Raw genomic sequence first — 133,669 nt, forward strand, 5'->3', positions numbered from 1 at the left:
GCACATCCTCAGTTTAAAAAATGTGACCAGCTGTCCTGTTATACAGTAGGAGAAATAAAAATGCTACCCATATAAAGACAAAGGTGATTCCGTTGACTAAGGGGTGCCTGCTCCAGCAGGTGGGGAAGGGCTGGTCTTTCTGCTCCAGGGTTTCCGCACCAAACCACCCACGGTGCGTGCACAGGTGTCAGGCGAATCTCCCAGACACACAGCCCTATCCATAGGGCTTCTTCTTGAAGAAGCTTCAAGATCCCACTGCTTACCCAGGTCAGTACCAGGCCCTCACCCTTGTTTAAAGGCTCCCCTACTAGGCTCTCCACCTGCCTGCTGGGAGGTGTTTGTGGGAAGTAAAGCAGAGTGGCAGGTGGGCATCTTCAAGGATCCATCAAGAACATCCATTGTCCCCAGAGCTGGGCCCCTGAACTGTCAGACTGAGAGACAAAATGCATCTCAGGGCCAGCCACATCCCTCAGCTTTGACCTGTGCCCAGTGGGGACTTCCCTGCATGTGGAGATGGGACTTCTCACTGTGCCACATTAGCAGACCCCACGCGGATGTCTCCATCAACTTCCTGCCTTTGAGCCTCTGTGTCCACTCACTGCCTGAAACCTCAGCAGACAGGAGTCCATGTGCTGCCTTATAGTCTATCCCCTTCAGGGTTTGAACATCAAGAATCCTCCAGAGTTCCTTGGAGAAGACAAGGAAGAACTCCATCCCCAAAGAGACAGAAACATGGGAGAAAAGGACATGCTTGCAAGGACAGAGAAAAGCTTAACTTTGGCCACCTTGGAGAGGTGACTATCCATCTGGGGACACAGGAGAAAGGACATCTGCCTTTGCACATTTTGATTCAAGTAACACATCCAAGTATTACCTATTTTTTGATGTTTGAAGGGTAAAATTAAAAAGAAATAAAATAAAATGGAGATGGGGAGGATCTGGTTAAGCAAATTTTACAAATGCTTTGGAAAATGAAAATGTAGGAATCAGCGTTAAGGAAGGTGTTCAGTGATTACTCCTGATTCTTGTTCACTATTTTTCATTGTTAGTTTCAAGATGATCTCTATACCTGTTGCCATGCCCTGGGTTATCAGGTAGATTGCAAGTTTCCTTTTTTTAATATATTTTATGTATTATGCCATAACAGTTGTTCTATTTCCCCCCTTCATTCCCCTCCACCTTGCACACCCCTCCCCCACCATTCCCCCTTTAGTTTATGACCACGTGTCTCAAGTTCTTTAGATTCTATATTTCCTATACTATTCTTGCCCTCCCCCCTATCTATTTTCTACCTACCATCTATGCTACTTATTTTCTGTACCTTCTCCCCCCTTCTCCTCCTCCAACTCCCCTGTTGCTAACCCTCCATGTGATCTTCATTTCTATGGTTCCACTCCTGATTTAGCTGTCCTCTTAGTTTGCTTTTGTTTTAGGTGTGGTTGTTAATAACTGTGAGTTTGCTGTCTTTTTACTATACATGTTTTTTATCTTTCTTTTCTTAGATAAGTGCCTTTAACATTTCATATAATAAGGGCTTGGTGATGATGAACTCCTTAAATTTGGTCTTATCTGAGAAGCACTTTCTCTGCCCTTCCATTCTAAATGAAAGCTTTGATGGATAGAGCAATCTTCATTGTAGGTCTTTAGATTTCATGACTTGGAATACTTCTTTCCAGCCCCTTCTTGCCTGTAAGGTGTCTTTTGAGAAATCAGCTGACAGTCTGATGGGAACTCCTTTGTAGATGACTGTCCCCTTATCTCTTGCTGCTTCTAGGATTCTCTCCTTCATTTTAATCTTGGCTAATGTAATGATGATGTGCCTTGGTGTGTTTCTTCTTGGGTCCAACTTCTTTGGGACTGTCTGAGCTTCCTGGATTTCCTGGAAGTCTATTTCCTTTGCCAGATTGGGGAAGTTCTCCTTCATTATTTGTTCAAATAAGTTTTCCACTGGTGGCTGTTCCTCTTCCCCTTCTGGTACCCCTATAATTCGGATGTTGGAACATTTAAGAATGTCCTGGAGGTTCCTAAGCCTCTCCTCATTTTTTTGAATTCTTGTTTCTTCATCCTTTTCTGTTTGGTCATTTTTTTCTTCCTTCTGGTCCACTCCCTAGATCTGAGTCCCAGTTTCCTTTCCATCACTATTGGTTTCCTGTGCATTTCCCATCATTTCAGTTAGTTTAGCCTTCATTTGTTCCTCTAATTTGTGACTAAAATCAACCAGTTCTGTGAGCATCCTGATCACCAGTGTTTTGAACTGTGCATCTGAAAGTTTGGCTATTTCTTGGTCACTTAGAGTTATTGGCTCTGGGGCTTTGAGTTCTTGAGCCATGTTTTGATCTGTTCACACCTGTTACATATGAGGAGCAAAGCCTTAGGTGTTCACCAGGGTGGAGCCACCCAGGTTGCTGGGTTGTGACACTGTATGTGGGGGCGGGGTCAAAGAGAGGCAATAGCGGTCCCCTCTGCTGCTTCCTGCTGCTGGGGCCTGTGCAGTCTGTCCCACTGCTTGCTCCTTTGTTGGTTTATCTGCACGCGAATATGTGACCGCAGTCAGGCTGCCGCCTTGTGCCCTCAGTGGGTCCAAGCGTTCTAGACCCACACCTGGGATCTGCCCACAGCTGCCTGTGCACCTGGGTCGGGGGATCTTTCCTGCCTGACCCCACTCTGCTGCTGACTCTGCCCCTCTTACCGGTCTGGATGAACGGTTCATTATTGTCGGACTTCCGAATAGTTCAATTTTCTGTGGTTTGGCTGCGTTTTTTGTTACTAAAACTTTGTTGTCTTTAAACTTGGTTGTGCGAGAAGGCACAGTGCTTCCACCTATGCCTCCATCTTGGCAGAAGTTCAGATTGCAAGTTTTCTGAGAGAAGAGAACATGCATCTTTGCACCTCTCATATGACCTACCTTGGTTTCCTGATGAGAGTATGTGTTGAGAAATGTTAGATTTGCCCTGGCTGAGTGGCTCAGTTGGTTGGAACATCATCTCATACAATAAAAGTTTGTGGGTTCAATCCCGTCGGAGCGCGTACAGGATGCAGTTGATGGATGTTTCTCTCTCACGTCAATAGGAATCTTTTCCCCCCACTCCCCTTCTCGTCCTTCCTCTCTCTCTGAAGTCCATAAACATATCTTCAGGTAAGGATTAAAAAACATTAGATTCTATTCCAAAATAAATATTAAAAATTAAATAAACATTCACTTAAGTGTCTTCTTTATGTATATACTTTCTAATCTTTGTAGGATTAGAACACAGAGCCTTCCCTTCTCTTTCGTTTCTTTTTCTTCCAGCCTAGAATCCTTTTTCTTTTAGTATTAATGGTAAGATCTAATTTTTTTTTTAATTTTTAAAGAGAGAAGGGAAGGGAGAGAAATATTGACATGAGACACATTGATCAGTTGCCTCTTGCACATGCCCTGACCAAGGACCCAACCCACAACCTTGGCATGTGCCCTGACTGGGAACTGAAACAATGACCTTACTCTTTACAGGACGATGCTCCAAAAAACTGAGCCACACTAGCCAGGGAAAGATCTAATTTTTAATAAGGGCCATCAATGATGACCCTAGAGATTAAGTGGCCAGGATAATTCAATGATGATTTGTCCTCTTATCTTCCAAAAGCAAGTGCTGGGCTTGAGTTCAAGCACATGTCCCTATTCCTACCCATCAGAGCACAGACCTATCACGTGGGTGCAGTTCTCTGAATGCTTTTATTTGGATATTTTTTTCCAGAAGAAACATGTTTCTTATGCAGCAATCTTGATAAATGCAACTGAGCTCTATTTCTTGGCTTTGAGGTAATGAAAAATTAATTACCATACTTTACAAGTAATACTTTCCATTCACAGCACTCCCTTAGAAGTAAATATATCATAAATAGTTACTATTATACCAATGGCTGGTGGATTGGGCAGCCTGTCGTCCATAAATCCTTTTTCAACAGATACGTTATTTCTTCTGGGGAACAAACAGATTTGTTTTAGATCAGAGAGTCAACTGACAGATGGCCTTTGTAAAAACACACCATTTGTATAAATAAATTACAGTTTTACTATGGTGTTCTGCTTTTGTAGATTTGGAAAATCAATGCCCCCATTCTCTAGAATTGATCTAAATTGTAAAGAGCAATTTTGTTTAGGTGTGAGTCTACATTGCACAGACCTCCCAACACAGATGCTGAGGTCCAAACCCTCCAGATGGATGCTGCCTCTTCCCATCCCAATTGCTGCAAAGAGCCCTGCCTAGAGGTAACAGGATGCTCTCCCAGGGAGCCCCAGCTCCACCCCAGAGCCTACCGAGACACCAGCTGGCACACTCCCCTTAGCTCCAGGTTCTGCCTCCATTCATGTAATGACACCACGTGCCTTCTTTTCCCCACCACAGCTTTGTGTAATTGGGGCTGACAATACATTTCTCTTAAAGGCCTGAAACGTTTCATTTTCCTTTACAAACTAGTTCATTGGTTAAACACCAGACATTTGGTAGATTTCTTTACAATCCAAATTAGCCTTAACTATGAGCCTAATACAGAGTTACTACCCACCTTATAATGCACATATGTAATACACATGTCAAATATTTATTCATATGTATTGATATATATATATATAGAGAGAGAGAGAGACATGCACCTACACACCCACATACTCACTCATGTAATGGACTATAGAAATGATCCCTGAAAGTACAATCTTCCCACTCATGCAAATCTCCTTTCCCAGAACCAAAGGGTCAGGACTTCGTATACAAAGGGACATATTTTTTTGTTATTTTTAAGAACTGGAACTAGTGAAGTGTTTCTTTTGTAAGAACGGGCTTTGTTGCCATCCCAATTGTCTATGTGCCCTTTCTTTATGGACATTATTCCTTCCCACAAATGATTAAGACCCTAAAGTCACCAATTCTGATTGAGAAAACAAATGTTTAATATTAATCACATTCACTATGTAAATGGGAAACAACGTAAACTATGTAACAACGGGAAAGACTTTGCATATTTCTAGCTAGTGAACAATTTTAAAGTCAGATTGCCTAGTATTTTCCAGGCTGTAAGGAACATTTAGAAGCTGTGTTTATTTCACAGAATAAAGGGGTACCATTTAGGTTGGTGCCTGGTCTGCATTAATAACCTTAGGCCCCCAACTTGCTATTCAGGTTTGGTGCCTTGATGGAATTAATACAGCATCTAGGAATTGTCTAACTTGCATGCGGAGAAGAGCCTAAACCAATGAATGATTTCCATCTGCTTTTATAATACTCCCGGGGAATCTCAGGTTACTTCAAAGATCAGAAATCTTAAATAAAATTAATCTGGATAAGGAAATCTTATACACTATGTCAGATATAAATATATACCCACATGACACAGTCCTTCTGGAAGAGGCACGGGGCAGGAAATTAATGGGGTAATTGCATACCAAGATTTCAGAAGGATAAAATGATCCCAAATTATAATAGGTGTCATTAACTAGATTAGAACTAATCATAGAAAATAAAAACCCACTTACTTCACACAACATCATATATTTGGATCATGAGAAAGTAAAAAGGTTTTCAGGGACAAAATCATGAAGCTATTTTTAAAATAGATGCTTTTGTGGAATTACTAGTAGACTTAATAGAACATGAATCAGTTGCATGGCTGATTAATTTTTTCATGTCTATATCAAGCTACATGCCGGTCTGTAAGTGAAGAAGCAGTTCATCCTGCATCTCAACAAAATGTTTACTAGACATCCTTGTCACTAATGGAATCGACACACAACCAATACATTTATTCATAATGTGCACATATGCAGGTCAAAGGTTAAGAAAATATTTCCAGTCCAACGGTAATCAAGCAAACCTCCTGTAATTAGGCTTTTCACTGAGTCCTTTGGAGGATATGTACTGGAAACAGTCCAAGGGACTTTCGAAAATGTGACTAATCACAAAATTCCTTTGTTTAAATAGAATAAACACATTCACACCAGCAGACTAAGGCAGAGATTATGAGCACGAACCTGCCCCTTCCTAACTTTGTAACTGGGGGCAGGTTTCTCATCCATGCTTGGTCTGTGTCTCCATCTGAACAGGAAAAGCGCCCACCACAAAGTTGTTGTAAGGATTAAGTGAGTTAGCAAGGAGAACGCTTAATGTACATAGTAAGTCTTCAATAAGTGTCAGTTCTAACTGTCACTGCTGTCCACCGAGTCAGAGGCTCCCTGAGCTGAAGGCCACTGTAGAACTCAAGATTACTAATGAATTGATAACCATGTTGACTATCTTTAATGTATTTTCACTACACAATATTATCTGTGTTAAATGTCAATATTAAATAGCTATAACTTAACTACATCTGCATATTAGCTTGCATATTTGTCCTCTGGAGCCTTGCCACTAATTACCTGAGTGGCCTTGGTGAGTCACTTCGCCCGGGCGAAGACCAGATTTCTTATTCTAAGAACAAGAGTATCAGGAAGCTGACGTTCCCCTGGATTCTCTGAGTTGCAACTGTATAACCTATCTGAAGAAGCCAACCTGTAGGAAATGGGAGACTCCTGACAACAAGTTCCTTGAAACAGCACATAACGAAATGCTAGGATGAAATGAGATACATAAAATGTACATCAAAAGGACCACACCTACCATTTTTATTGGGAAGTTATAGGGAAAATGCAGATCTAATATATTTTAATAAATTATTAAAGTATATCTCAGCCAGCCTGGCTGACTGGATCACAAGGCAGGAATGTTTTTCAAGCACTCCCAGAAGGCTCCTGAGCCCTCCTGAACGCTGGGCTGGAGGCTATTGGTAATCAAGAATGGACACAAGACACCTCTGTAAGAAGGGAAATGGGCTCTTCCTATAGGAAGAAGAAATTGAAACGATTATGAGATGACCCAGGGGATCATTCGAAACCCTTTAAATACATGTCTTGGGAAAAGAGAACTTTACCCTGACTAGATTTCTGACCGAGAGAGGCCCTTCAAAGACTGAGAACAGTGAGGTCATGTAGACAGAGGGTAAAGAGAGTAGGAAGAGTAAAGGAAGCCCCAATACACTGAGACCACTGGGCCCAAGAGGAAAGTCAACTGACTTCCCAAACCCTTCTTTAAAATGCACATGGTATAAAGCTCTACTACTAAATACATCGACAGCCCTGATGAATATAAATTCAGAAGCAAGTAGGTATTTGGGTTCTTCCTACTCACACAGAGGCTCTCAGTCACCCCAGGGCTCCCCATTGCCTAAACATTTATAAACTTATAGGGGAAACTATACACAATGTTACCAATGGGAGGAGATTTGAAACGCACCCATTTGGTCAATGCTGGAGAACTGTGAATTTCTCTTTTGTGGAAAATCAAAATTTTGCCTCTCACAACCCCTTGAATCATCAAGAAGAAGTCAGAGGAACATAACAAATTAGCATTTCCCACTAAAATTAAACAAATCCCTTTGCCTCGCCGCCAACCCCGCCCCACTGGCCATCGCACCCTGGCCAACGTCTCGGGTTACAAAGGACACTGTTGGCTTCCAGTAGGAAGAGAGCAACTACTAATCCCATTCACATCAGATACTGTCCACCACATTGCTGTGAAATATATTTTCTAGAAACTAATAAAAATAGGTCCTTAAGACAATAGCCTCGTGTTAATTTTAAGAGCTGAAACATTACAAATTAACATACTGTAAAGCAACTTAATTAAAAATTATGTCCATGCACAGTCGTAACCACCAGAACATGCATCCGCAACTCCCAATGTTACGCAATGCTGGATTCTAAATCGGTCTGAATTTAAGAAGCCCACAGGCTTGGATATAAATTCTCAGTTCTTGTGGCTGTGGCCACCCTATACTCTCGTCCCAGTGGTGGACGCAAACGTTAATGTGTTATTATTAAGGACACAGGACCATCGAAGGTGACATTTTTCGCTTTCACCTTCGGAGGCTTTCCCCAGAACTGCCCAATGATCGCCCACGCCTACTTCCACCGAAGGTGGACCCTGCAGACTCTGGATCACGACCGTAGCGTCTCGGTCCCCACCTCTGGGGGAAGCCTGATCTTAGCAAGTGGCCCTCAGTGCGTCCAGCAGATCCGCCAGCGACGCGGTGGCCGCGCGGTTTCATCATTAATGCTCCTGAAGGACAATAGCTCATCAAGCCCCACCGAAAGCCCTGGACCCGTCGCGGAGCCTGGGCTGGCGGGGGATGAGGCTGAGCAACTCCTCCTAGAGGTGGTTATGTGGAGAAGGAGCAATCCCTTCTCCCTCCTCCTCCTCCCCCCGCTACTATCCGCGGCCCTGAGAACTGCTGCTTGCCGCCATTGACACGCACAGATAGAACCTAAAGAAAGGCAAAGAGTCCTGCCGGGCACCGGCGCCGCACGGGCCGAACCTGCGCGCGGGCAGCGGCGCGCAGAGGGCACCGGGCGCCCGGAGCAAGCGGCGCAGCACCAGGTGAGCCCGCCATGGCGATGGCATTATTGTTCGGGGGTCTTCGGGGTCTGGAAACAAAACCGGCCGCGGGAACAGTGCAGGGGCCAGAGAGAACCCCCTGCTTCCCCCGCCGCCCAGCCCCCGCGGGTGCACCCGGGATAGTCTGCCCACCCCGCAAAGAGAAAAAGAAGAATTAATAAATTAAGCTGCCCAACTTGCTTCCTCGGGAAATAAAGGGGGGTTGCTAAAGAAGCGGTAAAATTCCTGCGGCCGGTGAGGAGCCGGGGCATCTCGGGCGAAGAGGGAGGGAGGAGGAGGGATGCGGAGTCCAGCGGTGGGCCCCGGGCGAGGCTGGAACTGGAGGAAGTGGAGAGCTCCTAGGGATGCGGAGTTTGGGGCGAAGAGGGACGAGAGAGGCGCCCAGCCGACAAGGGGGACCGGCACGGGGACAGGGGGCTGCGCAGGGGTCGAGGGAGCCCGGCAGGGCCGTTCGGGGGCCTTCCAGGGTGCCCGGGCTGAGCGCCGGCGGCTCCAGGCTGACAATGGAAGGGACGCGGAGGCGCGGGGCGGAGGGAAAGCACCGGGGCCCCGGATGCGAGGATGCGGGGAGCCCGGCGCCGCGGCGCCCGTGAGCCGGGTCCGGCACGGAGGAGGGCTCGGGGACGGGCACTCCCCTCCGGTTCCCTTTCCGGGGCGCCCGGTGCCAACGCGCGACAAGCTTTCCCCGGGAAATGGCGGCCACTGCACGGCTCGCTTGGGCGGCCCCGGGTTCCGGCTTTGCGCGGGAAAAAAATAATAATAATAAGGAAAGGAGATTTAAAAGTAAAGTGGCTGCGACGCAGGAAAGGGCTGCGCTGAGCGCCAGTGGCGTTGCGAATCGTGCGGGGCGCGGCGGGCGGGGACCTGCCCTGCCTCCTCGGGCTCCTAGCCCGCTCTCCTGGAGTGCCCTAGTTACAGCCTGGCTCGCCTCTGAAATCGCGCTCGTGGGTGTCTTTCCCCGCCTTTCCTCGTGGGGGCGCCCTCCGCTCCTGCCCTCTTTGTTCCACACAACAATGGCCTAAAGGGCCTTGAGCCCCCAAAGAGCCAAATGCGCCTCCTTCAGGGGGTTCAAGACGCTGATATGGGCCACCACCGGCGTGATGTAGGCCCGTTCACTGCTGGGGTTTATTGGTAACAGCTAACAAAAAGGGCGAGAAGAAATGGGCTAAGAAACCAAAGCGAAGGTTCATGTGTGTTTGACGGGGTGCAGCCAGGCCCTATGGTAAAGGCATGTCCGGTGTTCCAACAGACCTGGCGAACTGAGGTACCGGCCCATCCTCTGTCCAGCGCAGGAGGATTCAAAACAGGGCCCAGATCTAAGCCCCTCCAGCCCTCGGGAGCCCATTCTTTTGGGGTCATTTAATCCGCCAGAGCAAATGGTTTCCTCACTTCTCACTGGTGTTTGTGTCGAAATGCAGTTGTATCCTCACTAGGCTGCGCAGTTGGTGAGAGAAAAAGAAACATTCTTAAGAATGGACATGTGTCTTCATTTATATTGTTTCTTATCTAGAACCAGTTCCTTTGTGAGACACAAACAAAGCTAGACATAATTCTCAATTTGTTTGTATTTAACGGAAAGTTATCGCTTATCTCCCCTCCCCCAAAAAACTCTTTATTTGCAAATAATACTCATAGCACTATGATTTGGAGCTACACTTGTGTATTTTTAGAAATACTTTAGTTCAAGATCATCGTATAAATAAAGGCACGGCCTGGAGGAAAATTACCTTGAACCCTGTAATTCACACCTTTAAAACCGGCCCTGCCTCTAAACTTCCTTTAAAAATTGTGCCCTAACCTCCACTTCAGTTCCCCTACCCTGTTCGAGTTCGTCCTCACCTGAATCCATTTATTGCCACACTTTAGACATTATTAATGGTTTCCTGTATTTCAGAACTTTATAAAAGAATTTATTTCCTTGCATCCAGAATGTTGCAAAGATTCTGACCTTACTCCCTCATCATTCTATCTTCTGTCCAGTTGCCAGGAATTCCGAGGCGCCTGTAGTCTGCTCTTCCCCAGTGGGTGGGACACCCTGCTAGCTATTGTCTGAGGCAACCAGGTCTGTTTTCATAGCCTCCTGCCAGCAAAGCAGGAGGGAATTCTGTGTTAGGCAACTTCAAATGAAAGATATCTGTAATTTTTTCAGGGAGAGGGATATGCAAAAACGCAACCAACTCTCTTAAGAATGTTTTTCATTCTTAAGAAATAACCTCAAAGTTATATGCAGTCTTGGCAGATGCTTTTTGAAAAGTGAGTATTGCACAGAGATGAGCAAAGAACTTACCATGAGAGATCATTCCAGCATTTGTTGAACAGTAGTTTTTAAACACCTCTGAATGAGGGCGGATATGCAAATACGAGGTGGTCATATTCTTAGCGCTTAGGGTCTGTTCTTAGAGAGCTTTCAACCCCAAGCCTAGGAGATAAAATGGTATGTGCAGGTAAAAGGAGGTAAAAAGTTCTTAATATTGGTGAGCTAGCTGGAAACAAATACTATCCAACACTGCTGACAGGTGTGTAAATTGATGCAGCTAATTTGGAGGGCAGTTTGGCTCTATGAAAACACATAATAGGCATATTCTGTGACCCAGCAACTCCATTTCTTGGTATGTATCCCAGAGAAGCAGGCATGCACACACACGGATTATGATTCCTTTTCATTGCAGAGTTCTGGTAGTTCTGAAATTGAACACATCTAATTGCCATCATTAGGGAATGGCTAAGTAAACCGGTACGTCTATCTTCTGGAAAATTAGGTGGCAGTTAAAAGCAATGCAGTAAGTCTGTTTATACTGAGACAGAAAGGACACATAGTATTAATGGGAAAAGCACACTGCAGAACCATATATGCTGTATGGCACCCTTTTAAAAACAAAATAAAGCTATGCATTTCTATAAGCAAAAGTGTATACACAAATGGATAGGGGTGTGTGGAACAAGATACCCACTCAGAGACAAAAATGGGAGGAATTGCCAACGGGGCATTTAGTCATATCGTTATGCATACCCATCCATAACCATGGTTATAATATTTGAAATTTGCATTAATTTATAAGTTGATTGGATAACAAAATATAATTAACAATTTAAAAGTGATGGTGTGTAATAAAAGCCACAAATAAAATGCTACAACAACTTTTAAAGTGAGAAGAGAATTCTAGGCTGCAAGGGAAGGCTTCATAGAGAAGGCACTGGGATTTGGGGGGAGAGGGGGAAAGGCGACAGGCGGGAAAAGGTAGCCTGACGCAGACTCGGAGCTCTAGCTTGCGGCTCCTCTCTTCCTTCAACCCGTTTATGTAAATTCCCTCGCAAGGCTGATCCTGCCCTGCCCTGCCAAGGTTCAGATTGAGGAGTGACCTAAATGAACAGTTCGCAATTCCTTTCATTGCTGTAGTTCTATGAATGTCTTCAAGTAGATAAAGAAGGGAAGAAGAAGAGTCAGGAGAGCATATACATTCTAACAATTGTTTTGGAAGGTAGTGATTTTTAGAAATTTTTAGGTGAAAACTTCAGGATAAGGATTTTTTTTCTTCTGGATGCACCCTGGTATATATATTGGAAATTAGGCTAGAGAGTAAGGTAAGTATTGAGAAGATAATTCATTTTCAAAAAAAAAAAATCTGAAACAGAACCCAAATCTGCTTTAGAAACAAGTGTTTAGGGCTGGTTTCATTTATTTGTCCCTTCGCTTAAGGAATGTTTATTGAATGTTGTGTACATAACGCTGTGTTAGGCACAGGCGAGGAGTGAAATCTGCAACGACAGAGTGTGGGCAACACAGCCCCGGGCCTGGGCTGCACAAGTGGAGGTGAGGCTGCCGCTTCCAGGCCTGATCTTACCCAGACTGTGTGGCCATTGACCTGTTGTTTGGTGACCACTGCCCCTCCCAAGCCACACCTGTAATGGTGGCTAAAATTAGGAACTAGCCGATGGATCACTCAGGTCCCTGTCGATATTAGATTGTGATTTTGTGAAATCCTGTGGTTCTAACACTGTGATGATTGTGAATTTTCAGGCAGATGGAATTTATGGAACATAGACTCAGACGAGGCAGGGCCCAAAAGTGTCCAGCCTTGGGAAAAACAGAAGTATTTGCTGTCATGAGTGTTCTCAGGAGATTATGTGTCTCTTGGAGTTTTTCCAGAGTTAAAACTTCATTTGTGCCTCTTTACATCGGCTTCAAAGATCAGTGATGCAGAAAGATGTTGCTGAGTTTTCAGCTTCCTGTTATCAAGCACACAGTGTCCAGCACCGTGGTATTACAGTACATCGACCCTGGAACAGCAATGGTGCCAACTGTGGGTCCACTTAAACGCAGATTTTTTCAATAAATACTTTAAGTGCATTTTCTCTTCTGTGGACATAAGAACGTCCAGAGCTGTAGAGGACTTTTATGAAAGTTTGAGTCAAACAGAGGACATGCCTGGAAGCCAGCTCTCAATAGATAAGCAGATGCTCTGGTCGCACTTCCTTATGATTTTCTTAATAACATTTTCTTTTCTCTGGCTCACTTTGTTGTAAGGACGTAGTATACACTGTACATAACATATAAAATGTGTTAATAAAAAAGTATTAATCAACCATTTATGTTATCAGAAAGGCTTCTGGTCAATGGTAGGCTGTCAGTAGTTAAGTTTTGGGGGTGAAAGTGTCACACGATTTTTGACTGTGCTGGGAGGTCAGCACCCTGAACCCTGGCATTTAACAGTCAACTGTAGTGTCTTTCGAAATAGAGGGACAGTGTTAGCATTCTGTAAAAAGAGTTCTTTGTAATTGTTTTTTGTGGAAATAAGTCATAATAGCCAAAGTTTATTAAATGACTGCTACCTACCACACAGTGTTCCAAGTACTTTATATGTATTAACCTATTTGATATTATTTTTTTCAGTTTTCTAAAGTATATTTTATCGATTATGCTATTGGGGTTGTCCCATTTCTTTTCTCCCCTTTATCTTCCTCCACCTTGCACCCCTCCAGCCTGTCCCCTCCTTAGTTCATGTCCGTGGTTGTACATGTAAGTTCTCCATTTCCCACACTATTCTTACCCTCACCCTGTCTATTTTGTACTTACTATTTATGCTTTTTATTCCCTGTACCTTTTCCCTCCTTCTCCCCCTGCTCCCTTCCCGCTGATAATCCCCCATGTGATCTCCATTTTGTGACTCTGATCCTGTTCTAGTTTTTTGGTTAGTTTGCTCTTATTTTTGTTATTGTTTTTGGTTGTTTAGGTTCAGTTGTTGATAGTTGTGAGTTTGTTGTCATTTAACTGTTCATAGTTTTGATCTTTTTCTTCCATAAGTCCCCTTAACATTTCATATAATAAGGGCTGGGTGACAATAAACTCCTTTAGTTTGACCTTACCTGCGAAACACTTTATCTGCCCTTCTATTCTAAATGATGGCTTTGCTGGATAAAGTAATCTTGGATGTAGGTCCTTGCTTTTCAAGGACCTACATCCTTGTTCCAGTTGAATGATTTTGAATACTTCTTTCCAGCTCCTTCTTGCCTGTAAGGTTTCTTTTCAGAAATCAGCTGATAGTCTTATGGACATTCCTTTGCAGGTAACTCTCTGCTTTTCTCTTGGCTGCTTTTAAGATTCTCTCCTTATCTTTAATCTTGGGTAATTTAACTATGATGTTTCTTGGTGTGTTCCTTCTGGAGTCCAACTTCTTTGGGACTCTCTGAACTTGCTGGACTTACACGTCTATTTCCTTGGCCAGATTAGGGAAGTGTTCCTTCATTATTTTTTCAAATAAGTTTTCAATTTCTTGCTTTTCCTCTCCTCCTTCTGGCACCCCTGTGGTTCAGATATCGGAATGTTTAATGTTGTCCCAGAGGTTCCTAAGCCTCTCCTCATTTTTTTTGAATTCTTGTTTCTTCATTTTGTTCCAGTTGAATGTTTATTTCTTCCTTCTGCTCCAAATCATTGATTTGAGTCCCGGTTTTTTTCTTGTCACTGTTGGTTCCCTGCATATTTTTCTTTATTGCATTTTGCATAGCCTTCACTTCTTCCTTTATTTTTCAGCTGTACTCAGTCATTTTTGTGAGCATCTTGATTACCAGTGTTTTGAACTCTGCATCTGATAGTTTGGCTGTCTCTCTGTCCCTTAGTTCTTTTTCTGGAGTTTTGATTTTGGGCCATATTTCTTTGTCTCAATGCACCTGTCACATTATCAGAGGTGGAGCCTTAGGTATTTGCCATGGTGGGGCAACCCACTTCACTAGATTATGGTGCTATATGTGGGGGAAGGGTCCTGAGAGGGAACAGGGCTGCTTGTATGGCTCCCGGCCGGCTTTCAGTCACTTCCCTCACTACTCCCAAGTGAATCACCCATTCTGGTGCTGATTCCCGGGTGTTGGGTTTGTGTACATTCTAGGACCCCATGCACCCCCCTAAATTCTCCTGTGAGACTGGGAGTTTATTCTACCACTGCAACTCCCACAGGTGTTTACAGCCAGAGGTTTTTGAAACTTTATTTTCCTGGCACTGGAACCCTGGGTTGTATGGTCTGTCTCGCTCCCCAGCTGTTCCTCCCAGTTTATCCTCATACAAATGTGGGACCACCTCGTCCACCAGCTGCTGCCTTACATGTGTCTTCTCCACTCCCTACCCCAGCTACCTGAATCTGCCCCTCCTACTGGTCTGTATGAATGTTTCTTGTACTCCTTGGTTGTCAGACTTTCATAAAGTTTTATTTTCTGGCAGTTCTGGTTGTTTCTTGCTTTTAAATTGGTTGCTATCCTTCTTTTGGTTGTGCAAGGAAGTGAAGAATATCTACCTATGCCTCTGACTTGGCTGGAAGTCTATTTAATATTATTAAATGTATTAAATAAGATACTTATTAAATAACACCTAGTAGTATAGGTGGATACTATTATTTTACCCACTTTACAGAAAAAAAAAGTTTAAGAACATGCCCGAGGTCACCCAGCACATAACTGGTGGGGGTGGAGTGAGGGCTCCAGCCCAGGTGACCTTAATTCTCAGCCCTGTGTCCTTACATCCTGTTGGTGCCAGCATTCCAGTAAACTCTCAGATTGTGTTCATTTTAATATGATGCAGACTTTTATATTAAATTCCTTATTTGCATCACTGTTTTACCTTTGTCAAATGAAAGATGAAGAGCATCAGATTGAGCTACATAACACTGTACTTTAAACAGTCTTGTTACAAAGTATTAAATAAGATAAATTTGGTGGTTTCTCCGAGCCTATAATGTTCATTTACCCATCTCACCATCCATCATATTTGCCCTATTTATTTGACTGACATTGCCAATTTGGGCTTGGAATAGAGTAAGTAATTCAAGTCAGAATTCTCCTGCTTTGACAGAAATCTGTGTGTGAATATGGGTAGGACCACCAGGCTCAGTACAGGGACATTTACTTCAGATAATTCTGTGATGTCAGCAGAATTAACTATAGCAACTATATTGTTTAGCCCAAAACTGCAACCTGACCAAAGATTTGGGGGTTGTTTCTGGATGAGAGGCAGTCCTGATGATATAGTTTAGATGCCTAAATTTGGGGTGTTTCCATGACTACAGAACAAAAATATAACAAAATAAAATCAAGCTTACCCTGGAAAGCCCAGGCCCCGTGTTTGCTGGCCTGGGCCTGCTAATGGTGTATACACTGGATTATGTAACTTGGGTTTTGTTCTGCCTTTGTTGTTCAATAAAACCATTAGAATTGAATAGTGGTGGTAGACTATGAGAAGTGAATTCCAGCAGCTTATAAAATACATACCATAAACCCTTCGATCAGATGATAATTTACTGGCTTCCCCACCAGAATGCCAAATTTCCAGATTGATCAGCCTTCCAGAAATGAACTGAACTCAAGTACCGCCCCCTTGCTACCAAAGTGGGTTTTCACCTCAGCTGGTCTGTGGCTAACAGTGTAGGTTCTTGTCTGGGGTGGAGAAGAGACAGTCCAGTAAACACAATAAAACGGAGTCCTCAGGCCCAGTTTTTCTTTTCTGTGGTGATTGTGGGTGATAAAATACTGACTTCAAAGGAAGGCTCACCTGCATGCAGCATATTTCTACCTGGTTGTTCTATCTCTATGAAGGTAAGTAACAGATTAGGGCAGGAGGGAAGGTCCAAAGGAGTGACATTTTGAGCATCTTCATAGAAAAGCATCATCTTTCAGGTTGCAAAGGACCTCAGAGGTCAGCAGGGGCAGTGGTTCTCAGGGGGAGCTCCACAGAGCTCGGGCTTCCTCAACGGCCCAAGGCAGGAAAGGTGGGGACCGAAACTGAGATTCCCAGGCCCTTCCATCTGTTTTATATATTAGAGCTCCTGAAAGGTATCTTTTGAACAAAAGGGAAGGTCTGGAAAATCAGGTGATTTGCTGGTCAATGCAGAACTGGACCCCCTCTTACCCCCACCACACACACACTTCCTGGTCCATGGCACCTTCTGTTGTGCCACCGTGATGCCCCCTGGATGTCCAGCCACTTCCACCCACAGGTGAAATGACATGGTATGGCTAGGGGTGGTTTGGTGCAGCTGGTACAATGTGCCGGGGCCCAGGGGCCATGGGGGGCCCCACGTGAGCAACACAGCCCATCACTAGCATAAAACAGTGCAGCCGAAGCTGCAGTCCCCCAACTACTTGTCTCCATGGTGTAGCCTCTGCCTGAGGACTGACAGTAAGGAAAGCAGGGTGAGGGGAGCGGGCACGGGAGGGACACAGAATTGGGCAGCTGCCTCTGCTTAGAGCACAGTATGTTCTAGTTTGGGGAGCCCACAACTGGTTCCCACTATGTACTCAGTTGCCCAGCAGTCATGGGTGTCTGGACTGCAGCCCACCTGCAGCCTGGTGCCAGTCACTCATTCCCACCCCCAGAGGGAGTGCCCGTGTCCCCAAACTCCCACCTGAGAAGCTCCTCTTGGGTCAGACAGAGCCAGTCCCCCGCTCAGAGAAGTAAGACAGGCCACTGTTTATACCAATTAACCTCACTAATAATTTGAAACTTAGACTTTAAGGAAACATGATAGTTTGCTCACTGTTCCTATTTGCCAATTCCCCAAAAGCAAGAAGACAAGAGACCAGCCTGGACCTAGTGAAAGGTTGTTTTGTTTTTATTTTGTTTTCCGTGAATAAATTGATTCAGGAAGGCAAACCAGCTCATTTTCTTCTTGGATGCATTGCTATAACTCAGATGCAAGGAGAATTAAAATTATTTTTATTCATTCATTTCTCATCCAGCTAGTATAACAAGTGGCCATATTTATAGTAGAAAATACTATAAGGTTAATAAAAGGGAAATACAATATATATCCACAACTTGTACTTTTCTCTTACAAAAAAGAGAAAACTTTAGCTTGGGTTCAACAAAGACAAAATGTTTTAAAAGTCATTGCATCATCCTGGCTGGCATGGCTCAGTGGATTGAGCATCGGCCTGTGAACCAAAGGGTTGCAGGTTCAATTCCCAGAGTACATGCCTGGGAAGGTCCCTGGTAGGGGGGCACGAGAAGCAACCCCAGATTGATGTTTCTGTCCTTCTCATTCTCCCTCCTTTCCCCTCTCTCTAATAAGTAATTAAATCTTTTTTTTTGAGTCATTGCATACAGCAGTCCTACAGATCCATTCTGTACCATGCGCGCCCGCCGTGTGCTCTGCTGCCCCCCGCCCCGGGCTGGCCATCCCAGCAAAGGCCCAGACACAGCCATGCACCCTCTGCCTCCGTATTAGACAGAACGTGCCGGTAGTTGAGCTTCCCGCTAGATTACTCCAGGACATGACTTGAAATACATTTTAAAAAGGGAATGATTTGTAACCCAATGGTATAATTTAAATAAATTGGGTTAATGCTTGGTTCTAACGCTCATGGATGGTTAATTTGGTTAATTTGATCCGCATGTCATTCTGATGAAATTGCATTTGATAGAGCTCTTTACATTATAAATTGTTAATGTGCTTTAACAGATACGACGATAAAATTATTGACTATTCTCATTCACTTAAAGGTGGCCTTGGAAGAAAATGGTTTGGAAAGTATTACTTGTGCAATAATGATTTGCCCTTGGAGTTCATAAATGGAAGTGTAATAGAGCAAGTGATTTAGCTAGTATTCCTGAAAGTGGTTTTTACAGCTGCAAAATAACACTAACAAACTATTATTATTTTAATGCAGCACTTAGGGTAACACACCAAAATATATTGGAATTCTATTACTGGTAAGGCTAAGACATTTTTTCATACCCTTTAAAAATATACTTCTACATAGAGTTAATTTATTTACATTGAATTCCCTATGCCCTACCTAGTTTTATTTCATCTCATTTTATTCTCCCAAAGGATAATTTTCAACTGACAGAGCAAAGATGCTTCGCTGCAGTGTCTACTTCATTTTTTCATAAATATTTACAATATAAAATATTCTGAAGCACAATACTTACTGTACAGATTAGGGAAATACCATGGGGACTAAAAATGAATACATAGAATCAATTTCAACAATTTTAGAACAGTGCATGGATCCATTAGGGGATAACACTCTGAATTTCATGTTTATATACATTTCAGAAAGCAGTAAAGTCCTTTTTAAATTCATTACATCATTAAAAAGCGGTAAGAACTGTTATTTCTAGATTTAAGGTCATGTATGTGTGAAAGCCTTTTGATTTGTACTCTTCTGAATTCAGAACTTGATCTCAAACAGAACTTTAAAATGAGCTGTCTTGTCATATTCCGGATCCCTCATCAAGGTGGCCCATCAGCCCTACTGCTCCTCACCGCTGACACACGGGCCCGGAATCACAGCCCCGTCTCAAATGATCGCTCTCGTTTTTTTAAAGCCGATTTGCAGAAGCTTGATGGCAGAAAAATGGTCATTTAAATCAAACCTGCTGACGGCTCCTAACGAAGCAGCTTGCTGATTGGCTGGAGTTTGTCACGTTTCTGACCAGTTAATATATAAGAAAAATTTCAACAGGTTGTTTGAGGCATTAAAAAAATGGTTTACTTTTTATCAGCTCTTTATGCTTGAGAAAGAATTTATTGAAATTAAAAGAAAGTACTGGTCTAAAGAAACCAGACTATTTTGTCTTTTCATGCCGTTTTCCCCCAATGTCGGTTCATCCAGTCAGAGCAAATGCTTAACGTTTTTCCTTTCTTTTCTCTCCTTCCTTCTGGGATTACGGTATAATTTTAAATATTGTTTACAGAAATACCATATGCTATAATCATACAAATACAGAGACACTGAATTTGATCCTATTATATTAATTAGTCTTATACAATCTCGATACAAAATTTTATATTCCTCAATTATCTCAAGACCAATTAGTTTCCATTGACTCACCTGGTAATGAAAGTGATCTAAATTTTTAATATGACATTATTACTCAATTATAAAACAGTTGAGCTTTTTCTCTTTGCCAGCATACTCATTTCTAGGCTAATTCCCAAATGATGTTTGTTAAGATGTTAAATTAAAGTGACATTTTGTTTCCAGTTCAAAATGATGGACTGAACATATGTGCTTTCCATCTCTGGGGTCCCTCCAAAATAATGGTAAAGAAGCACAAAGAAAATAAATAGTGCCCTGGCTGGTGTGGCTCAGTGGGTTGAGCATGGGCTGCAAACCAAAGGGTCACTGGTTCAATTCCCAGTCAGGGCACATGCCTGGGTTGCAGGCCGGGTCCCCAGTAGGGGACACGTGAGAGGCAACCACACACTGATGTTTCCCTCCCTCTCTTTCTCCCTCCCTTCTTCTGTCTCTAAAACTCACATTAAAACCTTTAAAAGAAAATAAATACTTAAAAGGGGGCAGGGGATGGTACTGGCCCTCAACAGACGGAAGAGTTCAGCAGACCTGGACGACTGCAAGCGCACAGAGCCGTAGAGGCACAATCACAGGGAAGGCACAACCGAGAATGAGAGCAAGAGGGGGCTGCACTGAGGGCGGGCAGGGTGGGGAGGGGGGAGTCATGCAAGGTCTCTCCAGAGCAGAGAGGCCAGTGGCCTCTCTCCTTCCCTGCTCCTAGCAGAGTTTCTGACCCTCTGGCATGTCTGGCATTTCCCCCCCAAACCAGCAATCTGAGATTTCCTCTCTAAAATTGAACAACTACAGGGCGGGCAGGCCTAGAACTTCTAGGATAGATATGGTTCCACGCACTAAAGCTCCCTCATTCTGGCATTCAGGGGCTCCTAGTTCCTGAGGGACCCTCTAAGGTGGTGTCCGCTCCTTGGCATGGCCTGGGGAAGCTCCCAGGGACCGTGCCTTCCTTGTCTTTCATTCTCAAGTATGCCAGGCCTTTAAGGCAAGCCGACGTGAAAGAGAAAATGAGAACACACTCCCGGGACCACTGACTGGATAAACTAACTCAGAGACAGAAGATAACAGCAGCATGCCTAGTTTCGGGGAGATTAGAAGGTATGGTGCATTCATAAAAGAAGAGGATGCTGGGAAAATGGAACAAAGAACAAGAAAGAGTTCTTGGGTATTAATCATAAGATGACCAAAATTAGATATTAAAAGGACTGAAAAAATAGAAGGAAAAATATGAGACTCTGAGGAACAATCAGAAGATCCAACACCCGGCTTACAGGCCTCCCAGGAAGAGCCAAGTAAAGGGAAACGTGAGAGAAATGAACAGGTGAGGGAAAACAAGCAAATGCAAGGACAGACAGTTCCCAGAGTCATAAAGTAATGAACCTCAGACCGAACAGGCTTATTGCGAGTGCCGAGCAGGACGAGTGGGGTGTGCAGGATCCACACTTAGGCCCGTCCTTGTGAAATTAAAGCACGTGATGACAAAATCTGAAAGCTCGGGGGCGACGGAGCACCAGACTCCTCTGTGTAATGCAGGGTGATAAAAGCAGTGGGCCAATGGCTTCAAGATGTTGAAGCAGTATGATTTTGATGCTAAAAATTGTATACCCCACCAAATTATAATCCAAAGATCTTTCAGTGAAGACAGTTCCATTTTGTAAGAAGACAAGGTTCACTCCTCCGGATTGTTTGTTGAAGTGGATACCAAGAAAACAATGGAGAAGGCCAAGAAAGAGGCAGTCAGGGTCAAGGATGAGTGGGGAAGACAGTTCCAGGGTGACCACAGGGCAGCACAACCTGCCACCAGGACCTGGAGGCCAGAGCACTTCAGAATGAAGGCCTCTGGGCAGAAAGCGGCCCCGTGCAAAGAACGGAGTGATGGAGAAGCTGGGAGATGTTCACTGCATGGGAAAGACACATTTCTCTTTGGTCAAGACAAGAACAAAGAGCGCATTTGATCCTTATTATGATTCCATATTTGTGAATTCACCTACTCAATACAGTGTATTTGTAGCCCCCACATTGGTACATTACCCGAGGCATTGTGTGCCGTCCAAGGAGACGCACAAGCCGCAAAAAAAAAAAAAAAAAAACGTGAGCCACTCAGCGCACACTCCCCAGCTGAGGTGGAACCAGGCCACTCGGTCTTCCTATTGCATCTAGTCACACTGTAGACCAGTGTCCTTTCCGTGGTTTATTTAGTGTCCTAAACGTGGTTTAAACGTTTCCACGTTTTTGTGCTTTCTGCTGATTCCGCTGTTTACAATGAGGTGCTGTGTGGTGTTCCTCAGCACAAGGAGGTGATGTGCCTTCTGGAAAAAGTACATGGGCTAGATAAGGTTTGCTCAGTCATAAGTTGTAGGGCTATTTGCCATGAGTTCAATGTTAATGAATCAATAATACGTTTTAAGTAAGGTGTCTTTAAATAGAAATACACATAAAACAAGTTTATGTATTGATCCACTGATGAAAAACTCGTGACCAGAGACTCAGAGCAGCCTAACCCTGTTTCCCCGAGAAGCAGTACTTCACTATTCACTAACCCAGTGTTTCTGGCTAGTTTGTAGGACAGACCTGCAGTAGTCCCCACTTGTCCACTGGAGATGCATTTTAAAGGCCTGTGGACGCCTGAAACTGCAGATAGTACTGAACCTGCATATACAGTAACTCACATGGAACCTTGTCTGTAGGTTCTTGGAAACTGCAACTTTAAGGGCAACAACGTATGATCATGTATGATGAAACCAGTTTCACCAGAGGCTACGGGATACAAACGAGACTTAAGTTCCTACAGCATCTTTCTGGTCACAAAAACATCACCAAACTTATAAAGAAAGACCCAAAACACTTCTAGTATTAAACATTAAAATAAATGTGAGCACTGCCTACATTAAGAAAAATTAATGAAAAGAAGTAAGATCATTATTTTGCAACCCTCTCATTCTAGTTCAGGGTCACAGGTGGCAGAGCCTCTCCCCACATATCAGGGGCCCAGGGCAGGCACCCTCATCACCGGGCACGTCACACCCACAGTCACTCAGATGGGACAACTCAGACACGCCAGTTCACCGCACGTGCACGAGAAACCAGAGTCCAAGAAAATTCACACAGAAATGGGAAAGATGTCAAAAGTCCACACAGACAGTGGTCCAGCACTGGGAATTGATTTTGTTCTCATCATTGTTAACAACAAAATGATGTTGAGTCGATACTTCCAGTCAAGTTGGAGAAGTATGTAGAAATGCTTCACCTTCTTGCACAGCCGTAGGAAGGGTCACAACTAACCTCAAAACAAAATACACCCAGAACTGCCAGAAAATCGAACTGTATGGAAGTCCAACAACCAAGGATTTAAAGAAGAAATATTCATCCCGACAGGCAGGAGGGGTGGAGCCAGAGAGGCCGGGCGGAGGGGACGTGGTTTGGTGACAGTGAGGAGGTGACAGCGGGGCCAGTGGAACAGGCAGGCCCACATTAGGGATACCTGGGGAGCAAGCCCCAGGTCAGAAGTGCAGCCCAGAGTACCAGTGCTGGGAAAACAAAGCCTTATAACTGCTGGTAAAAACCAGTGGGGGCTGAGGCAGCGGAAGAAACTGTGGGTCTCTCCAGACAGTCCATTTAAAGGGTCACAGGACATGCAAACCCATACCCGCTGGGAATCACTACCAGGCCAAGAAGTAGTGGGGCCACTCAAGTAAGTGACTGGAAGCAGGTCAAGTGCTGAACAAGCCTCCAGCAGTCAGGCAGCAGCATTGCCCCCTTGCTGGCCCCTCCCCCACATACAAAGCCACAGAGTGCTGAAGAGGGCTGCCCCACCCTGATGATTACCTAAGGCTCTGCCCCGTGCAATGTAACAGGTGCACCAAGACAGAGAGTCAAAGCAACTCTACCTAATACTCAGAAACAGACACAGGGAGGCTGCCAAATTGGAGAGATAAATATGTCTCAGATGAAAGAACAGAACAAAACCCCAAAAAAGAACGAAGCGAAATGAGGTTAGCCAACCTTCATATGCAGAGTTTAAAACACTGGTGATAAGGATGCTCAGAGATCTCGTGGAGTACTGTGAATGCATAAGGGAAGAAGTGAAGACTACACTAAGTGAAATAAAGAAAAATCCACAAGGAACCAATAGTGAAGGGAAGGAAGCAGGAGTTCAAATCAACAAATTGGACCATAAGGAAGAACTAAACAGTCAACCAGAGCAGAATGAAGAAATGAGAATACAAAAAAGATGAGGAAAGAATAGGAAGACTCTGGGGCATCTCCAAAAGTGCCAACATCAGAATCATAGGGATGCCAGAAGGAAAAGAGAAAGAGAAAGAAATTGAGTCCAACACCTTCACCACCCAGCCACCAAAGCCCCTCAAGAAGAGAAAGAAATTGAAAACTTACTTGAAAAAATAATGAAAGAAGACTTCCCTAATTTGGTGAAGTAGACAGACATACAAGTCCAGGAAGAACAGGGAGTCAACAGGTTGGACCCAAAGAGGAACACACCAAGACACATGGTAATTAAATTGCCAAAAGTTAAAGAGAGAATCTTAAAAGCAGTAAAGGAAAAGCAGAGAGTTACCTACAAAGGAGTTCCCATAAGATTATCAGCTGATTTCTCAAAAGAAACTTGGCAGGCAAAAGGGTCTGGCAAGAAGTATTCAAAGTGATGAAAAGCAAGGATCTACATCCAAGATTACTCTATCCAGCAAAGCTATCATTTAGAATGGAAGGACAGATAAAGTGCTTCCCAGACAACGTGAAGCGAAAGGAGCTCATTATCACTAAGCCACTATTATAGAAAATGTTGAAGTGACTTATCTAAGAAAAAGAAGATAAAAACTATGAACATTAAAATGACAACTCACAACTACCAATAACTGAATTTAAAAAACAAAAACAAACTAAGCAAACAACCAGAACAAAAACAGAATCATTGATATGGAGATGATTTAAAGGGTTATCAGCTGAAGGGAGAAGGGGGAGAATGGGAGAAAAAGTACAGGAAATAAGAAGCATAAATGCTAGCTACAAAATATACAGGGGGTTGTTAACAGTATAGGAAATGGAGAAGCCAAAGAACTTACATGCATAACCCATGGACATGAACTAAGGGAGGATGGATTGCTGGAGGGAAGGGAGTTATAGGGGAGGGGGGGCAAAGGGGGAAAGTTGGGACAACTGTAACAGCATAATCAAAATACACTTTTAAAAAATGATGTTGAATCAAATGACAGTGCTCAAGGACCTGCTGAACTACGGTCCTTCCTGTACAGTATACCCTCATTGAAGTCTTCGTACAAGCACAGTGCTTTCTGATGCAACATGTTGCCATCAGTTGGGACATGTTTTCTGTTCATGTCTTCCACCCGCAGATGTAATGCCTTTTCCATTTTAACTAAGCACTTATCACACACTGTGGCCCTAACTTTTGCAGTTTGACGTTGACAGCAAAACTGGCATGAAGTTCTTTTTTCTTCACAATTTCACTGATAGAAGATTAGTTCTTACCATAGACCTTAGCAATCTCAGAACATGATTTTTTTTTTTTTTTACATCTTTCCTTAAGTCAAGAACTTTCACCTTTTCACTTGAAGCATTTCACAGCCTTTCTGGCACGTCTGAATTGCCAGCATCTCTATTCTTGCACTTGGGGGCTGTTATGGAGTAAAATGAGAGGTACTTGAACCACAAGCACTGTGATACTGTGACGTTGGGTCAGATAACCAAGACTATGGGTACTTCCCACGGGTGGGGAGCCACATACACACCATGGAGTCTCTGGGCAAAGGGGTGACTCATGTTCCCGATAGGAAGGCAAGAAACCAAGTAGATTTTCATTGCACAACTAGAACAGCTCACAATTAAAAACCTATTAATTGTTTATTTCTGGAACTTTCCATTGTATATTTTCAGAGTGAGGCTGACCGTGGGTAACAGAAACTGCAGAAAGAGAAAGTGGGGAGGGGCGGCCTACTGTATTACACAAAACATGAATCAACTGTAATCAGTAACACGAGGTGAGACGCTATGCAAGAAAGACGTGAAGCCAAGTAAAACGGAATGATTTCGAACAACAGGTTTTCAGAACAAAGTGAATCCATTACTTGATACTGAGCACAAGGGTCCTAGTGTGGGAACACGGAAGAGGAAATGTGAGGCTAGCGCCCCACCTGGTTCTTCAGGGAATGGCATTTACAAAGTCCTAATCATATGTTTAAGTGCTAATGGGATGATTGAAAGTATAGGAGGCAGAGGTAGAAATCAGGACGAGGTAACACAGAGAGGAGTAGACCCGGGGAAGATCAGGGCGCACACATGTGCAGCTTGTGTAATGATGACTCGAGATGCTGCCTAAAGTGGGTGGAGTCAGAAACAGAGAGTGAAGTGTATTCTTTAACACTTCCAGGGTAATCAACTGAGGAAATGTACTGTAAATAATTGGGAAAGGAAGGAGAAAGTGAATTAAGTTCTAATCTTTAGGTAGTATTGATAGAGACTCTGAAAGTCAAAATAAATCAGGAAGAAGAGGTATCAACATCAAAGTTTGGGAGGTAACCACGGGAAGTAAAATGAAAAACTGTTACATGAAATGCCCTCTGGAAGTGAAATTAGGGGCGGGCAGAGTGAAGTGAGAGACTGTTGCTTTTCCTTTTACGCATTTCTTTACCTTTTGATTCACTTTGCTATGGGCAAGTATTACTTAGATGTAAAGATAAAATAAACTCATGTTTCACTCATATGCAGAATCTAATAAACACTGAACTAACCAGGAAAATAGAGACAGACTCATAGAGAGCAGGATGACAACTAAGTGGGGGAGGGATTGAGCAAAAAGGAAAAAAGACTCATGAGCATGGACAACAGTGTGGTGATTGCTGGGGACTGGAGGGTGCAAAGGTACTAAATGGTAATGGAAAAATACAGTAAAAAGTTAAATAAAAAAAGGAAAAATAAAACAAATTTAAACAACTTACCTTTCTTGTTTTCCTTGCTTCAGGGTGACCTTACGAAGGTTGTAATAATATGTTTTAACTTGGTGGTGGTGGGCACTAGCAAAGAAGTCTCCAAACTCCCCCAGTCCACAGAGAACTAAGTGTCTCAGTCATGTTTTCAGGAGCTTCTAGGCCAAAAGAAATGCCTATTGGCTCTATTTATTAGGTGGTTATGTCCAAACAATTTAAGTATATATGTCCTAACAACAGTAGCTGTTTAAGAAAATATTAATACATGAATGAGAAGAAAAAAGAATATACCCCATTCTTAAATAACCACAATGAATCACACACAGGACGTGTGTGCCTGGTGGACACTGTATAACTTCTCAGGCCTAAGGGTCAGACTGGAGACCGCCACTGTCATTTTCTGCTCCACGTTGATTTTCACCCAGCATTTTCTTTTAGTCAGACCAACCGCCAAAAACTCAGCTTTGCAAAGATTCAGCGCCATCAAAAGGAAGAGAGTGCAAACTACCGTGAACCACAGGTGGGACCACCTGGAGCAACCAGCTCACGGTTGTGGGGTCCAGTGGAGGTTGAGTACCACTGTATTTTCTTTGAAATCTTCAACACCCTCTGTTATGTCCCAGGGTGCCTTGGCACACAGTTTGGGAACCAAGTCTCTCACATCTGTTCAAAATTGTATTATGGTCTATCATAAAACTTTATTGGAAAACATTTGAGGACAAGGGGCTATGTACATTCTACAATATCTAATGTAGTTTCTTGCCCAATAATAAATGCTCCATAAATATATACTTTCATTGAATCTATGATGTCATAGATTGCAAGATGCATACTGATTTCTAGAGATAGTAAAATGGTTTTTAAAAAGAGCACTGTAAAACCAATGACATACTGCAGTTATTTGAACAGGCTGGTGTGAGTTTATTGCCCGCATCTGAGTCAGCGCTGCAATTTAATATTTACCCTTGTGATACCTGTAAAATCACCCTCATCGGTGTCTTTATGGGCTGAAAACCCAATCATAAAAATAAATCCTAAAACAACGGTGTTCGAGTATGCGTTCTTCCCCAGTGCACACGAAACCAGTCATGTTCTTCCTGCTGCCGCCCTCCTGGAGGTGAGGGAGTGGGCAGCCAGCACTGCCTTCTCCTTCTTTCCTTGAATTTGAGTTTTATTTTCCTGTCCCCCACAGTTAACACACTGATAACTCTCCCATTCACTCTGCAAGTAATTATGAGACTTTACACCTTAGTATTCTTGGTCTCTCAGGTATGAAAGGACGGTGTATTGCAGATTTAGGTTGTATGTTTCTGGTCTACCCAATTCCTCTGAAGAACCTCAGAGCCGCCTGGAGAATGGAGCCACCGGAGCATGGCTGAGCGGCCTCCAGGGGGCACCACATAGTACCTAGAACCACTCAAAACCCTGTTCTTCAAACATGTTAACAAACTTAACGAACTAGAGTTCTTGAGCTTAGCCTAATTAGAGTAAAATTTGTTGTAGAGCATAAAGAAAATAAATGTAAACATTTAAATATTAATGTTTGAATGGAAAAAAACGGCTGATGAAAAAAAAGTTCACATTGCAATAGTTCTTTTCTTTTTTGATGAGTGGCCCAACACAGACTCAAGTTCACAGAAGGTAACAGCCTGTTCAAGTTTTTATATCACCTGACTTCCCAAGAATGGGAAAGGCTGGCCTGGAAAAGAAGTCAGGCGTTGTCATTTCTTATAGCACCAGGCAGAGCCAGCTCAGGCTGAGGGACAGGGGTGGTCTTTGGAAAGCATTCAAGAGACTCCAGGAGGCTCAGCCCTTGCTTCCCTCTGTGGGCGCCAGTAGGCAGGATATGCCTCCTCCCTGCTTTCCCAGGGGTTCCTTGATATGCCTGTCCCTACAGTGTTCAGGGACCCCCCAGCACTTGGGGGCCCAGGAGTTAAGTGCCTGGCTGCTTGAACTCAGCCCACTGTCTGAAAAGACGGGCTCCCCAGGTATGAAGAACTCTCTGGCGCTATGGAAGCATATACAACAGTCCCGGTTGCCTGTAGACCTCAGGTGGAGCTGCATCTTCAGCTCTGTCTCAAGGCCCCGACATGGAGGGACGTGTGGAAGCCAAAGGAAAAAAGTCTTCTTATAGATGCTGTGTTTGGGTGGTCCCCACATTTTATAATACTCAGTGATATGTCTGTCTATTTCACCTAACCCCGTTTTCCTTACTTGGCTGTTTTATCTTCATGAGCGTTTTAGGCCTCAGTCCTCTGTTACCCCCTGTTTTTCTTCTGCTGCTGGTCCTAATTTCCAGTTTTTAGGGAAATTTGTGACTCTTCTTGGCTGACATTGGGAAAGTCCCTAGGTAGCTTTATCTTGCACACCCACTCATTCTCTGGCTCTTCCGTTTGAAGGAACTGGAGGGGGGGTCCTGCCCCTGTGGGTTTGTCCTCTGTGCACGGCTCTGTCAGCGGGAAAGGCCGAGACGGTTCAGCGCATGTCTACCCACAGGGCTCGCTGCCTGGGATGGGCTTTCTAGGTGTTTCCTTGGCAGCCAGACCTACTAATCCTCCCCCTTCTCTCCATTTACTAGTAACTGAAAAAAAGTACATAATTGGCTTAGTGGAGGCACCAATGCTAACACATTTTTGTGAACCTGCACCAGCTCTTAAGGCTTTAAAACTCACTTCTTAAAGGGCATAAACTTCTTTTCCAGAATCATTTAAAAGTTGAAAAAAAACAGGAGTGTTTAAGACCAGAAGGACCCTCAGGACCTGTTAGTCACTGTCCCATTTTACAGATGAGACTCACACCGACGCTCAGAGCTCACGGCCGGTTATGCAGAAGTAGGACCACACCCTGGATCCCATTCCCGGTGCCGGGCTCCTTCTGGTATACCAGGAGCCACCTCCATTCTGAACGCTGCCACCAGTTAGCAAACATGTGCTGCGTGGCTCAATCTGAGGACAGGGACCATCATTTCACATTGCTATACATGTCCCCTGACCCTGGGACAGTAATGGCCAACGACAGGCACTCAGAACATTTACTGATGCCTGACCTAAATTTCCTCAACGTAAATCGATGGTTATAATCCTAACATGCAGTTGCTCACTTCCTCCAAGAGAGGATATCTGTGAGTCTATTTACAAAGAGTTAACAGCCATGCACAGCAGAAGCACAGAAAATACAAAACTCCTAAACACGGTGATGGCTTTATTCCCGCACCTTGCTGTGAAAGAGAGAATATTCTAAGGCTATTTGCTCACCTTTGTTTGTGCTTAACTTTGATGAATACCTACATCTTTTGGTGGCAAAGCTACACATAAAATGGGATCATATAGGTACATATAAACGTTTAAAATAAATGTTTGTGAGGCATGTCATAAAATGCCTCAAACTTGCATCCTTCATGGGGATAGCAGGGTGTTGAGAATGGAGTTCATTGCTAATTCTATGGTTTTCTGTAACTCCTCAGTCATAACAGAGTTGCCAGATACTTTAGAAAATTGAACTCAGTGTTCATTCTTCCACCCAGATTAAATAAACCCCAGTTTGGTACCTTTCACATTAGCATTGCATTCATTTAGCACTTTCACGCATCATATTTTTAGCCACTTTCTTAGGCCTTTTTGCTGCTACCTAGGTTGTTGGTAAGCTGGCCTGGCCAAGATTTGAAGTGGTTGCCTCACCAGGTAGAACCGATTTCAGTTTATTTTTGACCTTCTCGTTTTCCATCCCCACAAGAAATGGCCACTGGCAATGACGTTACCCTTGGGGCAGAGAGCTTCATTCATTAACACACTTCCTAGAAATTTTCTGGTTTCTTTTCTTTGGTCCTGCTTGCTTGACCTTTGTAATGTCCTTCTATTTATTCTGAATTATATTCCATTCTTTGGTCACAGTACTCCCTCAACCAACAAAAGTTAAGCACTATTACAATGCTCTGAATTAACTTTGGCCTTGCAGAGACTTTCAGAAGCATAATTATTTTATTTCACACAAAAGATAGCTCCTGAAACAATGAGTTATAAACCGGTCTCTCCGTGCGTCGTACTGAAGCCACTTCTCCGTGCTCATTCTGAAGTTTCTCCCCCAGGCCCCGCTGGACCCCCCATTCCAAGCAGCAGAAGCCTGAATCGCATTCTGACTTTTATTTGCTATGTTCGGCTACTGTGCATTAGCATGTTCAATAAAACCACGTCTTCCGGCATGTTTCTATTTTTAAAAATTATTGGAAATTTAGAAAAGTGTTTCCACCTGAGAAATCAGCTGTGAGCTGTAGGTCAAAGCCAACATTATAATAAAATACTGTGTATTGCCCTGGCTAGGGTGGCTCAGTGCATTAAGAGCCAGCCTGTGAAGCAAGGGGTCACATGTTCGATTCCTAGTCAGGGCATATGCCTGGGTTGCGGGCCAGGTCCCCAGTAGGGGGCATGTGAGAGGCAACCACACATTGATGTTTCTGTTCCTCTGTTTATCCTTCCCCTCTCTCTAAAAATAGATAAATTAATCAATTAAATACTGCATATTAAAACAGAAGCAAATCAGAGAAAAGAGGAATCCCATTAGTTTTCTTGTTGCTGCTGTACCCCCAAATTTAGTGGCTTAAAATAATATAGATTTATTCTCTGAGAGTCTGGAGGTCAGAAGTCCAAAGTCAGTTACACTGGGCTAAAATGAAGATGTCAACAGGACTGGTTCTTTCTGGAAGCTCTGAGGGGAGAACTTCCTTCACTCACATCACGACTCACTCAGATCTCCCACCTCCCTTTGCATCACGTCAGACTCACCCCGATAATTCAGGATAATCTTCCCTCTCAGGATCCTGAACTTAATCACATCTGCAAAGTCCCTTTTGCCACAAAAGGTTTTACACTCACAGATGGTTCTGGGGGTGATGAAGTGGACGCCTTTGGAAGCCATTATGCGGCTGCCTAAAACACCATCACTTCTCTCTCTAGGGACAGCTTCTCTGGGCCGGTTTGACGGGGTGGGAGAAGCTTGCAGGTGGGCCTACCAATGCCCCGGCAAAGACCCCAGGCCCAGCCTCCTGCCTGCCGCTCCCTGCGGGGCCGCCAGGCGTCAGCTGCCTCCACGGGACCATCAGGCGTGTCACACAGTGCTCTAGGACCACACTACTGTCCCCAAGATACCTGCGAGCCACCCTTTCTCACCCGGTTTTCCTTCCTTTCCAGCATTGCGTTCCACCGTGTCAGCAAGCTGAGAGGGAAACTGAAGCAAGATGTCGGGCCGGAGCGGGAAGAAGAAAATGTCCAAGCTGTCCCGTTCAGCCAGGGCCGGTGTCATCTTCCCGGTGGGGAGGCTGATGCGTTACCTGAAGAAAGGGACGTTCAAGTACCGGATCAGCGTGGGTGCTCCGGTGTACATGGCGGCAGTCATCGAGTACCTGGCAGGTAATGCGACCTCGAGGGCCAGGTAACCCAATCCCCGACCTCACCCTCCCCCGGGCGCCCCCCACAGGCCGGGAAGGGGGCTGTCTCGAGGCCACTGTAGCTGGTAACTGGGCTTCAGTTCGCCTGCGCGGCTGAACTCCGTTTCTGCAGGCTTTAGCGGGGCGCGGAGTCCTCAGGAGGACCCGATGACCAACACCAGAGGGAAGGGAACCCACAATAGCCCTGAAAAAGGTGTGTCTTGTGTAGGCAAATGCAATGCGTAAAACTCTAGGCTCCCAAAGGAGAGAAACTACCTGGAGGATGGGTGGAGGAGAGGGGAGGGGTTAGGTTGCTATTCGGTTTGTGAAAAGGGCCATCACTTTATGTCAAAGGCCTCATTATACATCAGTTCTCCCGGTGAATTGAAACTAGGACTCTGTCCATAAATGACATTGACCAGAGCATCGAAAGCATTTTCATTTGGTTCTATGAAGCCAATAATGTTCTGATTTTGCTCCTTGACAGTGGTGGTTCTCTGTCTACAGTGGGTACATAGGAAGTAGTTTCCCATATTGGTTGTTAAAATTATTTTTCTTTACGAAGAGGTGAGTCTGGCTGTGTGTGTTCTTTATATATTAGAGTAACTTTCTACTTCACTTTTGTCGCTGTACTCTTATGTCATAAATAGAAACCATACTTCACAATTTCAAAGATGCTTTAAAATATATAAATATATCAAAATAAATATCTATGTCAATCAGCGTGATTAGTTCATTGAAGGGGTCCTTTCGGCCACTTAGCAGCAATGCTTCTGACTCGGCCCACGGTCACAGACTCCACAGACACCAGGGTGAAGTCCTCAGGCAGCACGCCGGGGAGAAGAGCAGATCCCCCCACGCTGCCCACCCGGAGGCTGAGCCCCCTGCAGCCACAGCACGAAAACCCCCAGGTGGGGCGGGGCTGGACCCAGTTTCTGTCCCAGCTCTCGCTTCCCATCCTGCTTCTTCCTCAAGGGCGACCTCTTCCTCTCCAAATGTACAGTCCTATTCTGCCATCGCACTCCCTGTCACTCACTGAGCAATGTCACCTGTGATGAAAGGTTTGCCTTGATCCACCCGTGGAAACCTTGTCCCCCTGGACCCTCTGTCAGGCAGGCAGACCTCAGCACTGCAAGCCTGTCCTGTGTTGTGAAATGAAAGGCTTGTTCCCGGACTGAAAGTTTCTCAGGAGGGTCCTTCTGGAAGTTGGAAGAACGGCTGGAGGGCTCTGAAAGTCAGCTGAATCAAGTGTGACGGAGCAGTGCTTTTCAAAGAGGGAACACTCCGGGGTCTGGTCGACAAAGTCTGGGTGGGGCCTGAGACTCTGCGTTTCTAACGAGCTCCCAGGTGATGCTGATGCTGCCGGTTCAGGGACCGCTCAGAGGAGCAAGAGGGCGGCCGTCTTTCAGCAACAGGCCTAAAGGCCTGGGGAATTCTTGCAGTGTAGGTTCCAGGTAGCTCAGTTGGTTGGGGCATCATCCACATACACCGAGGTTGCCCGTTCAATCCCTGGTCAGGGCGCATACCAGAATCAAGCAATGAATGCATAAGGAAGTGGAACAACAAGTCAACATCTATCTCTCTGGCTCGCTCTCTTTCTCTAAATCAGTAAAATAAAAGTAAAAAATAAAAATGAAGCTTTAAAGAAAAATAAAATGCAAGCACCTGGCTGCCCCCCACCCCTGGTGGTCTGATACACTGGGTCTGGGGTAGAACCCAGAAATCCGATGGAAGAGTCTGCTGACTCTGGATGGAGAGGAAGGACTTTGAAAAAAGGTGAATGAAGTTTTAAGGCAATCTGTTAGGCCCATGTCACCCCCTGAGACTGGAAACCATCTGAGTAACCCAGAGACCCCACAGCCTCTGAGCAGGGAGCTGGGTGGCATTCCCTGTGGCCCTTCAACCCCCAGCCATGCACTTTCTGCTGTCCTGCGCTGCTCCGTGTTAATGCTTGTATAACTAAAGTAATTAAATACTTCCTGTGTCTCCACTTGGCAAAAGTCTAAACTTCATGCATAATAAAACAAAATTTGGCCTTTTGAATCACTGGCCTCTGTTCATCTTTGATTTGGATAAAAGCTTACATTTGCCTATTTATTTATTTATTTATTCAGCAAATATCTGTTAAGCATCTACGTGTCAGTGCACACATGAGGTCCTCAGACTGTCTCTGGTGACAGAACTGGACCACAGATAGGATGTGTAATTCGTCTTGGATCAGAGCCCCCAGCCACCTCCACAGCAATGCCTGCTGTAGCTGAAGGTCACACTCTGACTTGGAGCCAGCAGGTCTTTAAAGATTCATAGTGTCTCCCAGAGTACAGCGCCCTCCTGTTTCTCAGCGGAGTTCTCATACTCCTCCATCCACCAACAGTTTTTGAACACTTACCACATGCCCAGGGTCCAGGACCCCAAAGCTGCAGCTCAAACCAGGACAGACAGGAATCCCTGCCCTCCTCGGAATGCGCTCTGGAGGGGAGGCGAGAACTGATAAGGGAGTGTCTGTGCTGCGTCAGTCGCTGGGGGACAAATAAAGCTGAAAGGAAGGATGGATGAGAGTGTTCCAGAAAGGGGGGAGGGAAGTTACAACGACCCTACTGAGGGGTGGCGTCTGAAGGAGGCCAGGGCGCGGGCCTGCAGCTGTGTGGGGGCAGGTGCTCCAACCCGAGGGAAGGCAGGTGCGGGGAGTGCTGGGGGAAGAGCGGTGGGGCCAAGGGCTGGAGCTGAGGGAGGGGGCTTGGGCTGTAAATGAGGGCGAGGGAGAAAGGGCTGGTGGGGGGAATAAGAGCTAGCAATGGGGGCTCTGCGGGGTTTGGGGCAGAAGTGGAAGTGATCCCATGGCCAAGGGCGGAAGCAGGGGGAGCAACTGGAAGGTTATTGCAGAGATCCGGTGAGAGACGTGGTGGGCAGTGGGCAGTGAAGGCACAGAGACGTGATGTGGTAACTGATGATGCATTTGGAAGGCAAAACCAACTGGATTTGCTCATGGGTTGCACATGAAGTAGAAGAGAGAACGAGCTCCTGGAAGGATGCTGTTGCCGTTAATATTCTCTCTCCCAACCCCCAGCCAGTCCCAGCATCCAGCACCTTCCTCGATCAAATAGAAAAGGTGAAGTTGGTCTTTTGAGGCCTAGGCCTGCCTTCTCTGCGTCCTCTACCCTCCTTTTGTGCGTTTTCTCCCCTCCAAACTCAGGCTGGAGTTCAGAGAAAGCTGGTTAGATGTCAGCTTAAATCTGATTTGTCAGTTTACCAGCTCTATTACTTTAGGCTGATTCCTGAATCTCTCTGGAGATTGTGTAGAAATGTCTGGTGCATAAGATGTACTCAATACATGACAATTCTTCTCTCTCTTCTATTAAGAGCTGATGAAATTATTTAGGGCAAAATAACAATGACTAATTCTGTTATAGTGTTGTATGTGGGGGCTGTGTTCGCATTTTAATTAGACAAGGAGTTTTAAGCCGAAGAAGTGAATCATTGTTAGCGGCATTTCAGGCTGTTGTTGAAGAAGTAAAAGCTGTGGGGGGAGTGTTTGTTAGTTGTTTCCTTTGGTTGTTTTGGAGGAAGCGTCCGTTGATTTTGTTTAGGGAAGGGTGTTCACAACATGAAAGCCTCCTGTCACCCTTGAAATGACCTTCAACATTCAAGACACAAACATGACTGAATTTCTCCTTGAAGGTACAGTGGGAAGCAGACAGACACGATCTTGCCTTCACCAGGCTTACGCTCTGGCAGGGCCACGAGCAGGGAACACGGCACCAAGAGGCAGCAGGTGCGCTGGGCAGAGAAGTCGCCGGAGCTTCGGGAAGGGGCAGACGGGCGCGGGGTGGCTTCCTAATGTCAGGCAAGGTTTTTAAGACCTAAACCCTGGTTTTTCTCAAGTTGATTGAAAATCCCGGTGCCTGGATCTCACCCCCAGGGATTCTGGGTATGTTCTGGGCACCAGGGCTTTTTCAAATCTCCCCGAATGGTTCTTATGGGCAGCAGAGTGGGGAAAGGGTGTCAAGGTCGGCACCAGTCTGCAGCCTTGGCTGGCCACTTCCTCTCAAGCCGAGCTAGGTGGGTTGAGGTGTGGAGATGTGGACTTGGAGACAAGAGGATGGCGAATTTGTATAAGGAGTCCGGCCGAGGGGAAGGGAAGACAGGAAGGAAGCCGGTGCGTTTCGAACGGTGCCTGTGGCTGAAGTGGGAAACTGGAGGAGCCACAGGGTGCAGGGTCAGGGGCTGGGTTTGGGCTGGAAGGTTTTGGTGTCTACCAGGTTCCCCAGGAAGGTAGAGAGGTTAGGGACGCCAGATTCTGGCTCTGCCCCTCATCAGCTAAGAACCGTGAGACGTGTCGCTTTACTCTCTAGCGTCATTGTGTGGGTTACGTAAGATAATGCGTGAAAAACGCTTAGCGCCATTCCAGGCAGAAGGTAGCAACTTGGTCCGTGCAGCAATTGCTGCTCTCAGGAGGGAGCATCGGGCTGCAGCTACGGACGGGGCCTCCTGGGCAGGCTGCAGTAAAGCCCATGGGAGTGAGTGAGAGCGCCCAGAGAGCTGGAGAGCCCAGGGCCAGCCTGAGTGGCAGCCGTGTGCTCGGGTTTATGGGCCAGGGAGGGGGAAATGGGTGTCGAAGGAGGCTGAGAAGGGCAGCCAGAGGTCAAGGAGAAAGGCACGAGTCTAACTGTCAGGGGTGACAGCGAGGAAAGCAGGCAAGCACAGCAGATCTAGCCACCTCAAGGTCATGGCAACCTTGGCAAGGACAGTGTGGATGGTCAAAGCCAAACTGCAATGGGTTGAGGAACAGGAGGTGTGGGAAGGAGACTAAGGGGTGAGGACTCTTCTAGGGAGTTTGGCCCAGAAGAAGGGAGGTGAGGGGGACGGCGGCTGGTGCAGTGGGAGAGGGTGTGACACAGGAGAAGACACTTGAGCCCGGGGTCCTCAGGTTCCAGCTTCAGTTTCACTAACCAGACCTGAAATTCAGCATTTGCTTCCTTCACGAATGTGGGCCACAGACCACAGCAGTGTCCGCAGCACCTGGGACTTTTCCACCAATTGAAGTCACTGACGTTTTAAAATCATATTCCCATGTTACAGCCATCTAGAATGTCATTTACACTCATCAGAGGTGCGGTTGTTCCTTAGACCTGCTGCCAGATCTCACTGTTCAATGTGTCAGGAAAGGAGCATGCAGTCTCCTGTATCCCAGCTTTTTCAATGCTTTGAAAACTATGTTTCAGCGTGATTGGGTTTTTTTTTTTTGTCATCCTGTGTATTTCATGCATTTAAAACCTTATCCTGCATTGGCGAGGATGTAGCAAAATTTGGACCCTTGCTGTTGGGAGTGACAAATGGCATAGCAGCTGTGGAAGCCAGTTGGATGGTTCCTCAGAAAGTTAAGAGAATTGTGGTGTGACCCAGCGATTCCACTCCTGGGTATGTGCCCCAAAAGAATTTAAATCAGAGACTGAAACAGTTACTTACACACAAATGTTCACGCAGCACTATACTCAACAGCCCCCCAATGGGAACAAGCCAAGTGTTTAACCCAGTTCACATTTTCAATGTAACTGAGGGAAAACGGACCGAGAAAAACAAGCCCCAAGTCCTGGAAAAATAATTTTGTATTCATGAGCAATAGATATAACATAATACAAGATATTGAGAATGAATAATTCACCACTTTATGGTGAGAAAAAGTCTTGTGATGCATTTTTACTTGAGAAGACAGGCAGGTCTTCAAACAGGGTTGACTCTCAGGGCACCTCACGAAGTCACCGTGCACCATGGAAACCCATCATTACACGTCATCTCCAGACGTATAATGTCTCTGCATTTCACACCAAGCACTTCTTTATCGAAGAGCTTTCGTGTTTCAGATTTGTGTTTTGAAAAGGTGTGTGTTTGTACAGGTTGTACCCTGCACAGGGACTCACATTCAAGGCCTGGCCATTGGCATCATGGACCTCAAAAGAACTGTGGCAGTTCTTTTGTTTCCCCAAGTGTGGGAGACAAAAAAAAAAAAAACAGAATTATCTTCCGAAGGGCAGGCCCCTTATAGTGCAGGCTTCCCTCACTAGGTGAGTGTTCTGGGAACCACCTGTCTCAGTGTACCAGCTGGTGTTGTTGTGAGAGGCTGCATTCGGTCCCAGTGAAATTTTTTTGAAGACTCAACGTGTTTGCCCATTTCATTATGGGGGTTTAGAGCACACCTGCCCACACCACACTGAGTGTTCAGCTGTTTTTAACAACAAAAAAACATGACCCCCCCATGCCATACCCTCCTTATTCACCCGATCTCACCCTGAACAACTTTTCTTTTTGTTTCCCTGGATGAAAAATATCCAGGGAACCATTTTGCTGATGTGGAAGAGGTGAAACAAGAAACATCAGAAGCACTAAAAGGCATCAAAATCCACAATTCAAATACTGTTTTGAGCATTGAAAAAAACATTTTGATAGGTGTATTGCATCAAATGGAGAGCACTTTGAAGGTGACTGGAGTTTAAACATGTTAACAATAAATACATATTTTTCAATAAATAAATTCCAGTTTGGGGAGGGCGGTTCCCTCTTTGTATATTTATTATGAGCATTTCCAGCAGGTGGCAGTAAAAGGTTTGGTTCTGATGAAATCAGGGAGGTCAAGTGTCTTGAGGAAGGGACATACCATACATCTTTTCATTTTGGGTTTTTTTTTTTAAGACTTTATTTTTAGAGGGAGGGGAAGGGAAGGAGAAACAGAGGGAGAGAAACATCAATGTGTGGTTGCCTCTCACATGCCCCCTCCTGGGGACCTGGCCTGCAACCCAGGCATGTGCCCTGATTGGGAATCGAACCAACAACCCTTTGGTTCACAGGTCCATGCTAAATCCACTGAGCTACACCAGTCAAGGGCAGTACATCTTCTAATTTGCACAAAGGCACCTATGACCTAGCAGTGGCCTTTTTGGCATGGATCTGCAGGACAAAACTGGGGACAAAGAAACCATTTAGACAGCCATTACTGTTTTCTGGGCTGGAAGAGAATGGCAACACGCGTGGAGAAGAAGGGCAAAGGTGTGTGAGGTTAATGAGGCTGGGAGGAGAAAGGGAGGGGGAGGAAGAGGAAATGACTCCCAGGTCTGTCTGTGGATGGAGCTGCCAGACCCAAGGGCAATGGGAGGGACAGGTTTGGGAAAGGGGTGGTTTTGATCTGGGGAGTTTTATTTACCGGGGGGACACCCACATGAGGAGTCCCAGGTGACATCACAGCAGAGCTAGCGGTGCACGTCTGACCACATGTGCGGGTAGGTAGAAGCCGGAGCCACACATGGATGTGACTCCCCGCAAAGACTGCATGGCCTGCGCAGAGCAAAAGGTCCACACAGAGCGCCAGGGGCACCGTCACCTAGTGGGCGAGTGTACAAGCAAGAACGGGCCGGGGAAGGAGACAGGCTTGAAGGAGTGGCCACTCCACGCCCTCCATCCCGGCATTCCATTTCACGCGGTATTGCCCATCTGCTGGGGGCTGGGGTTTCCAGTGTTGATTCAAATTGTCTATTAAATGAGAGGACACAGTCTCTCCCAAAATGATGTACATGGTGAGCTTTTCAACATTCTTTTTGGCTGCAGAAATTATTTTTTGACTACCAGATACTCGGCCACATTCCAGATGGTTACTATTGCTGGAAGTGAGACTTCCAAGAAATGAGAGGTTTGCTATGCAAGTCTATAAACTTCCGTAGAAGTCTGCACCGCTTAACAGAGTGATCAATAAAGTCACTCAAGAATGTAGCAACTAAAACATGGAAAAGACGTGAGAATGAATTTTCAGTGACGTAGTGCTTTTAATTATGGAAATGGCATCTAAATATTTAATGCTTATTTTATAGTTCAGAACAAATGCAACGGAATGCATTTGTCAGAACAGCATTTGAAAATATTAATAATGATTAATATTATTTCAAACATTTAAATGGTGACATTTCTGTCCCAAGCAATGTTCAGGTTAAACATTCATTAGAGAAAATAGCTCTTCGGTCTTGATTTTCTGCTGTGTATCATTAAGAATTTTTCCTCTTCAAAGAAAAAAAAAAAGCCCACCTCCGCTGTTGCTCTAGAGCATATGATGCAAGTTTTCTGTCTTGTAACCGGTTCTGGAAGGGGCAGCGGTCCAGGAGCTCAGCCGCAGGTGAGCCTCCCTTTGGGCCTCGCTTTGTGCCAGCTGCTGAATCACTGCCCTTAGTTTTCGGTGCTGCATTTGACTCCAGCAGATTTTCCTTCTGTGAATTTCACGTCTGTGCATCTGTCTGTCAAGCTGCAAATAACCAACCTTCAGCGGCTTCTTGAAGGCTCCAAGAATGCAGGGCTTCCCATTAGCCCCGCTTCTTGTGTGACAGCTTAAAGTTAATGAACTCGGGAGGATGCTTAACTTCTTCCTCTAAATGCAGGTGACGGACACAGGAGAGTGATGGTCCAAGATGCTAAATTAAATTTGGTTTCTCGGAAGCTTAAAATGGGAGGCTCCTTGGCCCCTACACCCATGTAGAAAAAAGTGCAAGTGGAGTGCACCTTCCTCCCAGGCACGGGGCCCCTGAGCTGAGCAAGTGCAGGAAACTCCTTTTTGTAAATCCTCACCCAAGGATATGTCAACTGATTTTAGAGAGGGAAAGAACCATCCGTGTGAGACAGAAGCATCAACCGGTTGCCTCCTGCACGTGCCATCATCAGGGATCGAACCCACAACCTTTTGGTGTACGGGAGGACACTCCCACCCACTGCGCCACTCTGTTAGGGCGGAGACTCCTTTTCATTGCACACAGCAGGAGTTGCGCATTTTAACCCGGAGTCATACAGCAAGCCCCTGAGTGACAGCTGAGTGACTAGTTTCTTCTGGGTGGGTACACTTTTTAAGATAAAGGGGATCGGGCAGCAGTCCGAATACAGCAAATCAGATTACTACATTACTACGTAATAATGGCCTGAATTTCAAGTGCCCTGTCCCATGTCCCAACAGATCTGCTCATACCTCTCAAACGACAGCGCCCGCCCCCCAATCCTTGATTCAGAAAACATGACCACTGCATAAAGGAACTGTTGGTAAACACAATATTCACTGCTTAATTACCTGGAAAGGGTGTTGTGAGGTGAATTCGCAGTGATTTAGCACTTTTCATTATGGAAATGCCACATAAATATTTAACTCTAATGCTTATTTTATTCTAATTTGTGTTCATTACATTTGCTTAGTTAATATGGCATGCTTATGCCAAGTTTTTATTTTATTGCCATAGATTTTATAAATGATGGCAATTTCATGTGCTAGTTTATTTGAAATTAGGTTAATTGTAAAGACAGAGAATCACCTGTTAATTAGGGGTTAGTATTTATGCCATTGGAACAGCAAACCCCCAACACACAGGCACACACACCTGTGCAAAAAGCTCACACGGCAAATTTACACACAGATGCCCATGCACATACTTTCACTCCCGTGTGTGAGTGAAACACCTCATTGGCGCATCGCCATTCGCTTTGTAAAGGAAGAAATTTTTCTCTACAGGCTCATTCATACTTTTGAAGGCAGACATGTTTGATTTATCAGAACATCCTTCTAAAATTGAGGAATAAGGAAAAATAACAAAATAGGAGGAAGGAGAAAGCATATAGATTGTATAAAACAATTATATAGATTAAAAAAGTTTTTGACTCAAAATCTTTGATAGAATGTGAAGTGGTTTCAGGAAAATTTCTCTCTATCATATTTACCAAATGATATGTTTGTTAAACTCGGGGCCATTCGTAGGTGCTGAGGGTACATGGGAAACCCCAGGGCCCCAACCTCCCTTCACAGGTCTCCTCACTAGGAATCCACTTCTTGGGTTAAGCATTTCACCATCCGTAGTATAACTCAGTTCTTCCCATCTACTTTCCTCCGGGACAAGAGGGACCTGGGGCATCAAGTGATAAGGAAAACGAGATTCTGAAATGGGTCCCAGTGGGTACCAAAGACAGACTTAACCTACATCACCATCCTCTTCATAGATGGCCCTGCTATCTGTAGGCTAAAAGAAGCTCAGGTCCTGTGTTATGGTTTTGTTTTGGTCAGGATTAATTTCTGCCAACAATGGTTGGCAATGGTTGAAACAAGAGTTTATTTCTCTTTCATGCAAAAGAAGTCTATAGAACATAGACCAGATTGGTGAGGAAGCTCCACAGCCATAAGGTACCTCCATTCCTTCTATCTTGTTACTCTATCATCCACACTTTCTTCTCTTGGTCAAAGATGGCTGCTCAAATTCCGGCCATCACATCCTCAGTCCACCAGTAGAAAAGGAAGGAGTACCATACAACATGACTGCCTTTCATTAGCCAGAACTTAGTCCTATGACCACACTAATCAACAAGGGATATTGGGGAAAACCATCTTTATTTCTTCCTATGGATATGGGATCAACAACAACAAAAAAACAAATCAAAGGTCCATATACAAAGGGGGATGGAGAAGAATTAATTTCAAAAGATAACTGGGAGACCTTGCTATAGGATTATATACCAGGTCTTGCTAAAATATCTTACTTGTCTATGACCTGAATTCTTTTCAGCTTTCCAAATTTTTTTCCAGGCCCAGACATAAAAATCGCAAATGAATAAATGTAATCAAACTCAAAGACCATTCCCCCACGTCCCCCCAAAAAAGCTTTAGAAAGCTCAGGCCCCATTCTGTGATTGCCTGTTAACTTCTCCTTGTAATTTCAGCGGAAATTCTAGAACTGGCTGGCAATGCTGCGAGGGACAACAAGAAGGCCCGGATAGCCCCAAGACACATCCTGCTGGCAGTTGCCAATGACGAGGAGCTCAATCAGGTATGTCTGCAGCATGGACACATGCCACCAAATGGATTTACCAAACACTGTTGCATGTGGCTGTGGCTGGCTACAAATCATTCCTGCTACAGTTCCTAGTCACATTTATACCAAAAAAACTTTGATCATTTAAGAGAAGAACCAATTCTGCTAGCTGTATCATTCAGCTTCAAAATAAAATTGCCTCTGGAATAGATCCCATCATATATTCTGGGTCTGATCAGATCTCCTTCTCCTCTTTAAGAGCAAGCTCAGTGTGTTGGTGGGGAAGGTACAGTGCAAATGTATTACTCTCTTCACAGTCTCTTCCCCCAGACTTTGTTGATGATGTATTCTGGTGAGGGCAGGAGAGCCCTTCTTCACCTATTAGAACTGACCTTTTATGTTTTAGAACTGACTCCAAAGTGGAGTGCATGTCCCACCCGCCCTCAAGGATGTGCAAGGTGGCAGGTCGATAGTATAAGAATTTTTTTAAAAAAGAATCCAAGATGGTGGAGGAGTAAGTGGAAGCTACACTGACTTCCTCCCGGGACCAATCTGGAATTACAGCTAAATTGTAGAGAAATTATCTTGACTAACCAACTGAACACTAGCTGGACAGAAGCTTATAACCTTGGACAAACAGAAGAAAACACTTCCCCACAGTGTGACTGGAGGGAGTGTGTAGGAGACACAGAGGGCTGGCCGGGCTTCCACAGATGGCAGGTGAAGTGCCAGAGGGATATTTCAGCAGCCAGGGGGATCCCCCTGAGAAGTGCGGGATCTAAACCCCAAGCCCAGCTCCCCGACCTACAGAGCACCAGGGCCAGAAATGAACCCAAATAACATCCAGCTGTGAAAAGCAGCGGGGTTTCTGTCTGCCAGGGAGAGATGACTAGAGACGCAGAGAGCCTCTTAAAGGGCCAATGCACAAAAATTTTTTTTGCAGCCACTTTCTCTGGGCACCGGCAAAGGGAGGGCAGAGTGCACTAGAGACTCTTGAGGTAAGTTGAGGGTTGTTGGCTCTGGGGAGAGAACTGAGGGAACTGCCAGCAGGATCCAGGTGCTGAGTCATTCCCCATACTGCATGAGCCATCTCTCTCAGGCAGAACACTCCTGTCTGAGTGGCATCAGCCTGAGGGGGAGCAATAGCCCTGCCAGCAGGAATCACTCTGCCCCACCCTGTGGAGTTTAAGCCTGAATGCTGATTACAGATTGATCAAATTAACAACTGATCGCCTTAACAGCTAATTAGTTTAACATCTAAGGCAGAAAATACAAAGCAGACAAGAATAGGAAGGCAAAGAAACAGAACTCAAATGAAAGAGCAAGAGAATTTTCCAGAAGAACTAGATGAGCCCTGGCTGGCATAGTTCAGTGGATTGAGCGCGGGCCTGTGAACCAGAGTATCGCGGTTCGATTCCCAGTCAGGGCACATGCCTGGGTTGCAGGCCAGTTCCCAGCAGGGGACGCATAAGAGGCAACCATACATTGATATTTCTCTCCCTCTCTCCTTCCCTTCCCTTCTCTCAAAAAAATAAATAAATAAAATATTTTTTAAAAAAAAGAACTAGATGAAATGGAGATAAGCAATTTCTCAGATAGAGTTTAGAATTATGATTATAAGGACACTCAACAACAACAACAAAAAAGGATACTCACCAGCATGGGAAAAGGCATAGAAATCATGTAAAAAGATCAGTCAGAAATAAAGAACGCACTATCTGAGATAAATAATACACTGGAAGGAATTATCAGTAGGTTAGATGAAGCAGAGGATCAAATCAGTGTTTTGAAAGACAAAGTAGAAAAAACAATCAGGCGAAGCAGCAAAAAGAAAAAAGAATTTTAAAAATGAGGAGAGGTGGGGTACAGGGACTGAGCAAAAAAGAGAAAGGATTCATGGATGCCACAACAGAGTGGTGATTGTTGGGAGGAGTGGGGTATAAGAGGACTAAGTGGTAATGGAAAAATATAATAAAGATTATATATTTAAACCTAAATGAGGAGAGCTTAAGAAACATCTTGAAGAGCATGAAGCATAACAACATCTGCATCATGGGAAAACCAGAAGGAGAAGAGAGTGAGCAAGGGATTGAGAACCCATTTGAAGAAATAATAACCCAAAACTTTCCTTACCTGGTGAAGGAAAATGTCACACAAGTCCAGGAAGCTCAGAGAGTCTCAAACACAAGTTGGACCCAAAGAGGCCTACACCGAGACACATCGTAATTAAAATGACAAGACTTAAAGATAAGGAGAGAATCCAAAATGCCACAAGAGGAAAGCAGGTAGTAACCTACAAGAGAGCACCAATTAGACTGTCATCTGATTACTCAACAGAATATTTTAGACCAGAAGGGAATGGCATGAAATATTCAAGGTGATGAAAAGCCAAGACCTACAACCAAGGCTACTTTACCCAGCAAGGCTGTCATTTAAAAATTGAAGGAGAGCCCTGGCTGGTGTGGCTCAGTCCGGTTGAGCACAAGCCTGTGAACCAAAGGGTCGCTGGTACAATTCCCAGTCAGGGCACATGCCTGGGTAGCAGGCCAGGTCAGGTCCCTAGTAGGGGCTGCACAAAAGGCAACCACACATTGATGTTTCTCTCCTTCTCTTTCTCCTTCCTTTCCCCTCTAAAAATAAATAAATCAAATATTTTTTAAAAATCAAAGGAGAAATAAGGAGCTTCCCAGACAAGAAAAAGCTAAAGGATTTTGTTACCATCAAACTAGTACTGAAACAAATGGTAAAGAGCTTGAAAGAAGAAGAAGTAGGAAGAGAGGAAGAAGAAGAGGGAAGAGAAAGAGGAGAAGAAAGGAGAAAAAGAAGGGAAAAGAAGGAGAGAGAAAGAAAGAAGAAAAAAAACAACAGGAAAACAGCCTAACAATAAAATGGCACTTACACACGTATCTATCAATAATCACCTTAAATGTAAGCGGCTTAAAAGCTACAACCAAGAGACAGAAAATAGCTGAATGGATAAGAAAATAAGACTCATATGTACACTGCCCCTCAGAGATCCATCTCAGATCAAAAGACACACACAGACTATAAGTAAAGGGTTAGAAAAAATTTTTTTCATGCAAATAGAAAAGAAAAAAAAAGGCTGGGGTAGCAAAACTTATATCTGACAAAATAGACTTTATAACCAAGGCTATAGTAAGAGACAAAGAAGGACACTACATAATGATAAAGAAACAATCCAACAAGAGGATATAAATAATCCTTGTAAATATTTATGCACCCAACATAAGGGCCTAAATATGTAAAGCAAATCTTAATGGACCTAAAAGGAGATAAAACACTAATTTGAAAGAACATAATAAGCACCCCTATGTTCAGTGCAGCATCAAGTACAATCACCAAGATACGGAAGCAGCCTAAGTGCTTATCAATAGATGAATGAGTAAAACAACTATGGACAATTACATAATGGAATTCCACTTGGCCATAAAAAAGAAAATTTTATCCTTTACAACAGTGTGAATGGGCCTGGAGAAAATTGTGCTAAGTGAAATAAGCCAGTCAGAGAAAGACAAATACCATATGATTTCACTCATGTGGGGGGAATCTAATGAACAAACTGAACTAGCAAGCTAAACAGAGACAGGCTCATAGACAGAGAACAGATGACAGCTAGTGGGTAGGGGGAGGTTAGGGGGTGGAGAGACTGAGCGAAAAGGAAAAAGGACTCACAGACACGGACAACAGTGTGGTGATTGCTCAGGGGAGGGAGGTATATGGGGACTAAATAGTAATGGAAAAATTAAATTAAAAAAAACATTTTTAAAAAAAAGAATTTTTATTTGTATTTATTTTCTAATCCCATTTTCTCAAACTGTCTGTGGTAAAGTGATTTTTATTTCCAATCCATCATGAGCTGATAATTTCAAAAACTATGATAAAAAATAATTACTAGAAAAATAAAATAACACAATCTACAAGCTATCAGAGTTGTATTATTAGATCCAATAGGTATACAACAGCTCCGTGAATTTACTGTAAAGGTCTCTGGACTTCCTCGTGATCCCCGTACTTTGGCACAGATGGATCCCTGGTGGCTGTGCACCGGCCTGGCTGCAGACCACACTTGGGGCATTGCCGCACTGGGGTGGGCAGAATGCATCAGTGGAGTAGTACCGGCCCATTAGTTAAAGTGAACAGGCAGCAGGTGGTGGGGGGCCCAGTCAAACAGGCTACACTGACTGACTACGTGATTAAAAGGGTGTGGAACCACTGGTCTGCTATTAGCCGGGTCTAGCCCTCGCATTGACCTTTGAACCTTACTTTGTCAAGCTGTGCTCTCCATTGTGCAGCTCTGTATCCTCTGTTACGTCTGGAATTCCAGAGTCCATCACTGGTTCACCCTCTGTACCCTTTCATGTTTCTTTGCTTGTTTTGTTGTTTTGTGCAAGACCACAGGGGGCCTTGGTAAGTAGAGACACGCTCTGCAGTGGAAATGGGGAAAGCCAATTTGAGTGTGTTTTCTGCAATTTCTTTGGAAACGCAAAGACCAGAGTTAGACCTTGTTTTGCAAGCAGTTAGAATTGTGTTAAATCCATAATTGAAAAGCTCTTAGCTGTCGGAACTTGCGTGTCTCTTTCTTCAGCTGCTAAAAGGAGTGACCATTGCCAGTGGCGGCGTCCTGCCCAGAATTCACCCCGAACTGCTGGCCAAAAAGCGAGGGACCAAAGGCAAGTCGGAAACTATCCTCTCCCCTCCCCCAGAGAAAAGAGGAAGGAAGGCCACGTCAGGCAAGAAGGGGGGCAAGAAATCCAAGGCTGCCAAACCACGGACGTCCAAAAAGGTGAGCCAGGGACTCTCAGAACAGGAGGAAAGTTGAACATTCAAAAGATGAAGGTGTAGCAGCATCTCCAAAGAGCTGGGGCCTCTCCACGGCTTGGTGCTGGGAGAAAATGACATGAGTGTCTACAGAGAGAAATAAGCAGCTCTTGAGACGCAGCTCAGGTCATCAGGCAGGTTTCCAAACCCCAAGTGTGGGTGGTTTCCATGTTTCCAGATCCCCTCCATTGTCCCCACTAAAGTCTTACGTGAGAGCTAACAGCCAGGAACTCCGCCCTGCATTTCTCCAGCACTCCATGTTGCACACTGAAACATCTCTAGTCTCCCCTAGATAGTCAAGTCCAGCCAGTGGGATTTCAGCTGTTCCTGACAGTCTGATACGCTAAGTAGCTATAGCTCAGAGATGCCATTTGCAGACCAATATTTTCTCATGCTGACCAGCACAGTAACCGCTATCCATGTGTGGCTGTTTCCATTTGAATTGAACTTAATTAAAATTAAATCAAATTTAAAATTCATTCCTCGGTCTTACCAGCTGAGTGCTCGCTCAGTCACACTGAGCAGCACAGATGCAGGACATTCCTATGATCACAGGAAATTCTGTTGGACAGCGCAGCTTGTAAGCGTCCCCCACAGACCTCTGTGACAACACGGAGGTTATGTAAGAGCTCGCTGCGCTGCCACAGCGCCCCAGGGAAAGCCCAGGGAGAAGGGGGCTTGAGCAGTGCGCTGCAGTGGCCCCCCTTGGTTCCGATGCTTGCCATCATAAAGCTGCAGGCATCCACAACAGCAAGAATAACCTACCTGTCCAGGTTTGAGTGAGAACTACAGACACTGTGAACCCTTTGACGCACCGTATTTTTGGCAGCACCCTTTCCTTTCCCTCATATTGCTGTCCCTTGCTTCTCTGCTGAGAACAGAACATAACACCTGACCACTTCCTTCATACCCACGTTGATGGTAGGTAGCCATGGGAAGGGCTTTGCTGAGCCAGTTTGGGCTTTTTCCAAATGATTCCTCATCTGTCCCTCTGGTTTCTACCCACAGTCCAAACCAAAGGATAGCGACAAAGAAGGAACTTCAAATTCCACCTCTGAAGATGGGCCAGGGGATGGATTCACCATCCTCTCTTCCAAGAGCCTTGTTCTAGGGCAGAAGGTAATAAAGAGGATTGTACTGTGCTGTAGTAAAACACGACTGCATTTTTATAATGTAAAACTGGGAGCCGGGCTCCCATTGCCTTGGCTCCCCTAATCCAACTTTCACCCTGGCCTTGAATTAATCATCTTTAAACTAAAGAGCAAGGGCAGTGTCTGCGCTGTGAGGGCAGACAAACTCTGGAGCGCTGATTGTTGTTCATGCTGACGCTGGTCAGCCTAGGGATCTCTTCTGGATGGCAGAGAGGACGGCATTGCTGGGTTTGCCGTAAACTCCCCTGCCCCTGTTATTCCTGTGCACACACAGCTAACTTTTCTCAAACAGGCTTTGGGAGGTCTACCTTACATGACTCAATGCAATTTATCAAAGAAAGAAAGGAGAAATATGTTTCCTGAAAACCCTTGGTGTTAGAAATGAATTATTTGCCAATAATTTAGTCCGCTTGCCTTTCCTGGTGGCAGGAAGAAAACAAACAGGGCTAGAGATTTGAACAGTCTCCAGCACAACGGCAGCCCAGCCAGACATGCAAATAATTCATTCCCACAGCATCAGAGTTTACCAAACAGACAATTTATCTATCAGCTCAACCAGGGCTGCAATAAGATCCACAAGGAAACAGTGAACCAAATCCCTGGTAGCTGAGTGTCTGCAGCCTGGCAGCAGTAGTGTGAACTTCTACTGAAGCAGTTGGGAAAGGCGTGTTAGAAGAAGAGCGCAATGTGGCAGGTCCCTGATTCATCACTGATGGAAGCCAGGAGCAAAGAGACGGAACTGATGTCCCCTCTAGGGGCCATCCGTAGTTACATGACAATTAGCTTTCTCTCACTTCTCTAGGGGAACATGAAGTTCTTACCTACATGGGGAGACATGGATAATGCCTTCACCGTACTAAGCTGTGAGCACATTTTTCTTTTGTGCTCATAGGGCAGCACCTCACAAGCGTAGCCCCAACAATGTGGTCCCCTGAAGGCAAGGTGGCCAGACATAGGCAAGTCAGGGTCCTGGAGCCCATTACTTCTCAAGCAAGGCCATCAGCTTTGCGTCCCTGCCACAAAGCTCTGTCCTGCTCCGCGAGAGAGGCAGGAAGCAAAAGGCAGAGGAGAGAGCACGCTCCAGGCTCCCCTTGCAAGAGCTGCTCAGAGAATACGTCACCAAACCCCAGGGCTGCCAGGCCTGGGGATCGAAGGCAGAGGCTACAGAGAAAGGAAGAGGAGGGCAGGTCCCATTTCTGCTCCTGGAGGAGGAGATTTGTTGCTTGCTGCCAACCTCAGAGTGAAAATCAAATCCACTGAGCTCCCAAGAGCCCAGTGAAAACCAAACACCTGGGAAACGCGAGACAGTTGCTCCAGGTACAGCCCTTGGTGTTGACAGTATTAATGATTGGGAGAATGAACAGAGAGGATGTCAAGTATAAAGATTTTCAACAGGACTTCATCTTTCCTGCACTCTCCCTCCTTCTTTTCTTCCTAACGCAGCTGTCCCTGACCCAGAGTGACATCAGCCACATTGGCTCCATGAGAGTGGAGGGCATCGTCCACCCAACCACAGCCGAAATCGACCTCAAGGAAGACATAGGTAAGGTCCTGAGACTTTGGTGGTGTGCGCAGGACAGCCCGCTGTTCGGGCAAGTTCTTGTGAAGTTGGCCGTTGTCACCTGGACACGCTCTGCCTGGCACACCATGTCGGACGCTGCCAGGTGTGCAGCCGAACACCAGGCCTACAGAGTAACTCATGTTCTTCTAAATCGGCATATATTCTTGAAATTTGTATTGAAGTGCTGTACAAAAACAGATCATTAGGGCACAGTTTGGTGAATATTTCTCAAAGTGAATACATTTTCGTAACCAGCACCTAGATCGTGAGGCAGATCCTCACCGAGGCCTCGGAAGTGCCCCTCCACCCCACCCCCAGTCACCGTTCCCTCCGCGGTGACTACCGTCTTGGTCTCTGAAGCACAGACAGTGTCATCTGTTTTAGAGTTTACGTGAATGAAGTCACGCTGCGTGTCTTCTTTTGTTCTGGCTCCTTTGCTCCACTCCGTATTTGTAAAATCCACCCGCACGGTTGAAGCCCACTCATTTGTTTTCTTTGCTGCGTGGTGCTCCATTGTGGGAATATTCCACAGTGTGTCCTTCTGTTCTACCATTTGGGGAGTTTCCAGTTTAGACAATAACGAGGAATACTGCCAGAAACATTGTTGTACATGTTCTGGGTAAAACTCTACATATGTTTTAAGCGTTCACAGTGAGAACACCATTGATAAAAAGAAAACAAACATGTAGGAAAAGTTAACGTCTTTAAGGTGGGGGTGGGGCCAGGCTCAGCAGAAGAGCTTGGGAAGGTGAGCTATCACGGCCACCAGGAAGACTGCGATGGCATACTACGTGATCACCATCGTGGCCATTTCACAGGACAGAGGTGCCTGAAGCTCTCCATTGAAAGAGTGAAGTGAGCAAAGAAAGGCCTTTGTCTCTGGGATCCGGGGCTGCCTCTGAGATGGGTGATTAGAGGCAGTTTCCAGTGGTTCCGCCCTGGATGGCGGCCCCGGGGCCCCACCCGCTGGGCTCACTGCGTTCCCCGCCTGGCAGCCGAAGCCACATGCTTTGCAGAAAAGGAGATAGGGCAGCACTGGGGAGGGGGCAATGCATCACGGAGAAGCAGGACTTCTCCAGCACAGAAACGGAGGTGGCGAAAATGCCTGCTTCACCGTTCAAACCCAGCTGAGGCCCCACCAACGCCTGGTCTCCGGGGAAGGCTGCCCCCACAGCTTTAACCTCCAGCTCCGTTTGGAAGTGTGTCCTAGCTTTTCACAAGCAAAACAAGTGACGGTGTCCTACTTTATTATTTCTACAGTTCGCACGTTTATTTTAGGAAAACTAGAGGTATTCCCGTTTTTTAAGTGGCAGAGTTGTAGTAGCATAGAAAGCGCTGGAGTTGAAGGAGAAGCTCGAGTGCAGACCCTGGCCTCGGAGCTTCTGGAGTCAGCCTGCATCTGTGTCCTGGATTTTATGAATCACCTCCTGCCTCTGAGACTTTAAGCAGGTTTCTTAACACTCTGAACCTCTGTTCCCTCACCTGTCAGCGCAGGTGACAGTACTTCTGACCCGCGGGGTGCTGTGCAGATCAAACCAGATAACACGTGGATGGCGCTTCGCACAGCTGGGCTCAGAAGCATTTGATAAACGGTAGTCTTGGTGTCATTAGAAGGGGGCCCTCCCATTGTGTTCCGGTCTCCGCCACCATCACCCAAATCAGCAACTCCATGCGAATAAGACCCTCATCTGTTCTTTCTAAAACACTGTTTGCTATTATGGAAAAGTTCAGGCAGACATAAAAATAGCAGAAGAGAATAACAAAACCCTAGGTTCCCAGTTGCAAAAGTCACCAAACGTGTTTCAGCTCTGCCCCCACGTCCACCCCTCCAAACACCATGTCCTTTATCTGTGAGTATTCCAGAGTAATGAGGGCTAGTTTTCAACAATGTAACCATAATACCGTATCACAGCCAGAACATTTAAGTTGATATCAAGTATCAGTGTTCAAATTCCAGGTGTGTCATAGATGTCAATTATTTTTTTAATTTGTTTATGTGAGTCAGGATCCAAATAATCCACACATTACAATTGGATAATAACTCCCTTAAGTCTCGTGTAGCCCATAGTTTCCCCTTCCGAGATGTGTGTCTCTCTCTCTCTCTCGTTGTTTTTACAATTTATTTGTGGAGGAAGGTAGGCTACAGCCCAGATTTTGTGCCTCGCATACTTCTGGTGTTTTTAAATATGTTTCGTCTCTGTCTTGCTCATAAGTTGAAAGTTGATCCATAGGCTTAATAAGATTCAGGTTCAAAAACTTCGGCAAGACGCCTCGGTCAGTGATGGAATGTCCGTCCGTCAGGGGCACGCGATGCCTGTTTGGTTGGTTGTTTCTTGCTGATGCTCCGTTTCTGGGTTTGTCCATTCGTTAGGGGCAGCAAAGTGGATGTGCTGCATTCCAGCACTTCTTCTTCATTTCCCCACTGGAGTACTTCCACAGAGGGCAAGTCCCCTCATCAAAAGTCCTCAGGGAAAGTGTCCGTGGACTTGCCTTGCCATCTGGCCCCCGACCCGAGTGCAGAGTGCAGCAGCTTAGACCTACTCCCCCTGCTCTCAGCAGCACCTTGGCGACCAGCTCTGGTTACCTGGCCTTTTCCAGGCTTCTGTGCCCCAGCAGGTCAACACTGGCCAGGGGTCTGAGGGCCAGAAAGGAGACGCAGAGGCACCGGGGGTAGCCGGTGATCACCATTCCCAAATTGTATCAATGAAACCCAGGTAGTTTGTAAAGAAATCCCCCTGCCGCGGCCCAGCTGCAGCAGGGTCCAGGGATTCCCGAAAGGTGGGTAAGGCGTTGGCGATGGGTAACAGACAACAACACGCCTCAAAGGACAGTGAAGCTCTGTTCCGTTTATTGCAAGTACAAGTGGTTTTTATATTTTCATTTTAGGTAGTGATTAACATTTGCAGCATAGCATGATCAGTTAAGCAGAAAAAATCAATACAAAGGTAACTAGGAAAAGTACGAAAGTTCCCATAGATTCAAGTTATATTAAACAAAGATTATTTTGACCAGGAGAGCCATAAATCAGACAATTAGAAGTAGCTGTATGTACACAATTTGAATGTCTTATTGTATATTAAAGTTCTTAGAATTTGTCATGGGGCAAAAGGATATACTAGATTGAGTAGAGGTAATAGGAAATTTAATATAAGGCCTTTGTGATGACTAACTTAGCTATCTAGCCTTTTCTGTCTAAAATGTTTCTCTGTGTACTACAAACTCTGACTCCCTAGTAACTGTTTCTATGCGTTTAGTTTGTAATAGCTAACCAGCTTTTCTCATTTCTTTGCCTGTCTAACTGATATATATTCCTATTCAAGGTAGAGGAGGGGCTGTTACTCCAACAACTTTTAGACATACAGGGACTTTGTTCTCTGGTCAAGAAATTATTTTGTACAACTTCATTGGAATAATGCTAATCAATGAACCTGAAATACAAGTGTCTAACAATCCCACCACCTTTTGATCACCCAAACAAACATGTAAGGAGAGACAGACAGGAAATCCAGCCACAGTTGCCTCTGCCTAGCAGATGCATCTCAACCGTCCTGACCTTATCCCTGGGCTGTGGATAGGGGTCTATACAGTTTTTACTTGTTTTCTTGGAAGACCCTTTGTATCTGTGGGTAAGGAACAGTCATGGGAAAGTCTTTCTAATCTGTTCTTCCATTCCCTCAACTGTTGGCAGCACAACCTGTGTTTGCAACAACAACCTGATTCTTTATTAACTGGCCTTAACTGTTCATTTAAGAGAGCTAACTTGTTTTTCTTATTTCTGGTACACCATGGCAGTCCTGATCGCTTTAACTTGCTCAAACCAGGATAATTTATACAACTTGACATGTTTTCCTTTATGGTTAATAATTCTATTACCCTGGATGTCATATACCCCTGTATAAGGGAGAGGGGAATCTGTGGAGCTTTTTCCATCCTTTCGGGCAGTTCCGTGGGGAATACTAATGTGTTCCCCTGAACTGTCCCCTCCTCTTGGGTGATTTTCACAGGAATAAGTAAGTACAGTACAATGCCTATATTCAGTAGCGAGAGTAAAATAATTAAAATAAGCAACCAATTGTTAACCCATTTTGGATGCCACGTTCTCCTCCGGGGAGACGAATTCCTTGAACTTGACTCCTCCAGGCCCGGACCTTGCAGACAGCGTGGTTGGAAGCGGACGTGGCATCCCCCTCCCACCCCCGCCCCAGTGAAGAGCGGCTGCTGGAATGGCATTTCCCTAACCGATGTGCCCAACGCCCTGTGGCTCTCCGAACACACTTGAGTGTGTGAATGTGGAGCAGGGAGGCGCCCTTATCCAGCTTCTAAGGAAGCCTGTGAATTCAAAATAATAACTACTGCTCATCATAAAGAGAGCCGAGACTTGCCCCGGACATCCAAGTCACCAAATCCAGATGGACATACACCAGAGGAAATACCTCGTCTCCTACCGAGAGCAGCCATCATCCTGGTCTGGACAAAGCGCCCGTGGGTGTCAGGGGCACACAGCTCGGGTTCCCAGTGGGCGAGAGGTGGAGTCCTGCCGTCTCCCGGGGGCTCCACGTGGCCTCTGAAGCAGCACAGCTCTGAAATATCAAGTAGGGAGTTGTCCCAACATCCAAGACTCGAAGGATCTTCCAGCAGAAAGCACTGCATTTTTCTATTGAAAATCAAGGCCCGAGTTGGGGAATAGCATTCCAGGGCCGGCCTGTCCTTTGACCCCCAGGACTTACAACACGTTAGTGGTGGTGAGAGGGGAACAGGACCCAGTACTCTCCCCCAGGTTTCTGCTGAGCCATCGGTCACCTCAGGCCTGGGGTGAGCACCCTATTTAACCAGCACAATAGGGACTGAGCCCAGAGAACAGGACACTGGAGCCCCACTTTTTTAATATAAAATCACCTTCAGGATTCATGTCACGAGACACTTTATGGCCAAATCACCCCCTAAAAAAGTTCATTAAGAGCTTAGTACTGGCTCTGGCCAGGTGGCTCAGTTGGCGAGAGCGCCAGCCCAACACACCAAAGCTGTGGGTTCAGCCCCTGTCAGGGCACATACAAGAATCAGCCAGGCCACGCTTTCATAAGTAAACAACAAATCCATGTTTCTCCCTCTCTAAAAATCAGTAAGTCAAAAAAAAATTAAAGCGCCAACCAGGCGACTCAGTCGGTTGGAGCATCAGCCTGTACACAAAAAGGTTGCAGGCCCCATCCCCAGCTGGGGCCCACAGAGGAGGCAAACAATCGTGTTTCTCTCTCCATCTTTCTCCCTTGTTCTCTCTCTCAAATCAATTTTTTTTAAATCCTCAAATGAGGCTTAAAAAATAAAAATTAAATAAAGAGTTTGTTAGAAACGCACACAGGCCAGAGGCTCCACGCCCCCCCCCCCACTACCCCCACCCCCGGCCCCACTGGCTGACCAGGGTTTCAGCTGCGAAGTTCTTTTTTTTGTTTTGTTTTGTTTTGTTTTTAATTATTTTTCAAGTACAGTTTTCTGCCTTTTACTCCCTTCCCAGCCCACCCCCCATGCTCCCCACCTCCCTACCATTTCTACCCCCTTAGCTGTTGTCCATGTGTCTCATACTGGTTCCTCTAAATCCCTCCCTTTTTCCCCTGAAATTCCCTCCCCTTTCCCCTCTGGTCGCCGTCCCCCCCCCCGCCCCCGTTCTCCACTTCAGTGTCTTTATTTTTATTTTGCTTGCTTGTTTGTTTTATTGTTCAGCTGCGAAGTTTTATTCCAGCTTTCTACATATGGATCGGTTGTTTTTTCTGGCCTAATAGAAGTATGTCAAACAGTGTAATCAGTGACACTGAAAAGAACCACCACAGTGACTTCGCTTGTTCTCCTTCACAGGGAAGGCCTTGGAAAAGGCTGGGGGGAAGGAGTTCTTGGACACGGTGAAGGAGCTCCGCAAGTCCCAAGGGCCTTTGGAAGTCGCTGAAGGTGAGTGAGGAGCTGGGCCCGTGCTCCCAGCACGGCCTCCCCCGCCCTCTCCAGCATCACATGCTTCTCGCATGATCCTCTGCAAAGCAAAATATGCCGTAACTGATCAGAAAGCTATTATTTGATTTGAGCAGCCCCACCTCGATCATTTCCTATGCCTTGGAGACTGTAAAATATCCAGATAGTTCCAGTCAGTTTGCATCAGGTCACCCAAAGAAGGTCTGGAGCCACTGGGTAACTTTATTCCAAGCAGTCGTTCTTCCCCCTCTTTCCCCGGCAGCCACCAATCCGCCTCTCTCTCTACGGGTTTGCCTGTTCTGGACACAGCACGTAAACGGACTCTACAACATGGGACCTCTTGTGTCTGACTTCTTTCACATAACAGTTTCTTCAAGGTCCATCATGTGGTAGCATGTATCAGAACCTCGTTCCTTTCCATGGCTGCATAATATTCCATTTTGTCAACTCGGTCATCGCTTGGGCTGTCTGCACCTTTAGCTATTGTGAATAGAGCTGCTATAATCGTTCGTGCACGTTTTGTTTGAACACCTGTTTTTAAATTGTTGGACTTTTTTTTAATTTATTTTTTTAATTGATTATGCTGTTACAGTTGTTCTATTCCCCCCTTCATTCCCCTCCACCCTGCCCCCCCATCCCCACCATTACCCCCCTTTAGTTTATGTCCATGTGTCTCAAGTCCTTTAGGTTCTATATTTCCCATGCTATTCTTGCCCCCCCCCCCCATCTATTTTCTATCTACTGTCTATGCTACTTATTTTCTGTACCTTCTCCCCCTCTCCTCCTCCCACTCCCCTGTTGCTAACCCTCCTTGAGATCTTCATTTCTATGTTTCCACTCCTGATCTAGCTGTCCTTTTAGTTTGCTTTCGTTTTAGGTGTGGTTGTTAATAACTGTGAGCTTGTTGTTCTTTCACTGTTCATGTTTCTTTAACTTCTTTTTCTTAGATAAGTCCCTTTAACATTTCATATAACAAGGGCTTGGTGATGATGAACTCCTTGAATTTGATCTTATCTGAGAAGCACCTTATCTGTCCTTCCATTCTAAATGAAAATTTTGCTGGATAGAGCAATCTTGGTTGTAGGTCTTTAGATTTCATGACTTGAAATATTTCTTTCCAGCCCCTTCTTGCCTGTAAGGTCTCTTTTGAGAAATCTGCTGACAGTCTGATGGGGACTCCTTTGTAGGTGATTGTCCCCTTAGCTCTTGCTGCTTCTAGGATTCTCTCCTTCATTTTAATTTTGGCTAATGTGATTATGATGTGCCTTGGTGTGTTTCTTCTTGGGTCCAACTTTTTTGGTACTCTCTGAGCTTCTTGGATTTCTTGGAAGTCTATTTCCTTTGCCAGATTGGGGAAATTTTCCTTTATTATTTGTTCAAATAAGTTTTCCACTGGTGGCTGTGCCTTTCCCCCTTCTGGTACCCCTATAATTCGGATATTGGAGCGTTTAAAGATGTCCTGGAGGTTCCTAAGACTCTCCTCATTTCTTTGAATTCTTGCTCCTTGACTCTTTTCTGTTTGGCCATTATTTGCTTTCTTCTGGTCCACTCCATTGATTTGAGTCCCAGTTTCCTTTTCATCGCTATGGGTTTCCTGTGGAATTCCATTCATTTCCATTAGTTTAGCCTTCATATGTTTCTCTAATTTGTGGCTATAATCAACCAGATCTGTGAGGATCCTGATGACCAGTGTTTTAAACTGTGCGTCTGAGAGTTTTGCTATTTCTTCGTCGCTTAGATTTATCTCTGGGGCTTTGAGGTCTTCCGGCGACATTTTTGGTCTGTTCTGGCCCTTTAAATGTGAGAAGCGGCGCCTTGGACTCCCAGGTCACTGGGTTGTGACGCTGTATGTGGGGGCGTGGTCAGAGCGGGGAAATGGCGGCGCCCTCTATGCCCCAGCCGGTCCAACCGCTCACTCCCTCGGTCCAACCGCCCACTCCCTCGCCTGTCCGCTCGCGTGCAACTAGGCAACCGCAGTCAACACGCTGCACCGCCTCCCCACTGTCTCCTCTGCAGTCACTCACCCGGTGGGTTGCTCGGTCGCTCACTAGGTCCAATCCTGCGTTTGGAACCCGTGCGTCTGGATTCGCGTGCCTGGATTCCGCGCCCGGGTCCGACCGAGCCCTCCTGTGCAATCCCTCACCAGACGCTGGTTTCGCCCCTTACCGGTCGGGCTGAAGAATTTGTTGTTAACGGACTTCCAAAAAGTTCAATTTTCCGTGTTCTGGTTGTGTTTTCTGATGCTAATATTTAGTTGTCCCTAAACTTGGTTGTGTGAGAAGGCACGGCACATTCACCTATACCTCCATCTTGGCGGAAGTCCTTGTTGGACGTTTTTTGATGGGCAGGTCCAATTGCAGATCTGTGTCCCCGCACGTGCCATCCCCGGTGACCGTCTGGTTGGTGCCAGGCACTGCCCTGGTGCTGGGGCTCCAGAGACAGTGAATCCCACTCCCGCCCTTGAGCACTGGACAGTCTGGGAGGAAAGACAGACGCAGCAACGGGGCACAGAGAGACAGCAGAGCTCGCCCTCTGCCTGGGGGAGTAAGGGGAGCTCCACGAGGGAACGAGACCCACTTGAGAGCAGGGAGATCTCGGCCGCAAGACCGGCAGGGAGCAGCAGGTAGAAGGAAACCCTGTGTAGACAACAGGGACATCTCTGAAAGTTTGAGCCAGGGACTGTCATGATCAGATCGGATGGCTGGAGGAGTAATGGGGGCTCCCAGACAAGAAGGAGTGTGAGCCCACACTTCAGTCTGCATGCACATCACCATTCCCCATACAAACAGCAATGATAGAATTTTTTTAAAACTTCAAGACAGAGCCATACTGAAATATGAGACAGATATACGTGTGGGCAGGGATAGGAGAGCTGCATTTGGCGGCCGCAGGGGAAGGTCTAAGCTCTGTGCTGGGCTCCAGGTGTGGAAATATGCAGAATTGTCTGGAGGATGACTCTTAAACATGGCAATGAGAGCGAGTCGCCTCACCCCAAGGGGGAGCCAAAGCCCAGCTCGGAGCTGAAATCAAGGGCCGGGGAGGACTCCCATGATCTCCAGCTCCAGCCACCACCTCGGGCTGTGGCTTGTGTGAAATCTGTTCTCTGGGGTAGCCAGTGGCAGCAGGGAGCCCCTCACCCAGGCCACGCTGCCCACTGGCTCCATGTCTGGACTTACCGCACCCCTGCATCACCGTGAGACAAAGCCCTGAATCAGCCACGAAAGACTGGACCTGGGCTGAGGGCCCAGGGAAGGCACCCAGCAAACTGCCCTTCAGAGTGGGAAGGAGAGGAAAAAGCAGCTGCTCTGCATGGAACGAACGAGAGGCCCCAGCAGGCTTCCGGAGATCCGGAGGCAGGGAAGAGAAGGTAGAGAAACAGTAGTTTAAAAAATTATGGCTGAGAATTTTCCAGAATGAAACCCAGGAGTCCTTAGGTTGAAAATATTGAGTATAATAAATGAAAATCATGGTGACACTTCAAAAATTCAAAACTTGAAAGAAAACTGAAAAGCAACCCAAGAGAAAAGGCAGATGGTTTGTGAGGGCAGTCGCCTGACAGCGGGCTTCCCGCCACCAACCAAGGATGCTGCCCGGAGATGGGAAGGAAATATTCCCCGGGCACTTGAGGGGAAAAACTGTCAACCAAGGATTTGCACGCATTACTTTGTTAATATTCAAGAGGAAAGGCAAAGGATGCATGACTTCAAACTTTCAAGAGCTGAGAGTCCAAAGCCCACAGGCCCTCACTGAAAGGGCTGCTGGGGGAGAAACACGTGAATGCAGGAGACGGCTGCAAGGTGCAGCTGTGAGCTAAGAAATGGTCCACATCCGTTAGGTCTGAGTCTCCACGACCTGGGAGTGGGGTCTCCCTGGGATGAAGGACTGCTGGGGTGAATCCGAAAAAGTTCTAACATTGTGTTCCCTCTAGTTTCAAAACACCATCACTTGTAGGATAGGCCCTGTTGTACATTTCCATTAAGAAAGAATAGATTTCCAAGATGGGGTGTCTAGTAGGAGACCCCACATAAAAGCCAGAACATTCGGTTTAAGAGCAAGCAAGACATGGACCCACCATGCACAAAGGGCAGCAGGTATGTATCTTGACCTTGGCATTGGGTTAAGCAAAGGGAAAAAGGCCTCACTAGAGAATCTGAACCAGAAGCCAGTACTCCCACAGATTTGCAGCCAAACCCAGGGCGGCCCAGAAACCTCCCACAGGGAAGTTAGTAGGGTGTGTCCTTGGTTTGGTAGTGTCCCCAGGTGACATAGAAGTGAATGCAACTTCTCTCTGAGAGAACTCAGCTTGGTCCAGGCTGACGGTGGTTGTAAGGTGCATCCCACTTTCCGCCAGGAAGCTGGATGGGCTGGGGCTGGAGGCGGTGCAGAAGTGAAGCAGACAGCAACAAAGCGGGGGAAAGCACAATCGGGTTTCCAGAGTTAGGGGTTTCGGCGGGTGCACGCTGGACCTGGGGTCCATGTGAGCGCCTTCTCCCCGCAGGTTCCTCGGGTGGTTGAAAAGATAGTCACTGTCTGAGGGAGTGCACGGCCAAGTCCACGGCCCCCGACTCACGGAGGACCCTAGTCACCAGTACACGCTGTGTCCAGACCTGCTGAGTCAGGATCTCAGGGTTGGGGGTGGATGTGTCTATTTCTTAAAAGTCTAAAAACTGTTGTGTTAGTTTCCTATCATTGTCATAACAAATCACCACAAATGCTGTGGCTTCAAACAACATGGATTTATTCTCTTGAGTTCTGCTCCTCCCGGAGCAGCTGTTCCTGCCCGAGCCAGCGCTAGGCGGCAGCGTCCCTCCTTCCGAAGGCTCTTTCCCATCTCCGCTTCCTGTCACTTGTCTTCTCCTACCTTGACCTCCCTGCCTCCCTCTTAAAGGATTATCTCCCCTTGTCAAAACCACTCACTGAGCACATCTGCAAAGTGCCTCTCGCCATGCAAGGTAACACTCACCGGTCCCAGGGACCAGGGTGCGCCCGTTTTGGGGAGGACATTCCTCAGCCCACCACAGGCACCAGAGACGATTCTGATGAGCGCCTTCGAGGAGGAACCACGGTGAACAGGTAGCCAGACCTAGTGACTAGGTGGCAGGCCACGTGAAAGTCGCGTGCTGTCACATCCGCTTTAGAAGAAGCTTGTGCCTGCTGCCCAAAGCAATTTCAACACAGTGGCTGCTCTCTGTAAACATCCAGTCCCCATGGAAGCACAGAATCTGTCTGGTCAACTCCTCTATCGTCTCCTTGTCCCCCACACACCTAACAGATACATGTGGGGTTCGGCCCAACCCCCTGGCTTAAGGTGAAAACTAGGAAATAACCTGCAGCGTTTCTCTCCTGCGTCCCAGCTGCCGTCAGCCAATCCAGCGGACTTGCAGCCAAATTTGTCATCCACTGTCACATCCCTCAGTGGGGCTCCGACAAATGTGAAGAGCAGCTTGAAGAGACCATCAAAAACTGCCTGTCCGCAGCAGAGGACAAGAAGCTCAAGTCCGTGGCCTTCCCACCTTTCCCCAGTGGCAGGTAAGAGGCGCCTCCCCGAGAGGGCGGGGGAGGCACCGAGTCCAGCTGTCTCCCACTTACTCACATCTGGCCATTCCAGATGACATGACCAAGGCTGCCAGCACAGCCAAGCATGCTGACCAGGTGATGGTGCAAGAAACCCAGCTCCATCCTTCAAAGCCCTCAGAGAGAGGCAGCAGGGAGGAGCGAGAGGCAGGTTCTTTGAGAGTTCAAAGCCCACGTCCCCACCAGCTGCCCCAGTCTAGCACTCATGACCAAAACACAGCTCAGCGGCAGCGACCCCCGCTCCCCATGTTAGAATTCAGAGTCTCAGACCCACCCAACACCCACAGCCTCAGAATCCCTGGACATTCCAGTGGTGCACCCGGGGGCGTGAGGGCCGGGAGGCCAAGGCTCTACTACACACACCCAGAGAAATGAAAGGCTGTCACCTAGGGTTTGCTTTTGGGGGCTAGGAGCTAACAAAACTTGTATGTGCTTTTTCGAAGGCCAGGTATTTGAAATGCTGAATGGTATTTTTAAAACCAAACTTAAGACAGGCTACAGATTCAAGCATAGGGCACCACTCACCAGCCAGCCTCCTGACCTTGGCTAAATTCTGAGTTCGCATGGCACCTGTAAGGCAGGGATGTGGGTCCCCTACTTGGGGCCCCCAGGCTGTCCCTCTGACTAGCGTCAAAGGAGCTCAGGTGTGGACCAGCTGGCACGTGGTGAGACCCCGTGCAACAGAAACCGGGGCCCAGTGCCAAGATACGAAGGGCCCGCATTGCCACCGCCCTGAGCTAAGGCACTTTCTGTGTCCCGGAGACCAGAGTGACACGGGCTCCTCTTTTCCTTTGGCACAGAAACTGCTTCCCCAAACAGACGGCGGCCCAGGTGACCCTCAAAGCCATCTCGGCCCACTTTGACGACTCGAGTGCGTCCTCACTGAAGAACGTCTACTTCCTCCTCTTCGACAGCGAGAGCATCGGCATCTACGTGCAGGAGATGGCCAAGCTCGACACCAAGTAGCCACCGGGGCCCCACTGTCCAGCTGCGGTCGGAGGAGGATCCAAGTCACAGGAGTGGGTTTTATTTTTAAAAGGAGAGAGGAAGGGTGATGCGGGGGAGCGCTGGGCGGCTGAAGGGAAGCGGGCGGCAGAGGCTGCGGGAGCAGGTCCCGCCATGGAAGGAGCCCTCCGCGTTTTATAGTCTTCTTAAAAAGAGCCTCAGTCCTAAAAACCAGGTCTCCACGAGGAGTTCTTTCCATGTGTTTCCTTCCTATTGTTTTAGAACTTTTTTTAAAAACAGACTTCATTTTAGATTTATAGAATTGACTTTTACACACACACAAAAAATCCTTTCAAAATTCTTGAGTCTTGCTTCTCCTTTCTGCACGGGAGGAGGGCGCAGCAGCGCCCCGGGCTTTGCTGGCTGTCAGTACTGAGTGACGGGAGAGGAGCAGTAGAAGGCATCTCACTGGTGCTTATTTTCTGTTTTAGTGCCCCCACCCCCTGGCCCCTATAATATCTGTAACTACTCTTAAAAAGGTTTTGCTTCAGGCTTTTTTCTGTTTTGTTTTGTTTTTTAAAGAAAAAGAAAATGAAAGAAAAAAAATAAAGCATCCAGTGTCTTTCTTACAACATATTCTTTTATTGCAACATTTCGTCAGTTTGGAAAACTGTCCCCATGGGTAGACACGTCTAGAATGTTATAAATAGAACAAGGCCTGTCTCTCACCGGCTGAGAGTCCCGCCATGCGATGCCCCAGGTCAGACAGCACAAAATGGCCTGTATCTCAGGCAGAGGCGGGGCCTGGCCAGCCCCGCTCCACAGGAACGCAGCCCTGGGCGAAGCTCCAGAGGGACTGCCGTGCTTCGGGAGAGAGACACACGTCCCACTCAGGCCCAGGCCACAGCCCCACCGGGATCGACTGAGAACCCCAGTGAGACTGGTGTCCAAGGACTGTGACCAAGTATCCAGAGGCCACCATCAAAAGCAGCAGGGGAGGGGGCAGGTGGGCAGGACAGAACCCAAGTGCATTCAGATGAATTCATCAACCACTCGGATGGCAGAGACTTAACTTCGTGTGGTCCAGAACAGGCTCCCCCGGACTGGAAGGTCTCTCCCAAATAGAGGAGTCATTTATATACCTTAACAGAGTTGGTGGCAGGCGTTATTGCCGCACAGCTGGGTCTCCAGATAAATGGCATCAGGGTTGGCCAAGAAACCAGAAGCACAAAACCAGCAAGGGTCCCCCAGCGTCAGAATTTTGTCACTTAGAAATCTGCCCACGATAGCAGCATGCAGGCACAGGGGGTCACCGCAGAAGCCCCCGTCTGCTCCCTGAATGTGAACCGGACGGCAACCAGCCCTGAGGTCACATGAGCTCGGCTGCCTGCAGGCCCGGCTCCAGTCTGCACTTCTGTTAGCTCTAAGGACTCCCTGTCAGAACGGACTAACCAACAGGGAGATTTTTTTTATCTCCTTCTTTGCAAATGTAACCTATGGTATATAATCAGAATCTAAAATTGGAAATGCAGACGGTTTCATTAAGATGAAAGACAAGAGGGACTACAAGTTTTAAAGTGGGTTCTATTGACAACCTAAGTGTGGCGGGTGGTTCAGAGGCTTCCCCACCCTCGGAACCATGGGGGAGCTGGGGTACAGATCCCCTTCCATAGCCAGGCTCACCTGGCAGGTCCCCCCTTCCTGCCCTTCCAGACAGGCTGCCAGCCGTGAGGAGCCCCAGCTCTGCCCGTGTGCGTTCTGAATGCCACGCCCATGTGCACACACACATGGGCACACACATGCGCACACGCGCACACACATCCAAGGGGAGCCTGTGGTAGACAAGGCCGGCCTTGCCCTCCCGGGGCCAAGTGAAGCACTGGGCCAGCACATGGCAAGCAGACCTTTCCAACCCAGAAAGAATCCTCTAGGGAGGTATCTTTTTAATCTCTCTCTCCCTCTTCATTTTTGGTTTTCTGTAAATTATGTTTCTGGTGACTACATCACTGGCATCTTGCTCCAGGGAAAGTGTCTTTGGCACTTGTCAAGTGGGCACCACTTGTCAAGCAACCCATTCAGCTGGCGACGGTGGTGCCTCTTCTCCAGCCCAGCCTCCTCCTCAGGGCGGAGACTGCCGCATGGTTTTCCAGCTTGTGGAGACGAACAGGTCCCGGCTCTTGACCAGCCGAACCATGAAGCGCCCCACGTAGAAGCCACTGATCTGGCCCACACCATCATTCCTGCCCATGGCCAGGAGGAACGTCAGTGCACCTGTGGAGCAGAGGCGCACGCTGGAACCCGGCTCCGCACCGCGTGGGAGCCTGCAGTCCCCAGACCTGCGGGTTTATTCCCCACGGTTAAAGCGCTCTGTGAGGTGTTTCTGTCAGCAGCTTTGACAGTTTGTTCTAGTGGTCAGTCATCTCAAAGGCTGCACCGTGTCTCACTCCGACTGCGAAGCATGTGGGGCTGCCTTACCTGGCTTGTAGGCTTTGAGGGGCCTCTCTTTCATGGAGTTAACGATGTTGGTCACGGCAATGTTGGCATGGAGGCCGGCGTGATAGGCCATCTTGGGCTCCTTCACATCAGCACAGTCGCCGATGGCATAGATGTGGCTGAAGCCCTCCACCTGGAGGTACTCATTCACCCTCAGGGCGCCATCGCTGGCCAGCTGACTATCTGCCAGGCAAAACCAACAAGAGGTGAAGCCCGAGCTGCCGTGTTAAGTGGCCACCAGAACACGGGAAGAGCAGCTCTGGGGCTGGCTGAGAGGACACCCTCCAGAGGAGAGCCTCCAGCCTCATTCATTTCTGCCTGAAGCCCCCACCTCAGAACTCTTCCTGCAAATGCAGGTTACTCTTCCAGGGTGGAAACCGTCAGACAGCGAGTATCATTTTATGAAATGTGCATAACTCTCTCAGTTACCATGATGACCTTACAGTGCTTAAGTTTGCAACTTGGCCATGTCTTGAATTTTTTTTTGAACATGGATCAGATTTATTAAATAAATGTGGGGTTTTACTAAATAGTAAACTTTTCATTTTAAGGGACTTAAGAGTTTATATTTGAAATATGATATTAAGACAACTCAGTGTAAATTTTGGGGTCTCTGTCCACTATAAGCCTTTAGTCCCACCCCCATGCCTGGCCTGGACTAGCTGCCTTCCACTGGGATTGGATGAGTCTTTTCTGCAGGGCACGAAGTAGGAGCTCCTCGTGCAGGAATGGTACTAGGGAATAAGTGAGGGGAACCTGGGGGCACAGCAACCACGGGGCCTGACAAGGAGACACTGAGTCTCCAGCTCACACATGGAGGCCATCAGCCCACCTGCTCCACCTTCCAGTTACCTAGATGGCTACTGAGCTTTAAGAACACAAAGTCCCAATATGGCCTCTACTCCCCAAATGGTCATTCCAAGCTCAAGTGGCCAAACATCCAGGTCAGAGTTTGGAGAGAGCAGCACACCTGTGAACAGAGAAAGGCCTGACTGCAGAATTTCCTCCACACCCGTGATTCAAGGAAAGGAACAGAAAAATGGATGTTTCATCCCTCTGTTCTCATCTCTCACCACTAGGGGGCGGGCCCTAACTTTGGAAGATTCTGATCACTTCGGACATCTTGGATTAAGTCATCATCATCACAGCTGAAGAAAGGACAGCAACAGTGAACCCAAACCTAAATTTAAAGCAGGGCATCACCATTCAGAAGAGACAAATGAGCTCCAGGGATGGAGGGGGACAATAGGTGCCTATTCCTTGGGAAGGGGCCTGAGGGGCCTTCCTGGCCTTCCTGGACGGCTGGACAGAGAAGAGGCAACCAGGGAAACAGACAATGGCGCGGCCTCCTGCTTACCAAATGCACTGTGGTAGGCAGAGCTGTTGACCTTGATACCGTTGCAGACGATCACCAGGTTGGTGGCCAGCTCCGTGCCTTTGTCTGTCTGTACCTTGATGCATTCTCGATACTCGTTGAAAGGCAGTTTCTCCAGGTTGCACACCCGCTCACCTGTCAAGGGACGAAGATGACCAGGGGGCTGGCAGAAAGCAGACAAGGCTGGGGTCCCAGCCAAGGCTGACCTGGGGAAGGCTGGAGACCCCTGAAGGCCCCAGGAAAGGTCTGGACGCTGTGGCCCAGCTGGGCAATGACTCCACTCCCCGCTTCCCTCTCTGCTCTTCTCCCAGCCCATCCGCTGCCCCAAGAAGCACAATCTGGACACCGGGACCCAGGGGATCCAATGAGAGGACAGTTCCGAGAGGCAGTTTGAGGCTGAGTTTCCCAAGAAGTTCCAGGAAAAGCTGTTTGAGGAACACCTCTCGCATGCCTCCCTGACTCGTCTCTGCCAGCCTGGCCAGGCGGGACAAGCCCCCAGGCACACTGACAAAGATGAGGCCAGGCAAGTTGGGAAGCCAGCCCTGCTCTCCTGGCTGGCTGAAAGGAAAGGTGCTCAGAGTCCAAAGAGCCAGGTTCAAGGAGACCAAGAGCCAGGGTGAGCTTTCAGAGTAAACCCCCACTGCTCCCTGAAAAAGCAGAGGCTGAGCCCCATGAAGTGTGGGGGACACCAGCGGGGCCAGAGCCCCGCTCTCACGCCAGACGGTTCTCTTCCCTCGTGCTCCAGACAAAAGCCACACTCCTCACCACACCCAAAACACAAACCAAACAAACCTATTCTTTCCACCACAGAGATGTCGTAATTCAGGTCAAATCCTTTAGATTTTTTTTTTTTAAGTCATTCAACAACTAGATGCCACCTACACTTTGTCCAAAGCAATAGCCAGGACAGTGCTGCCACAGTGACATGGAAATCCTGTAAGTACTAGGACCTCTGTCCTGCTTGAGGACACACTTCTCCTCCAACCGGACACTCAGCCCCCGGACACAGAGAGAGCTAGGGCACCCTCATACTCCGAGGGGGCCATGACCAAGCCTCTGAGCCCAGTCTCACTCGGGCAGGGAGGGGGCAGGGCCGGAGGGGACTGGCACGTACTCAGCAGCAGCTGCACCCCCTTCTGGAGCAGGATCTCCTTCACTTCCTGCCGGACACAGGGCAGGAGCTCCTTGTCGGCCAGGGCCACCTTGGAGTGAATAAGAGCGACCTGGGGACAAACGACCACACGAGAGAGGAGTCGTCACCTAGTCTTCTGCTCAAAAGCAGCAGCTGAAAAACACATCAGTCTGTCTCCCCCACCTCCTCCCCTGCCCCCAGCTTCCAGGTTCGGGGACAGAGTCAAGTGAACAAGTGCCCACACTGGAACCAGCTAAGGGCAAGCTGGGCTGGGGCCCACATCTCCCGGTCTAGGATTCTCTCAGGATGTGCCCGTGTTCCACAGCCCACACCAAGCACCACATGGAGAATTGTTCTCAGGCATCGCAGGCACTTATGATTGTAGAGTCTTTATGTCAACACTGACATTCCAGCTGTAAGTCAGGACGTTCACATCAAAGCTGGCTCCGACGTCAGCACTCCCAGGCACGCCCGCTCACTGTCTGGGGTGGCGCGGGGCAGTGGGGGCAGCCTGCAATGGTGTCCGAGGCTGGGACTTAGAGATCAGGCCACCTGGGTTGAAATCCCATCTCGGATGCTGGGACATGGCCCGATAACTCAGTAAGACGGGACCACGGTCCCACTCGCAAGTTTTGTAATGATGAAATGAGAAGCGTGTGTACGGCACGAGACTCAGCACAGTGGCTACTATTACTCTTATTTGTCTGCTGATTACCAACATACGGAAGTTACACTGAGTTACTTCCTACTTCAGACTGGTCTTTACCCCATAAATGAAAATTAATGAACTCTTATAATACATCGGTTACTCATAATAATTTCCAACAATTCGTCATAGAACAGCTGTGTAATTAAATTAGCCCACATTGATCTCACTTCTGGAAACCAACCTGCCTTTCCCCAGGGAGAAAGAACCAGCCAGAGGCTCCACGTGTCGCTCACGGGGGGCCATGAGGGGTTCCCCCATGTGGCTGTCCAGGGCAAGGACTACGGTCTCTTCAAGACCAAAAAAGTCACTGCTTGCCCAAGACGTTGACCAAGCTAGTTGTCAGCAAAAAGAGGCAAAGTCTATGTTCAGATCACAAAGCTGAGACACTGAAGGGGACACAGGAGTTACTCTTCTGTAAGTTGTCTCCCCTGAGCTTGATCCTCCTGGTCGGCCCACTGGACACACCCCAGAGCCCCAGAAAAATTCCCAGCAGAAAGGGGCTACAGGGGACCCCTCAGAGCAGAGAGCAGGAGGCGGGAACCACAGGCTCCCACTTTATATGGAGGGAGCTCCACGTCCCAGGCGATGTGCAAGGAAATTCTGACTTTCCCTGTACAACACAGAAAGAGGCCGACCACGAAGAGCTCAAGGCCAAGGCCGCTCGCACACCTCTTTCTCGGGGTATTCTGTCTTAATCTCCGCTGCCATCTCCACTCCTGCCGAGCCTCCGCCCACCACCACGATAGACTCCGAGCGCTGCACCTGGAGCAGAGGCAAATGTAAAAACACTCACTCGAATTCACACCACCTCATGGGTCAGCACTGGGCGGGGGAGTGGGGGCGGGGGACGTCCTTGTCAAAAAGGAGTTAAGAACTCGTTCCAAACCTGGGGTCCAAATGTGCTTCCCTGGGCCTGGCTCCCGCTGGGCGTCCCCCCCACTCTCTCACCTGACTCTCACGGCAGCCGCAGGAGGCCGGTATCGCCGCCCACCCCCGGTAGATGACCGTGGCCCAGGTCTGTCCGAGCTCCAAGCCAGGCCCCTGACCTCTACACTGACATGATCTCCCCATTTCTCTGGAGCTTTGCAGGGAGAGAAGGACCTGGCTTACTCATGTAGCAGCGCTCACCTCCGACCCTTCTCTGGACCTCCGCTCCTCACCAGCTCAGTAGGGACAGACCCGTCCCAGCCCCGCTCAGGTCAGGATGGCTGTGAGAGCTGGCTGAGGTCATGGGTCCCGGCCTACGCTACATCACAAGGCCTGAGGCACCCAGGACCCCCAAGAGGAGCTGGGGACTCACCCATCTCTGTGTGAACAGGTCTGGGCGCTGACACTCAGGCTTTGATGACGGATCCAATGATCTCCTCCCAAGAGTCTCTAACAACGCTCCATCTTTACAGCCACTGCCACACCCCTGAACACCTGCTGGGGCCTCCCTGCTGCGGCTCCCAGTGTCCCCACAGCTGTGCTGCTCTCTAGGGGACCACCTTCCCCGCCCTCACTGCCCTGGCCCGGTCAGGGGCGGCTCGCCTGCTGCACCATGTCCTCGTAGGCCTGAATGGCGTCCCGCTGGCTGGAAGCCTGGTTCAACTTGCCGGGGAACGGCCCAGTGCTGCCAGTGGCCAGGATGAGATGTGAGAAGGGCAGCACCTGCGAGGGGCAAAGGAAAGAAACATGAGGGCAGGCCTGGGTTCTTCACCCAACCCCAGGCCCGTGGGGCAAGGAACGTGGTGGTGAGGCCCCTGGGCATTCTGAGGCAGCCCTCCTCGAAGGGAGCGGAACCATCACAAGGCTACGCCAAGGGGTGGCACTAGAACCCCATAATACCCAAGGAGGCAGACGTCACCTCCTGCCAGAGCCACCCAATGTGGAAATAAGACGGCAAGCTTCCCACAGTGGGCGGGGGTAGGGGGCAGGTAAGCAGGCAACTGCTTGTGGGGAATAAGCAGGGTTCCAGCTTCTGATACAGAATTAATCTAGACTGTCCTAGAAGCACTTTATCTGTCCTTCCATTCTGAATGAAAGCTTTGCTGGATAGAGCAATCTTGGATGTAGGTTCTTGCCTTTCATGACTTGGAATACTTCTTTCCAGCCCCTTCTTGCCTGTGAGGTCTCTTTTGAGAAATCAGCTGACGGTCTGATGGGAACTCCTTTGTAGGTGACTGTCCCCTTATCTCTTGCTGCTTCTAGGATTCTCTCCTTCATTTTAATCTTAGCTAATGTAATTATGATGTGCCTTGGTGTGTTCCTCCTTGGGTCCACCTTCTTTGGGACTCTCTGAGCTTCCTGGACTTCCTAGAAGTCTATTTCCTTTGCCAGATTGGGGAAGTTCTCCTTTATTATTTGTTCAGATAACTTTTCCACTTGTTGCTCTTCCTCTTCTCCTTCTGGTACCCCTATGGCGGCGGTTAGCCAGCCACCTTGTGCACCTCGCTGGGCCCGCCCATTGCCACCCCACACCTGGGGTCTGCCACCACCTGCATGCCCAGGGTCTGCCCACTGCCATCTTGCATGCCTGGGGTCTGAAAGGCACCGCTTTTTTTGCCGTGACCCCTCTCCACCCCTCCTACCAGTCTGGATGAATGTGTCTATTTTAACTCCTTGGTTGTCGGACTTCTATACAGTTCAATTTTCTGTCAGTTCCGGTTGGTTTTTGTTTCTAAATCTTTGTTGTCCTAACATCGGTTGTGCGAGGAGGCACAGTGTGTCTACCCACGCCTCCATCTTGGTCAGAAGTTCCAGACTGTCCTCGTGTTTTAGAAGAAACTGTCCCCTGTGCCCACAGAAGAGGAAGGAAGAAAGGAGGCGGACTGTGTTTGGAGCTCAAATATGCACAGCTGACAAAACCAGTGCTGCTCTGCACGGGGAGGGCCAGGAGGCGGGCGTCCCACTCAGCCCCCACCGAGGCTGAGCTGCCCCCGCGGACCTTCCCAGGGCTCTGAAAAGTCTGGCCTGAACCCACAGAACAAGGCGACGCGGTAAACTCTCCCACCGAGAGTTTCCCCAGCCTTAAAACTAACTGAAGGGGGACTGAGTCCCACTAAATCAACTGAGGACAGAAATTGTGTCCTCTTTTTCCAGTTCCCCCTCAGCTTTGAACAGAATGAAGGGCAAGGCTGGAGGGGACCCTCAGCAGGACGAGCCAGCTGGTGGCAGCTCACGGACGGGGCTCACGTCACTGCAGGTAGCACCGGGTACCGTGTTCCATACCAGGGCTGAGGAGCAGAGAGGAGTGAAGAAAGCCCTGCCCCCACGGCTCCCAGCGTAGGGACCTGGAGTGTGTGCCGACCCTCTGACTCTGCCTTAGCTGCAGGGCCTGGGGCTGGGCCAGGACAGACTTTCAGAGCGTGGGCTCTGGGGTGAAACTGCTGGAGCTAAAATCGCAGCTGAGTGTCTTCCCAGCTGTGGGAGCTGGGCAAGCCACTTACCCTCTCAGCAAAAGGGGCTGCACCACCGCCCACCCCGCCTCGTGGAGTCACGCGCACATTCACGGAGAACACGCCAGGCTTCCGACAGTGCCCCACACACAGCAAAGGCTCAAGCGTGTCTGCACCACACTCCTGTGGCTGCCGCAGTCAGGCCTCTGTGCGTGAGGAAGCTGCTCTCTGCCTGGCACCGGGTCTCCTCCTGCCACCAACCCATCCTCCGGGGTCTCCTGAAGCCAGCTGACACACGGCTCAGCCCCTGCTCACCTGGCCACCCTCCAGCAGCACCGTCCGATTCGTTAGGTCGATCTCAACCACCAGGCCCTGCCGGAAGCTTTCTTTGTAGCTCACTGAGTATGGGATAAACGTCTTTTTGGCAAACCCTGGGGGGCGGACACAGAAGAGGTCACAGTGTAAAACTGGGTGGCCCATGGGGGCCAGAATTACTCAGACCCTCTCCTGAGCTGCACACCAGCAGGGGTCCCTTTGGCCAAACAGCTGGGCCAGTGGTATACCCAGGGCACCCACCACCCCTAAGGTGCCAGACTGGGCCTCGAGCCTTCAGGGAAGCTCTTACTTCTGTGGCCTTGGTATGGTAGCTGCTTAAGATTCTCCAGAATTTGTCTAGTGGTAGAGTACAGGCACCCGGCCCTAAGTCGAGAAAACCACCCCCAGGCCCACAGAGTGCGAAGGTCACTCCCAGCAGGAAAGCCCTGGAAAGAGCCCGTTACCGCTCTCCACGGAGGCCCGGAGGGCTGCCACGTTGTGGTGGAAGGAGTCCTTCACGTCCACCAGCGTGAAGGGGACATTCTGCGCCTGCAGCTGGCTGGCGGCTGCAATTCCACCGAAGCCCCCGCCCACGATCACCACATGCGCACCTCTCACGTCCGTGGACACCTGCGAGCCCATCTCGAACCCGCACTGCAGAGACAGAAGGAGACCACATCAGAGTCAGAAGGGGCACGAGGTTGGGAGGGCAGGAGTGAGCCCACAGCGAGAGAGGCCTCACATACCAAGACTTGGCCCCTTTCCTTTTATAATCATCTATCAAGATTTGAACTGTGAAATCTGGGTGCCAAAAAGACAGAGGTAGCATAACTCCATCCCATCGCCAACCACCTAGTTCTAACCTCCAAGGCCTCCGCTGTTGCTAAGTTCCTGTGGACCCTCCCAGAGAGAGCCTGCGCACCTGCAATCATGATTATTTCTGCACACATTAAACCATCCTGCACTTTCCTCCCCCACTCAATGCATTTGCTCACTCACCCACATAACTCAAAGAGCGCCTGCTCCTTGATGTGCCCTGTGCCATGGCTCCATGGTCAGAAAAAGACAGACAGACAGACTGGTCCCTGCCCTTGTCAAGCACCCAGTGGGAAGCTGGCCAGGGACACAGTAACAGAAATGGTGGGCACAGGTGTGGCGAACAGCAAGCACAGGCCACACCAAAGGAACTAAAACGATTCTTTAAGCCCCACCCTACGTAAACACCGTGACCAGATTCTGCCCACTCATGGGTCACCAGCTTGAGCCCCAGGTCTAAGATCAATTGACAGGTTACGACAACACATCTGCAAAATAGGGTACAGTGTGACCAAGGGCCTGGAGGCGGGGTGGGGAGGAGAGGCCTACAGGGGCAGGCCACTCCCCTGAGCATTCCTGAAAGCGTGGAGGTACACCAGGACTGCTGGGTGACACCCCAGGAGGCATGGGGAAAAAAGAAACATCTGCTGCAAAAATAAACCATTCAGGTAGCAACCTAAGTGCCCATCAGTAAATGAGTAGATGAAAAAACTGCGGTACATTTACATAATGGAATTCTACACAGCAGAAAGAAAGGAGCTCCTACCATTTGCAACAGCATGGATGGAACTGGAGAGCATTATGCTGAGTGAAACAAGCCAGGTGGTGAGGGACAAATACCATATGATCTCACCTTTAACTGGAACCTAATCAAAAAACAAACAAGCAAGCAAAATATAACCAAAGACATTGAAATTAAGAACAAACTGACAGTAACCAGAGGGGAGAGGGGAGGTGATAATGGGGGGAGAGGGGTGAAGGGTTTATAGGAACAATCATAAAGGACATATGGACTAAAACAAGGGGGGTGGAAACAAGGGAGGGAGGTGGGGAGGGCTGGGGTAAAGGGGAGGGGGGAAAAGGCAGAAGACTGTACTCGAACAACAATAAAATTCAAAAGTATTTAATAAAAAAAGGAAGAAAGAATAAAAACGGTGCTGGTTAAAGACTGAGAAGGAACGCCTGCTGGTAAGAAAGACTTCAGGAGAACGCTGAGCACACAGGCCTGGGGGAGGGGGAGCAAGTTCTGCTTGAGCCAGAGACAGGCCAGCTGCCACTGCTGTTAGGTGTCTGCAGAGTGCGCGGGGCCGGGCCTGCCAGCCAAGCGTGCCCCAGGCTCAGGCTCGCACAGGGACGGGTGCAGCCTTGGCCACTTCCCAGCAAACCTGACTCAGTTCCTGACGAGTTAAAATTCAAAACCCGCTGGCCTGGAGCTGGCCACAGGAGGACATCTGAGGCAGAGAACGGCACTGGGCTGGGCCACTAGATGCTGGACTGCTGAGCACAGAGGAAAAAGGAGGTGGCAAAGCTTTCCTGGACTTCCCCAGCCAGCCTGGGAAGCCATCTACCAGGTGCGCCCTCCGAAGGGCCTGGGTCAGCCAGCGCATCCCAGAGTCTGTCCCTTTTGAGGGCTGAGAGGCCTGGGGATGCAGTCAGAGGCCTTGTCCAGCCTATTTTAACCTCTGAGAAGGACACTCATGGCCAGGGCCTCAGGGATCCACGGTGGGAGCAGCCAGCTGAGCAGCAGTTTCCGACGCAGCTGAGGTCCTGTGAACAGTGAGGGTTTGCTGGGAAATGCTGCCTGGAGGCGACAGGCCGGTGAACCTCCTTCTTGCCTGTGCTGGGTTCTAAGGAGAGGCAGAAATAAACCAGGCGGCCTAGGAGAGACACTACAGGAAGAAGCAAAGCTCCCGCTGCACGGAAGACAGCAAGAGAAGCCCCAACAGCTGTGGTGCGCTTCAGGGAGGGGAGATTCACAGTGGGCATGGCAGGGGGTGGCAAGGAAGGAGGGAGTGGAGTCGGGCCAACCTTGAAGGTCAGGGAGCAAGCTGCCCAGAGGCTTGATGTGGAAGTGCGTTCCAGCCCACCTGGGGCCCTCTTGGGCAGCACCGAGAGCTGCTGGAAGACCGCCACTCTGCCCTGCATTGTCTGCATGGCCTGGGGCACAAGCCCTCCCCTCTCTGGGTCTCTATTTACCCCTTGTAATGGGAGGCAACACCCTAAGGTGTCCCTGGACAGATAGTTTCCAAGACACGGTGGCCCCCAAGGTGGTCCCCACAGTTATGGGGGCAGCTTATGGTTGGACCTCCAGGTACCATTCTTGGTGGTCCAGTGCTCACAGCCTAACTCTCTACTGGGGGAGGGAGAAGCTGGCGAGGGAGGCAGAGCAGGCTGGAGGGGATTTAACTTTGTTCCTCACTGACTAAATGGCCCCTAATTCATCTGGGCACGTGCATTCTACCCCTTTCCAGATGAGGACACAGCCCTCATCAGGGCTGGGGCCGGGACAAGTCACATGTTATTTATTATTCTGTTATTACAGAATAATAAAGGCAGTACCACCTTCACCACCCCAGGCCCTCAGAAAGGTTGTCCAGAGGCGGCCCCCTGAGTGGTCCTCAGGCTGAATCTCCAACTGGGCCAGAGAAGGAGAATGTCACCCCGGAGCCTAAACCCAAGAGGCCCCGGGGCAGCTGTGTGAGGGGTAGGTTCATCTGCCCTCCTCGGCACAGCTCCCTCTGGGCCAACCTGCACTTGGGTCCAGCAGCCAGTGAGGTCAGAGAAATTCCCAGGGAGCTCTGCTTCCAAGCCGGCTGGGCACAGGCCCAAGAAAGGGGGTCTATTATGGGTCAGGTCACACTAGACCATGCAGGGAAGCTCAAGAAGTGGCCCTGGACCTTAGAAAATAGCTGGGCCAGAGACCTTCTCCACAGAAGGAACAGCTTGGACCACAAAGTCCAGTGGCAGAAAGAAATGAGCTCAAGGGACAAGGTGGGTTTTGCCAGAAGGGCAGGTGACAGGGGCCAGCACACACAGGGTGCCTGTCACACCAGGGCGGTGTTCGGGCCCACATGCTCACCAGTTCTATCCACCAGGTCTGCCCTGGGCCCCTCACAGGATCCCCTTCCTGGGGAAGATATAAGCCCAGCAGCCCCAGTGCAAGCCTGAGAGGCAGTGAATTGGCCCAGGATCAACTGGCTTCCCCAAAGAGCAAACCCTGGCCTGCCCAACCACACACACCCTCAGTGAAGGCTAACTGCCTCTCTGCAGTGGCGGTGGTGGGTCTGGGGCCTGAGGGTGCACCCGGCCCAGAGGGACTGGTGAGGAGAGGGGAGGTCTGTTTATCCTCCAGTCTGCCTGAGGCCTCTCCTAGAACCAGCTCTTCTCTCCTCTGCTGACCTCTGACCCTCTGACACTCACACTTGGAGACATAGGGCTGGCGGCTCCCCAGCCGATTCCCGCCTCCTCCTCAGCAGCCTCCCTTACACAACACTCTCTTTTTCTTTTAATCCTCGCCAGAGGACATGTTTTACTGATTTTAGAAAGAGGAAGAGAGAGAGAGAAACATCGACCAGCTGCCTCCCATACACACTTCGACCAGGGATCGAATCCGTAGCCTAGGTGTGTGCCATGACTGGGAATCAAACCCACAACCTTTTTGGTGCACAGGACAACGCTCCAACCAAGTGAGCCATCTGGCCTGCGCTAGAATGGGTGAATTTTTCATGGACGTGAAAAGTTTGTCCATGATTTGCCCACGCCCACAGAATGTACAAAACCACGAGTGAATCTAATGTACATTATGGTTTGGTGAGTGTGTGGATGCACGTTCACCAGCTGTAATGACACGCCACTCTGGGGGGCGCTGACAATGGAGGCGGCTGTGCGTGCTTGAGGATGGGGCACGAGAAGGATCTCCACCTTGCCCTCCGTTTTGCTCTCAACCTAAAACTACAACAATGAAGTCCTTAAGAAAAGAAAGTTTGTCCGTGAAAAAGTCAGAGACTAGGACAGCATGGAGAGCCGATCCCTCTTCCGGGCAATCGGACAAGTGTGCCCCGCTACACGTACACACACGTAACAATTACAACAGCCTGCACGTACTGCGCTTTCACCCGCCATCCTTGCATGGGACAGGTGTGAGTTCGCCCCGTTTGGAAAGTCAGTAACTTGCCCAAGTTCAGTCCTCACGGTCTGGGAGACCCGTGCCCTAAACTGAAATTTGGTCCCAGATTTGGTCTCATAGTGGTCAATGTTTTTACTTTGTCCTTTGGGCTTTTTTAAAAATGGTTTGAATATTTTTAAACAAGCGTGCCATTTTTACAGAAATAATAAAGCTGTAACAGGGCAGACCTCCTACCATCTAATTTTTTTAATTGAAATGTTACTCATATAAAATTCACTATTTTAAAGTGTACAACTCGGTGGCTCCTAGTACACTCATAAAGTTGTGCAACCATCACCATGACTTAACACAAGAACATTTTCATCCCCCTAAAGGAGACAAAAACACAAAGGCAGCCCTCAGCCGTCCGACCCCATCCCTCCTCCCTGCAGCCCCTGGCAACGGTGCATCTCTCTGCGGCTGCAGATGTGCCCATTCCACACCCCCTCTGCTTCCTGCCTGGTTTCTTTTACTGGGCATAATGTTTTCAAAATTCATTCAAGCTTTCGCATGTATCACTATTTCCTTCCTTTTTATGACTGAGTAACATTCCATTGGGCAGCTAGGCCACATTTTGTTTATCCATCCATCAGCTGATGTACATTTGGGTTGTTTTCATCTTTTGGCTATTGTGAATAACGCTGCTATGAACGTTTATGCACAAGTTTTTCCGTAAACACGTTTTTAATTCTCTTAAGCACATACCCAGGAATGGAATTGCTCAGTCCTATGGTAACTCTGGGTTTAACTTTTTGAGGAACTGCAAAACATATCACTGACTTTGAACTGAACATTTGCCAAGGGAGAAAGCACCAAGGACCTTAATTAATCTGCCTAGGTTTAGAAAGGTTAGCATAAAAGAAGGTCCAAGAGAACAAATCCTAACTGTCTGGCACTCCCGAGGAAATTCACCTCTGGCCCTCCTCCCCCCACACAAACACAAATCTGGTTTGCACTGGAATTTTCTCAGTAAATCCTGTTTTCTCTACCACAGACACCCAGCCTGAACCCTGGGGGATTCTTCTGCAATAAAACAGAGGCTTTTAGGAATCTACTGAAAAACAAGGAAGTTACATTTATGCCAAAGTTGTAGAGAGGTTAGGCCTCAGAAGACATACAGCAGGAACCACGCGGACTCGGAGCAATGCAAAGACACGGTCCAGGATTGCTTCATAGAGACTATGAATACAAGGCGCAGCTTTCTGAGTCCTCGCTGATGGTGCCCAGGGTGGCTCTCTTCAGCCCTGTCTCCAGAGTGGCCATCCTGGATGAGAGAGCCAGTGGAGTGTGACTCCGAGTACCACAAATGTCCCCTATCCACCTGGAGAGGGAAAGAGACCCTCAACTTCTCTCACTGGACACCAGAGGACAGGTTGAGAGTGGGCTGTCCATGGCCAGTTCCCCTGGGAATACGTGGGGTAAATATAACCCAAGAAGACCAATTTCTGAAAGGGACTCAAAGTTTAACAAAGGGGCTATCGTTTCATGCCCTAGAAGAGGGCAGCTCTGGGCAGACAAGCTCATTCCAGTGCTACACATGCTCCTTGTACAATAACCCAGGCCACGAAACTCGTATCTCCTCCTGGGAGCCGGTCACTTTGTGGTTCCTGTAACACCCCCATGGTCTGTCACCTCCTGTGACTGGCTCCTGCTTTCTTCTCTCACCACCACCCACAGACCACACTGGCCTGGAGTACACCAGCCCCAGTCAGCTGCACCACTTAGCTCTGGGTGGTCCTGATCAAGGCCAGCCCAACTGAGTAGCAGTCTCCCCCTACAAGGGAGGCCCTCCAGATTTGGGGTACACAGTGCCCTTAAGGGGCTTCTCACCAGATGCTGGGGCAAGCATGGGTGGGGTCTGAGAGTATGGGGCTTGCACACGTGCATTCTAGAGCACACACACAAACACTAAAACCCAAGCTGGCCTCCTTGACATATGCCTATTTTACAAGTGACCTTTGAACAAATTACACACCCTCCCCAAACTTGTCGGACCCTCTGTGCTGTGCCTGGTGTCCTGTGAGATAATCAGCGCCCAAGTGCATCTCCCCTCCCCACTCTCTCGGGACATCCAGAGGTCGACACAGGGGCCGTTGCTGGAGGGGAAGATGGGGTATGATTAGTGGGCAGTGCTGGAAGGAAAGTACCCACCATCACCCACTACAAGCAGCTCCTGATGGATTTCAGGGGTCCTGGGCTCCCCCAGCCCCATCAGAGTTAGTTCAGTGCCTGCTGGCCTTTGTCCCTGCAGAACCTGGGGCTTCATGGAGAAAAGTGGATTTCCTAGTGCAACCCAGAGCATGTGAGCTCAGAGTAACCTGGTATTTCTCTCCTAGAGACAGAGGCTTTCTACTTCCCTGGGACACCAGCTTCAGCTGCCAACCAGCGGTGACCCCTGGGGCTGGGGAGGGGTGGGGGTGGGGGGGTGAATGAGGGAGCATATCTTACCTGCGAAGACTTAGCCATAATTTGGGGGTGGGGGGCTCTCGCAGAGAGTAAAGCTCCCTTTTTGTATTTGGGGGAACTGGCACAGCCCCAAGCCCCAGGTCCTAGACCAGCGATTTTCAAACGGTGCGTGGCAAGGATTTTTACAACATGCAATACCTGACTAATTTAGTCAGGGGCACTGACCGCTTTTCCCTTGGATTGTCAAATAAAAAAACAGCCAACACAACAAGAGCCATCTGGTGCGAATGAATCAAAATTATACCTAGTTTCTGTCAGATAAGAAAAACTTTTTGTTGTTGTTGTGCCGCAGAATTTTAATAGTTTGTGTGCCACTAGTTGAAAACGGTTGAAAATCGCTGTCCCAGACGACCGCCCCTTCCTCCCAGGGCCGCAACTCACGCGCACTGACCTCCTAGCTGGCCGTTGGGGGTCGTTTCCGAAGATCCCGAGAGCACGCCCGCGCGCCACCTTACCCTCGGGCAGCCGCCCACCACCGAGTAACTCTGGCCAGCGGCCTGGGTCGCATCCACCCAGAGGGCAGTCCCGGCCACGTGACTTGCGGGACCTTTGGACACGCCCCAGGCGACACGGGTAGCGGGCCCGCCGGGGCCTGGGGGAGGGGGTGGGGGAACGACTGGTGCAGGTGGTCCCCGCCCGCCCTCTGGCGGTGGGAACTGCACCAACCCGTGAAACAGACGATTCCTAAAACAGATGTTGCCTGGCCCGGCACAAGCCCCTTGGACTTCTGTATAAATTTTGGTCCGACTGTCTGCCAGCAGCCACTGGGACTAAATAGGGCGGGCTCCAGGACAGCGGCTCTGCCACCTCGGGCGGATTACCAACCTCCTGCCTTTAAGCATGTAAATAATAATTCCGCAAATCCAGTGGAGCTCCTCTGTATGCCTAGCCCTGTGCTAGGCGCTGGGAGATAAAATGGAAAACAAAATGGGCATGATTTCTGTCTTACGTCGGAGGAGGTGATAAGGAAAGACAACAAAATATATTAAACGTGCATCACTCATTGAAATAAGAGAAGCGGTGGTGGGGAGAGGGGAGGTCAGGCAAAGGAAGCTTGCTAGAGCCTCTCTGCAAGGAAGAGGAAGGAGATAGCCCCGAGCCGAGAGGAGGCTGGGGCGCTCTGGGCTGGGGCGCTCTGGGCGTGCACTCAGAGGCAGGATAAATTGCTCAGGGCAGGGTCACTGCAGCGGCCAGCGTGGGCAGGCCGGTACAAGCCTGTCCTACAGGCCCTGGTGAAGACTGCTGTCATCCTGAGGGCAATGGGATTGGCCTGCAGGATTTTAAGCAAAAGTGGACGCACAAGTTATATTCTGTGGTGAAAGGATGAGGGATCGGCTGGGCGGCCTGAACTGGGGAGTTTGGGGGGGGGGGAGCTTGGACTAAGAATATGTAAAGAAATGGGCTGGTGCAAGCTGCAGCCTGGCAGGAGGATCAAGCGCATTTGGTGACAGGTAAGCCATCTTCTGTTTTGTATAAATATTAGCACCCACCCTAGCAGTTTTGAAAGATTCAGTGAGCCCTGGCCGGTGTGGCTCAGTTGGTTGAGCACTGTCATCATGAAACAAAGACTTGCCATTTGATTCCCAGTCAGGGCACAGGGCTGGGGTGCAGGCTAGTCCCTGGTCAGGGCAAGAACAAGAGGTAACGGGTCAGTGTTTCTCACTCCGATGCTTCCCTCCCATTGCTTCTCCCTCTCTTCCCCTCTCCCTCAAAGTAAATAAAATCTTTCTTTAAAAATTTTAAAAAGAAAAAAAGATTCAGTGAGATTATCTGTGAGAAGCGTTTCAGCGGTGGTGCCTGGCACACGGCAGCGGCAAACACACAGCAGCCGGCTCACCCGAGGCACGTTTATTTATTTCTATAGAGACAGAAAGACACCCACACTTCTACATGAGAGAGAAAAATCGTTTGGGGATCTAACCCCACAACCTAGGTGTGTGCCCTGATTGGGAATCCACCCTGCACCCTTCCAGTGTACGGGACACCACAGGACAATGCTCCAAGTGACCCAGCCACTGGGCCAGGGCCTCAGTGCTCCTTTGAGTACTGTCCTTCGCCTTCCTGGGTTTTCATGGGTGTTTACTCTAGAAGTGGCCCTTCCTGTACCTCTTCCAAAAGCTGTGGTCAAAGACCATGTGTCCAGTGCTGCTGCGTAGGGAGTGTTGGGATCAGTTCCACCTAGAAGTCGGTGTCCAGAACCATCCTGGCTGGGAGAGGGGCCGGTGCGCTCCCATCAGCACCACAGTCTCACTGTTAGCCTGGGAAGCCCAGGATGCAGCTTCCACTTCTCTGAGACCCTTGCCTCTCCTCCTGTCCCAGCTGTGGAGACTCCCATACCTCTCAGTATTCTCCACATCCTTCTCTCAGCGCCGGGGGACCCAAAAGAGCAATGGTGCCACAGTGTGGGTGCAGAGAGCTCCTGGGCCCTGCCTGTCTGAAACCGGCTCCCAGGGACCCATCAGAGCGCTGCGGGTTGGGTTCAGTGCTTCAGTGCAGCCAGCCTTGCATTTGTCCTGGACTTAACAAAGTTCCAAATAGCTTCTGTCTCCTTTTATTCCTCCTGAAACCCCCACAGGAAAGTAGGGTAGGGATTAAACTCGGACACTGAGGAGAACAACAGTCACACTTGACCGGCTAGAGCAGAGACCTCACTCTACTGGACTTTGCGTCCCCAGCACCCAGTTCCCTAGGAGGTCACTGATGTTTGCTCACCGTAAAATTCACTACTACAAAGTGCACAATTTGGTGATATGAAGGCTGTACACCCTTCACCATTATCTAATCCCAGGACCTCACTCCCCACCCCTCCTCCCACCCAGCCCCTAACAACCAGAATGATGCATTTCCGATGACTCAATCCTACCAGAAGTCTAGATAAACAATAGCTAATATTTATTGAAAACAAGCTAAGTGCTTTGAATAGCTTCTCAAATTTAATTTTCACACGCGTCCTGCAAGGTAAATTTTATTAATCTCTACTTCACACATGAGCAAACTGAGGCTCATAAACTGAGAACTTAGGCAAAGTCCCGCAGCCAGTACAGACAAGGGGCTGGGCCTTGAGGTTAATGCAGGAACCCCTCAGCCCGGCACGATTCCTAAGGGTGCCAGGGGTCACTGAGCAGGCAAGAGTCTCAACTGCGAGTCCAGAGAGCCTTGGAAAAGTACTGGGCACATGCCCGGGCCCTGTGGGAGACAGGCGTAAACAGCGCTACAGCCTGCCCTGGGGCTTGGGAAGGTCAAGGAAGAATTCTCGGTAGCTCTGGGCTTTCTTTGGCAGATGAACAGGATTCCAATAGGCAGAGTTGCAAGGGCAGGGCTGTAAAAAAATCACAGCCCAAACCTGAAGCCAGGAGGGAGCAGAGAGAGATATGCAGTGGCCCCACACCAGGCTTGGGCCCTGGCACATCAGAGCTGGTGGCCCATCTCCAAAGACCTACCCCGAACCCACAAAACCAGGGAAGATGTCTGTCATGCAACATCTTGGCAATGAGGTGACACCTCGATCCGAGAAGGGGGTCTTGGTGCGCCCCCTCGAGCACCCTTGCCAAGGCAGTCTGCCCCTCATCTCTCCGCTCTTCCCACTCAACAGTGCCCACAGCGCGGGGACAGAACTTCAGGGCTCCTTGCCTAACAAAGGACTTGTGCCCGAATTTCCAGGAGCCAGAGACAGTAGCAGGACCCGTTTGGTTTGAGAATATCCTGTGAGATCAAACCCCACTGAGAACACGAGACAGAAAAGGTATGTTTCTGTGCCTGGTGTTTGCTTATTACCAATTGGACTCCAAAACCAAAAAGAAAAAACAAAAAGAGTATGATACATACAAGTAAAGAGTTCCTCTCATAGGTCCCATTTATTCCCAAGCCCCAACCAGACACGCTCTAACCACCAACCAGCCCAAGCCTCGCCAAGACTCCTGAGACCCATTATACGGGCTGGGAAAAGTAAGGCACTGTGTCAGAGTGTCCTGCAGGTCAGTGACAGCTGACATATGAAGACCCGGGAGTCCTGACTTCTGAGGACGCTGCCTCCCCATAGGTCAGGAAGAACAGGGAGCTCCCTTTCCTTTGTCTCTGGTCTTCAGAGTGGGGTCTCTCTGCCAAGGTTTTCTGAGGCGGCCCCAGGGCTCTGCCAGCTGTTGACTCAGGCAGAGAGCAAGAGGAGCCAAAGCCCCAGGGAAGCAACGGCTCGGGTGGCCAGTGGCCATGGGGAGACAGAGAAGGGACTCGAAACCAGGGCTGGGCCCGCCTTCCCACCAGCACATCTGTTGTCAGGACCAGGACTGCTGTGCCGGGCTCGGCGGCTGGGCAGTAACAGAGCTGAGACTAGTGCCAGGGGGCAGAGAGAGGTGGGGGCTGAAGAAAGCACCCTGAAACGGGATACTGGCCTGGAGACCCACGGGGCTGGAGTTTGATCCAAGGCCAAACAAGGCAGGTGGTGATGGGGGTCTGCCCAGCCGAGGCGAGCTGAGCCAGGATCCTGGGGCTGCCATCACCTTGGCACTTCCCAGGCATACAATGGTTACTCCTCTCTCCCAAGGGTGACACAGATTCAGAGCTTGCTCCGAGGGGTCTCAGCAAGGGGCCGCTGCAGTCGCCACACCACCCTCACGGGCTCGGCAACATGGTCCAGCTCTTGGAGGCCGCCCAGGTCACCCGTCTGACTGTAGCGCTGCAGGGCTGGCTGGAGCACTGTGATGGGAATGCTGAAGTTCAGGTGTGGGTAGGTGGCCCCCGTGTTATTGTCCCGGGTGTTGCTGGCAACAATGCCTGTTGAGGAGTCAGAGAGGAAAAGGGGCTGTGAGCCAGGACACAGACAGGTGGGAAAGGAGGCCCATCTCCATTATGGAGGCCCTAGGCCTACTGGGGATCTAAAGGCCCCTCACGGTGACAGATGCCAGGCTTTCTTTCGTGGATACCAGCTCCCCAAACCCTGGTCCCCCTTCCTGCCTTAAAATTCCCAACACTATCAGTATCTAACACACTATGTTTCACTTATTTTGTTACCTTTCTCTCTAACTAGTGTCAGGTTCACAAAGGCAGGGCTTCCGTGTTTTGTTCACACAGCCTCCCCACATCCACAGCAGTGCCCAGCACAGAGGAGGCCTCATAAACACTTGCTGAGTGGACGCAGAAATGAATCAAACCCAGACACATTCTGTTTGTCCCGCTTAGCGTGTCTCTGTGTGCGCACGTGTACGCATTCATTTTTCAGACAACTTTAGACGTACAGAAGCCTGGCCAAATAGTACAGAGTTCCTGCAGATCCTTTACCCAGCTTTCCCTTCTGTTAACATCTTATGTCACCATAAAACATTGATCAAAACTGACGAATTAACCAATGCCATTAACTAAAGCACAGAACTCACTTGGATTTCTCCAGTGTTTCCACTAGTGCCCTTTTTCTGTCCTAGGAGGTAATGCAGTAACCCACAGGCCATTCAGTTGTTGCGTCTCCTAAGTCTCCAGTCTGGGCCAGTTGCAGTCTTTATCTTTTGTGGCCCTCACACTGGGAAGAATAGTTATTTTGGTCATCTCCCAGGTTGCCCCCCCATAACTACTATTTCCCCCTGTGTAAATCACCCACTATTTTAGAGTTAGGCAAATATCCTGTTTCTATCTAAACTCTTATCCACGGACTTTAGCATCCATTGGTGGATTCTGTCTGTACCAATTCCCACTGTGGTAAACCCAAGGGTAATTTTCTGTTCCCCTCACTTCTGCATTTATTAATTAGATATCTTCTGTAAGAAAGAGTGGTTGCTTGTCTCCATTTCAAAATTTGTCTGGTTATTTACTTGTAGCACTGTGGACATGTGGACATTCATTCTTCTCTTTGGGTTATAATCCAGTCCTATTGCTATTTGTTTTGTTGCTCAAGTCGTTCCAACGGGAGTTCCTTCAAGTTGGCTCTTGGTTCTTTCAGCGTTCGACAGACCCAGTCATTTCACTGTTCTACTTCCTTGTTGGGAGCCGACCAGCAGCTGTCCCTTGACACAGTCGGGACGGATGAGATGTATCTGCACAGCAGAGGCAGCTGTGGCTGGATTTCCTGTCTATCTCTCCTTGCATGTTTGTTTTTGCAATTAATAGGTGGTGGGATTTTTAGACATCTGAATTTCAGGCCCATTGATTTGCATAATTCCAATGAAGTCGTACAAAATAATTTCTTGGCCAGGGAACAAATTCCCCCATTATGAGGTAGCCCCTGAATATCTAAAAATTGATGGTGTAACAGCCCCTCCTCTACCTTGGACAGGAATAGAATTAGACAGATAAGAAAAGCAGGACAGCAACAGCTCTATTCACACAGCTGGCTCTAATTGTCTGATTAATGACTCTCCTGGTCAAAATAACCTTTAACATAACTTCATGCCATGCACCTGCTCCTTCAATGTTATGTATCAATTCTATAAAAATAAAGTTTAAATCAAACTCTGAGAGTTCAGTCCGACCCACAGACGCTGGCTGTTCTCCAGCATCCAACCAGGTGTCTGACTCTTCATTTGTCACCTGTGCCATCCATCCTTCGGGGACAGTGAGACCTGCCGAGGCTGGACTCCGGCACTTCCTTCCTTTCCAGCACAAGGTGCTCCAGCTCAGCTTGGACTTTCCATGTCCCTGTCCTGGTATCAACCAGTTCTCAGTTCCTTTTATTCAAGAATGGTTCTTAGAAACCAAGATCTGGGTTCTTGGTGTGCTCATTGCAACTGAGTTGTCACAGCAGATGAAGCTAGGATATATATATTTATATTTATATTTATATATTTATATTAACTTATACATACACACATATATATTATTTCTGTATGCACTTATCTGTATATATTTTTTAAAGTCACAGTTGGTTGACTTTATTTGTATACTACAGTTGAAGAAATAAGTAAATCAATTGTAGCTGGCAAGAGCAAGATCTCTTGCAGTGGGAGAGAGCAATCAGAAATGAGAGGAGGGGAAGCACGCATGAGCCCCCGCGTGCTGGGCTACCATTGGGCAGTGCAGGTATCCATACAGATTCATGTTCGCAGTTTTTTTTTAAATAGACCTTCCTTTTGGGAAAAAAAACCTGAATGAGTTACAAAAATTTAAAAATTGATTTAACCACTATATATATATATATATATAAAAAAAAAATATATATATATATATATATTTTTTTTTTTTAAAGAAGACGAAGAAGAGGGTTCACAGCTTCCCATGAAAGACTGGAGATCAGCCAGTGTTAGCTCACATTCCTTCATAATGTGGCAGCAATGGGATGGAACTGAGCGATGCTCACCCCAGTCCACCTCGACCCTCCACTCCATACTGTCTTCACTCACTCATCTGTTCCCTTTCCCTGCCCAGCCTCTGTGAGCTTTGGAGTTTGTGACCCTTGGACTAATCCAGCTCCCGAGTTTCACAGATTGAATGAGGTGAAGTGATTTACCTAAGACCACACTGTGGCTTAGTGGCAGAGGAGGAACCAGAACCCGCCTCTCTTCCCCTGCAGCTCAGCATCCATCACCTTTCACCCTCAGAAGTAGACTAGCCTGAGAACCTTGGCCAACTGCTTCCTGGGCATAAAGGCACCATCCTCCCACACAGGGGTGGACACCAAGCACTTGCTAGACAGGACTGAGGGTCTGGCAAAGGGAAGCCTGGGAGAGGACCAAGCAGCTGCTTACCCAGAAGGTCCCCTGAGGAGGTAGAGAAGAGAGGTCCGCCACTGGAGCCACCATGCACAGCACATGTGGTCTGCAGCATCACTGGTGTGTCATCCACCCGCACCACAGCTGACAGGATGCCTGAGGTCACTGAGGGCCCGCAAGCCTGGCCAAAAACGCCAAAACCCACCACGCTGACGGCCTCACCTGCCAGAGAAGAAAAGAGGATGAAATTGCAAAGCCTCCTCTGTCTGGCAGGACTCATCCTCCCCCACGCCATCCCTGCCCTCTCCAAAGTCCCCAGCACTCCGCTTTTTGAGGTTCTGCTCAGATACCTCTGCCCTCAGAGAGCCCTCCCTAAGTCCCCACAGGAAGAGGCAGGGCCTCCACTAAGCTCCCAGCACTGTGCCTGCTCAACTGCTGCTCAGCGCCAGGCTCTTTCCCAGCCCTCTGTCCCCTGCTAACTGGGGAGTCACCTTTTGGTGTTCCTAGAACCTAGCTAGGTGCTCAACAAATGTTTTTAGAATTAACATCCATCTCCTCCTGGGACTAAGAAGTCTCTTGGTGAAAAAAATGGTGATGATGATTACGAAACCTTCCTTTACCAAGGGTTTGAATGTACAGGGCATAGGGCTGAGTGCTTTCCAGGCAACATCCCAGCCACGCCTCACAACACCCAGGAGTAGGACCCAATCCCCAGTTCCACATGTGGAACCTGAGACAGAGTGCATCAAGTCGCCTGTGTGAGGACACAAGACTAGCAAGTGGCAGAAGAGACGCCAGCTCAGAGAGCGTGTGCTCTTTGTAGTTACGTCACACTGCGTGCACAGAGGGAGACCTCTGGTGCTTCTGCGGCAGCATCGCAAACCTGTTATTCAAATCACGCCACTGTGGCCTTGAAAGAGTAACATCCCTCTGACCAGCCTGCAGTGTTAGAAGGAGCCCTCAAGGCTCGGCACCTCCCTGCTACACTGCTGCAGGAAAGGGACACGTCTTACCCACAGCTGGGGATTCCACCTGTCTCTTGACACCGTGCGCACATGGGGCGCAAGAAGGGAAGCCTCCAAGCACATCTCTGGCCAAAGCACTGTAACCAGGATGATTTCCTGCCAGCTTGATGCCACCCTGACTTACTAGTCCAGCAGGAGTGGGAGGGGAGTTGGCCTGGGGAACTGGTTCCCTGATGTGCAGGGTTAGAGTGTCCAACACTGACTTTCCTCCCAAAGGTCCACCCTGGATCAGAGGGCCCCTGTCCTTTACCTTCATGGAAGTGCTCAGTGGGCACAGGCACGTGGACACCCTCTAGTTCTTTCTCCAGGCTCACCACTGCTATGTCATACGGAGATGTCTCCTGAGTGGCAAACACCACGTGTCCCCAGATCTTGGAGCTCCTGGGAGCAAGGGAAATAAAATGACAGGCTAGATTTCTGGCTCTTTAGTACTGGGAGGAAGCAAGGGCATGGGCGACAGTAAAAGTCATGGGCTTGGGAGTCAAAAGATCTGGTCTCAGGCCTGAAACCTACTGGGCCGACAGCTCCGGGCAGGTCATTTAACCATTCTGCAGTCTTTCCAAATGTGATTTACCAACTGCAAAGCTTCATGGCACATCACCACGACCATAAAGATCTGATACCTAGTGAGCACTGTGGGCCAGGCCCTGTGTTAACACTCTATGAACATCATTCATTCAGTCCTCACAGCTTCCCTATGAACTAGGTAGTGACATTATCTCCACTTTAGATCATGTATTTGAGACCCAGAGAGGTAAAATAACTTGCCCAAGATCACATAATAAGTGGTAGGAGCCAGAGCAAACATGCCCAGCATTTTCCTTCACTACTTCATTGGATATGGACAGTCCTGTCAATCAGTGGATCAGGCATGATGATTTCACCCCTCTGGGTCCTCGTTCACATAAATGCTAGCCCTTCTACAGCACTTACTATGTGCAGGCTGTTTCAAGACTTCACATGTCAGCTCAAGATGAGGCAGCTTAGACAGATTAAGTGACTTGCCCAAGGTCAGCAGGGCTCCCTGCTGCACACTCTGCCTGGGTAGCTTCCCGTAGACCTGATGGTTTTCTTAGGGCCAAGAGTGGGGTGGAGGGTGAGGTATCTGGGACCACGCAGACAAGGAAATTCTCATCAGTCATGGCTGTCCTGTTAGCTGCCAGTGGCTACCTCCATGGCAAAGCCAGGCTGGGTTAACTTCAGACGTTCAGCAAAAGGGTTTTGAAAGGCCTGGGCTGCCAGGCCGCATTGAGCCAGGTACAAGAGATTGTCAGGGATTAAGGTGGTATCTGCTGCTTGGTTTTGGCCTCAGTGAAGTACCTGAAACTACAAAGGAAATAGAAAGAACATGTACTAGAAAATCAACTAGTAAGCTAAGGCTGCTGTTCCCATCATCAGAGCAAGTGGAAGGAGGGCAAGAGTGCCCTTCCCTACAGAGAGGGAACAAATGATTACCTAAAAGTCCCAACCTGGCTATCCACCAGGATCACCCAGATAGATCAAAACCTATGTGCCTGGGCCCCCCTCCCACAGTCTAATGATTTGGAACTCCACAGCTATACTTTTGATACAGATGGAAAACACTGGTTAAGATCTACAAGATAAATAAGAGGAACAGGCTCAACTCATCATCCATGGAGAACAGCATCCTGGCCCCCTGGGACTTCACTACCACTATCAGGGGAATGGAGGGGCATAGTTAGTAAGTCCCCATTCCAAGGACCTAGTGATGGGTGCGTGCAGGGGTATGGACTGAGAGGTTGCACAGAAGGAAGTCAGACTGGGAGAGGGAGGTCAAAGATGCCCAGGCAGGGATGCAGGTGTGCCCCATAATTCCCAAATCCAGAGTTACTTGGCATCTTGCCCAAGCCCCATTCAGTCCCTGCCAAGAGGCCCAGAATCCCCAACACTGGGGTACTGGGTACCAAGGATGGGGGGAGAAGAGGATTTCAAATTATCAGCGTGATGCTAAAAGGCCTCCATCATCTTGAGGATTAAGACAGGAGACGTCAAATCCAGACCTCCGACCTAGTGAGGGGTTCAAGTGGGACCATGCCTGAGGGTCTTACTTGGGGATGGTGGGGCACACTAGGACTCTGGCCATCTTGCAGGGTGCCACATGCCGACAGGTCACCACGAGGCGGGGTGCCATGACCACTCCGGAGCCCCAGACGGTGCCACACTCCACCAGCACAGCTGCGGCTACCCACGGGAGTCCGGGCTCTGGGAGTGGCAGGGCCCACGGGGCGCCCAACTCGGGGGGTAGGAGAGCGGCGAGGGAAGCTGTGCTAGGGCGCAGGGAACGGAGAGCGTCACGGGCGGCGCGGAGGAGAGGTGCAGCAGCGCAGAGCAGTGTGAGGCCCACCCACTCGTGGGCCTTCCAGCAGAGGGGCGCCGCCACCAGCGCCACCAGTGCCCCCGCAGGTCTCACCGTGAACACGCCGCCACCCTCTGTCCCCGGCAGGCAGCGTGCATCCGTGAGCAGTAGCGGGCCCGCAGTGTTGCTGAGCACGCCACGGCTGAGCGTATTGAGAAAGATGTCCGGGCAGAAGGACCCAAACGGGGTGCCACAGGCCAGCAGCGGAGTGCCCTTGGACAGGGCCCCGAGAGGCACCACGGCCACAGCTGGCCCACGCATGTCCGCCTCCTCCTCCAGGCCGTGCCTCACACGCAGCAGCGCGAACCAGCCCAGCGCTCTCAGCTGATCCTCCTCCTCATCCTCTGACACTTCCTCCTCCCTTGCTGCACTCGAAAAGCGCCACTGCTCGGCCGCCTCGCTTCCGCTCCCGAAGAGGCACGCGAAGTGGGCCCGGAAGTCCGGGCAGCTCAGCAGCAGCAACAAATCGGCAGGATGAGGGGACTCCAGGGGCCGGCTACGGTGCCGGGCCGGGGGACTGGGTTCCAGGCCTGCGCACTGGGGCATGCATAACCCAAGGCGGCCCCACTCCACGCGGCCTGCGGGACTCGCGGCCGTTGGGCCCCACTGCACGTGCAGGCACAGGTCATCCCCGCAACTGTCGCCAGGCAGGATGGTGGCATCGGCCTGAGTCAGCACCCTGCTGCCAGCCCGCAGAAAAGGGGTTAAGATGCCGCCATGGCAAAGCACTAGGCCCAGACTTCGGCTCAGGATCACCCCACTGCAGCTCCACGAGCCAGCCTCGGGCTGCCCGGCCCGAGAGGCGCTCACCACACAGCCCGCTTGCTCGCCTAGCCTCGTGGCAGGTTCCCATTGTCGCCTCATGCCTCTAGGACCTGCGCCCAGACTTCCAAAACTACAGAACCAGCGAGAAACCGATGGCCACCCGTGAACCCCACACTGCGCCACCCCGAGGTGGCAGCCAGAGGCGCAATCACAGACTCCAGTCTTTCTCGTCCGGCCGATTGGCTAAACCCAACTAGCGTGATTGGCTGGATAGGAGTCCAAGCTCTGATTGGCTGCTGAGACTAAGCCCTCCCTCCTTTCCCCGCCCCTGTCGGTTAACGCCACTTGAGCGTTAGAGGACGCAGCAATCCCCTACGATGAGCCCCAGGGGAGTAACGGGCGTGTTCGACTTCACGTATGTGTATGTATATATATGTATGTGTGTGTGTGTGTGTGTGTGCGTGTGCTAGCGTGGCTAGACTTGCCCAGGCCATGACAGCAGCTGTCAGCATCTGCCTAGCTCTAGGTGACATTCGACCTCTGACGGGATAATACCGCAAAGAAATCCTCGGCCATTTCAATCTTTAACTTTTATGTAAACCCTACAACAACTCACTAGGGAACATGGAACTTACGATTGCAGCCTCCGGTCTTTTGAGGCCAAAGCTCAACACGACAAATCCCATGAAACCTGGATTAGCTCCAAATAAAATTACCTTTTAAAATGGACTATGACAATGGTTGAAGTAAAATTTTTTAATTATACAAGCCTATCTTTTGCAGCATGCACATATCACATAATGACTGCCCTGCCCCCAATATTTATCTGGGTCAGGGGTCAAATGCTTTTTCTTTCCAAAGAGTCAGAGTGTAGTTTAGTTTTTACTGGCCACGCATTGTCATAAATACTCAAATCTGCAGTTGTAGCATGCAAAAGAGGAAGGAATGGGGTGGCTGTGTTCATAACTAAACTTAATGGACACTAAAATTTGAATTTCATTATAATTTTTATGTCACAAAATAACATTTTTCCCCTCGAAGGCCATAAAGAGCAAACCAGATTCAGCCCAGGAGCTATAGTTTGCCATCCCTGATGTAAGCGAACATGAAATATCCCTACTTTTCCAGAGTTCTCCTTGAGTACAGAGGAGTTCTGAGTATGTTTTGAAGGGCTTTGGGATATCCCCAAAGTGGTCAGCACAAGACAGACATTTAGCACCATATCACTAAAATACACACTTCGGTAATATTATTTTAGTACATATTTGTCAGCATTAATGAAAACTATTCAACTACTGGAACTATACTACATTTCTGCCTCCCATTTTTGAATTAACCTAATGCTGGTTGACCTGGCACCAGCACAGCACAGCGTAACTCTGTGTTCCCAGTACCAGACCTGGGTGAGAACAGGAAATGATCATCCATTTTAGCAGGAGAGAAATGAGCAGTTCCCAGAGCAAGCACTGTTTGTTTTGTGTTTGTTTTGGATCTGTGACACAGATGGCTGGAGCGCAGTGAACTCTCTCAATTATCCCAACTACCTAGCAATTAAGGGGTTCCTTTCTCTCTGGAGTCCACTGATTCTCCCTTAGTGACGCTCAAACCTCCAGAATGATGTATGTCAGGTTTTTCTGTTTATGGCACATTACACCATAAAGTCCCAAGTCAAGGCCAACAGCCAAGGTGAGGCCCCCTTGAGTACTGGGCTCATTGACACAGCTGTTCTCATGTTCCACTCCAACTCAAGCAACACAAATGCATATGAACACGGAACCATGGCTTCCTTTCACAGTAACATGGACATTAGTTTCAATCACAGGACATCTCCAGTAATCTTTTTTTAAAAAAATATTTATTTATTTTTCGAGAGAGGGGAAGGGAAGGAGAAAGAATGGGAGATAAATATCAATGTATGGTTGCCTCTCATGCGTCCCCTGCTGGGAACTGGCCTGCAACCCAGGCATGTGCCCTGACTGAAAATCAAACCATAATACTCTGGTTCACAGGCCGCGCTCAATCCACTGAGCTACGCCAGCCTCCAGTAATCTTAATACTTAGTCAAAAATAACCTGTTACATTTTGCTTCCTGTTCTTTTGGGTTGGCCAAAGTGTTTAGTTTTCTCCATATGATGGCTCTAGCAGTGCTTAGTTATCTTTGACTTCATTCAAAACAATTTTGTTAGATTGTATTGTGACAGCTGTCATGTCAGCATGCATTAAAAAAAAACATCAAAATTGGTGAAATTTTGTGCATTTTAAAACTGAATGTTAATACTGAAGATAGAAGAAAATAACACATTTTCAGCATATTACGTTTTATTATCTCAACAAAGGTAAAAACACAACTAAAACAAAGATTTGTGCAGTGTATGGGGAAGGTGCTGTAAGTGATCGTATGTGTCAAAAGTGCAGGATTTCTTTGGTATTATTGACATTTTGGCCAAATAATCCTTTGCCATGGGGCTGGTCTTATGCATGGAAAGATGTTTAGCAGCACCCCTGGCCTCCACCCACTAGAAGCCAATAGGAGTTAGCCAACATACTCAAAAAATATCCAAATCAATAGTTATCGGTGAAAATGAAAAATTTTCAGAAAAATCTCATTTTACAGAAAAAACTAAAGACTTTTTAGCACTTCAGTTTTTGTCCCAGTACTTTAATCTCACTTGGGATCTCCTAAAAGCAGGTCTTCCAACTAGCCTAGTGAATACACAAGCACAAGTTTCATTCCTTCTATTTTGCCAAATGTAGCATTCAGCTGACTCTCTCCAGTTTTGTAGAAAACAATGAAACACAGCTAAAGTGGATCCAGTCCTTGCTAGCACATTAATATCAGATTTTCTTCAGAAGTCTTCCCTGTCTGCCCCATCATAGGGATGACCACCAGTATAGGGGACCATTCCGCATGGCATGGGAATGTAGCCCAGCCCCCACTTGGAAAGGCCAGTGGGGAGCCAGGCCCAGCACACAGGAGTCAGGCCCACAAGTAGGTTTTCCTGTGGGGAATCAGGCCTGCATTGTACCTAGGTTGCTATGGGACTTGCTTTTGCTAAAACTCTCTCACCCTGCATTGAAGCAACAAATGCTTATGGCCTATCTCTAAAGCAACTTCTTACGATCAGTGCTAAACCTCCCAAGTATGGAGTGTAACCAGTTCAACTACTTCTCCCCTTGATCTGTAACATCCTTCTCTTTGAAGTAATTAGCAACATTGTTTCCTTTGTTATCTGTAAAAGGTAATCACATAAATCAAACCTGTGGGTAGTAAATGAGGACCATCCTCAAGTGATGTACCAAGATTTAAGTCTCTCACACCAATAGTGTCTATTTCTTCCCATAAATAGAAAATTTTTCTGGCTTTTCCCAGCACAACAAATGTCATGATGTGCTGAAACTCAAAACAGCCCAATGCAAAAAGAAAAAAAAAGAGAGCAAGACAGCAACTTTTTTTTAACTTTTTATTAAAATGCTTAGGCTACAGACTGACTTTCTTTTGTAACTGACTGTTTACTCTTCCTGAAATAGGACGTATACACACTCTGATAAAACAGAATGGAAAGTCTCAGTCCATGGGAGTTCCTGTACAAGCTCTGATCCTGTTAGAGGCCGAGCTCCTCATGGCAGCTGCTTTCTACTCTGTTATTATGGGAAAAGTGTTTTATGTGGGGCAAGAAACAGACCGGTGCTACTTGACTTTTCAATCCCCTCTTTCTCCAGTGGCCAAAACAAACCACTTTCACAAAGAGCTGCTCTGCATAGAATCCAGAGATTTCTGGATTCTACGAAGAGATTAAAGGAACACAGAAAAGAAGAAAAACAAGAAAACTAACAGTGAAGCAATCATACTTCTCATGTCTCTGGATAGGAAAATATGGGTTACCTTTAGCCAAAGTAAATGAAAAGTATGCAAGTTAACTAATTCATGGTTAGACAGACTTGTTCACTTAAGGCTTTAACCCCTTTCCAAACCAGCAACGATCTTAATCCAGCTACGCTTGCTCATAAATGAAAGCCATGCTCACTCCAGACTCATAGTCCACTGAGCCTCTGCATTTGGTACAAGCCTCTGCATATGAAAAAATATGCTTGCCTAATAGTACTGAAGATGCTGCTAACAATAAGAAATGCAACTAAAGAATACTCTCTCACTCCAAAAATATGTTACGTACACTTTCCCTTCCCTCGCGTTATAAGCAAGAATCCACTGAATTCAATCATCTGCAAAATAAGCACCATCATCACAATTTTCAATTTGGAGGAAACTACTTCTGATTTTTCATTAAAGAAAAAAATGAACAAAGATGTCCCCCCATCTTTAAACCACCTCCAATCCTATCACTTTTACTGCAAGGGTAGAAAATTGGTTAAGATCATGAAAACCCAATTTCACACATGGCATTAAGAAAATGGAAAGCTATAAAAATAATCCTCATCATACTCCTGAGGACGTGGTGGTTTCTGTACCGACTGCTGACTGACGGTAAGTGATCCTGGCTCAAAAGCAACAGCTCTGCACAGTTTTTGGGTTAGTTTCCCCAGCTTAGGGAGAAAGACAATTTCATACAAAAAAATCTGGAAAAGCTACAGATGTTAACCTTTCAATACAAAAAAAAAACAAAAAACAAAAAAACCCCCAAAACAAACAAAAAAAACCCCTGATATCTAATTAGAAAAAGAAAAAGCTCATGAACAGTCCAATAAAGAGATCAAATTCTGCCAGTGGAAAATTTAAAGTCTACTGAGTAAATCTTTCTTAGATTCAACCAAATGCTACAATACCAGATTTTTAAGTTCTCAAATCACGAAATTAAGAGCCCTTAAGCTGTTAACTTTATCCTGTATGACTCTCCTATTCAGAAAAATCCCCCAAATCTGTGCAAAAGTCACCGACACACCAGCAGTACATGACGACACAAGAGATGTCCTCAAGGCTTGCATGAGGCGGAAGTCACTTTGGATAACCGAACATGAAAAAGGCGCTACAAAGACAACTAACACTTCACAACAGCTCATTAAAAGCAAAGACTGGCTGAAACTTATAACTTTATAAGTAATAATAATAATAATAATAATAACCGACTCTGTAATTAACTCTTCTGCATGAACGATCTCCTATCCACTCCATGATGAGGAACAACCCTCGCTCGCCACAGTGGAAACTGCTGCACCTGCAAGGCCGGGGCTCCGCCCTCCCCTGCTCTGTGCACAAGGCGCTGCCACCTGCCACAGGGCAGTCAGACAGGCAGCGGGGCTTCTCTCCCCAGCCTGCTGACTCCACAGGACTGGGTTCACTTGACTGAGCTCTAGCCTCCAACAGGTATCTGTGCATAATTTTATGAAGTATCTATATGCCATTCACTAGATTAAAAAAAAAAAGGAATAGAAAACTCTGGACCAAGGAAATTACAAACTGAAAAAGTTAGAAGGGAAACCAATTACATTAACAACACTTTCTTTAAAAAATAGAATCACTTTCTTTTGAAATCAACCGCAGTGGTGAGACGTGTTTTTCTGTGCAGGTGTCCCATGATGGCACGCAGCGTTCCCCAGTAAATCCTACTTCCAAGTCTCAGGGTGCCGACCTGCACCCACGTACGGGGCGGCATTACCTCCCAACAGAGTGGAAAGAGCACGCGTCACCACTGGGCGCTGAGAGAGCTGACAGAGACTCTTGGCTTCTCAACGCCAGACATGGTTGTGGAGAGCTTTCCTTGTTCTATTAGAAAAGTTCATGAGGAAGCTGTGAATAGGATCAGTCCAGAGAAGTAAAACTCTTTTATTTTCACTGTCCAAACATCAGTCAATGTACTGAGAGAGCCAGCGGAAGCCCTCGCCGTAGCCTTGCCTCTTGAGCACGCTGCACATGAACACTTCCATGGGGCGGGCGTTCAGCTCCTTCAGGGTCACATTGCCCTAGAGAGACAAAAACCAAGAAAGGCCTGTGAACAACTTCATGAGGACAAAGTATGAAAGGGTGATCACAAAGACCACTTTCCTCATCCTTCCAAAGCAAATCTAAGAAGGGATTAATTACAAAAATGTGGTCATGGCAATACAGATACCTTCCCCAGGGCTTCATGCCTGCAGGACAGCACAGTCCTAGTCCCAGCCGCTCTCTGTATGAAGAGCATTTGCTTTGGACACACCCACACTCACTGGCCAGCTAAGGCAGCAAACTGAGAAAAAGGCCGCTGCGACCCATAGAACCAGCACGGTCTTTGATGGACAAAAGGGGTCTGGGACTTTTTAGAAATAAAGATATTCTCACTGATACAAACATTCAGAAACATATGCTAATAGCAGATTATACTGAAGAAATTAAGAATTCATGTGTGTGTAATACTCATGAAGAATAAGGGAAACTGAACAAATTAAAGAAAGCATTTCTGGGAAGAAAGAGATAACCAAGAGCCAAGACTGAGGAACTATGTAAAAAAGTTTTCAAAACCTGTGAATTTCCTTCGTAGTATGTCCCCTGACGATTTTTCTCTTACCTTTCCTGTGGTCTGCCCATAAAGCCCAAATATCTCACGGAGTTTTTCTTCACTGATTGCATCTGATCTGTCAATTTTGTTACCCAAGATAAGGATTGGCACATTGGATATTGTTTCATCAGTCATTAAAGCCTAAAGAGAAGATTTTTTAAAAAGTAAGTGATAAATCTATAAAAGCCCACCAGATCATGAAAATCACTGACTTTCACTATAACACAGGTGTCAAACACAAAGCCCACGAGCCGAATCCAGCCCTCCACCTTGTTTTATCTGGCCCGGCACCTTGTTTCTACCCGGTGACAGCGCTGAACTCTCACTTAACAGTTAAGGAGCAGTTAAATGTATACAGTCCTAAAATTACATCCAGTCCTTTGAAGGCAAACACAGGGCTGATGTGGCCCCGGGTAAACATGAGTTTGACACCCCTGATCTATAAAGCATCAAATGTAAAGTGAAAATCTAATCACCTTTATACCTGAGTAACTGACTCAAAGTTTAATCTTGACATTATATGTAATATCCTTAATATTAGATAAAAGGCCCACAACAACACCTTGACATTAGGCAAAAATCCCCAATGGCCTCAAAATGATGGCAACTTAAAGCTGTATCTACTTTACAAGGCAGCAGAACAGGTCCGACTTTAACTCTGAGTTAAGTCCCTCAGTCACAGAACATCCTCAGGCTGTCACTGAGCACAGTCCTAGGAGCGGGAATGTCTGGGCTACAGAGTCTCAAAAATGACCACAGGAACCCCCCAAGTGAGTGCCCAACTGTGTCCGAGATGCTACCTCAGGCACCGACGGGGTTACAAACGGAGGGTAAAACGCATCCTTAGCCCCAGGGAATCCTCCCTCTATGCTCATGCCTCTGTCAGCACAGCAAGGCAAGTGGATGATTAAGTGTCACAATGAATGGGGACAGAATATAAATACTAAAAGGCAACCAGAGAAATGAACTGTCAATGTGGGCTTGAGGAAAGTCTTAGAGAAGATGCAGAAGTTAAACTGGGCTCTGAAAGGAGGAAAGCATTTGGAGAGGTAGAAGAATATAAGCAATGGCTTTACAGCAGGACAAGAATTCAGGAAGCCGCATGGGGTACACCTGGCTGGGTTAAAGCATCTATGTTGACATGCAGTGACAGAGGAAATGGGATGGCAAGGGATGACCAACATTATGGTGCCAGTTTCAGTTTGAGGGGTTAGCTGCAATAGACCATCAAGACTCCAAATCCAAGAGTTAAAGGAGAAAATCTATGTACTTTTAGTATAAGGAATTCACGAACAGTATCTACCTGTGGTGCTCAGGCAAGAGACGATGATCCAGCCTAAGACTTTGGAGTAAAGGAGCAAAGAGACTGACATTTAAATGATAAGACAAGTGAAAGAGGAATCAAAGCTGGCAGAGATTTCAAGCCAGGGGGAATCAGTTCTGGTACCAATTCCAATGTGTGGGGAGGTTCCCCAGCCAATAAGCAATTCTCAGGATCCTGGCTGCATATCCCACAATCCAAATCAATTCCGACACTATCACCCTGGACAGAAACATCAACTTCCCCAGACTGAGGGTTCAGTCCTACACGTCCCGCAGCTTCCCTACAGATGCCAGTAGTAGTCCAGGTTATCACTTGTACTTTCGACCAACTAGGTGTGAATCAGAGGTTATGGGAACTAAACTTCCTTAGGTTTAGTTTGTCAGAATGATTCACAGAACTCAGAGAACCATTTTACTTACTTGAGTGTGGGTTTACTATACAGCTCTAACTCGGGCCAACAGCCCAATGGAAGAAGTGCACACAGCGAGGTGTGGGAAAAGGACCTGAAGCACCCACGCACACCATTCTCCCCAAATCTCCACGTGTTCACCAACCTAGGAGCTGAGTGCTGGCTTCTGCGTTTTTGTAAGGTTTTATTACACAGTCATGATTGATTAAATCCTTGGCCACTGGCAACCAATTCAACCTCCAGCCCTTCTCTCCTCCCTTGGGGTCAGGAGATGGGGCTGAAATTCCAATCTCTATGTGGTGGGGTCTCCAGGCAACCAGCCCCCATCCCTTTTGTCATCAACAAAACAAAGGACAACCAGCGGATTTCTCAAAAGAGACCTTACAGGCAAGAAGGGGCTGGAAAGAGGTATTCCAAGTCATGAAATCCAAAGACCTACAACCAAGATTGCTCTATCCAGCAAAACTTTCATTTAGAATGGAAGGACAGATAAAGTGCTTCTCAGATAAGACCAAATTCAAGGAGTTCATCATCACCAAGCCCTTATTATATGAAATGTTAAAGGGACTTATCTAAGAAAAAGAAGTTAAAGAAACATGAACAGTGAAAGGACAACAAACTCACAGTTATTAACAACCACACCTAAAACGAAAGCAAACTAAAAGGACAGCTAGATCAGGAGTGGAAACATAGAAATGAAGATCTCAAGGAGGGTTAGCAACAGGGGAGTGGGAGGAGGAGAAGGGGGGAGAAGGTACAGAAAATAAGTAGCATAGACAGTAGATAGAAAATAGATGGGGGGGCAAGAATAGCATGGGAAATATAAAATCTAAAGGACTTGAGACACATGGTCATAAACTAAAGGGGGGGGTAATGGTGGGGATGAGGGGTAGGGTGGAGGGGAATAAAGGGGGAATAGAACAACTGTAACAGCATAATCAATTAAAAAAAAAAAAAAAAACAAAGGACACCTATGGGGCTCCCGTCACTTAGTAAATTCCAGGAACTGTGTAACTGGAACCGTGGATGAAGACCAAATATGTATGAAAAATACATTTGGATCATCTGAATGACTGAACACATATTTCTTATGAATCACAGTACTGCACTGGAAATTTAGCACTCACTGACAGGAAAAGCTAGAAAAGGAGACTAGAGGTGAACAAATGAAGGGAAACATGCTCTGACCACCTTAGGTTCCAGAAAATGACAAAATCAAAGTAAGGAAGTCCTTCATTCATATTAACAAAGTGCCTACTATGTGGCTGATGTTTTGCTAGGTAGAAGGGTTTCCCAAAGAAATAAGACAAGGTTCCTTCCATTTAAGTTCACAGTCTGGGGGGAGAGACCTATAAAAAATAAACAGTAAACACAACAGACATTGATAAGGCGGAGAGTCTAACAATTTGAATGGTAATAGAAGGATTCCTAGCAGTGATGGTACCTGAGTCTGAAATCTCTTAAAGGACACTTTGAAATTTACCAGCAAGAGGGTAGGGGGTGAGGTGAGAAAGCCAGGCAGGGAGAGCCACTTCTGCACACTCAGGGAAGGGCAAGTTCTCTATGTCTGAAATGCAGTTCAAGGTAAGCGACAGAAAAGACGCCAGAGAAATAAACAGAGGCATGCTCATGAAAGAGCTTATGTGCTGTGAGGGTCTGTGGACTGTATCCCGAAGATTACAGAGATCTATTAGTGAATATTAAGGCAATGACAGGTGCGGCAGGGTGGTGGCGTAATCCACAGTGACACAGACTGCATGCCCAGGTAGATGGTGGGGGAGGTCAATAGTTCCATTCTTGGAGAGTTGTCTAACAGGCAGCATTATGTATGAGGCCAAAGCTTAAAAGAGGCATATACAACAGATACCCATCTGAGTGTCACTGAGTGGCAGATAAAGGAATGCAAATAGTACCTACCAGCCAAGGAGAAAGTACAGACCCTGGGGGGGGGGAGGGGGGGAAGGACACAAGATTTAAGGACTAAGCAGAGGAAAAGGTACTTGTGAAAAAGTCTGAGAAGTATTAGCCAGAGACAGAGAGAAACACCAAAACCAAGAATATAAAGAAGAGTTTAGAGAAAGAGAGAACTGCCCTGACCAGGGTGGCTCAGTTGGTTGGATGTCATCCCACAAAGTGAAAGACTGACAGGCCCATTTCCAGTCAAGACAAATGCCTGGGTTGTGGGTTCAGTCACCAATTGGGGTGCGTATTAGAGACAACCGACTGATGTTTCTCTCCCTCTCTCTAAAAATAAATAAATAAAATCTTCTCAAAAAGAGAGAGAGAGAATGGCCAATGCCAAGGGGTCAAGTAAGGGAAGGACTACCCTATAGGGGATTCTACATGAGACAGGAGTTCAAGAAACATACTTATGAACTTGAGACATGTTCAAACTGCCAGGAATAAGAGTGCGAGAGACAGATATAAATCAAAGAGAAAGGAGGCAGGCGAAGCAGTAAAAATAACAAAGGCGACAGCAGAGAAGTTGTTAAGCCAAGAAAATGCAATGTTGAGAATGGCGAGAGTCTGAAGCGAGCCCTGAGAGTATCGCACCCTGCGCGTGACCAAAACTGAAGAGTGAGAACAGACTCTTGAGGTCTGGCCAGTCATTCAGTGCAAAGGTGGGCAGGCACAACCTGAGAAGGCAGACTCAGAATGTAAAGAACGCTAATCTCTCCCAAGGTTTCACCTGGGAGAGATATGTGATATGTGAAGGGGAAAGACATTAATTATGCCAAGACAACAGGCATAATCTGAGGACTCTTCCTGAGCAAAATGGACACAGACCCACCCTATGATAAATAACGTTAATTTACTTAAGTTCAAGCTGAGTTTCCTTAGGATACTGAAAAGCAATGTTGTAGATTTTGAAAGTTTCTTCCCTAACTAGGACCATTATCAAATGTTAACTAGAATGATTAAATATTGGCACTATTGAGCTGCATTCCTTAAAATAAATAAGGATAGAAATAAATAAATAAATAAAAAAAATAAGGCCAAGGATGGAAAAAAACATAAACATACATTAAGTTCGGCTTTGGATTCCATGAGGCGAGGATGATCTGCACAATCCACCAGAAAGACAATCCCATTAATTGCTGGGAGATAATTTTTCCAAACCCGACGTGCTAAAAAAACAAAGTTCAAAGTTGCATCAATAAAAAAAAATATATATCTTTTAAATGAATAACCTGGTCTATGAAATAGTCAAATCTTAGCCAGGTCTCAACAGCATTAAACTCTATATGATCTTCTAACTCTTAGTCAGTATTAAGTCAAAAACTAATGGTTCATGAACTGAATGATTTTTTAAAACTCAAAAACCAGAGGTGTTTTGGCCTGATTTTCTTAAAAACTGCAACATCCAACAGTCCCTTGCCTATCTACTCACATGCCCCTTTGCGTGAGGTCTGGGCTGTTCAGTTTCTGCCACTCCGCACTGTCTTACACCCAGTCAATTTCAATCACTTAAATCTCCTTCCTCAGCCCTGGAGCCATTTTACTTTGCAATGCCTGAGTTAAAATATCATGATGCAAATTACTGGTCCATAAAACTTTAGCCCAAAGTTAGTTTCTAACTACCCGATGTGTAAGTGTACTGACACACTCACTCAGCCCTCAGGGAGTCTGGGCTGACAGGTGGCTGAAGTTCCCAGGCCAACCACCTGAGTCTCCCATATTCGACCCAGTGTGCCCTACACATTTTATTTTTATGTCTATGACATAAAATGTTAACGGTTTAGGAAGCAATGCTTTAAACTATATTATAATCTCTAAGCCATTCATTTCTAGTTCTTTCAATGGAATGACTAAGGAAGTATCTCTACATCAAACAGTTAATAATGGTTAACCTCTGAAACTTTCATTTTTACCTTCCATATTTGTATACTGATTGGATACTGAGTTTGTTACAGTGAGTCTAGACTACTCTTATAAGTTAAATTTTTAAGTTACACACATATATAAAAAAGGAGATATATACATGGAAATTTCCAAATGTACAGTATTTTAGTAACTTCTGTATAATAGTGGTCAGGTTACTACGAAAAACTTTGTTAAATAAATTTTCCTCCCACAAAACTAAGCACATAAACACATTTCCCGTCTTACTCTATCAAACCCTGAAAGCCAAATTATCACACCAGACAAACAATTCCCAGCTCAGGCATCTACAAATGCCTACAGCTCTGCACTCACCAAAGTGTCTCAGTTCAGCTTATGACTGAGTCGCCCCTGGTTTAAATTTGTAAGCAGTTACAAATCTTTTCAAAAGAAGCAGAAAAGACACCATATACCCTTCCTACCCAAATGAAAATAATAAAAGCTTATTATAGGAATTAAAAAAAAAAACAAGATAATCTGTAATCCTCTATCAAAACACACACACTGCTAATAGTTTTATGTATTTTTTCAAAATTTTTTCTACACATTTTATAAAGTCATACTACATATGATTTTATAGCATATAAATATTAAATAAAATAAATGTATTATATGCTAATGAAATCACTGACTATAAAATTATTTGGATTGCTTATGGCCTTCCGGCTAAAATTTTTTGGCTGGATGATTAAAGTTACCCCAATTCTATTTTTAATAAACTTTTAAAAACCTATATTAAGAGTCTACCTAACATAATGCTCCAATAGGAAACTTTTCAACTCAATTTAATAACCACTGAGTAAATCTGAAAGAATCTCAATTGGCTCTTTCTTCTACCTTTACAGAATATTCATTCCCACATCCTAAATGTTTTACTCCTTAGCCTGGAATCTGGCCAAATGTAAAGCGAGTGTGTATCATATAAAGATGCCTCATTCTGTATAGCTCTAAAACACATACAAGACACCTGACAGGAATCTGGTAACCAAACGGACATAGCTGGAGTAGGGCAAAATGCACCGAGAACGAGAGGGTAAAAAAAAAAAAAATGACCCAAAATGGGTAAAGTATACAAAATATCAATTGATATCAGAGTGATCACAAGTAGTTATTACTGTATATTATTTTTACAACTTTTGACAAACTTGAAATTACTTACAAATAATACTTAATTTCCTATATAATTACACTGAATTGAAAAAAGGATATAAAGAGACATGATTAAATTCAATGTGATACTATATTGCATCATGTTTAAAAGGAAGAATTCTGTAAAGGAGATTATTGGGACAATTAAGAAAAAAAGGATTATGCACGATAGAGCAGATAAAAATAAAACTTTCTGGGTTTGAAAACTAAGATTGTATAAGGGAACATTCTTGTTCTTGGGAAATATGCACTAAATATTAACAAATCAGAGAGAATGATGAACTCATAAATGGTTCAAGAAAAATAAATATTAATATGTATTATATAGAAAGGGAGACTGATAAATCTGGACAAAAAGGTGTAAAGAAGTGGAGTTGTCTATTATTTATGAAACTTTTGAAAATTTGGAAATTACTTTAAAATAAGTGAATGAATCAACTTTGTTAAATAAGATCTCAATCCTAAATGCAAGCAATTTAAAAGGTAAAAATGATCCACTGCTTAAAAAAAGTGGGGTACAAATGAACCAGAAGTCAATACCATCCATCCACTGAATCGTTCCTTACCTTGCTCATGCCCACCAAGATCGAAAGTTGTAAAAGTCATTCCAGCAATCGTCAGCTCTTCTGATGCTGAAAAATTATCAATAGTGAGGAAAGAAATAAACTCCTCCCTCCAAACAAGGCCCAGCTACAAGTATTGAAAGCCAATACAACTGCAAAACTTAACACAGCTTTCACCTTGTAAAGAAAAGAATACAAGAATGAAAATATTCTTAAATTATTTTTAAAAGCCAAGTTTCTTTTTCTCTAATTTCTCACTACTTAGAAGTAGATAAGGGAGATGTGTCCCGTTACAGGACTAGTGAGAACAGAGAGTGACAAAGTTCCAGAGGTTGAGACTTATGAGTATGTGACCTGAGTGTGTCCTACAGGGAGTTTTTTTTCAAGTGACCTGTCTTCTGGGAACTCAGTTAAGACAAGAACTACATCCATTGGGGATTCATCCTCCAACCCTAACGCCGACCTTTAGATATCAAAAGGTCAGCTGGTATTTTCAAACCTACTCGGATGTAATGTAGGAACATGTTGGCCCAATCTGTCATCTTTGAGCATATGTAGAAGAGTGGTTTTGCCTGCATTGTCCAAACCCAAGAATACAAGTTTTCCAGATTTCTTGTAGAGTCCTAAAAGAGAAAAAAAAAATTAACGTAATTTTCCTCTCTATATACTAAAAGCTGCTTGTATTTAAACTGTTGAAGGAAATGCAGAAAGTTTGAAACCTATGATATATTCCAAGGAAAGTGGCTTTACCTAGGAACTGGAGCACACTGCTGAAGCCATTGTAGATCCACTCAAAGATGAAAGACATTATTAGTGCTCACTACCTGTGTAAAATATGAAAGCGGCAAACATTAGCTTTCTGAATGCTACACAGTTCTGGAGAAGTTAGCTCTTGTTCCCTGATCCTGATGCACATTTACAGTCCCAGGCTTTGGGGCATGAGAAAACAAAGGATTCTGCACCCTGGAGGGAAGTCTGTCGGGTCTTTGATCTGCAGAAAGTCCTGGTTTTCTAACAGTTTTCAACCTATGAAACTCAGAGAACTAGGAATTGAAAATATACTTTCCTCTTTTACTGTGTGACTCGCTCCTCCAGGAAGCTGCTGATTCACATTCCCTACAGATACCACTGCTGTCCACCAGTTAACAAAACCTCTAGGTAATCAGTCCCATCAATTATCTGGATCAACATTTCACATCAATTCATTAAGTAGAAAATAAGAGTGAAAAAAAGGCATATTAACCGGAATGAAAAGCACATTAACCCATCCTTGTAAACTTATCTAAAAAACAATGTCACAATTTGCCCTGCTGCATTTATCAATGCTATCTCTTCTTTTTGTTTTTCTTTTCATCTTGTCTTCATTTTCTTTTCGTTATCTCTTCTTAAACAATATTTGTTGAGTCCCTGTTGCAGGTATGTCTCAACTTACAAAAGAGATGATACCACTATTTTGGAAAGCCATGAAGCAGTAACAAAGAACCTTTTTGTAATGTGAATAACCAAGATCTCAACACTTTACAAATACAGATTTTCTTAAAATAACAATATCCTTTCAGGGCATTGTGGTAGCTTCCCAGGCAAGTGCATACCTTAATTAGTACTAATAGTAATGTCTACTGTTTCCCATAGGCCTAAACAAAACCAAAGATGATCCAAAGCTACAGAAAGGTCGACATACATTGGCAATAAGCAACAGGACCTCTGAATAAAAGTTAAGAGAGAAGGATCTTGAGTCAATGGTAGGTGTTAATGTTTCTCAAAGGCAGCATTTTTTGGTCACACTGAACTTTTGGCTCAGTATCACAGATTTGGTACAAAAAAAAATGGAAAGATCACCCATTTTCACTTCTGTCCATCATCAACAGCACCTGAACACAAGGTTTTATACTAGATGTGATCAACTGCTTACAAATAAAACTTTTCATGACTTTTTGTTTTTTTCAAGAAAGTTAACAAAAGTTTAGTTATGTTACTTTTACTACTAACTTGTAAAAGAGTTATCCATAAAAACCTACCTAGCCCTGGCTAATGTGTCTCAGTTCGTTGGACCATCATCCTGTAAACTGAAAGGCCGTGGGTTCAATTCCAGGTCAGGGCACATACCTAGGTTGCGGGTTTGATCCCTGGTCAGGGTGTGTAAGAGAGGTGACCAATGGATGTTTCTCTCTCCTTCTCTTTCACAGCCCAGCCCTCACCCCTATCTCTAAAATCAACAAGTGTGTCCTCAGGTGAGGATTAGTGGGGGGAGGGGGAGCCTACCTATATATTCTTCATTCAAAGAATGCTAAGTGAATAATAAACTGGAAAACAGAGACGAAGCATGTTAGTTACTGTTCTTTTCCATCCAATTACTGTTTCTTTTTTGTTTTGTTTTAATCAGGCCTGTGGCCTCACCTATAAACTTTAGGGAGTGCTTAATGCATATTTTCCATGGCTCTTATGGACAGCAAGATGAAGGGTAGGGGTTTGAGTGAGGGTGGAGACTGACAGCGAAAGCTTTTATAAGACACTAAATAAGGTTTTATTCCTTTTAGTAACATCAAAATACACTTCGGCAGAAAGAACAAATTCAGCATGTTAAATAGTAGTTTTGTCTGGAACCCTGTCCTATACTTTAAGAAGTACAGGGACTTACATAAACTTACAATGTTCCTGTGCTTAACTTCCACTAAAAGGACAACACGCCACTCCTCTGCAGTCCCCAAAAACCAAGTCGCCCTTCCCTACTCTGCTCAGTCTACCATTGAGAAAAGTGCAGATCGCCTTCAGAAAGTGCCTCTCATTTAGGTCACTTTCAGTCTGATAACTCCTTTGAAATCCAACACATGCATTCATTTGCACTACACTGGTTTGCTGTCAGTACCTCACAGACTCTTGGTAAAGTTTTAGCAAATCATTTTAGAAGTATTCCCAACTCGATGAATTCTCAGAAGGTGACAAGAGGAAAACCCCATTTTAAGGGAATTGTTCATGGTCAATGAACTATTTTTATTTTCCAATATTTTCCCTCGACATAACCTGTTTTAAAGGTCCTATAATTCTTCCAGTCAGAATGATCTATGGAGAGTGCTTGAAGAAACCCTTTAGGTGATGTTAAAAAAAAATAATAGAAACCCTAACTGGATACAAAGAATTGTGTTGCATTGCTACCCTAACTTCACGGCACCTCCATCTTTGAGATCTTAGGGTTTGTACCCCTTCGTGAGCAGTTTTACGGTGTGCGCAGTGCCTGCACACACACCACATTTCCTTCTCACACCGCCCCACCAGGCAGGAACTATACGAACGCTGGCGCTCGTAGGTTAGCTGGCTTAACAAAGGCTGCTCAGCTGAAAAAGTAACAGTGCCAGAACTCAACCTTCCTCTTTTAATACCTCTTCCTCTTAATATCACATCAAATTCAAATCAAAATCACAAAATTGTTTTTTGAAAAACATAAAACTTCCTTAACCACACCAACTACACTCATGATAATCTTCTGAAGTTTTCTTCCTTACAATGCATCACACATTTTGAATGGTATGTTAATAACTAGCATCCCACTTATATCTTTTATCCTTGATCCTCTCTACCACCTTATGGCATCTTATGACAAATTAGAGTATTCTAAATTTAAGGGCTCTGAACTACCAACAATAGCACTGTCAAAGTCCCCAAAACTAAAATTGCAAATTTCACGACTCATTGATCAAATAAATAAAAAGGGAAAGCACCAGGCCCACCATTAGCCAATAAAGAGTCTATACATCACTTCTTCTACATACTCAGATAAAGCAGCTGGCTTTTAGCTAAGGAACATGCTTAGCTGTAAGGTATAAGTCAAACGCCAGACCTATTGCAAAGTTCCATAAATCCCCAACCTAAGCAGATGGGAGCAAAGTACAGCAGAAAAGAGCAAGAGAGAATACTAACAAGACAATCTGGTGGCGATGCTCACAAGTGTGCTTCTTCCTGACCGTTCGGCTGGAATCCTGAAGTAAATATTAATCTATACCAAACAAACATGAAGAAATTTTTCCATGAACTGAAAACAGAGTGGCGGTTAAAATCGGAGGTGGAAGACGAAAATACAGTGTTCAACCAAGGCCATCGGATAACAGCTGAAGGGGGGGGCGGTGCGCAGTGTGGATCCTAGGAGGCAGGAGGACTGGTTCCAATGCTCACACTTGCTATCTCTGGGGCCTTGGCCAATTCATTGTGCCTCGGAGAGTCTCAGTCCCCGAGTATGTGAGACAAGGATAGTCACGAAGGTCTCCTACCCACCTCACCGAGGGCTGTAACGCAAGGCTCATCTGAGACAGGGGATGTGAAGCCTTTTCGTAAACCAGGGCGCACAGTACAAACAAGAAAACTGTTATCCCGCCAAGTAGCTGCAAGACCCCCGAACGGAATGCAGATCGACCTGCTACCCCAGAAGCAGACACAAGACTGAGCAGACCCGGACAAGCCGGCCCATCCCCGCCCAGAATCAGTCCCGTGGCCCCACCGAACCGCCTGCGTGTCACTTCCCCCGCCCCCCCACCCCGCTTTCGCCAGTCTCCGCCCCGACCTTTCTGTCCTCCGCCCTAGCCTGTCCGACCCTGCTCTCTCCTTTGCCGCGGCCTCCCGACTTACGGCCCAACAAGCTCCTCCAGCTGCGGCGGGCGTCTTCGACCCTCCTCTGAGCACACAGCCCAGCAGCACCCGGGAACGCGAGCTACTCGCCGGATATACGTAACCCCCCTCCCCCGGGACTTCCGGGGGCGTGCTTGCCCCGCCCATCTGTAGCGTCACAGCGCTCTGCCACCGCTGGGCGCCCTACCAGCGACTCCGCTGCGGAGGGGCGGGCCTCAGGCCTGACAGACTTGCAGTGGGCAGGCCCTACCTGGCCACGCCTCCTCCCTCGCGGATTGTTGGATGAGAGACGTGGCAGCGCGGTGGCCGAAAGGGTGGGGGCTGCATCCTGGCATCTGGGGGTGGTCCTAGACGCTGGGGATCGCGACTTCAAATCTGACTGCTTTCTCGGGCGCAAGGGAAATATTGCAAGGGGCGACCAACAATTACGTAGGTTCTTAGAAAGAATTAACCTGAGAGCCCTCGATCTAAGGTGGATCTCTGCAAGCTTTTGCTTTAAGTCACGTTGCACCGTGACAGCCTGTTTTTTTTAGAACAGCTAATAGTCTTCGAAAACTTGTGTTCCAGGCAGTGCCCTGAGTACATAGAATGCCTCGCCTCAGTTGACCCTTATTACAGTCCTGTGAAGAAGATACCGTTAATATCCCAAGTTTACAAATGAGAGGACCGAAGTAACCAAGCCCAAGTTCATACACTAGGGAGCGGCAAAGCAACACATTGACTCTACTATCTTGTCCTTCACATGCATTTCCTCATTTAATTCTGAGATTACTAATAATCTCATAAATTATACTCCCATTTTATCAATACAAATAAGAACACTGAATCCAATTAAAAGATGAATGATATTTGTAGGTAGGGAGACTCAGTATCACAAAGATCTCTTTTAATATTCATATAAATTACTAACAGAATTAATAAGTTATTTGAGTGTTTTTTAAACCACCCTATTTGTTCCTAAAATTCAAATGGCAATGGAAAAATAGCAATACTAGTCTGGAAACAAGCTCTGATAAAGTAGAACAAGGAGGGAAGAACTAGCACTATAAGATAGTAAAACATATTACTGAGGATTAATTAAATCCTCAGTAATTAAAACAGTTTGGTACTGGTACACAAAAAAAAGCCAAACAAACAAATGGAATTGAGTACAGAAATTGACCCAAATACATGCAGAAATAAAATTAAAGTGACACCTGGCAATTCCAGCAATACTGAGAGGGAGCTGGGTAGGCAAGCTCACCACCTTCTCTAATTTCATCCAGTGGGCCTTCTACATTGAGTTTGAATCCCGCCAGATACAGAAGGGGATCAGTCCATGTTCTGAGACTTCTCACCAGCTTTGGCTAAACTGAGGGAACTGTGTCCATAGAACTCAGAATCCCAATGTGTACATCCTGAGCCACAGGGCTGCCCCAGTGCAACCCAAGGTATTGGATTACTGGCCCTGATAGAAGTCTGGCTACAGGAGATGGAGGGTTCTCAAACCACAGGATGGTTGTGGGGAGGAGTCTGACGAGGACGGAGGGAGCACACAGGCGGATTCTTAGGAGATCTGCAAACTACCTACCAGCTGGGTAGCCTTGGCAAGCTGACAAGTGCCCTCTCACTCCAGCCACAGTGTACCCACCTCTAAAATGTGTGGAAGAGGCATTGTTGTTCATGTTGGCAGTTTTTTAAGAGTATGTTTTCAATAAGTGTTTCAGTTATGTGCTTAAAAATAAATAAATAATAAAAGGGTTGGGACCGTTGGGTAGTCAAAAAAACCTAAGCGAGGCCCTGGCCAAGTAGCTCAGTTGTTTAGAGCACTGTCCGAAACACCAAGGTTGAGGTTTCCATCCCTGGTTAAGGCACATACAAGAATTAACCAATGAATGTATAAATAAATGGAATGAAAAATCAGTGTTTCTCTCTCTCCCCCTTTCTAAAATCAATTTTAAATAAAATAAAATAAAAAACCTAAATGTTGAATTTATAAGTTACATACTATTCTAAGTAAGTTCCAAATGATTCAAAGATTTGTATATTTTGAAATGATAACATAAAAGCATTAAGAAAGTATGGGTGACTTCCTTATAATCTTGAAATGAAGACCTTCTTGGGGTTTTTTTTTTCCCCTCTCAAAATGTGCTTGCCCTGCCCAGCGTGGCCCAGTTGTTCGGGAGTCATCCTGCAGGTCGATTCCCGGTCAGGGCACGTTGCAGGGCACGTTGCTGGGTTGCAGATTCATCCCTGGTTGGGGCACGCTCCAGAGGCAGCTGACTGTCATTTCTCCCTTATGACAATGTTTCTCTCTCTCCCTCTTTCTCCCTCCTTTCCCCTCTCTCTAAAATTAAACGAATAAAATATCTAAATATATATTATTGCCTGTAGTTATTGCACCAAACTATTCATAGAGGCTAATTCTTTTTTTTTTAAATCTTCACCTGAGGCTATGTTCTCTGAGTCTAGAGCAAGAGGAAGGAAAGGGAGAGAGACAGAGAGAGAAACATTATTGGCTGTCCCCTCCCCGGCCCTGCACATGCCCCACACATACCCTGACCAGGGATTGAACCAGAAACCGGGGCATGTGCCCCAACAGGGAATCGAACCCTCAACCTTTTCTGATGTATGGGGCAATGCTCCAACCAAGTGAGCCATCCAGCCAGGGCAAGGCCTTCCTGGTTTTGTTTGAAAATCCAGAAGCCATAAAAAATTGATAGCTATAAGTACAGAAAAATAGAAAACTTTTATATTAAAACAACAATAATGTGATACTATAAACTCAACAGATAACAAGTTGAGAAAAATTATATGGAATCACATCCAAGGCAAGTGAAAATTAATATGAAGAAGACTAATTGTTGTTAGAAAAATAGGCAAAGCCTAGGACCAGACAGCTCACAGGGAAGGAAACATATATGACTCTTAAACCATTAAACTAATAATAGAATATAGTAGATATTATAGGATACAGCACGGGGAAAAATAGGTTTATAGTTGTATGTGAAACAGAGTTTATTCTTGTAATATTACTTATTAATCATTGTATTATTTTCCATATGAACAACTATAAACCCACTTTTGCCCCACCATGTATGTAGATATAGAAAATAATAAAGATAAATTTAAAACTTACTTTTAAAGATAAATTTAAAAGATACCATTTTCAACCATCAGGTTAGCAAAAGTCCACCTGTGTACTGGTGGCAAGGCTATTTTCAATAGAGAAGTCGAAGAAGACCCCACTAAGGTGTTCTTTGGAGAAGACCTGAAGGACATCTGGGGGGAAAATGTTTCAGGCTGACAGCAGAGCTTATGCAAAGGCCCTGAGGCAGGATGCACTTGGCAGGTTCCAGGAACTGTGTAGCCAGGCAGATGACAAGGGAAGGAGTAGCAGATGTGCTGAGAGAGGTACGGAGGTAGGCAGTTAAGAACTGGGAAAGTTCTGAGATTTTACCTCACCTGCAAGCTAATGACTTACTCTCGTACTGTTCCATGGATACCGAGACACGTGGGACTCCTGGGGCAGAGATGAAGGATTTTACTACACCTCAAGCTGAGCAAGTGGCCTGAGCTTCATGTTTATGTCTTTTCCAGTTGCTTCCCCAACCCAAGTCCTTTGGGGTGACACAGAGCATCCCAGGTGGATGCTATCCCGTTTGTACCATAGCTGAAAAACCCATAAGTTAGGGAACTGAAATTTTTCATAATGGACTACAAGCAAAGCTGCCTGATCTTTGTCCCAGAGGGAGATATTATTACACTGGACAGTAAACAAACCCTCCCCTGGCCCAGAAGCAGAGTCTGTCTTCCAAGGCTGTTCCTAATGTAAGCATCCTTGAAAAGCAGGTCTGAACAAAGACAGCCAGTACGCTGCTCCAAAAACAGAAATGGAAGAGATTTGTGGAAAATTGTCTATCAATAGGGCACAAAGCTTTAGAGCTTTGTGGTTCACTGTGAGGACTTTAGCTTTTATTGTGAGTGATCTGGAGAGCCAATATAGGGTCGAGGATCTGAGCAGAAGAGTTTTGTGTAATTATTCTCTCCACCCTGTTCTTATATTCCTACACATGCTCAACATTAGCTAGAAATGCACTCAAGTGAAAATGGAGACTGAAATGCAACTGCATTAGTCAAGAGTTCTCCAGAGAAACAGAATAAGTAGGATCTATATAGATATACATGAGGAGATTTTTTAAAGGAATTGGCTCACAGTTATGGAGGCCAAGAGGTCCCATGATCTGCTATCTGCAAGCTAGAGAACCAAGAAAGTCAGTGGTACTTAATTTAGCCCAAGTCCAGAGTCCTGAGAACTTGGGGGAGGGGGCTGCTAGTGTAAGTCCTGGAGTCAGAAGACCTGAGAACCAGGAGCTCTGATGTCCAGGGGCAGGAAAGGTAGATACCTCAGTGTTGGGAACCGCCCCGCCTGGTTTCAAAACTGTAACCCTCCCATGGCTAAGGCTCAGTGAGTGACCTTGGGACCCTAAGCCACTAAGGAGACAAAGCTTATCTCGCTGGCAGGAGCACCACCTCTGCCCCCTTTACTTCACCCTGCCTGGCCCTGGGTGGATGACTGGTTAGCCAATGATGAGTAAGATTCCTCAAGGGAGGGATGACCTAAGATAGGCACGATCATGAAAGGGTGCTCAGGGAAAGATTTGGGGGGGCTATAGAAAAAGGGGATGATGAACCCAACCCTCACCCCTCAGCTTTGACATAGCCTGAGTCCTCATTCTGTCTGCAAGAGGTCTCCTAATCTCTTGGCTGCCTTACTTCCCTTGCCTGATTTAAGCCTGAAACAACACAAGAGGTGGGTGCCTCCCTGTGCTGGAAGGGGCAGGTTCCTAGGGCGATCAGGCCTAAGAAAGAATGCATAAAATCCTGTGAAACCTGCTTTGCTAATAACCTCAATTTAAATGATAAGGGTCCAAGCATGGAATAAATTAGTTTCCCCAAAGTTTCAGGGCCCTTTAGCTATCTGATCCTGACTCAAAATAAGCCTTCATAGTTCTTTGAATGTTATCTATTATTTGATCATTACTGCCTAACAATGATTGATGAGCCTTCCATTTACACACTGCATTCCTATGTAAATTGAACTCACAATAAAAGCCTGTCAAGGCAAGGGTGGGGGGTGTTCTCCTTTTGAGAGAGTGGCCCTGCTGTCCTTTTCCTCCTCAGGACTCGAAATCTGTGTGAATTTGTCTCGTCTCATCCCTAATGCCACGGACACTGCAGGCCAGTGTCCCCATCACCTCACTTCAACACAGAGGGAGAGAGAATTTGCCCTGTTGTGTATTTGTTCCATTTGGGCCCTCAACAGATTGGGTGATGCCCACGCACATTGGTGAAGGCTCATCTGTTTACTCAGTCTACAGAATCAGATGCTCATCTCTTCCAGAAACACACTCACAGACATCCCCAGGAATAATGTTTTACCCGTGTGTCTAGTATCTTTGCTACAGGCACCTTTGTCACACACATCTTTGCTGCAAGCATTTTCACTGCATAACTACATGGCCACAAGGCAGTTTTAATGTAAGAAAGATACAATCACAGAAATAAAAGAGGGACATTAAAAAGGACCTAGCAAGGACTTCCAGCCAAGATGGAGGTGTAGGTAGACACACTGTGCCTCCTTGCACAACCAAAAGAAAGACAACAACAACTTAAAAACAAAAACAATCAGAACTGACAGAAAATAGAACTGTATGGAAGTCCGCCAACCAAGGAGTTAAAGAAGAAACATTCATCCAGACCAGTAGGCGAGGCGGAGTTGGGCAGCTGGGACAGAGAAGACTTGTGGCAGGGCAGCAGATTGCAGACTGGGCAGTCCCACATTCACCTGCAGATAAACTGGAATGAACAACTGGGAAGTGAGACAGACCACACAACCAAGAGTTCCAGCATGGGGAAATAAAGCCTCAAACTTCTGACTGAAAACTCTTGTGGGGGTTGAAGCAGCAGTGGGAGAAACTCCCAGCCTCATAGGAGAGTTTGTTGGAGAAACCCACGGGTCCTAAAATGTACACAAGCCCACCCACCCGGGAGTCAGTACCAGAAGGGCCCGATTTGATTGTGGGGAACAGGGGAAGTGACTGAAAACTGGCAGAGCGAGGAGCAAGCAGCATTGTTCCCTCTCAGACCCCTTCCCCACATATAGCTTCACAACGCAGCCACATGGGTTGCCCTGCCCTGGTGAACACCTAAGGCTCCACCTCTTACTACTTAACAGGTGCACTGAGAACAAAAAAAAAAAAAGGCCCTAATGAAAGAATAGCTCAAAGCTCCAGAAAAAATATAACTAAGTGATAGAGAGACAGCCAACCTATCAGATGCACAGTTCAAAACACTGGTAATCAGGATGCTCACAGAAATGGTTGAATTTGGTCACAAGTTAGATGAAAAAATGCAGGCTATGCTAAGTGAGATAAAGGAAAATGTACAGGGAACCAACAGTGACAAGAAAGAAACTGGGACTCAAATCAAGGGAGTGGACCAGAAGGAAGAAAGAAACATTCAACCAGAAAAGAATGAAGAAACAAGAATTCAAAAAAATGAGGAGAGGCTTAGGAACCTCCAGACATCTTTAAACATTCCAACATCTGGGCCCTGGCTCGTATAGCTCAGTGCATTGAGCAAGGGCCTGGGAACCAAACAACCACGGTTCAATTCCCAGTCAGGGCACATGCCTGGGTTACAGGCCAGTTTCCAGCAGGGGACACACAAGAGGTAACCATACATTGATATTTCTCTCTCTCTCCTTCACTTCCCCTCTAAAGATAAATAAATAAAATCTTTAAAAAAAATTCCAACATCTGAATCATAGGGGTACCAGAAGGGGAAGAGGAAGAGCAACAAATGGAAAGTTATCTGAACAAATAATAAAGGAGAACTTCCCCAATCTGGCAAAAGAAATAGACTTCCGGGAAGTCCAGGAAGCTCCGAGAGTCCCAAAGAAGGTGGACCCAAGGAGGAACACACGAGGCACATCATAATTACATTAGCCAAGGTTAAAGATAAGGAGAGAATCTTAAAAGCAACAGAAAAGGAGACAGTTAACTATAAATGAGTTCCCATCAGACTGTCAGCTGATTTCTCAAAAGCAATCTTGCAGGCAAGAAGGGGCTGGAAAGAAGTATTCCAAGTCCTGAAATCCAAAGACCTACATCCAAGATTGCTCTATCCAGCAAAGCTTTCATTTAGAATGGAAGGGCAGATAAAGTGCTTCTCAGATAAGGTTAAGTTCAAGGAGTTCTTCATCACCCAGCCCTTACTATATAAAATGTTAAAGGGACTTATCTAAGAAAAAGAAGATAAAAAGTATGAACAGTAAAATGACAGCAAACTCACAGTTATTAAAAACCACACCTAAAACAAAAGCAAAAACAAACTAAGCAAACAACTAGAACAGGAACAGAACCACAGAAATGGAGATCACGTGGAGGGTTGTCAGCAGGGGAGTGGGAGGGAGAGAGAGGGAAAAAGTTACAGAGAATAAGTAGCATAAATGGTAGGTAGAAAACAGACAGGAGGAGGTTAAGAATAGTATAGGAAATGTAGAAGCCAAAGAACTTAAATGTATGACCCATGGACATGAACTAAGGGGGGGAATGTGGGTGGGAGGGGCTGTGCAGGGCAGAGGGGAATTAAGGGGGGAATGGGACAACTGTAATAGCATAATCAATAAAATATATATTTTAAAAAGACCTAGCAAAATTAAAAACACTTCATTATAAAGTGCAAAATATTTGAATTCATTTGAAATGTGTGTAGATTCACGGTGATACTACACAAAGAGCTCATTTTATGTTGCGGGTTGTACCTAAGCATTCGTCTCTGTCCTGTGAGAAATGGGTTCAACTCTGCGGCCTCAACGAGGGCCCCCAGCCTCTCTTTCTACTCCCGGTGTAGCATGTTTCAAAATAAGACAACTCTTGGGGCAAATCACCACCATCTAGGAGAATTGCTAACCATTTTAAGGCCACCACCATCACTACTTATCATGTGTAGACCACGATGAGGACTTGGTAAGGTTTATATATAATATAAAAATGGGAATAACTGTGAGAAGGTTGTCAATAGAGAAATGAAACCAAACTGACAGCTAGTTTCAACATGTTAAATCTGTTGGAGGTCATTGATTCATCAATAGAGAAATGAAACCTAACTGAAAACTGGCTTCATCAAATACGTTAAATCTGCTGAGGGCAGTTGACGAGTCAATGGAGAAATGAAACCAAACAAACAAACCTCCAAACTGTCAACCACTTCCACTTAGTCTATCTTTTTTTTTTTTTTTACAGCAAAATTGCCTCATGGCCAATTAGTCCTGTTGCTAAAATGTCTCTGGCAAAGATGCCGTGGTGAAAGTACCTAGGGCCCCCTGCCAGGTGATCAAGCTTAATGGCCACAGTGATCCGTCACGTTGCTAGTGTGTGCCCTGCATACGAAGTGAAGGCAACGGTGCTTTACTTCTGTGATCTTCCGCCCCGAAACACAGTCCCCTAGTCTAATCAAAGAGAAAAGTATCAGACCAATCCCATGTCAGAGGCATTCTACAAAACACCTGGCCGGTACTCCTCAAAACTGTCAAGATCGTAAAAAAAAAACCAACAACAAAAAAACGAGAAGCCTGAGCAATTGTCACAGCCAAGAGGAACCTACAGAGGCATGGCAACTAAATGTAATGTGAGATCCCAAATGGGGTCCTGAAACAGAAAAGCGTGTTAGGTAAAAAAAGAAATCTAGCCCCGGCTGGTGTGGCTCAGCAGATTGAGCGCGGGCCTGCAAACCAAAGGATCACTGGTTTGATTCTCAGGGCACGTGCCTGGGTTGTGGGCTAGGTCCCCAGTAGCAGGGGTGTGAGAGGCAACCACACACTGATATTTCTCTCCATCTATTTCTCTTTCCCTGACCCTCTTTCTAAAAATAAATAAAGAAAATATTTTTTTAAATCTAAATAAAGTGTGGGCCTTAATTAAAAACAATGTGTGAATATTGATTCATTAATTACAACAAATGTGCCATATAATGTAAGATGTTAATAACATGGAAATAGGGTGTAGAGTATATGAGAAATTTCTGTACTATTTTGCAATTTACTGTCAACCTAAAAATACTTAACAAGTATAAAGGACACATGGATAAAAACTAAGGGGGTGGTGGAAATGGGAGGGAGGTGGGGAGCACTGGGGGAGGTGCGCTGGGATGGGAGTAAAAGAAAACTGTTCTGGAACAACAATTAAATAAATTTAAAAAAATAAATAAATAGAACACCAATGAGATACTACTTCACACCTATCAGAATGGCCACCATTAATAAATCAACAAACAACAAGTGCTGGCCAGGTTTTGGAGAAAAGGGAACCCTAGTGCACTGTTGGTGGGAACGCAGACTGGTACAACTACTGTGGAAACAGTATGAAATTTCCTCAAAAAACTAAAAATGGAACTGCTTTTTGAGCCAGCAATTCCACTGCTGGGATTATTCCCTGAGAACCCTGAAACACCAATTCCAAAGAACCCCTGCACCCCAATGTTCATAGCAGCACAATTTACAATAGCCAACTGCTGGAAGCAACTTAAGTGCCCATCAGTAAATGAGTGGATCAAAAAACTAAGGTACGTTTACATGATGGAATACTACACAGCAGAAAGAAAAAAGCTGCCACTCTTCACAACATCATGAGTGGATCTGGAAAGCATTATGTTAAGTGAAGTAAGCCAGCCGGTGAAAGACAAGTACCATATGATCTCACCTATAAGTGGAACTTAATCAACAAAACAAACAAGCAAGCAAAATATAACCAGAGACATTGAAATTAAGAACAAACTGATAGTAACCAGAGAGGAGGGGCAGTGGATAATGGGGGAAGGAAAGAGAAAGGTCATTAAGGAACATATATAAAGGACATATGGACAAAGCCAGAGTGGAGTAGGATCAAGGGTGAGATAGGGGGGTGTGGTGGTGGGGAAATGGAGATAACTGTACTTGAAGAACAATAAAGTAAATAGACAGATAGATACAAATAGAATCTTGAAACACCAATTCGGAAGAACCTCTGCATCCCAATGTTTATAGCAGCGTTATTTACAATAGCCAAGTGCTGGAAACAGCCTAAGCGCCCATCAGTAAATGAGTGGATCAAAATACTGTGGTACATTTTCCGTGGGCCTTCCGAAACACACAATTGCGGTTCAACTCCCTGTCAGGGCACATGCCTGGGTTGCAGGCCAGTTCCCGGCAGGGGACTCACGAGAGGCAACCACACATTGATGTTTCTCTCCTTCCCTTCCTCTCTAAAGATAAATAAATAAAATCTATAAAAAATGTAGGCTGATATGCCCTATAAAAAGTAGATCAGCTTACATTTAAAACAAAACAACTGTGGTACATTTTCATAATGGACTAGTACTCAGCAGAAAGAAGGAGCTCCCAGCCTTCACGACATGGATGGAACTGGAAAGCATTACGCTCAGTGAAGTAAGCCAGGCAGTGAAAGACACATACCATATGATCTCACCTATAAGTGGAACATAATGAACAAAACAAACAAATGAGCAAAACAGAACCAGGAACTTGGAAATAAAGAAGAGCCTGAGAGTGACCAGAGGGAAGGAGGGCAGTTGCTATCAGGGGAAAGAAGGGAAAGGGTCCAGAAAAGGAACATCTGTAGAGCGTTTATGAACAGGGACAATGACAGGGATTGACAGTGGGAGTGAGGAGGGACAGGATAGGGGTGAGCAATAGGGAAAATAGGCAGTACAATTGTAACTGAACAAAAATTAGAACAATGTATATTATAAAAACACTTTAAAACTAAATTTTATTTAAAAATAAATAAAACTACTTCAGTCTCAAGCCTCCCCCACAGAACTCTGAGTTCAGGGGGTGAGGACTGCCAAGGGGGAGGGCCGGGGCAGAGGGGCACAGACAGGCAAAGGAAATGGCTGACATCCACGTGATGCCCCAGCCATGTTCTTCTTCCTCAAGATCACTTTAGCTATTCAGGGTCTTTTGTGGTTTCATACAAGTTCAGAATTGTTCTGTTGCTGTGAAAAATGCCACTGGAATTTTTCCAGGGATTGCATTGAGTCTAGACGGCTTTGGGCAGTATGGCTATTGTAACAATCTCTTCTTCTGGTCCATAGACACAAAATATTTGTGACTCTGTCCATTTTTTTTCATCAGAAAAATGGGGGAAGGAAAGGAAAAGATCATTAGTTTTCAGTGTACAGATATTTCATCTCCTTGATTAACTTTATTCCTAAGTATTTCATTGTTTTTGATGCTATTGTGAATGGGATTGTTTTCCTTATTTCTTTTTTTTCAGATGTTGTATTGTCTGTGTATAGATTTATAAATGTTACTGATTTCTGTATGTTGATTGTATATAAATGCTACTGATTTCTGTATATTGATTTTGTGTTCTGCAACTTTACTGAGTTTGTTGAGTAGTTCTAACCATTTTGGGGTGAGTCTTTAGAATTTTCTCTATAATAAAATCATATCATCTGTAAACAAAGACAACTTTACTACTTCCTTTCCCGCTCAGATGCCTTTAGATTCCGTCTTCTTCCCCGACCGCCCTCTCCGGGGTGTCCAGTGCTGTGTGGGGTAGGAGTGGCGAGAGCAGCCATCTCTGGCTTGTCCCTGATCTCAACAGAAAAGTTTCCCAACCTTTCATCATTTAGTATAAGGTTGGTTATGGATTTTTCATATATGATCTTTACTATGTTGAGGTATGTCTCTTCTGTAACCCATTTGTTGAACATTTTTATCATGAAGGGAAGTTGTGTTTTTCCAGATGTTTTTCTGTATCTATTCAGATGATGGTGTGATCTCACACTATACTACAAAGCTGTAGTAATCAAAACAGTATGCCACCAATATAAAATAGAGACATAGCCTGAACAAGCAGAATCAGGAGCCTAGTAACCACAAATCCATATCCATATCCATATGTGTGTGTGTGTGTATGTGTGTGAGACAAGGCAGCCAAGAATACTCAAGGGGGAAAGACGGCATCTTCAGTAAATGGTGCTGGGGAAGCTGGACAGCCGCATGTGGAATAATGAAACCAGACGCCTGTCTTACACCATACACAAAATATCACTCAACGTGGATTAAAGACTTAAACACAAGAACTGAAGCTATAAAACTCATGGAAGAAAACATACAAGAAAAGCTCTTCAACATTGATCTCGATGACAACTTTTTGGACATGACACCAAAAGCACAAGCAACGAAAGCAAAAATTAATGACTGGGACTACATCAAACTAAAACGCTTCCACAGAGCAAAAGAGACAATAAAATTAAAAGGCAACTAATGGAATGGGAAAAGATATTTGTGAATTATATACCTGATAAGGGGTTAACATCCAGAACATATAAAGAACTCATACAACTCAGTAGCAGAAAAAAAAAATCTGATTCAAAGTGGGATCTGATTTGAGCAGAGGTGTCAGACTCATTTCCCCAGGGGCCACATCAGCCTCACAGTTGCTGTCAAAGGACCCAGTGTAATTTTAGGACTGTGTAAATGTAACTACTCCTTAACTAGGGGCAAGGAGCTCAGCACTGCCGCCAGGTAAAAACAAGGTTCTGGGCTGGATAAAACAAGGTAGAGGGCTGGATTCTGCCTGTGGGCCTTGTGTTTCCCACCTGTAGGGTAGAGGGACTGAATAGACCTTTTTTCCAAGAAAACAGAGCTGCAACAAGTACATGAAAAGGTGCTCAAGATCACTAGTTGTCAGGGAAACTCAAATGAAAACCACCATGAGCTATCACTTCACACCTGTTAGAATGGCTGTCGTCAAAAAGACCAGAGATAACAAGTGTTGGGGTGGACATGGAGAATAGGGAACCCATGTGCATCGCTGGTGGGAATGTAAAATGGTGCAACCACTGTGGAGGACAGTATTGAGGTGTCTCCAAAAATTAAAAAAAAAACCTGAGCTATCATATGATCCAGCCATTCCACTTGTGGGTATATATCCAAAAGAAATGAAATGAGACATTAAAGAGACATCTGTACTCCCATGTTCATTGTAGCATTATTTATAACAGCAAAATATGGAAACAACCTAAAGTCCATCAACGGCTAAGTGGGTAAAGAAGATGCTGTATGTGCAATGAAGTATTATTCCCCCACGTGGAAGAAGGAAATCCTGCCATTTGCAACAACATGGAGGACACTGGAGGCCATTATGCTAGATGAAATAAGTCAGACAAAAACAAATACTGTAAACAGAGGCATCAAACTCATTTTCACCAGGGACCACATTAGCCTCGCAGTTACTTGAAAGGGCCAAATGTAGAGCTCCTTGCCCCTAGTCAAAGAGCAGTTACATGTACACAGTCCAAAATGACTTCCGGCCCTTCGAAGGCCACCACAGGGCTGGCGTGGCCCCCGGTGAAAATGACTTTGACACGCCCGCTTCCTTATCCACAGTTTTGCTTTCTGCAGTTTCAGCTGCCCGTGGCCAACCATGGTCAGAAATAGTAACTTTACATTCAATGTTATTTTGTATTAGCAGAAGTAAAAAATCCTTACATTTGAAAAAAATATTTTATGTATTTATTTTTAGAAAGAAGGACGGGAGGGAGAATAAGAGGAAGAAAAATATCAGTGCCTCTCGCATGATCCCAACCAGGGGCCTGGCCCCCAGCCCAGGCCTGGGCCCTGACTGGGAATCTAACCAGCAACTTTTCGGTTTGCAAGACAATGCCCACTCAGCCACACCAGTCAGGGCACAATTCTGAAGTTTTAAATTCCACACCGTTCCGAGTAGCGTGATGAAATCTCGCACCACCCTAGTCTGTCCCACCTGCGGTGTGAATCATCCTTGTGTCTAGCACTTCCACACTGCATATGGTACCCACCCAATAGACACTCAGTAGCTGACTCAGCTATCAGATCAGCTGTGTGGTACCACAGTGCTTGTGTTCAAGTAACGGTTATTTTACTTAATAAATAATAGGCTCCAAAGTGCAAGGGTAGAGATGCAGGCAATGCAGACATGCCAAAGAGGAGCTGTAAAGAGCTTCCTTTAAGTGAAAAGGTGAAAGTTCTCAACTTATGAAAAGAAAAAAAATCATACGCCGAGGTTGCTAAGATCTATGGTAAGAATGAATCTTCTAGCTGCGAAATCGTGAAGAAGGAAAAAGAAACATGTGCTAGCTTGGCCACTGCACCTTAAACTGCAAACGTGACGGCCGTGGTGCGTGGAAAGTGCCCAGTTCACCCGGAACACGCACTCGTTTGTGGGTAGAAAACATGATCACAAAACATGTCCCCCTTGACAGCAGCGCGTCACTCAGAAAGCACATGAAGACATCAGCGAGCAATTTTCTGAAATAAGTGACACCCAGGCCTTTTTTGCCAGCAAGGGATGGTTTCACAGTTGGAAATAGGGCTGGCATTTTATCTCCTCACACCATCACAGGAAGCAGAAGGGTGAGTACGGTACAATTTGAGAGAGAGCGAGACCACAGTCACACAACTTTAATTGTGGTGTAACTTGTTATAAGTGTTCTATTTTATTGTTAGTTGTTCATCTCTTACTGTGCCTAACTTCTAAGCTAAACTTTATCACAGGTATGCATGTGTAGGGGAAAACATCATGTACATGGGGCTCAGTGCCTGCAGTTTCAGGCATCCACTGGACGACCTGGAGTGAATCCTGTGGACAAGAGGGGACAACTGTACACAGAATGTAAAAAGGCCAAGCTCAGAGAGTAGAGTAGTTCTTACTATGGGCTGAGGGGTGGGAAAAATAGGGGGTTATTAATCCAGGGGTGCAAACTTCCAGTTATAGAATAAATGAGTTCTGGGGATCTAATGTGCAGTATCGTGACCTTAGTGGACAGCACTGTATCGTGTACTTGAAAGTTGCTAAGAGAGCAGACCTAAACGTTCTCTCCACACAGAAAGGAAATAGTGATTGTGTGCCATGACTTTGATGGAGGCGTTAGCTAATGCTGTGGTGGCAATAATGTTACCATATATAAATGTGTCGCATCAACATGCTGTGTGCTTTAACTTTATACCACGTTGTATGTCAGTGTTATCCCAAAGCTGGAAAAAAAATGATTGAAAGGAAGTGAGAAAAAGAGAGAAGGGGGAGGGAGAGAGAAAAGTATGATGGTATTTTGGCATTTGAGTTGAATTATGAGTATTTATGGGTATGTATGAGATTATAACATTTTTTTGAACACAGGCTCTGTAGTCAGACGGCCTGGATTTGAATCCCAGTTCTCCCACTTAACTGCTCTGTAACTTTGGGTAACTCTTTTAGCCTCGATATGCAGAAAATGGGTAATAGCGTCTACCTCATGACAGTGCCCACGGTGGCTTCCCCGTGAACGGGGACAGCCTCTGGCCAACGCGATGCTCTCCAGGCACAGTCTGCAGACCAGCAGAAAAACCCCGCGCATTCAGGTGACGCGGCAGACCCGATCGGGTTCTGACAAGTCCCCAGGGCAATCGTGATGTTCCCTGAAGTTAGAAAAACACAAGATTAGAGCATTCTTTTGAGCATTAGTTAGAAATTACTAGGAGGAAAGAGAAAATACATTTAATCAACTAAGATATATTTTTTATTATGTTCAAAACCCTGAGATTTGAGGCCATTTTGTAAGCAGCTGGCCAGAAGGTGAACTGATAAGATGTTTCGGGAGGGCAGCTGAGCTCACCCGGAAAATCCTTGAAAGTCTGCACAGTCAGTGGCCCTGCAGTGCCACGTCTAGGAATTCATCCTCAGGAAAAATCAGACAGTTCCTGAGGTTTATTTACGAAAATGTTTGTTCACTGTAGCAATTATTTAAAACCAAAAGAAATTGGAAATAAACCAAAAGTCAAGTCATAGGGGATTGGCTAAGTGAACTATTCTACATCTTCATTATGTAACTAATTAATTGTCTGAGTCGCTTTCTATAGTGTTGAATGTCTTTATAAATGGAGAAAAGTGTACATTATATCAGGCTGAAATAACAGGTTACAAGGCATAAATCAACTTCCCAACTTTGTTTCATAAATAAATACACATATACACACACGTGTGTATCTATATTCAGGCAATTCTCATTATTTACAGCAGTTTTGCTCTATAAAATCACCTCAAACACTGAATTAGCATGTACCAAACCACTTCTCCCAGGGGAAATAAAGAGTTGGGTTCTTACAATCCTCTGTTCACATTTTCAAGACATCAACTGATCAATACATGACTTTATTTGATCTGTGTTTCCGCTTAGAGACGACTTCTTTAACATGGCTTGTTGGTCCGTTCACATCGGACTCACGACCAACAGCAGTGGAACTCATGCCTGAGCAAAGTTCCCCTGGCGCACGCTCCCCTCCCTCAGACCCACCAACCACACAGCCTTTGTCAGGAACCCGAGAGCACTGAGCACCACGCGACACCTGGGAACTACTTTAAGCAGTAGCGTCACCGACAAAAAGCGCACAGATGCAAAAACCACGCACTACCCAGGCCACAGAAGGACACTGTGCACAAGGGGAGAGCTGAAACGAGAAAGAGACTGTCCCCCGTTCGACCTCGGCTGCGAACGGGCCTGTTAGGTGACTCAAATTTTTGCCACTCTGCAAGTCTGGAAATGACCATGAAAACACTGCAAGTACTGGGTTTGGGGTTATGGATAAATTGTAAGGAGTAGGCAAATTAGTAAATTTGGAATCTGCAAAAAAATGAGAAATGATAAGGATTGAATACTTATCACATATATATGTGTGTAGGTGTGTACATGTGTGTATATGTATGCATGTACACAGTACATGTCCTTTTGTTCCGCTGAAGCACATGCAATCATCACATTTATTTGATTTTGTGTGTGTTCTTCAATTTTGGTAAAATAAAAAAGTACTCCTTATGGAATCCTCTTTCTCTAACTACTGCACCACCATTACCAACAGAGGAAGGGAAAAGACTTATCTACTGTTTTTTTGAAATCTGTGTTTTGAATGTGTTGCTTGCCCACAGATACAGAACATCGTGTATAACAGAAAGTTCACCATCACCTTCCTGGCCGAATCCCTAGGACTTCAGCGCCTGGCACTTAGCACTTGGGGAAGCTTTGAAGTGAAGGGGAAACAGATTCCTATCACTCTCGGTAATCCCCTCGACCTCCCTCTGCCCTCCGCTGTGCCTTAGGAACAGAATTTTTTTTTTTTTCCATAAATAAGGGAGCTCAATGCTCTCTGTTACACCCTACTCAAATCCTTGTGGTAGATTCCTTCTCCGTTCCTAAGAGAGGATGCACAGAAGGGAACTGAGGTTAAAGCCTGAACAGGGTGGGCCCCTAAAGGTTCCCTCCTCAACCCTGGCAGTCATTCTCGTGACTTCAACCACAACCTTTAACTTCCTGTCACTGCCCATTACCACCCTGCAGGAAGCTGGGGGGGGATGCCAAAGCCGACCACAGCGCTTCATCTTAATCAGACACACCTCAGGTTCCAAGGCGTCATGCCACATCCTCCGAGAGAAGCCGTGAATACATCCTGACACAGCAAACTGTCATGGCTGTTCTTTGTGGGCCGCAGGTTCAAGTTCAGGATCATGCCAATGAGACTCAAGCCTTAATATCAGTCCTCCAACTGCCCACCTTGTTCCCTTCAATCACAGGCAGGACTTTTCTCTACCTCATCCCTGCTCAACTGGACTATATCAGAATCATAGAGACATTACATCTTCCATCTTAAAGTGTATCTCAAGATGGGAGCCACCTACCTTAGTGCACAGATGAGGAAACTGAGGCCCAGAAAGGTGGAAAGATCTGCTCACGTCACACAGAGCTGGAGGCATGACTCCCTGCACAGAGCTGTTTCCTTACACTTGGAATTTACTTTGAAACCAAGAGACTCAACTTTGACTCTGGGGAACTGGTGGCGCAGCCCTAAGATGGAGGCCACAAATAGTAATTTGCCCTGGAAAAGCATGTCTCTCTTTAAAATTCATGGAAAACTAGCATTCACAACCATTACCATACCCATGTTTTTTAACCTATGTGTAACCTTGTGATTATTCTCTCTCTGGTGGAACAGAAGCCTCAGGGTTCTGCTCGGGCTCTGCCCTGTGGCCTTCGTACCCCCGGCACACGCTGTGTCCCTGTGGGGTGTGGAGTCCGCGTGGAGAGCACGCCTCACTGCACACTGGCGCACACTCAACTTCTTAGCAGAAGCAGACAGTCACCAGGTGCTGGCTCTGTCCCCTTGAGGAGGGCAGCATGGTCCTGTTTCTGACTGTTCAAGAAGCCCTCAAAAATTATTCCCTGAACTCCTGCTATGGACTCAGTGCTTTGCTGGAGGATGGTATAAACACGACCATGGCATGGCCCCTGACAGTGAGGAGCTGGCAGGCTGTTTAGGGACCCGAGTTCCCTGCTCACCAGCTCAGCGTATTTTAATAAGCTGGGAGGAGACAGCCCTGCCAGGGAAATAGAAGTGGAGCAGGCTGCAGGACAGGGACTCTATCTGCCTCCACAGCGTGGGCCAGGAGGGCCGGCCAGAGGAGGAGGGCCTGGGGTCACTGCAACAGCAAGGAGCACAGGTCACAGTGGAACACCCTCACCTCGGAGAGCAACAGGGCTGCTGTAAGCCGGAGGCATGAGCACCAGAGCTAGAAGAAACCTTCCAGGGGGCTCAGGCCAAGCCCCTCATTTTGCAAGTGTGAAAGCTGTGTGCTGAAGGCGACACAGCTGGTTGGGCTCAAGACCATCTCATGAAGGGCATCCAGCACTCCATGGCCTGCCAGGTGAGAGACAAAAGGAACTCGTCACTGCGGGGAGGGCAGTGGCGCTGGGATGGTGTCTCTTTCTCCCCATTCCCAGCCTGGCAGTGGGGCACTTGGAGACCTCGGGCAGGTCACTGAGCCTCCCTCGCTCAGTGCTGCAGAATTAAGTGAGATGAAGCACATAAGGCCTGCGGTGCAGGGTCCCATATGTAGGAAGTGCTCCCAAATGGGAGCCGTTACTGCTGCTGCTGCTGTGGTGGACGTTCAAACTGACCGTATTGCCCCCCCTGAGAAATCTTTATGACTGGGGCAGTGGTTTTAAACATCATTGTTAAAATCACCCGGGACCCTGGCCGGTGTGGCTTGGTTGGGCGTCGTCCCACAGACTGAAAGGCTGAGGATCCAATTCCCAGTCAGGACACACGCCTGGGTTGTGGGTTTGTCCCCCTCACATGTATGAGGGGCAACCAGTGGATGTTTCTGTCTCACAGCTCTGTTTGTCTCCCTCTCTATCCCTCCCTTGGTGAAAAATCGGATTTCAGGGCCCAACCCCTCCCACTTCTCATTCGGGAGATACACACAAACACACACATATAAAATTTTATGTTTTCACACAGATGCTTCAAGTGATTCAGTGTTATGGGTAAGGGACCACTGGGGGGGAAGCTGCCCTGAGCCAGGGCAGCCCTCTGCTACTAGCCATGCTGAGCACCACCCATTGGCATTCTCCTACTCCACTTTAAAACAAGTTGTGCATGCTTTTAGAAAAACCACGCAGAGCCTAGAGCTTATAAAGGGAAAGGAAACTCCCTGGACCCCACTTCTCTCATGCTTAACTCTGTATTCCTGCGCCCCTGAGATAGTCATGGTTGACTGTGGTTTGTTTTTGTTCGTTTCCAGAATTGCCTATGCCCATAATAAGCATGTCCATTAATGCATCTCTTTCCCTACAATGCTCCCTTTGTAAAAAACACAAATAGAATTGCGGGTAGGACAGAGTTTGGCAAACATTTTCAGTGAAGGATCAAACAGTAAATATTTTCAGCTATGTGGGCCTACTAAACTCTCCATCAGAGCTTGAAAGCAGCCACAGCAATTCATAAGTGAATGGGTGTGGCCGTTTCCCTATGAAATTTTATTACCAAACAGGCAGCAGGCTAGGGTTGGCCCACAAGCTGTAGCTAATTACTATGAAGTGCTACCACTTATATATTTTGAATCTCTTTTCCATATCAGCCCATGCAGTGACTTCATTCTTCAACTGCTACATGGTACAGGTAATATATTTGGCCACTCTTCCATTGGCTAGTTAAGTATTTTTCCAGGTTTGCTATGTTAAACAAAGCTGTCAAATATTGTAAGCCTGGTTGACTATTCTTAGTCGACTGGGATGAATTCTTAGAGCTGAACTGCTGACTTAAAGGGTAAGTATGAATTTAATATTTTGACAGAGGTTGCCAAGTTACTTCTTTTTAAATTCCGATTGTCACAACCTTGTGATTTTCATTGCTTAGTCTTACTCCTGGTGAATGTTTTCTATTAATTTAAAGGTTTTGTAATAACTAAGGGAAAGATCCCCAAGACTGACAGAGGAAGCAATGAACTTCTGACGGCTGACTAAAGTTTAACTTTTTAATAGATACATGTCCACCAGGAAGTAATTTGCACAGCACATTTGTCAGTGTTAAAGCAAATCCCCTTCTGCCTAGAAAGCAGCAGGGGCAGCTGTTTCTAAATGTAAAGAACACTCCGTGCAAAAGCACAGCGTAAGCCCTTGCGAAGCAAATGGGCAGGTCGTGCAGGACGTAACGGCCATTGCGGCTGCAGCTGCAGCACATGCAGGCTGGGACTCGGTGATGCTGAAAGTGAATTCTGAATTTCCCGTCTGAGTTCTCACTCAGAGCCTTGACACAACTGGGCCAGTGCTCCAGATTCCTGAAAAAATGCATCGGTCACACTCAGTGTTGTTGAGATTGCAATTATGAACAACCAGCCTTCACCAGGCCCCTGTTCTGAGCCTGGCTCGGAGCTGAGCCCCTCACCTACATTCCCTCCACCTTCTGATGATATTAGCACCATTTTACAGATGGGACAGTTAATGCTCAAATAGTAATTTAACCATGGTAAAATAGTCAGCTCTGTATGTCTTCCAAGCCCATGGGCAAAAAATATAATCATATGCTGCCTTGAAAATTGGCAAAAAGAACTTGCAGAAAATAAGAGGAACAACAATGTTTATATTACATGACCTTGCAATTACCCCTGGAAATGTATCTTTAGAAAATTATCCCAAAGGAAAAAGGCTATGCCCAAAGTTAACAAAGAGCTAAATATTGGAAACAACAAAGTTTAACAGAAGAGGTATAATTAAATAACCAGTTCGATGAATTATTAAGTACCCACTAATAATGATTATGAAGACTAAGAAACAATGTAAAATGGATAAACCCCCAGTTTCAAAGCCAGATGACTGGGTTTAAGTCCTGCCCTGCCCATTACTGAGAGACCTTGGGCATGTTACACAGGTCCGCTGAATCTCTTCTCATTAAGGGGAGAGCTAGAGAGATACTCTTCTGTGTATTAAATAAGACAATGTTTCGAAGTATTTAGCATTCCCAATAAATGTAGGTGGTAGGGCTTCACCTCATGGTCAGGCATGGCCACGAGGCTCACATCAGCTGATGAAATAAAAGCATCTATGATGTATGTCACTTCTGGGCAGGAGCACATCATCACTAGTACAAGACTCCAGCACGTTCTTCTGAGGCAGCGATCAGCACGAGAAAGCACGCTGATTTGGAGACACGTGCTGAGCTACCACACGGAGGGCAGCTGCCAACCCTGTGTGAGTGAGGAGCAGACTTTCTGTAAGCCATTGGGATTTGGGCTTTGCCAAACATAATGGGCATATTGAGCCTATTAGAGTAACTTTGTCTGCCTGACACTGTGTCCCCAGTATCTGAAAGAGTACCTGGCACAAAGTCAGATCTCATGAAATGTTTGTAGAATGGCTGTTGTCCTTGGGTTAGGATTTCTTTTTGGCTTTCATGTGCAGATAAATTCAATTCAGCACCGATGAAGCAGAGAGCTTTCTAAATATGCAAAGCATCTCCTTGGGAGCTGTTACGGGTTGAGCCGTGTCCCACAATTCATACACTGAAGCTTAACCCCTGGCCCTCAGGGTGTGACCTCATGTGGAAACAGGGCCACCATTGGTGTAATTTCTCCAGATGAGATCACACCGGAGTAGCGGGCCCCTAATCCAGCGTGACTGGTCTCCTTATAAAAAGAGGAAATTTGGCCACAAACGAGCACACGGGAGAGTGCTGTGTGAAGATTAGGGTGATGCTGCCACACACCAGGAGCTGCCTTGAGCAGGGAGAGGCCTGGAGTAGGCCCCCCCCCCCCCCCCCCCCCCCCCGCAACTTCATCGGAGCTAGCACGACCCTGCCGGCACCTTGGTCTCTGACTGCTGGGGCCCAGCACTGTGAGACAGACAACTTCTGTTGTTTAACCCGTCCAACTTGTGGTACTTTATTGCAGCACCCAGAGCAAATGAGAGTGTCCACATTTCTTTGGTTTGACAGGAGTGGCAGCTTTCTGTAGAAGATCTTGTAGAGAACTTCTATTTCCTCCTGCTGCTGCTCTAGCCCCTTATTTCCGTAAATACGAGCGGGGGATGCCTAGCTACTGGGCCACATTATATAAACTTTCATTAGAAAACACATTTCTCATCCCAACAAATCACTTCAGAAATCACATAATCTCCAGGTCCACCCATGCTGTCACAAAGGGTAAGACTTCCTTCTTTTTTACAGACAAGAAGTGTTTCATTGTGTAAATGGGCCTGGAGAACATCATGCTAAGTGAAATAAGCCATTCAGAGAAAGACAAATATCCTATGATTTCACTCAGATGTGGAATCTAATGAGCAAAATAAACTAACAAACAAAATGGAAACAAACGCATAGATACAGAGAAGGAGAGACTGCCAGCTGTCAGAAGGGAGGGGGTGTGGGCTGGGTGAAAAAGGTGAAGGGATTAAGAGAGAAAAAAGACCCTGGCAGACACAGACAACGGTATGGTGATTACCAGAGGGACAGGGGGTGCGAGGAGAGGGTATTGTGGAGACAAGTGGTGTTGGAAGGAGGCTGGATTTGGGGTGGTGAGCACGTGGTACAGGGCAGAGATGGTATAGAATTGCACACCTAAGACCAGTGTGATTTTATTGACCAATGTCACCCCAATAAATACAACAGAAAAAAATCACATTACAATGACCAAGGCGGCATTTAAAAGCAGGATTTACACAAGGAATGAGAAATATTACTGAAATCTGAATGGTGACTTTTCTTTTATTTTAAAATATTTATTTATTTTTAGACAGTGGAAAGGAGAGAGATAGAGAAACATCAAGGGTTGCCTCTTGCATGCCCCCACCCAAGGGACCCAGCTCACAACCCAGGCATGTGCCCCAACTGGGAATTGAGCCAGCAACCCTTTGGTTCAAAGTCCAGCCAAGATGGCACAGACCCCATTCCCCTGCTCCTCCCTGCTGGACACTGCTATGATGTACAAGGAAATGGCAAGAGACAAGCAAAGGACAACTCTGAGAGGCGGTGAGAAGGTGAGCTGGTTTGGGACCTCCAGACCAGAGCACAGCAGAGTGGCCGGGGACGTGCATCCTACCCCCGGCATAAGGAGGGGAGTCCTTCCAACCCAACCCCTGACCTAGCAAGAGGAGGCAGCCCAGACAGGCTCATACCTCCCCCGCAGAGAACGGGGGTCCCTCTGGTGAACACGCCACCACTCGGTAAGAGGAATCCTTGGGAGCCCAACCAGAAGTAAGCCACCAGGGGAGGCACACTCCTTCCCCACCA

The 133,669-nt window shown here is 46.6% G+C and overlaps 4 protein-coding genes across 11 annotated transcripts; 1 reads left to right on the forward strand and 3 right to left on the reverse strand.

The window, feature by feature from the left end:
* Positions 1–8,288: 8,288 nt before the first annotated feature.
* LOC119038200 (core histone macro-H2A.2) lies at positions 8,289–63,331 on the forward strand. Its single transcript, XM_037130681.2, has 9 exons — positions 8,289–8,444; positions 31,897–32,115; positions 42,855–42,961; positions 47,553–47,750; positions 48,794–48,904; positions 50,380–50,479; positions 56,345–56,434; positions 61,807–61,981; positions 62,827–63,331. Exons 2-9 carry the CDS (start codon positions 31,944–31,946, stop codon positions 62,990–62,992), a joined length of 1,119 nt encoding a protein of 372 aa, XP_036986576.1. The 5' UTR covers positions 8,289–8,444; positions 31,897–31,943; the 3' UTR covers positions 62,993–63,331.
* Positions 63,332–63,593: 262 nt separating this feature from the next.
* Positions 63,594–80,359, reverse strand: AIFM2 (apoptosis inducing factor mitochondria associated 2). Of its 7 annotated transcripts, none has more exons than XM_037130609.2 (10): positions 80,211–80,359; positions 78,428–78,617; positions 72,837–73,026; positions 72,373–72,488; positions 70,211–70,330; positions 69,350–69,442; positions 67,954–68,062; positions 66,822–66,974; positions 65,447–65,647; positions 63,594–65,242 (listed from the first exon to the last, which is right to left on the reverse strand). In XM_037130609.2, the coding sequence occupies exons 3-10, from the start codon at positions 73,012–73,014 to the stop codon at positions 65,091–65,093; spliced, it is 1,122 nt and encodes a 373-aa protein (XP_036986504.2). In that variant the 5' UTR covers positions 73,015–73,026; positions 78,428–78,617; positions 80,211–80,359; the 3' UTR covers positions 63,594–65,090. The 7 variants fall into 7 exon arrangements, with proteins under 7 accessions (XP_036986504.2, XP_036986503.2, XP_036986502.2 ...); XM_037130608.2 differs by having other exon boundaries at positions 78,472–78,674; XM_037130607.2 differs by having other exon boundaries at positions 78,428–78,674.
* Positions 80,360–83,647: 3,288 nt separating this feature from the next.
* TYSND1 (trypsin like peroxisomal matrix peptidase 1) lies at positions 83,648–91,807 on the reverse strand. Its single transcript, XM_037130647.2, has 4 exons — positions 90,545–91,807; positions 88,726–88,856; positions 87,487–87,672; positions 83,648–84,589 (listed from the first exon to the last, which is right to left on the reverse strand). The coding sequence occupies exons 1-4, from the start codon at positions 91,714–91,716 to the stop codon at positions 84,372–84,374; spliced, it is 1,707 nt and encodes a 568-aa protein (XP_036986542.2). The 5' UTR covers positions 91,717–91,807; the 3' UTR covers positions 83,648–84,371.
* A 5,560-nt stretch (positions 91,808–97,367) lies between these two features.
* Positions 97,368–110,156, reverse strand: SAR1A (secretion associated Ras related GTPase 1A). 2 transcript variants are annotated; one of them, XM_037130568.2, is made up of 7 exons: positions 110,050–110,156; positions 106,183–106,256; positions 105,936–106,055; positions 105,436–105,501; positions 102,863–102,966; positions 98,115–98,246; positions 97,368–97,533 (listed from the first exon to the last, which is right to left on the reverse strand). In XM_037130568.2, the coding sequence occupies exons 2-7, from the start codon at positions 106,238–106,240 to the stop codon at positions 97,417–97,419; spliced, it is 597 nt and encodes a 198-aa protein (XP_036986463.1). In that variant the 5' UTR covers positions 106,241–106,256; positions 110,050–110,156; the 3' UTR covers positions 97,368–97,416. The 2 variants fall into 2 exon arrangements, with proteins under 2 accessions (XP_036986463.1, XP_053519944.1); XM_053663969.1 differs by lacking the exon at positions 110,050–110,156 and adding an exon at positions 109,348–109,423.
* Between the last annotated feature and the right edge of the window lie 23,513 nt (positions 110,157–133,669).

This window comes from Artibeus jamaicensis, unplaced genomic scaffold, assembly GCF_021234435.1.
Source record: "Artibeus jamaicensis isolate MK-2021 breed Jamaican fruit bat unplaced genomic scaffold, CSHL_Jam_final contig_332, whole genome shotgun sequence".
Lineage (NCBI taxonomy): Eukaryota > Metazoa > Chordata > Mammalia > Chiroptera > Phyllostomidae > Artibeus > Artibeus jamaicensis.

Coding starts and splice junctions, on each gene's coding strand:
- AIFM2 (XM_053664011.1), bottom strand. Junction 72,489..72,836: donor CCGGGCCTCCGTGGAGAGCG/GTAACGGGCTCT, acceptor TCCGCCCCCCAG/GGTTTGCCAAAAAGACGTTT. Junction 66,975..67,953: donor GGGGGTGCAGCTGCTGCTGA/GTACGTGCCAGT, acceptor GTCCCTTGACAG/GTGAGCGGGTGTGCAACCTG.
- LOC119038200 (XM_037130681.2), top strand. CDS start 31,944: ATGTCGGGCCGGAGCGGGAAGAAGAAAATGTCCAAGCTGTCCCGTTCA. Junction 42,962..47,552: donor ATGACGAGGAGCTCAATCAG/GTATGTCTGCAG, acceptor CTCTTTCTTCAG/CTGCTAAAAGGAGTGACCAT. Junction 61,982..62,826: donor CCACCTTTCCCCAGTGGCAG/GTAAGAGGCGCC, acceptor CCTTTGGCACAG/AAACTGCTTCCCCAAACAGA.
- TYSND1 (XM_037130647.2), bottom strand. CDS start 91,716: ATGAGGCGACAATGGGAACCTGCCACGAGGCTAGGCGAGCAAGCGGGC. Junction 88,857..90,544: donor GTGTGCCCCACCATCCCCAA/GTAAGACCCTCA, acceptor CCTTGCTCCCAG/GAGCTCCAAGATCTGGGGAC. Junction 87,673..88,725: donor CACTGAGCACTTCCATGAAG/GTAAAGGACAGG, acceptor CTTCTCTGGCAG/GTGAGGCCGTCAGCGTGGTG.
- SAR1A (XM_037130568.2), bottom strand. CDS start 106,240: ATGTCTTTCATCTTTGAGTGGATCTACAATGGCTTCAGCAGTGTGCTC. Junction 105,502..105,935: donor TGTTCCTACATTACATCCGA/GTAGGTTTGAAA, acceptor ATAATTTTTCAG/CATCAGAAGAGCTGACGATT. Junction 98,247..102,862: donor AATCCAAAGCCGAACTTAAT/GTATGTTTATGT, acceptor TCTTCTCTTTAG/GCTTTAATGACTGATGAAAC.